Source organism: Pinus tabuliformis, chromosome 9 (assembly GCF_031772625.1).
Source record: "Pinus tabuliformis cultivar Carrire ecotype Pingquan chromosome 9, CPIR1, whole genome shotgun sequence".
Taxonomy (NCBI): domain Eukaryota; kingdom Viridiplantae; phylum Streptophyta; class Pinopsida; order Pinales; family Pinaceae; genus Pinus; species Pinus tabuliformis.
In genome coordinates this window covers 1252944737-1253088915 of record NC_142307.1, presented here as the reverse complement: position 1 = coordinate 1253088915, position 144179 = coordinate 1252944737, and positions in this window count along the sequence as shown.

The window sequence follows — 144179 nt, the reverse complement described above, 5'->3', positions numbered from 1 at the left end:
ATTCTTTTCACTTCTTTCTCAATTAAAGGGAGAAGCACAAGATTGATTCTCCTCAATTTCTGTTTGAAGGGATTTTGATTTGGCTTTAAGGGAATGGTATGTTGAATAATTGAGGTGTCATAGGACTTCAAGTCCTCATAACTCCAAGCAAATACATCTTGGAATTCTTTGAACAAATCAACATATTTGGGCTTTTGATCAGCTGGTAAATTTTTGGACAGTTTGATCATTTTGGGCTTCTCTGCTGTCCCAATGTTGTGCTCCTCTATGGCAGTGTTTATAGGCTGCATTTTGGCTTTTTGGGCACATCATTTGCATCAAACATGTCTTCTAGTGGAGTGAGGCCAACTGGGAGAAAATTGTCCTTTAGACCAATGATTTCGGCCTCTGTTTTGGCTATTTCCTCCAAATGCATCTGTTTCAGCTCTTCTATGTTTTCTTCATCAAAGATGGTTGGCTGTAGCAATTTTCTAGCTATTTCAGCTGTTATAGTTTGCTGGATTTGGTTTATTGTTTGCAGGGGACCATCCATGGCATCCATATCAATGTTTAGGCCTGAAAACTCATGCTGTAAGGTAAGAAAATTGTTGATCTGAGCATCATCCTCAAACACTTGCCAATCTTTAATGTTATTTGGGACATCAGGCCTATGTTTTATTTCAGCAGTGAAATGGTGATTTGGCTCAAAGGGAAGCTTACATGTACTAGCGAAAGTGGCTAGGCTGTGAGCATGAATGTTATGATTTCTTGAAATATTGGCAAGCTTGGATTCAATGAATGTATCAAGTATTTCAGTGGCAGCAGTCCTATAAGCTCTTAGCCTTCTATCATTGGTAACAAAGTTTCCTTTCATTTGTTGGATTACTAGGTCTGAGTCACCTAGAATGGAAACTTTGGCAGCTCCTAAAGCTTTGAGCAGCTTAAGGCCTAAGAGGAGTGCCTCATACTCAGCCATGTTGTTGGTGCATTTGAAATTCAATCTATAAGCATGACCCTCTGCATGGTTGTTATGTGTATTGTGAATCCATATTCCTGCCCCTGCTCCTAACTTGTTAACAGAACCATCAAACTCTAAATACCATGTGATTTCTTGCTTGTGGTTAGTATTAAGAGTTTTAGTCATTTTAGGATTGGGCAGACCCGAGTCTTGTGTTTTGGGAGGTTTTTCTTGTGTACTGGTTGCATTGGCTGTTGTGACAGTCTCATGGGTATGTGCAACCGATTCTTCATTGATGTTTGCTTGTTGTACTAAAGCCATAGGCTTATCATCAGTTGGAGGACTTGTTTCATCATTAAAAAAAATAAAAGAATCCATATCAGAATGGATTGAATAGATAGGGAAATTCTGGGGCTTTTCCTCACTACTTACCACATACTTCATCAGTGTTTCTATGTACAACCTCTTTGGTTGCCCAAAGACTGAAATAGTGGCATAGGAGAGGTCTAATTGGAGAGATCCTTGGAGTTTTTCCCCCCAAGATCTTGACAACAGCATGCCACACTTTGGTGGTATGTCAGAAACCACCACATCCATTAGGATTGTCTTGTTGGGAAATTGGACTAAGGAGACACATAAGTCTTTGATTAAGCCTAAACACTTGACCTGACTTGAGTCAAAGGAGAATAGATCTTTGTAGGGTCTTGTTACATCAAGGTTTAGCTTCTCCATTACAGCTTTGGGCATAAGGTTGTGTGAGGCACCTGAGTCAAACATTGCATTATGTAAAACTTTATCATGTATGTGCAGACTGACATAAAAGGGTAGAACAGATCCATATGTTGATTTTCCATTAACTTCAGGACCGAACAGTAGCTCAGGGGTATCATCTAAAACATTCACATCATCCTTGACCTCTGGCATTTGAAGTGATCTTTGAATTTGTTGCCTGTACACATCATGTTTGGCAAGTTCTGATAAGGGGATGGAAATCTTAAGTTTGCTTATTTCTGCTTCTAAGTTGAATGGTTTCTCCAATGGAGTCTTTGTGTTGGCAATAGCAGATTTCCCCTTTTCAAGTGTATTTTCTGTGTTTTCCTCTTGATTATCAGTGTTATGGTGAGTGATACCTTGCGGTATTTCTATTTTGGGAAGGCTTTTAGGAGTGCTGTTCAAGTTCTCTTTCGAGGAAGAAGGTGGCAGAGGCTGATCAATAGAAGGCTGTATGTCTGTTATGTCCTCTACAGTCACTTGGTGTGGGTTTGGGACAGTTATATCAGCTGTTTCTGTTATAATAGCCTTGCCTCTAATCTGGTTGGGTTGTTTGCCCTCCTTTGGTTTAACTTTTTCGGGCACATCTATGGTTCTTGTCCTCAGCTTATACTGTTTGTGGACTTCATAAATAGCTGAATCATAACCTTGTTTAAAGTCAAAAGACTCACCAGACTTAGTCTGAAATTGACTTATCTCATGGTCATCTTGGTCTTCTTGAGTTAGGAAAATTTGTTGCTCACCCTTCAAATCCACCAAGTTCATGTGAGTGTCCTCTATGGCATCACTAGATGTGGATGCTTCTGTATAATTTTCTTGGAAAGGAGGCCTTATATCACGGTCTGGGCTAGATCTACCAGCGTTTGAGTTCTGAGTGTTCCTGAAATTTGGGTTCCTTATGGTATTGGGCTGTTGTCCTTCCCATGATGATTTCCTCTCAACACTCTCTACTCTGTCTCCCAACCTGTGCATGCCATTGATAATAGCATCTAGCTTTTGATCTAAGGCTGAGGGCTCTTCCTTGAAGGTGGTTCTTCTCTCAGTTCTAGCTCTGTTTCTTTTGGCAATTAAATTTGCCTCCACAGTGACAGCCACATTTTGCATGTCTGCAAGGCTGTTAGGGGCTCTTTCTTTTAATTGGTAGGCCATATCTGGGTCGAATCCATCAGGGAATTTATATAAGGCAAGGTCAGGTGGGGGCCTTAAGTTTTGTGGGATAGCATTATAAACGCTATTGAACCTTGCACAATAGTCCAAGACTGTTTCTTGTGGACCTCTTTTGATTGTATCATATTCAGCTAGTATGTGCAAAGGGTCTTTCTTTTTCTCCCATCTGTTGATAAATGACTGGTATAAGGCTTCTGGGTCTGCTATGGAATTGGCTGGAAGTGCTCTAAACCAAGTCCTGACATCACCTGACAAGCTTTGGACAAAAATCTTCATTCTCACACCATCATCGTCAATCTCATAGCTTTCAAAGTAATCCTGCATTTTCTTTGTATGCTGAAGGGCTGTGCAGGCACTTGTGCCATCAAAATATGTGATTTTAGTTTGGTAATCCTGAGGCATAGCCCCGGGATTTGCAGGCAGCTGTAAAGGTGCATATCTATTCGCCATGTTGGCAGGGATAAATGGAACAACAGGGATAACAGGGATTACAGGAGTAGTAGTGGTAGTATGTGCAGTGAATGGAGGTGTGGAAGGAGTGCTTTGAGAGGTGGATGAAGAACAAGGGGAACTAGGGGTTGAACGAAATAAAACTTTGACAGGGGTTGGGCCACAACGTGGGTGAACTGCTTCAGGACTATTATCAGCAAAATCCTCTCTTCGCTCTAGCTTCCTGAGGTTCCTTGGGATTATATTGGGATTTTCAAATGCTGCTGGGGGATTTGGGTCTGGATTTGACCTTGTATAACGTGAATTATTTTTGGGAGCCAACTTCTAGCTTGTTTTTTTTTTGGGATTTTTCTAAGAATATAAGGGTTAGAAAGAAACTTTTGAAGGTCTGGTTCCTTCCCAGTGGAGCTTTCCAACTTGATTTGTGAAATTAACTGAGGATTGTCCCCAGTGGAGTCGCCATTATGTTATCACTCAGGTTGTCCTTAAAGCTCCTTAAAGGATACGACCGAGGTAACCACAAACCAGTCTTTGGATTACAGGTCCTAGCCTACCTACAATTAGAGAGGGCTCTCTCTTTAGGATTTAGCTTTGTTTTGGGTTGATTTTAGGCTAGTTATGATTTTCTTGGGTTTTGTTTTGATTTTGGTGGGATGGAGGATTCTTTCAAACAGAGTTGGGATGCATAGTGTGAGAAGTTCAAACCACTGGGCATGGAGTCGTGGATTAGGCTTGCTGTTGCGTTTTCTTGGCACAAGAGGAATACAGAGCAGGATAGCTACATATAGAACAATATAAAGCTGGAATAAGGATGGAATGAAGGTCAGTGAATGAAAGGCAACTAAGTAGCTCTCATTATGCTAACAGAGGGAAGGTGAATGAACATTATATAGGAGCAATTAAGGATTCCTAAACAACATTCATATATGAAGGAACTAGTGTAAATATGAGAAAATCAGTATTCATATCTAGGACTAATTTAGAGGAAAAGATAGATAAATCACAGAAATTGAGAACAGAATACAACTAAGTGAGCTCTAAACTATTCTTTCTTTCTGCTATTTAGATAGTGAAACAATGATGGCATAAACACATATAAACTGTAAACAGAGATAAGAAACACTTATTGGGCTATGTAGAAGCATTAGGATTCCATAGTCACTCTTCAGACATTAAAACACAACAGTCAGTTCATCTCCCAAACATTCCAGCGATCTTTGATTATAGAGACTCTCAGAAAATACAATGCAAGTCTAGAGGAGGAAGTTATCGACCAACCAACCCTTAAAACAGTGCAGAGGGTGGTTTAAATAGAAAATATTTACAAACATCCCTTGAACAGGTGTCAAGGGAGAAAATATCTCAAAATATCTATCAAAATAGATTTAAAAGAGATCTGTGCAATAATTGCTTCTAATGCCAAGTTGTGCTGGAAATAAATGTAATAAAAATATCTAAAACAGGTGTTCATGAGGGAGCAGCCTCATCAAAATGGCTCTTTAGGGCTGCGCATGGTCCTGCAGCTTCAAAAATGGACTGAAAGAGTGCCTTGAGCCACGCGCTGTCCTCTGTGTGATAACTGTGCTTTTAAGGAAGCAGCGCTGCTCCAAAAATATGACTGGGAACAATGTCTCTTCAATAACTCTGCCTTGAAAGCTTTCATTTATGCCTTTAGGTGGCTTTAAGGCAACAAAAGAAGTGTTGGTGAGCCTTAATGGCTGAATGATGCTTTGTTGACTTTGCTGGGCTTGCTTTGCCTTCATCTGCTTTGAAAAACTGGACTGATACTCTTTGCCGCATCCTGATACACTTTGGCACTGAATCTGGGCCTTTTCTCACCGCTGATATGCTTTAAACTATCTAATCGCCCCTTTATCTGCCAATTAAATGCAAAAATAATTGCTGCAAAGACTTCCGTGGCCTTTGGGATGCTATCGGCGTTGGCCGATTCAAAATAGTATTAAACTCTGAAGAAATGCCGCAAAAAGGAGGAATTGCATGCTGCTGATTGTGCTGAGGCCGAGACTGGCTTCTGGAGCTAAACAGGGCTTTGGAGCAATCCATAATGGCTTAAGGATGCATGAATTTCTTTAACTGGAGCCGGGCGCAGGCGCTAGAAGAAACCCTGTGAAAAATGGCCGCTTTCCTTTTATAAGGAAAAAATGCCTTAAAACATGAAATTTTACCAAAACTAGGGCGGGAGCGATCACTGTTCATTAGATTAAATCATAGCCGTTGGATCTGGTGCGGGCCGATCCAACGGCTGGCGCTAACTCGCATCGGGGCGGACCATTGGTCCCAACATGTAAAACCTCCGAACTGCCGCAGACCCGAAATGCCTTGAGGCTGCCCTTTATAACTTTTTGGCTCCGCCATATCGGAGCCTTCCCTTTTCGCTGTACAAAGGATCCTTACAGACCCGAAATCCTTACTGTGCCACGCTATAATTTATTTCAGGTCCGTTGGTCGGAGCCATATACATGGGGTGACTGCCGATTACATATGGGCCGTTGATTTGGGGCCCAAAAATGGATGGCTTTGATTAATTCGGCAATTCACTATCGGCGGGGTCATGGGGCTGCCACATAGAAATGCCGAAATGTGGCGGACCCGATATGCTTTTACCAGTCCACTTTATATGTTTTCGGGTCCGACCCATCGACATTATGCCCCATGCCTTGAGACTTAGCCATTTCGCTTATATATGCCATTGCCCCCTCCCGATAGCGATATCGCATCGGAGGGGGATCAAATAGATCCTTTTCTCATCGGGGCATGCATTTTATTAAAATGCAAAGGAAACATGAATTCAGAGGAGTTATATATGGTGTTTGAACATATGATTGCCCCTTCCCGATAGCGATATCGCATCGGAGGGGGACCCAAAGGACCCATTTCTCATCGGAGCCATTATTTATTCAAAAATGCGAGTCTTTTGAATTCGGAGGGGGTAACCTTTATGCTTTTGCTTGGATTCTAAGGCATCAGAAGGGGTCTGATGGCCAAAAAGGGAGGATTTTATCATTTTTTTTAAAGGTTTTTCATGGTTTTTGCATGGTTTTCATATTCTTATGCCTTGGAAGGAGTCCAAAGGAACTTAGGAGGAAAGTGATGTGGTTTTGAGAGGGGTTTTAGTGGCCAAAGAGGGTTTCATGCCTTATAAAGGCAAACCAAGGTCAAAGGGGTGATTTTTAAACATGTGAAGGGGAATTATGCAAAGGAATGAGTCCTTATGCACTTGGGAGATAGTTAGGGGGGATGAAGGGTTCTATGCATTGGAAAGTGTCCAAAATGCATGAGAATATGGTTTGAGGGGGCAATGAGGGTTCTTGCTGAGTTTCAGATAAACTTAGCAATCCCCAAGGATGCATATGGTTATTTTTCAACCAGGGGGAGGGATAAGTATATAGGGGAGTTATATACATAATTTTAGTAGGGGAAGGGGAAATAGATAGGGAGCTACATAATAAAGTTAGTAGTTAACATGACAAAGATGAGAACAAGCGCTAAGTATGATGTCTTAGGCTATCAATGGGGGAAAATGACTGATAGAAGAAGTGCAAGCATTTCTTGAGTGAAGCAGATCTCTACCAAGGCAAATGATATGGAGAATGATGAATCTAAGAGGTATCAAGCAGATCTTGACCTCTTTGGGGGAAGTTAGTGAGTGATTTGGGGAAAGAGGAAGAAGGGGAGTTAGACATGCCTCGCTTGAAGTCCTCCAACTGAACAACTGCCTTAAACTTGTGATATGATAGATATAACACTTGACAATATGAAATGGATCACAAGCCATGATTCTGCAACCACAAAGCTACCTACCCGGCCTACTCACCTAGCATTTTCTCTTCTTTTTGGTTTGGGTGCACTTGAACTAGCATACCCAGCTTTTTGTTCTTTTCTTCTTGCTGTCCTCCTATCTACAACTACACTTATTGCATCCAGGCACTCAGATTAAGCTGTTGAGCACCCTTGTTTCTCTACCTATCTACAAATCTGCCAAGATTAAACAGTTTGGACAGATGTTTATTCTCTATATTCTAAAACAGGAAATTGAAACCTAGGGAGACCAAGATTAAGCTGTTTGGACCTCCCTTACCTGAAAAAACTCAACAAAATGGATCAACTCATCAAAAATGGAACACAACAGTGGCATTCAGACTAGCACACTCTCATGGATACTTCTCTGGCCATCTGTAGCAAATATGGAGCATTGCAGCAAGCAAAGTATGACATATTTGGTATGTAAAAATGTCGATCATGAAAGATGATTAACTTGCTGCAGCAGGAAGCTAACATAACTGACAAAAATTTACCCCAGGGACCCCATCCCAACAAGAAACCATGACCTAAGGGAATCTAAGCCATCAAAATCACTGAGGGATCCCACCCGACCTAGGCCACACCAACCTTTAACATGGTTATATTTTTCCCACGGAGTTTCGAACTACTAACCTTCACATCATAGAGTGACTTAACATTTCACCCCATCACCATCTATTCTATACCTCGTGGGCTCCATTATTTATACTTCAACACCTAACAATTTCTCTATTTCAATGGAAATAAGTCATTGTTTCTTTATTAATATCAAACTTTTTGTGGATATGTTACTCTGTCATTTATTGTTGTGACTTCTTTTCACTTTTTAACTTCTTAATTAGTGAGATCAAGTTTCTTGTTTTCTTAAGTTCAAAGGATGGTATCCTAGCTACATTTTCTAGTTAGGATAAGTAAATCTCCTAGAAAATGTGCGAGGGAAACCTCTCCTTTTAACCAACCACAAGTTTGATGACACTTAGTGCAATTAGCCCTATCACATTAGCGTTCTAGGATTGTGTTGATAAATAGTGTATAGAAATAGTTTGACAAATGATTGTACTTATTATTGCAATGAACTGTCCTATTATATTTGAATTTCATGCTATGATATAAATTAGAAAGCACCATATAATTTTCTGTTAAATGTGAAAGTAGTGGGTGAACTTGTTAAGACAACAAATGACCATTTTCACTAGAATCATGGATGCAATTATCTAATACAACCTATGCACAAGAATAATCAACTTGAACGAGGTTCATCACTAAGATAAAGTAAAATTCTAGCCACATGTATGGTTGGATAATTCATACTGATGGTAAACTATGAAATTTAATGGGTTGAACTAATAAGGACACAAAAGACATATGCTTTTGTTCTTTTGTGGAGAGTCATTGACAGTTTGACATTAAAAATTGGAATGGGCATGCGACAATTTAAGTGCCCTTTATAATTTATGAAATGTTGTCAATAATACAATTACTTTTTGTTAGTGTATAATATTGACTTAGGTTTTATAATAATAATATCTCATCGTTACTACTATTACTACTTCCATTGACACCATTGTATACATCTCCCGTTATATTGGATATCACTCATGGGATACTCTCCTAATTAATATAATTGCATACAACAAACCACTAGTAAAAGAAATTTCATGGAATGAGAGTGGGAGCATACCTAACTTCATTTCAAAAGGGCCTCGACATTAGATTTTATGGTCTTTTGTTGGAAACATATCCTATATAGATGGTTAAATTTAAGGAATTCATGCTTAATATTGAGAAGGAAAATTTCTTACTATGTGTATCACTTTGTTATTTTCAAGGAATTTTATTATCTATCATGTAATTCATCTCCAAGAACATTTAATAATTGTGCATAATTTTTGCATGCTACACTTTTGGAGCTTTGATTTTCTTTAATACTTATAATACAATGTTGAGATAATATATAATATATATATATTGAATCTAGGAAAGTATAAGATTCATATGAATCATGTTAAAGCTAGAGTTAACTTGATGATTAATAATTATCTCAACATTAGATATATATATTTTGGTTGTTTAACTTTTTTTTACATGTTTGAAGATTGAGTGGTTAACAAAGTTTTGAGGAAATCCATTACCAAAAATTTGATAGGCGTGTTATACTATTTCACCAATTACAAATTAAGTAATAAAATAATATCATCTTCACACACATTTATGTCACACTTTGATAATATATTTAAATCTTCCATTTTCTTAGCATTTGACATGAATACCATATCATTTCAACTAAACAAACTAAACTACATGCACAAATTCATCTATACAAAAAAATAGTGACATGCCACCGTGTGGTTGATCCAGGTGGATATTGGTGGCCACCTGCCTATTCCACTTGGACCCCCAACATCGTTATTGGGCGTGGGATCCCCCCAAGCCCAAGTTTTGACTAAGTCTATTGTAAAGACTCCGTGATTTGTGGGCAAGGAGTGTGGAGCACGAAGCTGTAATAGAGTTATAGGGTTGTCCGCCCTTACTTTTGTAAATTTAGTGTCGGTTTGAGAGATCTACCCATGGTCCATAGACCATGGGATTGGATAAATAAAGCGAGGCTCTAAGTGTAAAATAAGTATTGATCTATCTAAGAATTGATGAATAAGTGAGTCGAAGTGTATAATTGTGTCTTTGGGTCGTAAAGTAGGAGAAGGCTTTGGAGCTGAGTGTGCAGAGGCCTAGTAGTCCACAGCTGAGTGCACAGACCCCTTGCAGGTGAGTGCGCAGGGAAGGTTGAGTCTATAACCGTTGGAAGAATTAATAAAACAGAAGTTTTACCATATTTCTATGTATCTTTTCATGTTTTATGAATTGAAGTATATTGGGTCTGAATTACAAGTTTACTATTTATTTTATGCATGAACCCATATGAGTGTGTTGATGAGCTGAGTGTGCAGAGGCCTAGTAGTCCACAGCTGAGTGCACAGACCCCTTGCAGGTGAGTGCGCAGGGAAGGTTGAGTCTATAACCATTGGAAGAATTAATAAAACAGAAGTTTTACCATATTTCTGTGTATCTTTTCATGTTTTATGCATTGAAATATATTGGGTCTGAATTACAAGTTTACTATTTATTTTATGCATGAACCCATATGAGTGTGTTGAATGAATAATATAATATAAGGTACATGTTTACGTGAAGATAACTAACTATTATAAGAAGATAAGTAAGATCTCGAGTGTTACTTAGGGAAATAGTGCAGATCGCAACTCTAGCGGCACGAAATCCCACAGCCACTGGTTAGGGCTACACAAAGGCAGATATATCAGGGCGCGAAGGCCTCGTAGGTCAGGGAAGTGCACGAAGTAACTTGCGTGAATGGATTCACAGTTGGACCAAATCAACCCCTCAGACATCTCAAGGGTGTAGAAACCTAGTTCCAACACCCCCCCATACTACTTCGGGTGAAACCTCAGTCTGCGCTCTGCAGATTGTTGCCGAAGGGGCCAGTAGTACAGGGATTTGTTTGGCTAATTAACTCCGAACCTGGGTTAGGCCCCAACAAGGCAAAAAATGGTTCCGTTGCTGGGATTGAAATCTACATAGAGATGTCTAATGTCGTATCATTAGCATCCAACTAAGAAAGAAATTTAACGTTGGTTGGATAGGAGAATTCATGAGTTCGCGGCGAAGGAGAACAGGAATCCGCGACTATCAAAAGAAGAGTGGTTAGATTGCTCCTGTACACAAAGATCCATGAAATTTTCTTCACATATTTCCCTACTGAGCTATATGAGTGGATCGTAAAGCTAGCAGATGGCCAAGGAAGGTGCAAGCTCGACAGTCCTATTGTGTGGACTCCAGAGTTTGTGTGTAGACTGGAAGAATCAGAGGATAAGATCACGTGCATTGTTGATCACTGGCTTGATTGAATTATAGGAGGATTCATTACTGAGTTCGTGGTAGATACTTCAGTCAGCCATAGCAAGGCAAAAAAACGTTTCCATAAAGGATCGCAAGGTAAGTACGTGAAGTCTCTAAACACTTGGATTAAAATGCTATTGTGTGAAAATTGGATTATGGGAATACATTGATGTTTAGGGCTACGCGAAGTGGGAGAATTTATAGAAACGAAGGTAATGCAGAACTAGAAACTAGCCCCTTGATTTCACCTCTACAAGGGACGAGGAAGAGCTCGCGAAGGTCTCGCCAATAAATGTGATCAATCTGATATGGCAAAGGATTCCGAGCATACCACCCCCACCCACACCACCACCAGTTTCACCGCCTTCACCCCCATCTTCACCCATACCACCTTCGCCACCACTACAAGTAAACATGGCAAGTGCAGTAAATTTTCTAGTGTTTAAGGGAGTAGGAAATGAAGATCTAGACTAGTTTTGGTTCGTGATAAAAGTTGTATGGGAAGCACAGGGAGTTACAGATGACAATATAAAGAAGGCAATGTTGGTCATTGCTCTAGAGGATCACGCGTTGACTTGATATATTAAGCATTATATGTATGTTTTAACCTCGTATAAAAATTACCTGCATACGAATTCTAAAACATAGAAAATAAACAATACGAGCACATAAACACATATACATAGAGATTTTCCCCTAGATCCTAAAACTGGGACTAGCAGCTTGATTTTTCATTATGTTCCTTTCAATGTTACAATACATATTTATACATGCTGAAGCATCCAATACCATGGACCGAAAACCATTATGTCCAAAACCATGGACCGAAAACCATTGCGTCCAAAACCATGTGTGAAAAATCATGCACAAAACCATAGCTACGTCCACCCAACCTAATATAGGGTCCAAAAACAAAATTTTCTAGGGCACTACTCCAGACCCCATAGAGTGGGGTTACCTGCACCCCTCAAACCCCAAATGACTCCCCCTGCTACGCAATCAACGCAACGAAGGGGGGTCTCTGCCCCCCTTCTAACCCCCTAGTTAACTACGTGGGCTAGTCATGGAAAGAATATAACACAACCCAACATTCTCCCACTTGTTGTTTTCTTTCCACAGGGGGCCACAAGAGAGCTTAGTCATTTATCCAGCCCTGCAATACCCATTGTTTATCTACACCAAGGGAACTTCTCAGAGCTCACAGATTTTGTCAATGCATCTACAGTATTCTTCAAAGTGTCCACATTTACCAGCAACACCTTTTTGTCTTCTATCATATCCCTCACTAACTGATACTGAACATCAATGTGCTTTGTCTTTGAATGATATGCAGGGTTCTTTGCCAAGAAAATCACTTTAGCTGTCACAGTCTATCCTTATAGCTCCCTGTACTAACCCCATACTTGAACACAATCTTTGCAACCAAACTGCTTCCTTGCTTGCATGAGTGGCTTCGATGTATTTTGCCTCTGTAGTTGATAGTGCCACTACAGATTGTTTCTTACTCATCCAACTGACTGCACTTTCAAATAGGTTAAACACATACGTACTTGTAGATCTTCTTTGATCTACATCTCTCGCCTAGACTGCATCAACAAAGCCACGAATATCCAACACTCTGTCCAATCCTGGTCTTCCTTGGTAGCACAAACCATAATCACCAGTGCCACGCAAATACCTGAAAACCCACTTCACTGTTGTCTAGTGCTCCTTCCTTGGTTTTGACATAAACCTGCTCAATACTCCCACTACATGTGCAATGTATGGTCTATTACAGACCATCACATACATTAGGCTACCGACTGCACTTGCATATGGAACAGGGGACATGTCCTCTTCCTCTTCTTGTGCTTTGGGACACTATTCAGTAGATAAATCTACACCTACAAGAATAGGAACCTTCACTAGTTTACTATCCTGTATATTAAACCTCCACAATATTGTCTCGACATACTTCCTCTAGCTTAAGTAGAGCTTCCTATTTGTTTGATCTCTTTTAATTTCCATGCCCAAAATATAGTTTGCAGCACCAAGATCTTTCATGTCAAATTTGGAGGAAAAATGGGTCTTCAAATCCTGGATAATTTCTTTGTCATTTCCAACCAGCAACATATCATCCACATATAATACCAGATAAATAACACGGTCATCAATTAATTTAAAATACACACAGTGATATGCTTTACTTCTGATGAAGCCAAGTCCCCATATAAAGGTATCAAATTTCTGATACCACATCTTTGGTGACTGTTTTAACTCATACAAAGACTTCTTTAACTTGCATACCAATTCTTTCTTACCCTTCACCGCAAAGCCTTTAGGTTGCTTCATGTAGATCTCCTCTTCCAAATCCCCGTGAAGAAATGTTGTCTTTACATCCATCTGTTCTACCTCAAAATCAAAAGCAGCAACAACAGATAAAAGTAATCTAATAGAAGTTACCTTGGAAATAGGAGAAAAAATATCACCAAAATCAATTCCCCACACTTGGAAATAACCTTTTGCTACCAATCGAGCTTTGTATTTCTCCACCTTTCCTTCTACATTTTTCATCTTCTTGAACACCCATTTGCTGCCAATGGGTTTCCTTCTAGTTGACAACTCCACTAGATCCCAAGCATCATTTTTGTGCAAAGATACCATTTCATCAACCATGACCTCTTTCTAGAGTTTTCCATCATTTGAATCTACTGCTTCCTTCACAATTCTAGGATCATCATCAGTAATAGATAAAGCAAAATTTGAATAGAAAGCAGATGGACTATACCATTCTGGTTGCCTTCTTTCTTGAAATGATCTTCTCACACCTGGAGTTTGTGGCTCTTCATATTCTGATTCCTCCTCTACTGTAGAGTCTGATTCTTCCTCCTTTAGCTCAAACTCTATATTCTCAAGTTCCTTTGGTTGGAATTCATGTTTAATAACATCTTTCACCTCTCTGAACACCACATCTCAGCTGTACACAACCTTCCTTCTTACTAGGTTCCAAAGCTTATAACCCTTTAAACCATCCTTATACCCAATAAACATGCACTTTCTAGATTTACTATCCAACTTGGTTCGTTTCTCCTTTGGAACATGTACATATGCATCACATCCAAATACCCTCAAATGTGAAAGAGAGGGTTTCTTACTAGTCCATACCTCTTGTGGAGTCTTATCCTCCAACACTGATGAAGGTGATCTGTTAACCAGGTAACATGTTGTCTCCATTTCCTCTGCCCAGAATTCCTGTCCTAACACGACACCACTGAGCATGCTTCTTGCCCTTTCCATCAATGTCTTGTTCATTCTTTCTGCAACTCGATTTTGCTGAGGTGTAGATGGAGTAGTCTTCTACCGTGATATACCACACTTCTTACAGAATTCTTCAAATTCCTTACTGCAAAACTCTCCACTGTTATCTGTCCTCAACACCTTTATCTTCTTCTCTGTCTGGTTTTCCACCAGAGCCTTATATTCTTTAAACCTGTCAAAGACTTCAGATTTATTCTTAAGGAAATATATCCATGTATTCCTTGAGAAGTCATCTATAAATGATACATAGTAAACAGACTTACCCAGTGATGGAACCTTCATAGGTCCAGACACATCACTGTGCACAAGCTCTAATATCTATTTCGCCCTCTTGCCACCATAGGGGAAACTCACCTGATTCTGCTTCCCATATACACAATTTTCACAGAAATCAAAATCCAGAGAGCTATTACTCATACCTTCTACCATACCTTTACCATGAAGTATTCAAAGGCCCTTCTCTCCAATGTGTCCAAGCCTTTCATGCCATAGCATGGTCTTCTCTCCAGAGACCACTAGATTTTCTACTCCACTTTTAGGAACCACAGAAATGTGGCACCCATCAACAACAATGCTACCTTGTAGCTTGTACAGAGTTCCAATTCGAACTCCACGCATCAATACTAGTGCCCCTCGAACCATCTTGTAGGTATCCTTCTTGAACAATTTTTTTACACCTGCATCATCCAACTTGCTTACAGAAATAAGATTTCTGGCTAATGCACGAATATGCAGAACATTCGGAAGTGTTCTAACCCTTCCACCTTGCAACTTCAACTTTACTTTTCTGCGACCAATGATTCTAGCCTTCTTGTCATCCCCCAAGAATACATCACCACCATCATATTTCTCATACTCGCAAAACCACTCTCTATGGGGAGTGAAGTGAAAGGATGCACCTAAGTCAATCAACCATGCCTCATGATCTACATGTGTACTTGAAGAAGCCAAGTAAACATCCCCACCTTCATCTGAGGTGGTTTTCGCCTCTGCAAAAGGAGCATCATCAGATCCCTTTCATTTATTAGGAGCTTTAGATTTATAGTCCCCTTTTTAGTGCCCTTCCTTTCTACATTTCCAGCGCACCACCTTTACAGGTTTTCCTAAAGATTTAGATCTCCTTATATATTTAGATCTCCCACTTGACGACTTATTTTTGTTTTTGTTCTGGGACTGTCCTCATACAGACAAGGCATCACCATTCTGGTTCTCCATATTTTTTAGTCTCATCTCCTCCATCAGCAAGGATGAGACTATTTCATCAAACTGCAAGGCAGTTGTATTGCTACCTATTGCAATAACCAGACTATCCCATGAATCTGGTAGAGAACACAACAAATTGATGCACTTATCTTCATCTAAAATTTTAATATCAACATATAATAACTGACTTACCACAGTATTAAATGTGTTTAGATTCTCTGTCACCGAGTCTCCATCTTTCATCCTCAGGCTATACAGCTTTTTTTGTAGGAACAATTTATTCACCAGAGACTTAGATTGGTATAAAGTCACTAACTTGTCCCACAAATCCTTAGCAGTAGCTTCCCTTGATACATTCAACAATACTGAATCTGAGAAACACAATTTTATTTTGCTCTTTGCCTTCCGATCTAACTTCTTCCATTCTTCATTAGAAACTCCCATTGATTTAGTACCCGGATCTATTGCAATCCACTGATCTTTATCCACCAACATATCCTCCATCTTGAGTTTCCACAACTCAAAAATTTGACCATTAAATTTCTCGATCTCTATCTTTCCACTGCTCGCCATCTTCTTTCACCACCAGAATCGATCTCACTGATCTCCCACTGAACAGGGTCTACCATAGGCCTGAGAAAAACCCCTCAGCAATAAAGGCATCCCCTTGAAGCCAAAACAACTCTGATACCAAATGTATGTTTTAACCCCGTACAGAAATTACTTGCATGTGAATTCTAAAACACAGAAAATAAACAATGAAAGCACATAAAACACATGTACACAAAGATTTTCCCTTGGATCCCAAAACCTGGACTACCAGCTTCATTTTTCATTATGTTCCTTTCAATGTTGTAATACATATTTATACATGCCGAAGCATCCAATACCATGCACCGAAAACCATCGCATCCAAAACCATGGACCAAAAACCATCGAATCTAAAACCACGTGTGAAAAATCATGCACAAAACCATAGGTAGGTCCACCCAACCTAATATAGGGTCCAAAAAAAAAATTGTCCGGGGCGCTGCTCCAGACCCCATAGAGTGGGGTTTCCTGCACCCCTCAAATCCCCTGTGACTCCCCCTGCTACGCAATCAGCGCAATGAAGTGGGGGCTCATCCCCCCTTCTAACCCCCTAGTTAACTAAGTGGGCTAGTCATGGAAAGAATATAACACAACCCAACATTATAATGACAATACGAATGCAAGGATCGCAGATATCCAAACTTCACTAAACAGAGAATTTAGCAGGCCGAAGTCAAAGGCGCAATCGATCATTGGGTTCAAGGAGATCACGATGCTACCAGGTGAGACTCCTTGGGAGCTGGATCAAAGACTAAAGTGCACAATTCATGAAGCTAACATGACTTTAATGGATGGACAACACCACGAATGGTTTGTAGCATCGCTAACGCCACATTTGAGTAACGCACCATCATAAATAAGGTTAACAACTCAAGTAGAGGCCTTGGAGATCGTGATGAGGCTGCATGAGATCCACACATAGTTGAAAAACTTGTGCATTGAGATGCAGAGTCTGAAACAAGACAGGACAGCTTGCCCGGAAGTGCACAACGAGGTATGGTGTGTTAAATGTAAGGGTCAGGGTCATGACAAGGACCACTACCCAGTGTTTGCGAATTACCTCGTAGGAGGAGGACCAATGCCGTTAAGACCGGAAGCCCAAGCAAGACCTAGCGCAGTGCTTGCGCTGTGGTGCATGATTTTCCAAATGGGAGGAAAGCATGCTACAGACAACTACCATTTGTTTCAGAAGTACACGCAGAATTCACAACAGTTGTTTTGTAATTTCTGTAGATTAGTGGGACATGATGAGCGCACCTGTAGAAGCTATGAACTGATGATGTATAGGACTCCCACCTACAGAGTTCAGGCCAAAACACAACCCCTTGACCAGAATGCAAGAGTGGCATGAACCAGATTCCAGGGGCACGGACAAGGCTGTGGTGGAGGAGGACCTGGAAGAGGTCACGGATAGCTGATATGTTACAGTTGCAGAGGGCTAGGACATTATGCCCGTGATTGTACGAATCTGAACCATCCATCATGCTTGTATTATACATTGTTTGATCATAAGACGGAGGATTGTCCCACACTGATAGTGCACCTACGCGACAAGGGAGCGCTCCAACCTCCCCTGACTCAGAACCTACAAATGATGAGGTCTGAGCTGCACGAGGAAGACCCTAACATAAACATTGTTCTCTGAAGTGGGATAACAATAGATGATTATAAAGGCAAGCAGCCTGAAGATAGTACTTTGATTCATAGGGCTCCGACGAAAGAACCAGAGTTTGATTTGGAGCGTGCTAAGGAAACCTTCATGGAAGCTAGGAGGAGCTTCATTGATGCCTCCACTTCAGGAATCAATGACAGACCGGTGCCAGAAATGGACCCATCGATTCTCATGATGTTCTTGGAAACATGCATGAAGCTGTTTCGTGACAACAAGGCTATAAAGGGACTACAGGAACTCATAAATAGGTGCGCTGGGACTGCGCTAGGAGAACCGAGCGTAGTCCGGAAGATTGGAAATCATGCAACGAGGACGGGAAGAGAAGTGAGATTGACCGCGTAAATTGGAGAATATGAGATGGACCAAGTGATTTTGGATTTAGGATCAGATGTGAACGCTCTGCCAAAGCAGACATGGGAGCACATGGGAAGGCCTATGCTACAATGGTCTCATATCCAACTGCGAATGGCGAACCAACAAAAGATCCTACCTATGGGAAGATTGTAGGGAATCACTATGGATATTGAAGGAGCAAGAGCGTTGGCAGATTTTGAAGTGATAGATATTGTTGATGACAACAATCCTTAACCCGTGCTATTAGGAATAGATTGGGCCACTGACATGAACGGGGTGATAAACCTAAAGAAGCGCAAGATGATTTTTGAGAAAAATTCCCTACACATAGAAGTACCTTTGGACCCTGCAGAAGGATCGTGCTACACAGAGCCAATGCGCGAGGGACGATGACTTAGACTGCATCTACAAGATAACCGCCTGAGAGAAAGACTGGGTAAATACCACCGTGTATGGGTGAATATCATGGGAGCGCAAAAGCTCCTATACATCAAATTCGGATGAAGAGATAGATTGATGGCAGAACCAGTTACACGAGGTAACCACGCTGAACAGAAACATGATGACAAGATCACTGCACTGCATATCAATAGAAGTAAGGGATCTGCCTATGTATGATGGCTTAAGTGAGGTAGATGCCTTCCTGAACAGATTTGAAAGAGAGGTGCCAGAATAACAATGTTTCGAGGCCTTGAAATGGGTGCTACGCACTACACCCGCGAGGTGGTGGGGTACGCACCAACGAAGATTTGACGACTGGCGTGAATGCATGAGAATGATGCGGATGCATTTTGGAAAGCCTCGGATGTGACTAATAGACAAGTATGAAAGACGGGATGATCTGCGCGCGTAGCTCGCCAAGTGGACAAAGGTTTATGGGGAAGAGCCACAACCTGAGTGGGTACACCTGTTTTGTCATACTCTAGATGTTATACCCATGAATTGGTATATAGAGACAAAGCTCCGCCATGGGACGAGTTAATGGGATATATTCGCGAGGGGTTCCTTTTAACCTTCAAGTTTGAGAATCGTTGGTGGGACACTGTTGATGACACACTACAAGTAGTAAAAGCAGCTATCTTTAAGATACCCTAGGAGTCAATAGAATTGATTCATCTTGAATGGGCTACTCAGCTGAGCTGCACACTAGAATGTTATAATGTAAATACTGAAGAAGACGATGAGGATCTGCGAAAAGTTAACATTCCAGAAACTGAAGGCCATCGCAAGGTTCAAGGACCACTGATTGAAGACCTTGACATAACCGTGCCGATAAAGATGAAGCAGGTGAACATTGGTACAGAAGACAAACCTAAGTATGCAACACTTGGCGACTACTGGGATGATGCGATGGTGGATAAGGTCCCTGAGTTACTCCGTGAATACCAATACCTATTCCCGACCAATATCATAGACCTAAAAGGAACTATCAAAGATTTAGGAATGATAGAAATCACATTAAAGCCCGATGCAAACCTAGTTAAGCAGAGGCCTTACCGCTTGAATCCAAAGTACAAAGAGAAGGTCCGTGTAGAACTCGAGAAGATGCTCAGAGCTGGAATCATTGAGCCAATGGAAGAATCTGATTGGGTAAGCCCTATGGTGGTACAAGAAAAGAAGCAGAAGGGTGAGATAAGAATATGTCTGGACCTCAGAAAATTGAATGACGCATGTGTCCATGATCCATTCCCAACTCTGTTCACAGATGAAGTATTCGAAAATGTCGGTGGGCAGGAAGCATATTCTTTCACTGACGGATTTTCAGGGTACCATAAGATCAAAATTGTGTCGGAAGATAGGAATAAGACAACCTTTGCGACTGAGTGGGGCTACTTCCAATACACTATTATGCCGTTTGGATTGAAGAACGCATCGGCCATCTTCTCGCGCATAGTTGTTGCAGCATTCAAGGAATATATCCACAAGTTCCTGGAGGTTTATTTGGATGATTCGACTGTATTTGGATTGGTTAAGCACCATGTAGTGATCTTACGCTTGATGTTGGATACCTACTAGTGACACCAAATCACGTTGAACCTCAAGAAATGTACATTCCTCATTCCCTTTGGGGACCTGTTGGGACATGTGGTTTGCAAACTAGGACTGACAGTGATTCTAAATTTGGAAGTGCCGCGAAGTGTCAAACAGCTGCGCACTACCCTGGGACATACGGGGTACTATAGGAAGTTCATCAAAAGCTATGCCCAGATCACCACACTTATGGAGAAGCTGTTGAAAAAATATGTCATGTTCTGTTAGAACGATGACTGCAAGAAAAGCTTGGATGTACTAAAAAAAAATGGCCTTTGCGCCAATTCTGGTCCTTACGAAATGGGATGAGGAGTTTCATGTCCATGTTGACGTGTTGTGCATAGTGCTCGAAGCGGTACTAACACAGGACGATGGAGAGGGATTGGATCACCCTATCGCATTCGCGAATCACAGGTTGTCTAAAGAAGAAAAGAACTATTCCACAACTGAATGCGAGGGATTGGTTATGGTGTACATGCTCCAAAAATATCGACATTATTTGCTAGGGGACACTTCAAGATGTATACAGATCATTCTGCGCTGAAATACTTGGTTAATAAGATTGTGTTGGGGGGCACATATGCAGGTGGATTCTATTGTTCCAAGAATATGATTTTCAAGTCATTGTGAAGCATGGGTGCCTGAATGCAGGACCGGATCACTTGTCGCGCATTGAGACAGGAGAGGAACCTACTAGTATGGAGGAAGGACTACCTGATGCACAACTCTTTGTAATGATGAGATACTGTGAAGGTATGTACCTAGATTTGAACGAAGTCATATCCTCACGGACGCGCATGGGAGCGCTGCAGGAGGACATTATGCAGGGCGAGTGACCACGCAAAATATTCTCCACGTAGAGTTGTGGTGGCCAACCCTTCATCAAGATTCAAAAGCACACTGTAAGGCATGTGATGTATGCCAAAGAATAGGTAAACCATCGTGGAGGGACGAGATGCCTTTAAATCCGCAAATGACAATGCATCCCTTTGGAAAGTGGGCGATCGACTTTGTAGGACCTATCAAACCTCAGGGAAAGATGGGTGTGAGATACATTATCACTACGACAGAGTACCTGACTCGTTGGGAAGAAGAGCAACCAATAAAGGATTGCACGACCGCCTTCACCGTGAAGTTTCTATTTGAACAAGTATTGACATGCTTTGGATGTTCGAAGGTCTTGATGAGAAATTGCAGTACACATTTCCTGAACGAAACAATCAGTGTGCTAACAGAATATTTTTGTAGTGCCCCCACTTAAATCTTATCATACAAATTTTATTAATGTTTACATTACCTGAAAATATTGAGAAGTATTGGTGAATACCTTCATTTTGGAAACTATAAATTTATTCACTAATATAAAATTCATTATTTCTATTTATTCAAATTCCCAACTTGCCTTATCAAATTTAATCTTAGGTAGGATATGGTCTCCCCCCATTATTTCAAATTATATATATATATATATATATATATATATATAGATATATAGATATATTCATCTCACATTCCCAAATGTACTCTCACATTTACTTAGGAGAAGACATGGTCCTCTCCATTTAATTACATCTCACATTCCCAAATGTACTCTCACATTTACTTGGGAGAAGACATGGTCCTCTCCATTAAATTACCAATATATATATTCATCTCACATTCCCAAATGTACTCTCACATTTACTTGGGAGAAAACATGGTCCTCTTCATTAAATTACCAATATATATATTCATCTCACATTCCCAAATGTACTCTCACATTTACTTGGGAGAATACATAGTCCTCTCCCATTATTTCCCAATTTTATATTCATATCACACTTCCAAATGTACTCTAAGATTTACTTGGGAGAAGAGAAGTCAACTGTAAGGATGGAGGAGAAGTTAATGACATTAATGAGAGGTGGTTGAGGTGGAGAAGAGAAGGAGGGTATAAAAAGGGAAGGAGGAAGGGAGAAAAGGGCATAGGGGGGATGCTAAGTCTTGCTTTTGATTTTGAGTTGGCTGTGATTTTGGGAGAGCTAAGGGAACCTGTGGAGGTTTCTTGGGCTTGGAGTTTGGAGGGATTATTGTTTATCTTGGTCTGGATTATTCATCTTGGACACACACTACATCTAGTTGGACTTGGGCTCAGAGGGCTAGGGAACCTGTGGAGGTTTCCTGGGCTAGGAATTATTTCCTAGTTGGTTGGGAGGTAAATCCAGTCGGTAGTCAAGAGGAGCATTCAGTAGGAGCAGCATCTCAAAGGCATCTCCACCAGCCACCAGTATAGGTATTCCTCTATAGATTACTCATGTAAATTTATTGAAATGAAATGTTCACTATAAGTTATAGGGATTAGAATGTAAATGGTAAAATTTTCATTGTTTGTAAGAAAGTAAATCAGTGTCTCTTATTGCATTTAAATTCCAGAGAAATAGATCTGTTAGAAGACCCTAGGATAGGGCCTTACACATGGTATCAGAGCTTTGGTTCAAAATCTGGACCCAAAGCCCACTAAACCCACAATTTATACTTTCCACAAGTCTTCTTGTCATTGGATGCGAACCCCCATCCACGGCTACTAGCCTTCACTTATGCCGGGAGTCCGTATTCCATTCGCATTTAGTTTGACTCTGCCATTTCCTCCACCAATCCGATGGCTAGTCTGAGGAGTTTCTATGTTCTATAATGGATTTTTTTGCGCTAGCTAATTATCTGAGAACAACATATGGATTAGACTCTCTACAAGATAAATCTGGGCAAGTGCGGTTCATAGAGGGACCAGCAAAGTCTAGCAGAGGTGGTCAAAGGTAAGCTAAGCTTCCCATCTTCTGTGATTTTATTTTACCACTGCCGAGTGCCTAAACTTGGCCACAAATGCCTGGAAATTTAAATTTGTAGAGTGTAATTTGGTGGAAACTTAATGTCGGCGGACGGCAGAAGATTATTCTCAGTCCTTAGATGGTTTTCATGGAAAAAAAGGGGTTGTTTTAGGCAAAAATTCACCGATTTCCATAAAATCCTTGGTAACAGATAGACATTTCTGGAATCCCATACTTAGGAGGTGTCAGAAGTTTCCATAAAATCCTTGGTAATACACAGACATTTCTGGAATCCCATACAGACTTAGGATTATATGAAAGTTGCAACAAACGATTTCATTACCTGATAAACGTCTGCATAGCTAAGAATGGAGAACTGTTCTTTAATGGGTTGAAGGAGCTTCACAGCATTGTCAAGTCCTGCGTTGGCAGCATGACAGAGTTCCCCCTTATTCCTGAGGGTTCCAAAAGGTCCTCCAGTTTTAGTGTTTGCATCATACGTCCCAGCGGAATGCCATCTGATGAATCAATTAACAAACATTAATGTATAATTTCTCTCGCAGATCCAAATATCACCATAGCAAGAAACTAAACAAAGTCACTGAGAGATGCAGACTCACGCTAATCGCAGAATGAGTGGAGCGCAATGTTTTTTTTTTTTAACAAAACAATACAAAAGATTTACTAATAACTCACAACCTAGTCTAATAACTCACAACTTAGTCTAATTAATAGATAACATTACTTTTTTTTGTTTTGTTTTGTGCTTAAAGTTAAATTAAAAAAAAAAAGTGGTTAATTTATAAAATTAGAGTATAGCAATGGTTTTTCAGAGTGCTAATACATTTTAAACAATAATAGATCAAAAATCGTTACATTCCTGTCTTTGGCATTGGTATGAAGGAAATCATAAGCGCTTAAGCCATGATGATACAAAATTTATAAGCGCCTATTGTCATCGACTTCCCAATCCCCTCTTTCTATTTACCAAATAAGTAGCTGAGAGCCATATTCCTTTAATCCATTGATCAACTGGCAGAGTGTCAGTTAACTTTGACCCATTTATCTACTAGCTGAAAGTCTCTTTTCTTCAATCTGCCGGAGAACTAGCTGAGAGGGAGTTCCTTCAGTTGATCGAATAACTGTGTAGGTGGTTGTATACTTTTATCTATAACTATCTCAAGCTATCATATCTAGATTCCTGTTGTATTTTATTGTTGTTCCAGTTAAGTTGTATCATGGAGGGCAATCCTTTTTCTTCGTTTGGGAAATCACCAGAAATAAATTATGAGACAAAGATGGCTAAATGGGATTAAACTTCTAGGTTCTAACTGCTAAAGCTTTATCTCGATGTTCATGGTAACATGAAAATTCATACGTTTTTGATGTTCATGAATTTTTACTATAAACCCATAGCTCAAGGGATTGAAAAAGATTGAATAAATAAATAAATAAATAAATAAATAAATAAAAGAGAGAGAGGGAAGTATAAGAAAATATATTAGTTGTTGTAACCTTTTTATACGAAAAGTTACTAAAGCAAGGAATCCCAACTCTTTAAATATTATTAGAATGAAGTATTTTGAACAACAACTGTATTTTGTAATGCAAGGTTAAGAATGATAACTGTTCTTTATACAACTTATTAAGATGTCAAATATATATGGCTGTTGCTTTAGTGAAGCAAGGTTTTCTACACCTGTCTTGTAGTGTACATCATCTGTTCTGCTTCTATATAAATTATGCAGGTCCTTAAGGTGTTTACTTTCTTTTTAATAAAAGCACATTACCTTGTTTTGTCCCGACTCTTCACGGAAATAATGTACAGTAGACTTGTCAGTCTTCAGATCATAATGAAGATGAAAATAATTGCAAACACCAAGAAGAAATACTGGAAGAAATTTTTATAACCCCTAGGCAGAGGAAAAGGTTGTTCATTTATGTAATTCCTTGTAGCAAATTACTTCAAAGAATGATCATAATAGTGAGGAAAATTACATTGTCTATGGAAATCATGCAGAAAGGTAGTTGGCTAGCATATCAAAGGAATTTTGTGTGGCTGAGAATTAGTTGTCTGAAGATATAGAATGTTATGATGATCATCAAAATAACCATGTCCTCTTTGACCCTATAAATGAATACATGGCAAAGTTTTGTACATCCGTCTTTCATTTTCATTTGCATTATGAAGATAATATACATTATAAGTTGATTTGGTCATCTCACTATCATGGTTATTTTGAGGTTGAATGCAGTCAAGAGATTCAAGTGTCAGATCAGATCGATGACTGGCTTCATTGGAAATTTCATGTTCCTTGAGCTACAAGTGGAGATTGCAGCTGATAGGGTAGGTAGGAATGTGAAAATAAGCTTAGGGTAGGTTGACTGAGCATCTATTTTAGTAGGTACAGTTTGAATTCTTCTTGCAGCAAATCATTAAAGGCTTGAGGAGCAAATTGGGCAGAAGTTCAGAGTTTTATTCTAGAGGATGGATAGCAGCACTGGAGCTACAAGTTCTTAGTGTACCACAAGGGCACACTATCCCTAGTCGAGCCACTGCTATCACCCTAAAATTTTTGTTTCTAAGCTTTGGAAAGTTTGCCTTGTTTCTAATCATAGTGTTATAGGTTTTGAGTCATCTCATCTCAATAAGTGTCATTCTCTTTTCCAAAAAAAAAGTTTCACAGCCTCATTCCATGTCCTAGAAGCCTCACCATGTGTTTTGACATTAGTTTGATTCCAAAGGATTGATGTTAGTCTTTGTCTAGTATTTCCATGGTTGTTTTAGAGTCTAAGATCTAAAAGAGAGTGTTGTTGGTATGGTCAAATAGGTTCAATACTCTATTCTTGCCTATCACTGGTCCCACATCACACATAAGTTCCATGTGTCAAACTTGTGTCAAGGTTTTCGTAGTGAAAAACTCACTCTAGGTGTTTTCGTAGCGCAAAACCCAGAATTTGCACTAGCTGTGCTACAAAATCGGGGATTCTGAACTAGGAGTTTTTGTAGCGCGCTATGAAACCCCTAAAACAACGTGTTTCAGCATAAAAGACTCTGGTTTTTGCTTTTACTAGTCAACTTCCAGAAGGGATCCTGAGTAGCTGAGAACTCAATTTTCAAAACTAAAAGAAGATCTTCTTCCTAACATACGTAACTACAAAAACCTCTTTCAGCTTCTTCAAATTCGTTCTGAGGTGGGAGGAATTTATGGTTAAACTTGCGCTACGAAACTGCTAAAATTCAAGCTTTGTCTTCTGGTTTGAGCAGTCTTTTTCAAGATCAGTTTCTGGTCAAAGGAAAATGTATTTTGGAATTTTGAAGGAGGTTTCTTTTCACCACCTATCCAGATAGAATAACCTATCTCACTTTCTTCATAAGTGTTTTCAGTTGGGAGATACTAAGCTTTCTTTGAAACCCTAATTTCAGAGAATAGATTTTTCCTGTTTTACACGTGTTTTTCAAGGACAGATTCTGGACAGCTGGAGAAGTGTTTTAAAAAACCAAGAGAGGTTTTTGTTCTAGACAACATGGAATACAAAAAACTCCTTCAGTTTCATAAAATATGTCATGGATGAGAAGATAAAGGCTCTGTCCCACGTGCCAATTTTCAAGGATCCTAAACCTAAAAATAGGGAAACATGTTCCTTAATTTCTAGGGTTTATCATCAACAGTAAGGTGACAACGTGGGAGGCTTCATCAAATTCGACCTCATGAGGTTGCAGCTGTCAAAGAATGCTTTCAATGTTTAGATAAGGTTGTTGTAATCATAATAAGGAGTTACACTCCTAGTTGTATTAGGTCACTAGCACTGCTAGTTAACAACGAGTTCTAATTAATGGTTTGGTTTATGGTTAGAATAGGTGTCACTCATAGCAAATTCGAATTCTCTTGATGAGGGATGAAGGAATACATGTTGTAAATGCTATATATAAAGCAAGATACCAAATTAGCAAAGGGTTGGAGACTTTTGGCTCAACTGCTGCTCTATGTGCAGATTGTGTATATTTTTTACCTAATGCAGAATTTATACTTAGACAACTCAAGATTCATGAAGAGTTCTTGTATGTTCTTGTTTTGATGGCATCTTCCAATACTTACATTGTAGTTGTGTTTACTTATGATACTCAGAACTCATCAATGATGCTCTAACTTCCTTCATAGATAAACTAACTGTGTTTCACTGTTTTATATTTGCATTTCTGCACTTGAACTCTATAATGCCTTGACTTCCATGCTAGGTAGAATGTTTTGGCTTCACTACTCAGGATTCAAAGTGAGTTTTTAATGTCCTATTGTCTCATGGCTTTCCTCTTTCACTTACTTGCAGTGGTATGAATACATGTTACTTAGAAATCATCAATGATGCTCTAACTTCCTTCATGTATTTATAAACTGTGTTTCCTTGCATTGTATCTTTGTTTTGTTGATGTATAAAAACTCTCTATCCCCTGAATTCATGTTAAGTTGATCTTGTTGTGGTACTGAAACATACTTTGACTCCATATCCTAATGGTAGCAAGCCATCATCTTTTCAACCTACAAACACATAAAACCAAGATAGAGTTAGCCATCTATATTATCATCAATCAATATCATTAACCTTTGAGAGAGCCCTCTCAGGCTGAGGAGGCTAAGCCTCAGTTAAAATATTGGTTTGAAATACTTACACCGAGGTAGTCTGATCAGTAGCCGATCAGGGTCCTATTTTGGTGATAACATTTTGGTGCATCTGCCGAGAGCTTGAAGTCTATTCATTCCCGAAATTAAGAAGCTGAACTTCTGAAGGTAGCAGGAGCTCAAACATCTTTTCGAGGCTGCAAAACTACCTTGGTGACTCCACACATCAAATAACAAATTGGAAGGTGACTCCACTGCTAGAAAACGGTTTCACAGCCTCATTCCATGTCCTAGAAGCCTCACCATGTGTTTTGACATCAGTTTGATTCCAAAGGATTGATGTTATTATTGGTCTAGTCTTTCCATGGTTGTTTTAGAGTCTAAGATCTAAAAGAGAGTCTTGTTGGTATCGTCAAATAGGTTCAATACTCTGTTCTTGCCTATCAATGCTCCCACATCACACATAAGTTCCATGTGTCAAACTTGTGTCAAGGTTTTCGTAGTGCAAAACTCACTCTAGGTGTTTTCGTAGCACAAAACCAAGAATTTTCACTAGCTACGCTATGATATCAGGGATTCTAAACTAGGAGTTTTCGTACCACGCTAAGAAACCCCTGAAGCAGCGTGTTTCAGAATAAAAGACTCTGTCTTTTGCTTTTACTAGTCAACTTCTAGAAGGGTTCCTGAGCAGCTGAGAACTCAATTTTAAAAACTTAAAGACAATTTTCTTCCTAACATACTTAACTATAAAAACCTCTTTCATTTTATTCAAATTCGTTATGAGGTGGGAGTAATTTATGGTTAAACATGCGCTACGAAACTGCTAAAAGTCAAGCTTTGTCTTCTAGTTTGAGCAGTCCTTTTCAAGATCAGTTTCTGGTCACAAGAAAAGGTATTTTAGAATTTTGAAAGAGGTTTCTGTTCATAAACACTCCATCTACAATAACCTATCTCACTTTATTCATAAGTGTTTTCAGTTGGGAGATACTAAGCTTTTCTTGAAACCCTAATTTCAGAGAACAGATTTTCCCTGTTTTACACGTGTTTTTCAAGGACATATTCAAGACAACTGGAGAAGTGTTTTAAAAAACCAAGAGAAGTTTCTGTTCTAGACAACATGGAATACAAAAATGTCCTTCAGTTTTATAAAATATTTCATGGATGATAATATAAAGTCTTTATCCCACGTGCCAATTTTCAAGGATCCTAAACCTAAAAATAGGGAAACATGTTCCCTAATTTCTAGGGTTTATCATCAGCAGTAAGGTGACAATGTGGGAGGCTTCATCAAATTCGACCTCATGAGGTTGCAGCTGTCAAAGAATGCTTTCAATGTTTAGATAAGGTTGTTGTAATCATAATAAGGAGTTACACTCCTAGTTGTATTAGGTCACTAGCATTGCTAGTTAACAACTAGTTCTAATTAATGGTTTGTTTTATGGTTAGAATAGGTGTCACTCATAGCAAATTCGAATTCTCTTGATGAGGGATGAAGGAATACATGTTGTAAATGATATATATAAAGCAAGAGGTCGAATTAGCAAAGGGTTGGAGACTTTTTGGCTCAGCTACTGCTCTATGTGCAGACTGTGTATATTTTTAACCTAATGCAGAATTTCTACTTAGACAACTCAAGATTCATGAAAAGTTCTTATATGTTCTTGTTTTGATGGCATATTACAATACTTACATTGCAGTGGTGTTTACTTATGATACTTAGAACTCATCAATGATGCTATGACTTCCTTCATAGATAGACTAACTGTGTTTCATTGTTTTATATTTGCATTTCTGCACTTGAACTCTATAATGCCTTGACTTCCATGCTAGGTAGAATGTTTTGGCTTCACTACTCAGGATTCAAAGAGAGTTTTTAATGTCGTATTGTCTTATGGATTTCCTCTTTCACTTACTTGCAGTGGTATGAATACATGTTACTTAGAACTCATCAATGATGCTCTAACTTCCTTCATGTATTTATAAACTGTGTTTCCTTGCATTATATCTTTGTTTTGTTGATGTATAAAAACTCTCTATGCCCTGACTTCATGTTAAGTTGATCTTGCTGTGGTATTGAAACATACTTTGACTCCATAGCCCAATGGTAGCAAGCCTTCATTTTTTCAACCTACAAACACATAAAACCAAGATAGAGTTAGCCATCTATATTATCATCAATCAATATCATTAACCTTTGAGAGAGCCCTCTCAGGCTGAGGAGGCTAAGCCTCAGCTAAAATTTTGGTTTGAAATAGTTACACCGAGGTAGTCTGATTAGTAGCCGATCAGGGTCCTATTTTGGTGATAACATTTTGGTGCATCTGCCGAGAGCTTGAAGTCTATTCATTCCCGAAATTAAGAAGCTGAACTTCTGAAGGTAGTAGGAGCTCAGACATCTTTTTGAGGCTGCAAAACTACCTTGGTGACTCCACACATCAAATAACAAATTGGAAGGTGACTCCACTGCTAGAAGATCAGTAGCTTGATGAAGTTTCAAGATGAGTTCTATTGCAAGAATGAATGCCAGGTATGCCCCTATGAATCGGTCTCACATCCCTGGTTTTCCAAATCCTATGCCAAAGGTTGATTGGTTAGATGATCTTCCAATATTCAAAGATGAAAAGAAAGACAATGCTGCTCTTCATTTGGTTAGGTTCCATATGCATGTATGCATTCTTAAGGTTCAGTTCCCTGAAGATTGTCTCATGAAGATGTTTATGACCACTTTAGAAGGAAAAGCATGGTCTTGGTATAAAATCTTGGAAAATGGTTCATTATATTCTCTTGCTGATTTTCATGATGTATTAGATTACATGTATAAAGAGAGTGTCATCCCTCCTTATTACTGGTCAAAGATTGTTGTAAACATTCTGTGAGTTTTATTCAATATTTGAAGGATTGTTATGATGATGATGAATTTATGGATGAAGAAATTTTAGAGGCTCTTCATAACAATACATTTCAACAACTAGAAGAAAGGATAACATCCCATGAAATGCAGCATGAAAATCAGTAGGGGTTTACTTATGAAAATCATATTACATCCTCCAAGATTAATGTAGATATGTAGCAGACTTGTTAGTCTTTAGATCATAATGAATATGAAAATAATTGCAAACACCAAGAAGAAATACTAGAGGAAATTTTTTATAACCCCCAGGCAGGGGAAAAGGTTGTTCATTTATGTAATTCCTTGCAACAGATTACTTCAAAGAATGATCATAATAGTGAGGAAAATTACATTGTCTATGGAAATCATGCAGAAAGGTAGTTGGATAGCATATCAAAGGAATTTTGTGTGGCTAAGAATCAATTGTTTGAAGATATAGAATGTTATGATGATCATCAAAATAACCATGTCCTCTTTGACCCTATAAATGAATACATGGAAAAGTTTTGCACATCAGTATTTCATTTTCATTTGCATTATGAAGATCATATACATTATAAGTTGATTTGGTCATCTCATTATCATGGTTATTTTGAGGTTGAATGCAGTCAAGAGATTCAAGTGTTAGATCAGATCGATGACTGGATTCATTGGAAATTTCATGTTCCTTGAGCTACAAGTGGAGATTGTAGCTGATAGGGTAGGTAGAAATGTGCAAATAAGCTTAGGGTAGGTTGATTGAGCATCTATTTCAGTAGGTACAGTTTGAATTCTTCTTGCATCAAATCATTAAAGGCTTGAGGAGCAAATTGGGCAAAAGTTCAGAGTTTTATTCTAGAGGATGGATAGCGACACTCGAGCTACAAGTTCTTAGTATACCACAAGGGCACACTATCCCTAATGGAGCCACTGTTATCACCCTAATTTTTTTTTTTTTCTAAGCTTTGGAAATTTTTCCTTGTTTCTAGTCATAGTCTTATAGGTTTTGAGTCATCTCATCTCAATAAGTGTCATTCTCTTTTCCAAACAAAAAAGTTTCACAGCCTCATTCCATGTCCTAGAAGCCTCACCATGTGTTTTGATATCAGTTTGATTCCAAAGGATTGATTTTAGTCTTGGTCTAGTCTTTCCATGGTTGTTTTAGAGTCTAAGATCTAAAAGAGAGTGTTGTTGGTATGGTCAAATAGGTTCAATACTCTATTCTTGCCTATAACTGGCCCCACATCACACATAAGTTCCATGTGTCAAACTTGTGTCAAGGTTTTCGTAGTGCAAAACTCACTCTAGGTGTTTTCATAGTGCAAAAACCAGAATTTGCACTAGCTACACTACAAAATCAGGGATTATGAACTAGGAGTTTTCGTAGCGCGCTACGAAACCCCTGAAGCAACCTGTTTCAGCATAAAAGACTCTGTTTTTGCTTTTACTAGTCAACTTCCCGAAGAGTTCCTCAACAACTGAGAACTCAATTTTAAAACTAAAAGAGGCTTTTCTTCCCAAAATACTTAACTATAAAAACCTCTTTCAGTTTGTTCAAATTCGTTCTGAGGTGGGAGGAATTTATGGTTAAACTTGCACTACGAAACTGCTGAAAGTCAAGCTTTGTCTTCTGGTTTGAGTAGTCCTTTTCAAGATCAGTTTTTGGTCACAGGAAAAGGTATTTTGGAATTTTGAAGGATGTTTATATTCATAAACTCTCCAGCTACAATAACCTATCTCACATTCTTCATAAGTGTTTTCAGTTGGGAGATACTAAGATTTCTTTGAAACCCTAATTTCAGAGAATAGATTTTTCCTGTTTTACACGTTTGTTTCAAGGATAGATTCTGGACAGCTGGAGAAGTGTTTTAAACAACTAAGAGAGGTTTTTGTTATAGAAAACATGGAATAAAACTTAAGTTTCATAAAATACGTCATGGATGAGAAGATAAAGGCTCTGTCCCACGTGCCAATTTTCAAGGATCCTAAACCTAAAAACAAGGAAACATGTTCCCTAATTTCTAGGGTTTATCATCAGTAGTAAGGTGACAACGTGGGAGGCTTCATCAAATTCGACCTCATGAGGTTGTAGCTGTCAAATAATTCTTTCAATGTTTAGATAAGGTTGTTGTAATCATAATAAGGAGTTACACTCCTAGTTGTATTAGGTCACTAGCACTGCTAGTTAACAGCTAGTTCTAATTAATGGTTTGTTTTATGGTTAGAATAGGTGTCACTCATAGAAAATTTGAATTCTCTTGATGAGGGATGAAGGAATACATGTTTTAAATGCTATATATAAAGCAAGAGGTCGAATTAGCAAAGGGTTGGAGACTTTTTGGCTCAGTTGCTGCTCTATGTGCAGACTGTGTATATTTTTAACCTAATGCAGAATTTCTACTTAGACAACTCAAGATTCATGAAGAGTTCTTGTATGTTATTGTTTTGATGGCATCTTCCAATACTTACATTGTAGTGGTGTTTACTTATGATACTCAAAACTCATCAATGATGCTCTGACTTCCTTCATAGATAAACTAACTATGTTTCACTATTTTATATTTGCATTTCTGCACTTGAACTCTATAATGCCTTGACTTCCATGCTAGGTAGAATGTTTTGGCTTCACTACTCAGGATTCAAAGAGAGTTTTTAATGTCCTATTGTCTCATGGCTTTCCTCTTTCACTTACTTGCAGTGGTATGAATACATGTTACTTAGAACTCATCAATGATGCTCTAACTTCCTTCATGTATTTATAAACTGTGTTTCCTTGCATTGTATCTTTGTTTTGTTGATGTATAAAAACTATCTATGCCCTGAATTCATGTTAAGCTGATCTTGCTGTGGTACTGAAACATACTTTGACTCCATAGCCCAATGGTAGCAAGCCTTCATCTTTTCAACCTACAAACACATAAAACCAAGATAGAGTTAGCCATCTATATTATCATCAATCAATATCATTAACCTTTGAGAGAGCTCTCCCAGGCTGAGGAGGCTAAGCCTCAGCTAAAACATTGGTTTGAAATAGTTACTCCGAGGTAGTCTAATCAGCAGCCTATCAGGGTCCTATTTTGGAGATAACAGCTGGATAGAGCTGAGAATTTTGAAGCATTGAAATATTGAACACTTTCTATAGGTTGTATGTTTCTCTCAGTTTTAGAGCTAGAGCTAGAATGCTATGATGGCAAACACTAACCCAGCAACCAGAAATGAGGTGTTGGTAGGTAGGAAAAATGCGCACAACACTTAAACATAGCACCAGTAGTGCTTTTAACCAGTGATCTAGCCTATGATAACATGTTCTAAAGTTTAAATTGTGGCTAAGAAGTAACTTGGCATAACTTGAACTGATCTATTGCTTGGGTTCTCTTTGGACTATCTAGAGTATGGTAGAAAATGTTAGGAATTGTGCTAATAATTCTTAGATATCGTGTATATTTTGAACAAATCAAAATTGTGAGGACACGAAGAAACAAAGGGCCCGGAGAGTCTTCACAAGGACCTCCTTCAAATAACCCATTACCTTCACTGGAATTGAAACTCATCTTGCGTTCCTTGGAAGCAATTAATGAGACCTTAAGAGGGCACCAAACAAATCAAATGTAAGGGGAACACCCTCCATCAGGGTTAGGGAACCCCGAGGGATCTAGAGACTATGATAGAGGACTTCCAGTTGAGGACATTACTAGGGAGCTCTAGAAGATTAAGCTCCCAGAGTTTGCAAGAGGTCGTGCTAGCGAGCGTGCAGAAGCCTGGTTAGAAGGAATGAGAAGGTGGTTTGCACTAAGGGATTACAATTCAAATTCCAAGGCTAAAATAGCAATATTCCAACTCAGAGATAGTGCTTTGAATTGGTGGGGTAACTTGGAGCGTTAACTGCAACTCAGTCCAGACACAGTTACTCGGGAATTATTTGAGGAGAGGTTCAGGAAAAAGTACCTGCCAGCATATTATGAAGAACAGTAGGTAAGAGCCTTCCATGCGCTGATACAGGGAGGTCGTACAGTAGAAGAATATGGAATTCAATTTATGGAATTGGTCAAGTATGTCTCCTACATGGATACTATCCAACGCCAGTGGATCGTTTTATGTATGGGTTGAAACCTAAGATTAGGGAAATGGTGCGGATGTGGAAACCATCCTTAGTTACAAAAGTTGTAGAATAGGCTCGTTATGTCGAAGAACACTTAGACTTGAAGGGTGAAGGCAAGGCCATCTTTCCAGGAAAAATAGGGTTTATAGGGAAGGCCCCTCGTACCTTCCAAAGGGGAGGAAGTATGAGGCCACCATCATATGGAAACAAGGTTATACCTAGAACATTGATAGTAGGGATTTCAATGGTTTCTAGTGCAGCTTCACCCACAGCTTCAAGGGCACGTACAAATCAAAGTCATACGCGATGAGCAACAAGTGGGGGCAGGGTTCCCAGGGGAAGGAACTATTTCCAAAAACCTCCAGAGGACCTCATTACCAATGGGACTGCCTTGAGTTACAAACTGGTAATAATCGGAGAGGAGGAAAAGAACTAGTGAGGGAAGTAAGTAGCCACCACCAAATCTATGCAGCAGTTGATTAGTAGCAAGTTGAACACTAGTCTGCTATGGTCGAAACCTTAGATATGATAAACAAAGTAAAAGTTAAAATTTTGTTTGATTCTAGTGCTACAGATAGTTTCATTTCACTAGTTGCATTAAAAAAATGTGGGTTGGCAGCCTATGAGCATGATGACTTTAAACAAGTTGAGATGGCTTCTGGGATAAAACAAGCTATAGGGCCTAGTGTTGACCAATGTCAAGTAAACCTCGGGGTGTGTATGACTAACTTGAAGGCATACATAATAGCATTGGGGACGTATGATGTAATTATTGGAATGGACTGCCTAGAAGCTCATCGAGCTTTGGTAGACTATTTCAAGAAGAAGGTGATCTGTTTAGATGATGAAGGTAGGCCAATTGAGATTTTTGGAATCAAGAGGGGATTGTCCCTACGATTCATATCCATGATGAAGGTAAAACGTTGTCTCAGACAAGGTTGCAAACTATATTTGGTTGAGACTGTAAGTGACCAGAAACGACCTTCCATAGATCAACATCCAGTTTTGTCAGAATTCAAGGATGTTTTCCAAAGGAATTTCCTGGATTACCTCATGTAAGAGAGATTGATTTCACAATCGACCTAAAATCAGGTGCAGAACCCATATCTAAGACACCCTATAGGATGACAACTCTAGAAATTTATGAGTTACAGATGCAGTTAAAGGATCTCTTAGACTTGGGATTTATCAGACCTAGTATTTCACCTTAGGGTGCACCAGTGATTTTTGTCAAGAAGAAGGATGGTTCCTTGCGGCTATGCATAGATTATAGAGACTTAAATAGAGCCACAATAAATAATAGGTACCCTATACCTCGAATAGATGACTTATTTGATCAAATGAAGGGAGCAGGGTTCTTCTCAAAGATCGATCTACGATCTAGGTGCCACCAATTGAGGATTAAGGAGGAGGACATCTCAAAAACTGCATTTCGAACTCGGTTTGGGCACTATGAGTTCATAGTTGTTCCATTTGGTTTAACCAATGCACCAACAATATTCATGAGCCTCATGAATGGTGTGTTCAGGAAGTACTTGGACCAATTTGTGCAAGTCTTCCTCGATGACATTCTTGTGTATTCCAAGAATGAAAAGGAGCATGAAAAGCACCTAAGGGCGGTATTGACTTGATTAAGGGAAAATCAATTGTATGGGAAATTTTCAAAATGTTCCTTCTTTTAGAAGAAATTCCATTACCTTGGGCACATCATTTCAAGAGAAGGGATTTCAGTTGACCCGGAAAAGGTGAAGGCCATAATCGATTGGCCATTACCAAAATATGCCCATGAGGTACATAGTTTTATGGGGCTAGTAGGGTATTATTGCTGGTTTGTGGAAGGGTTTTCAAGGATTGCAAAACCCATCACCACATTACAACGAAAGGGGGTCAAGTATGAATGGAAAAATGAATGTGACACTGCATTCACAGAACTAAAGAAGCTACTAACTAGTGCACCGGTCCTTCGAGTACTAGACACGGGAAAAGACTTCACTGTCTGCAACAATGCTTTGGCGCAAGGATTGGGTGCGGTATTGATGCAAGAAGGTAGAGTAATAGCCTACACATCTAGGAAATTGAAGAAAAATGAAGAGTTATATTCTACCCAGGACTTAGAATTAATAGTCGTGATGTTAGCCTTGAAGCTGTGGAGACACTACCTCATTGGGAGAAGATTTGAGTTAAGAACGTATCGTCAAAGCCTGAAGCATCTCTTCACTCAAAAGGATTTGATTGCCATACAAAGGTGGTGGAGCGAATTCATGAGTGAGTATGATTTTGGGATTTCATACATCAAGGGAAAGGAGAATTGGGTGGCAGATGCACTAAGCAGGAGACCATGAACCTTCTCCCTAGTAGCCTTAAAGGTAAATTTAAGGGAGCGTGTATTGGAGAAACTTTTTCAAGATAGTTGGTATCTAAGAGTCATCTCAGCCATCGAGAATGGGAAACAAATAGAACCAAAGTTTGAGGGATATGTCCTTGAACCAGATGGACTATTGAGATTTCAAGGGAGAATGTACATACCTAAGGAAGGGGGTATAATAAAAACCATCCTCAAAGAGTCTCATAGAGCACTCTATTGTGCACATCCTGGGGTAAAGGAGATGTACACAAACAAAAAGAAACTCTTCTTTTGGGTAGGCATGAAGCACAAAATAGTCCAGTTGTCGCCAAATGTCTGGAATGTCAGCGAGTAAAGGCTGATCATCGTCATCCAGCAGGACTTCTACAACCTCATGATGTCCCTACATCAAAATGGGAGGTAATTTCCATGGATTTTGTGGTCGGTTTTCCACTCACTTCATAGAGGAACAATGATATATTGGTTATAGCTGATAAATTGGCCAAAAGTGCTCATTTCATCCCAGTAAGGGACACTTATGCTATTACGAATGTGGCACAAGTGTGTGTGAATGAAGTTATTCGACTACATGGATTTTCCACGAAGATCATTTCTGATAGAGACTCCCAATTTACATCTAGGTTTTGGACTAGTTTGTAGTCAGCACTAGGGACGCAGTTGAACCTGAGCACTACATATCATCCAGAAACAGATGGGCAGACTAAAAGAGTAAATTAGGTTATGGAGGACATGGTTAGGATGTACGTCATGGATAATCAGACTCAGTGGGAAAGGTACTTACCATTGGTAGAGTTTTCCTATAATAATAGTTATCACAGTTCAATTGGGATGCCTCCTTATCAAGCTCTATATGGAAGGCCTTGCAAGACGCTATTGAGTTGGGAAAAGTTGGAGGACCGAGTAATAGTTGGCCCTGAATTAGTTCAAGAAATGGAGGAATAGGTAAAGCAGGTTCGGCAAAGGTTAAAATAAGCATAGGATAGGCAGAAGAGTTATGTAGATTCACATAGGATTGATCACAGTTATGAAGTAGGGGACCAAGTTTTTATTCATATCCGGCCCAAAAAAACACCATTTGGTTTGGGAAGGGGATGAAATTTTCACCTCGGTTTGTAGGACCTTTTATGATCAAGGAGAAGATTGGACCAGTTGCCTATCATCTTGTACTGCCGCCCCATTTGCATAAAACTCACGATGTTTTTCATGTATCAATTTTACGACATTATGTTTCTGATGAATCGCACAAACTGGATTGGAGGGAATTGCAGGTCTCGGACATGGGAACCTTAGTGGTCAAACCATTATGCATATTGGACCGTAGGATTTGACAGCTCAGACATTGCACGGTGGACCAAGTTAAGGTCCAGTGGGACAAGTATAGCGCAGGATCTGCTACTTGGGAGGATGTAGAGACTATGCATCGTGACTACCCCTCACTTTTTGAGCATCCGTGATGCCCATTTTTGACTTAGATAGCTACCTATGTTAAGGTTCTATTTTGCAATTCCATGTTATTTATTTATGAACATTATGTAATATTGATGCATTTGGTTGAACATGTGAAACTACTTAGGTTTGATTTGGATGATGGAAATGTTTGATGTATGACTTACTTGGTGATGATTTTAGTGCATGACTTATCAGAGCTATTGTTGTTTCACGTATGGCTTAAGTGGATATGATTTATCTAAATGAATGACTTAGTGAAATTATGATTTGTTTCCAGTATGAACTACAAAATTGACACACGGATACTAGACTTAATAATATGATGATTATATGTCTTGTTGTTATATAAATGCATGAATGAGAACTAACCTGTAGGGAGAAAGAACTATATGATAGTCGAGATCTACTCTTCCATTGAGGGAAGGTCGAGACATATCATAGGGAAGGTATAATGCACATTGTTCTATTACATTTGGTATCTACTTGATATGCACTGTTATGACATGAGTAAAATGAAAATGACAGGTGGCAAGACTACCTGAATGGATTATTCGATGACAAGTCCAACCAACTCTGTAGTGTGGTCCATGTTAGGGCGTGGACCCTAGTTGTGAAGGAGGGGTGGAGGCATTTCCCACCATGTATCCTCTGAAAACTAGAATCGTGGGAGGGCAGTGGTGGACACTGGTGAGCACCAGTATTGCAGCAATAATGTTGCAACTCCTGGGGCTTCCTACTTTACCTTTATCAACCCGGTAGTTCATAACAAACTTGGAAGCGACGGTGCTATATGCACAAGTACTAGCTCTGACTGCAGGCTATCACTTGGTCAACTGGCGCAAGATCACTAGGAGCTCAAGCCAACTTCTATGAGTTTCCAAAAGAAGCTTTTGACTGTCATGAAAGAGAGCTAACTCTACAGAGGCTATTCTATTTTCAGCAAGAGAAGGAAGACTGAAATTAATCCAAACCCTAGCAAACCCTAATTTATCCAAATAACCCTACTTTTGCATAAAAAGAGATAGAAACTGACGAGATGAAAGAAATTGACTATTGGGAAGGTGAATTACATCTATTTAATCTACTTCTGAAAGAAAATGAGAAAAGAGCATCTTTTTGTATTTTTTTGAGTGTTTTTATGTGAAATTATTATGCTTGTAATTTATCAGATTGTGATTGTGGCAGAGGTTTGGTGGCGATGGAGGATGGATTTGGTTTTTGTAGAGGTGGAGGAAGGTGTGGAGAGGTCCTAAGAAGCCCCTAGTACCCTTCTGAAGACTTCCCTTGCAATCAGACTTCGAAAAATCACTCACAAGAAATTCTACAGGAGGCTGCAGGGGATCTACAGGAGGATCTACAAGAGGAGGCCGAGAGCTATTTTTGGAGGTTTTGAAGGTGGAAAAATGATGGGAAAGGGTAACTGAAGGCTAGATGAAGGTGTTGAGGTGTCTGGAGCTTGTCAAGGAAGATCAAGAGGGAACATGATGGTTGGATTTGTTCAAATGGCAAGAGGGAAGCTTATGGAGAAAAATGTAGAAATTAGGGTAGATTGGTGAAATGTTGCGAATGACTTGAGAAATCTATGAGAAGTGAGCTGATGCTGGCTAATTTATGGATGTATGGTGAGCTAAGGTGCCTTATAAGAGATCTACACATCTACTTACGAAAACTGATCAAAGAAATGACTAACTATACCATGAAAACATAACTTTCTCTAGCTTGACCTAATTTCTGACCTACAAATAGAAAATTCTGAACAGTAACCTTTGAATAGAAAAGCATGCAGAGAGATCTATTGCAAAATAACAAGAAATGATCTAGACAATTGAATCTGAAAATTGAATGGGAGAGAAAAAATAGAAATTGCATGCGAGAGAAAAACTGTGTTTTTGGTGGCAGTAGTAGTGCCTTGACCTCAAATCATAGTCCCAGAAAGACAGAAAGGAGATCAAGGCCTGTTGTTGGCCTTTTTGAATCTTAGCCTATCACTACATTAACCTACTTGAGCAACTGAAACAAAAACAACTATGCAAACCATCAAAAGCAACCTATTCTAAACAAGGTAGAATGAATCTATGTAACATAAATTAACTCATGAACTGAAGAAAAAAACATATAAGTACAAGGCAAGAGGTGTTGGGCAGCTTGGGTTGGGCCCTAACCTAAGAGCTTTAGCCCTCTGAAAGAGATCAGTGCTGGCTCAAAAACTGTTTCATCTCCATTATCAAAAATAAAATTCATATTACATAAACTGTTCTAAAAAAGGAAGCTTGAAGATGAGTTGAACAAGTGTTGTGCCAAAAAGTGGTGAAAATTCTACTAATGACTGGCTAACCTACTGAGGCCCTAAGCCCCCTTATTTATACAAATGGAGTCCTCCAATAGCCTTACTAAAATCAAGGAGCTCGACTTCCTAGAACTGGAGATAAACAACAATCCTTCTTTACTTACTCGACTGCCCCTTGGATGCATCAATGTGGTTGCTTGTGCTCTGAGTTGCTGATGGAGGATTCAAGGAAAGGGGTCATAATTGAAGGAGACACCCCCCTAAAAATCCTATTCCCTATTTTCCTCGAATACTTTCTGCCATTTGCTCATAAATCCTTTGACTTTGTCCAAAATTGACCAAAAAATCTGGATAAAGGACACATTAGACTACATGGCAAAATGACTAACCCAATTCACTCTATTAGCATAAATATAATAAAAAATATGCAAAAAACTAATGAGAATGGTGGATTAAGTCGAATTAAGAGGCAAAATGAGCCCATATGATTACCCATTTATGGGGCTCATCATCACACCCCTACTGAATGGGTTGCTCATCCTCTGAGCAAATAGTCTATCTCTTCATCCTTGATGGCTCTGATCGATTCCCTGACATCCCATGCTTCTGATGTGATATCTTCCTCTTTATCATGGAATCATGCCTTTCTATCCACCTCTTCCCACTGTTTTTGTTCTTCCTCCTCTTTTACTCCTTCTAGTAGTCCTAGCAGCAGTGGAGGACTGAATTTGCGGCCAATCCAATTGGCCTTCAAACTTTTTATAGAGTGCTTATACAGTGGCACTCACCTCAAGGTTTCTCTCATCCTGTTTGGGGAGTGATACTTCCTGATCTATAGGCTGTGTGGCAACGTGTTCCACCTTCTCATGTAGGCATGAATGTAGTCATCTGCAAACAATCTCTCCATGTCCTTGAAATTTGTAATAGCCTGGGCCTGCTCATCGATATATTTGGGGACACTTTGAGGATTAGCTGCAAGGTGTTGGTGGGCACTGATGAGAGCCATGGGGTCTGTTGGCTCTGATCTAATCATCAGAGGTTCATTCAACTCTTTTTTCATCATTTTCTGGATTTTTGCTGCCCTTTTCTTTTCATGGCTCATCCAATATGCCATGGCCATCAGCTGCAAGTCTCCTAACACAGCATTGGGGTCCCATAAGTTCATATAATTAAGGGCTATGTTGTGTAAATAAAACTCTGCCAGCTTCACTTTTTCTCCAGCTGAACTGTGATCACATAGATCCATGAATTGGCCATAATCCTGAAAACGCATGGTGCCTCTCTGGGCTAGAGTCTTGATTTGGAACTGGAGCCACTGATCCTTAAGGTATGCTGCATATGATTTGGTTGGCTGCCTGTACTGTAGTGCCTTTATATCCCAGTTGGCCATGCAGGGTAATTGGGCTTCCCTTTCTTGTAGCTACCTTCTTAAGATCAACACCTCATTTTCTGCCTGGGGTTCCCTTTCCTGTTGCTGTCTTATTAATATCTCACTTTCTGCCTGGGGTTCCTTTTCCTGCTGCTGTGTTTTTAAGATTAACAACTCATTTTCTGCCTGGGGTTCCCTTTCTTGTAGCTGCTTCTTTAACATTTCATTTTCTACCTGTAATTGAGCTCTTCTGATGCTTTCTGTATGCCTTACCATGCTCAATTATTTGTCCATTTTTCTCAATTTGTTTTCCATGTGCCTAATGTCTTCCACCCCTTTTGATTTTGCAATATATATCCATGTATGGGTCCTTACTCTTTCCTTTTCCAGCTCAAAGAAAAGAGGGACTGCAAACTTTTGTGGGATGATTTTCCCTCCTTCTAGAAGGTTGTAATAAGAGCCTAAATTAGGCTGAGGGTCAAGCTCTGGTATGTATTTTTCCTTATCTTTCTCTTTGATCTGTTCTTCTGCCTTCTTTTCAAGATTCTCAGTCTCTTGAAGCTTTGTCAATGTCTCCTATAGAGCGGTATGCACCTCCTGTAGGACTGTTTCAGAGTCCATAAGTTTGATCCTTTCTTTCCAAGTAGAAGCTCTAGGGCTTCCCCTTTCATAGGTAATGGGGAATCCACAATGGAGATTCCTCCTTTTTGGTAGTAGGGGCATCTTCAATGATGATGGGCTCCTCTGAAGGTGGCTAAGGCTTCCCCATCTTTATTCTGGTGCTTTTTCGAGCCTTGAAGTACATGGATGGTTGTCTTTTCCTTTTTCCTTTGGGCTTGGCTGGAGTACTAAGTGCAGCAAGAACAGCTGCTACCTCCCTTGCTAGTGTCTCAAGAGACACTTCTTCCTACTTTGCTTCTTCTTCTTCATCTGCTGTTTTTCCTATTTCTATTGGTTTTGCTTCTGCTGTCTTTGATTTTGTTACCTCCTCTTCTTGCTTAGCTTCTGCTTTTCCTGTGGCAACATTTTTTTGAACTGTCTTAGGCTTCTTCCTTTCAGTTCTTGGCCTCTTCTTTTTCTCTGCTGTGGTTTTACCCTTTTCTGCTTTTGATTCTTTCTTCTCTGCTTTAGGCTCATCTTTGGTGGTGTCATGTTTCTCCTTTCCTATCTAGTTTTAAACTTTTTCTGTGGAAGGTTCCACTTCTTCCATTTGAGTGTTCTTTTCTTCTTCATGGATTTCCTTCTCAGTTTCCCCTTTTTGTTCTTCCTCTTCACTTTCAAATGGACTAAAGTCATAGGTAAGAGTTTTTATATCATCCTCTTTGGTCATGTTTCTGAAAATCTCCCAGGCTATGGGTATTATGAAAGTGTGGAGGGCATCCTCCACCAACAATTTAATTAGCCCATGGTGAGCCAATTGGTCTGGAACTCTTGCCTTCAATTTGGTGCTAGATTCTATTAAGGATTGGAGGAGAAAATATGGAATACTGAGTTTTTGGGATGTAGGAAGGTCCATGCCATATCTTAGTTCATGTAACAATCTAAAATGGTACCCATAAACTATGATGTATATTCTTTCACAGGATATGTATTTCATAATCTAATAACTTACCTCATTCCACGGGTAAGGTATACTTGTTCTCCTGATGCCATTCTTGTCCTCCATGGGATGTTAATTAGGCTGGAAAAAGGTTTTCTTGGCAACTTGACCCAGTGGTTTTTCTTCCTTTCTCAAAGGTAGTCCAAGTGGGAGACTTGTAATCCTGCTGATGAACTCTGGGGTGATTTCTATGGTTAGACCCCTAAAACTGACAGTGGCATGGGTTTTTGAGTGAGGTTTTAAAGACAATATAAATTCCTCTGTGACTTCATCATCATATCCATGCAACTTTTCAAGGAAAGGAATCCAATTTGCTCTAGTGAAGAGGGCTACCACTTCTAGATGTTCATGCAGCTTAGTTGGATTCAGAGGCTCCTTCATCATAAAACCCCCTGTCATGATGTTTTAGATTCTTCTAGCATATTTCAGTTGAAGAGGGAGGCAACAAGTTTCAATCCCGAAAACAGAGGAACAACTGAGGTTTTCTTTCAAGAAACAGGGAGAGAGTTTTTGTGTTCTTTCTTTTAAACAAAAACAAATTGCAACTTTCCTTCCTTCCAAACTCCGTTCTCTAGACTCACATTACTTCTCTGTCTATTTGAGGGAAACAATATCTTAAAGAAACAGAGAACATACAGAACTGTGTTTTTTTCCCTTTTACAAAATAAGCAGACTACCCAATGCAAGTTCACTCTTTACAGGCTTAATTTTCTAGAGTTGCATCATTTCTTTACATAGGAGAATACCACGAAGGAGAAAGAGACAATATTTCAGTGCAAAGAGAAAATGGAGAAACTGTATATATATATATATATTTTTTTTTAAAACACAGGCAGACTCTGTTCTCACTTTCCTTCCCTTTTCAACTCAATGCCTCGCTTGGAATCACACCACCCTTTGTATATATATGGAAATGCAGAGTGGGTTTTCACCGAGCCTACCTTTTTCAGCCCGAATTTGTCATAAAATCCTGAATTTTCCTCTGCGATGCTACTCACTGGCCTTCCTGTAGAAAGGCTCCTGTAGGACTATGTTTTTTCTCCTGTAGAGCCCAATAAGCAGGCAAGTTCTGAGAATGACAGAATTCAACTATTTTGATGCTTTGGGGGTGGTAGGTAGGTTTCTACAGTCGAGAGCTCATCGACACAAATGAGAACAAAGGTGGTGAAGGTGGTCAACTGCAGCGTACTTAAGCTTATGGGAGCGTTCTACGGTGATGAGGTGAGGTGGCAGGAAGGGTACATTACCCTCATCTAGACCGTTGGTCCCTACTTCAGTGTCATTATGAAAATTTTATGCTGCTTGCCACAATTATTTCAATCATTCTCGTCAGATTCTGCCACTACCTATCTTGAGAATTTTTCGAGTTGACTGAACACACGTGCTGAGTGAACCCGCTAAGCATAGTTTGAACTGGACGAGGGTGGCCAGTTAGCTAGCCACCGATCTAGTTTAATCGCAACCATCTCACTTTTTCATGCAGTTTTTAAAGTATGCCCATGCAAAAGAGGAATGGGTTTAGTTAGTCGAGAATTGTGTGCCACCGTGCTTTTGCATGCTTAGACTTTGGCAGTCTATCCATGTATTTCTGCTGCAGGCACCCGTGGATTCTGGATTGGTGGCTCATCTACCTTGTACTAGTGATATTCGATTAATATTGGATTCCTTGCACATTCTACACATTTGTGGCTGCACTGACCCTGCCTCTGGAGCTCAATTTTTAAGGGGATCCGCTGCTACAGGAATCCTACAAGATTTCTTATAGTTGCTTCTCCCTCTAAAACTTTTGGCCGAGGCTTAATCAGGGACTGGAGAGGTAGCTGAGGAATATTCTGTCAGTCATGGAAAAGCAATTGGTATGCACTAGGTAAGAGTTAAGTTAAGGATGCTGCTTGTTTATTCTTCATTTTTCTAAAAAAACAAAAGAAATAGGATTTCTGTGTTTTTTTGTGCAGGGAAGAAAGAAGCAAGTGGAAATGTAGTGGTGCAGGTATGGAATGGAGAGTTATGAGGATGAATGGTGGTAGGGGGGTCCACAGGTCTTTTGGACAAGTTTCTAGCCCTTGGATCCTTTTCTTGACTTGATTTCGAGCTCTCTGTGATTTCTATAGGAGCCTCCTGTAGAATGCACAGAGCCTCCTGTAGGATGCATAGTTTTCCAGAAAAAGTGAGACTAGGGACTGGGAAAAGATAATAGCGATGGAGAAAGGGTCTATTAGAGGTGTATTCGGCTCGATCATGTCTCTTTTTCTTTTGTGGCCCTCCTGCAACCCACAATGCATTCAAAAGAAGTTAATTTTTTTGTTTCTATTTTTTTCTTTTTTCTCTCTCTCTTTTTTTTTTAAAGAGATAGTTAGGGCACCTCCAGGATATTTTCACCCTACCTGCCTACCCTGGGTGCCTCCAAGGGGAGGTTTTCGCCCAAGGATCTTTATTTCCTCATTTTTCTTTTATGTTTGTTTCTTTTTATTTTTATTGTTTAGGGAATGGGTGGAGTGGAGGCAAAGACTTGCTCCACTACCAACACTGTTTTACTTAGATTTTCAATGAATTCTTGCTTGGAGAGGGTCTTCCTGTAGATTTTCAACCTATTCCCATTGAAAATCATGGGGATGGCTTCTTCATTGATGGTCCTGATCAGAACTAAACCATTTTCATTGCACTTTTCTACTGTGTACGGTTCCAGCCATCCTGTCCTCAATTTTCCCTTGAAATCTTTATACGTTGAGTCATACAACAACGCCCAATCTCCTTCCTAGAATTGTTTCTCTTTGAGGTGTTTTTCATGCCATATTTTCCTTTGAAGTTGGACTACCTCTGTGTAGAGAAGGGCCTGCAATCTTTGTTCATCCAATCCATTTAGCTGGAGTAACCTTTCCTTCTGTGCATGGCTGAGATCTAGGTCCAGCTGAGCTGCCATCCTTAGTGTGTTGTATTCAAATTCTATTGACAACAAAGCCTTCTTCCCATAGACTAGCTCATAGGGTGTGAACCCTGTGGTGGTCTTCCATGTGGTGTTATAGGCCTAGGTGGCCTCAACCAATCGATTTGCCCAATCTTTTCTATTGCTGCTCACTACCTTGGTCAAAATTCCTTCTAAAGCTCTGTTAGTGACTTCCACCTGTCCATTTTCTTGCGGATGGTAAGGGGTGGAAGTTCGGTGCTTAATTTTGTGATGTGAGAGTAGGTCTTCAATCAGATTGGAGGTAAACTGACTCCCTTGATCTGTGACTAATTCTCTTGGATACCCAAACTTATAGAATATATTCTCCCTTAAAAACTCAGCTACTTTTTCTTCTGTTGCTGCCTTGATCGCCTTTGTTTCTGTCCATTTTGTCAGATAATCAATGTACACGATGATGTAATATTTCTGCTTTGAAGGAGGGTTGACAGGACCCACAATTTCCATGCCCCACTTCTCAAATGGCTCGAAAGTCACTTGAGGTTGCAGGGGCATCTCATCCCTTGGAGTAGGTTTCCCCATCCTTTGACACCAATCACATTGGCTAATATATCTCCTTACATCTTGATGAAGAGTGGGCCAATAGTAACCTGCTTGCAGAATTTTGAAGGTAGTCCTCTTTGTTGAAAAATGGCCCCCACAGGGCCCATCATGACAAGTCAGGAGAATGTCAAAAACTTCCTCCTCCCTGACACATCTTCTCAAAACCTGATCTGGGCCAAGTTTGAAGAGATCGCCCCCAATCCAAGTGAAAGGGGAACTTTTCCTCACGATCTTTCTCTTCTCTTTTGAGGACAGGTGTGGCAAGAACTGTGTGGAAACCAAGTAATTTGCTATATCAGCAAACCATGGAGAGAGTACTAAGATAACGAATATGTGTTCACCTGCCATTTGATCATCCACCATTCCTTCTTCACCTGTAGGCAGATCTATTCTAGACAAAAAATCAGCAACAACATTTTCCTTACCTAGCTTATCAACAATGGTTAAATAAAATTGCTGCAATAAAAGAAACCATCTAATAATGCAACATTTACATCTCGTTTGTTCATTAAATACCTAATTGCAGCATTATCAATGTGTACAAATTTTTGATAGCCGGTGATGTAGTGTCTGAATTTATTTAGGGAATGGACTACAGCTAGGAGCTCCTTCTCGGTTACAGTGTAGTTTAATTCTACCTTCGACAAGTTTTTACTTACAAAATATATGGCATAAGGTAGCTTCTCATCAACTTGCCCTAAGGTTGCTCCTATTGCTTTGTTCGAGGCATCTGTATGAATGTGGAAAGGTAGGGCCCAGTTCAAACCTCTCAAAATTGGGGCAGTCACAAGTTTACTTTTCAAGGTATCCAAAGCTTCTTGACAGTTGTCAGTCCATATGAACTCGACATCTTTCCCCAAAAGACCAAACAATGGAGAGGCTAGCTTACTAAAATCCTTAATGAATCTTCTATAATACCTTGCTAAACCTAGGAAACTTCAGACATCTCTTACCTTTTGAGGAGGTGGGACCCTTTGTATGATGGAGATTTTGTTGGGATCCACTTGTAATCCTTGTTTGGAGATTGCATGACCTAGCACGATCCCTTCAGTCATCAGGAATTCACACTTTTCAAGACTGAGGGACAAGTTCATTTCAATACACTTGTCCAAAACTTTTCCCAGGTTAGCCAAAGCTTCCTAGAAGTTAGAACCATAAGGGGTAAAATCATCCATATAGATTTCTACTGCATCATGAACCAGTTCAGAAAATATACTCAATACTACTCTCTGGAAAGTGGCGGGAGCATTGCACAATCCAAAAGGAAGGACCCGATATGCAAAGGTACCCCAAGGACAAGTGAAAGTGGTCTTATCTTGGTCTTCCGGGCTGATTTGGATCTGGTTGTACCTGCTAAACCCATCTAGGAAGGAGAAAAACTTTTTCCCTGCCAAGCCATCTAACACTTGATCTATGAAAGGCAAAGGAAAATGGTCCTTCTTGGTGGCCTTATTTAGTTCTCGATAATTGACACAGATTCTCTACTTCCCATTTTTCTTTGGCACTAGCACCAAAGGAGAGACCCATTCACTGTCAGAGATGGGGTAGATGAATCCTGCATCCAGTAACTTTTGCAGTTATTCTTTGACAATGTCCTTAAGGGATGAATTCATCCTCCTTTGAGGCTACCTAACTGGTTTGCAATCTTCCTTGATGTAAATGTGATGAGTATAGACTAAAGGGTGCACTCCCTTCATCTCCTTATAGCTCCAAGCAAAATCCGCCAAGTGGTTTCTCAATAAGCTACATAGTTCCTTCTCCTGAGTGTTGGATAGGGATGAGTTGATTTTCAAGGTTCTTTCTGGGCCAAACTCCATATTATTAACTCGGAGAGAGGTTAGGTCAGCCACACAGAGATCAACTAAAGGATTGGCTTGGGTTTCTTTCACTAGCTCTTCTAATGGCAACATATTGGGGGGTGGATTCTGAATCAAGTTTTCAATAAGATCATCCTCAGTTTGTGGTCCCCCCCCCATGGTAGCTTCTACTGCACACAATGGTATGGAATGGAGTTCATCCTCATCTTCCTCCTCCAACCAGAGAGGTAAATCATGTTCTAAAAAAGGTTGGGCAGGAGGATATAGGACTAGCTGCCTGGACATATGCCCATTCTTGATTTTCATGTTCCCAGCTCGACAGCTAATGTAGGCATCTGCAATCGCCAACCATGGTCTTCCCAGGATGATAGGATGCCTAGTGAGCTTTGCCTTCAGCTGGAGAACTAGGAAATCAGCAGGGCACTCCCAACAATCGATGGAGACCATTACATCTTCCACATTCCCTTCAGGGGTCACGGTGGAACGGTCTGCTAATTGTAGTACTGTTGTGGTCTTTCTCAGGGAGCCCTGAAGGTTGAGCTTGAGCATAGTGTCCTTGGTCATCACATTAATGGTAGCCCCTAGATCAAATAGGGTATGGGGGTTTATGGTGCCATTGATGTGGACATTGACTACAGGGCTTCCAGGGTCTAGATATTTCAGACATTACCTACCCCAACATCAGGTCGGACAGTTGTCCTATGACATTGATAGTTGGGGCATCTCTCCTACGCCTGCCTGGATGCCTGAAGCACTTCTCATTGATCATATTGTTGTATATAGGCACATCCTTATGGTTTGGAGGAGTGGTATATTCACACATAATTGTTTCAATTCTCCCAAAAGTTCAGTTTCTTCTGGGGTAGGCTGTGTTGTTCTAGATAATCTCTCAGGAAAGGGTGGAACGGCTTTTGGTTCACTTTCCTCTTTTTCTTCCTCATCCTCCTTAGGGGGAGGCTGGTTATCTAGGAGAACCTTCCCAGATCAAAGGTTAATCTCCTGAATCTCCACAGCATAGGTCGGGCATGATGGTTCCCCACTATATACTTGCTGAGCTTATCTATTATTCGGGTTTAGGTTTGGTTGAGCAGGTATTTGGGGTTGCCTTGGTAGAGTAAGAGGCAAAAGAGAGGGAGGAGAGTTGTACTGGGGCCTCCACCCCTGATGAGGTGCATTCCACTGAGGCTGTGGCTGAGCATAAGAGTGAAATGAATGAGCAGCTGGTTGAGCATGGTATTGAGATGGATATGACCACTGTGGAGGTGTGGACCAGGAAGGATGAGCAGGGGGACCCCAAGAAGGCATGGAAGTGGCTTGACTGGGGTTGTAGTATGCCTGGGATGTCCCTTGCATCCCCTGCTGATAAGGTCTAGGCCCATGAGGCCTCCTTTGGTTCATGAAATAGAGTGGTTCAGTGGCTCCTTCGACCCCTTGGTATACAGCTTTAAGTCCGGGCAAGGAAGGGCACTGATTCGTAGAATGATCTTCTTCACAGACTAAACACACTTCTATAGAGTTCAATGGACATTCATTCCTAGGATGCCTTCTGGTGCACCTAGGACAAAATATGGCCAACGCCCTCTCTGCTTCTTCTTGTTTCCTTTTGATATGCAACGTATCCATTTGCATGGCAAGAGTTTGCAACATCTCACTTTTGAAATCTTTCAGCATGTTTCTAAATTCACCTTTGAGGGACGAACTGGATGAGGAGGTACTAGCTATGGGTTGACTCCCCGTACCTCTCTTCCTGGCTGCCCTAGAATTGTTTCTAAAGATAGTCTTGATGTCTTCATAAGGTAGCTGGTAGATGTCTCCCCCAGCCAGTAAATGGAGGGTGTCTATAAGGTCTTCCGGGACTCCTCTGAGCAGGACCAAATTCAGAGATTCGAGGTCAAGTGTGCACCTAGCCTTTTAATAACTGAGCTAGAGTCTCTCTTCATAATCCCCCAAGGATTCATCACTTCCCATGTTCATTCGGAAGATCTCTTCCTTTGTATCTTTTGACCTACAATAGTCCCAATATTTGTTGTTGAAGGCTTGTTGCATCTAAGACCATGTTGTGATGTTGTTTCAAGGTAATGAACCAGCGTAATGCTGCATCCTTGAGGGTAGAAGGGAATAGTTTCAACTTCTGCTCGTCTTCTGCATAGTCATAGGTTCGACAGATAACAACAAACTCAAATAAGAAGGTGTCAAGATCTTCTGTAGTTAATCCATGAAATTGAGGTAGGGTTGAAGGGCTTATGTTTTTCATTTTAGTGTCACCATTGGTTTCTCGGATGGGAAAGGTACCCTCTACTCTCTCTCCATTTCCCCTTGCATTTCTATTTTCAGCCATGGTCTCAAGAGGGATGGTTTCCTCCTCTTCTTCTGCTATAGGATCTTCGTATATCTCTGGTTGTTCACCTATAGGTTCTTCTGGATCACTGCCACTGAAGAAGAGAGAAGGGTGGCTTTGTGATGTGGTGGGGGTGTTGGGTAGGAATTTCCCTGAATTATCTCTATTCCTACGAGGCATGAAAAGAAATCTCTTTTTTGGGTGATTTTTTTGTTTTTCTGCTTGTACCTACAAAACTGAAATTGATTGAACAAACAAATTGCAACTACTGAAATGAACTTGCTGAAATGAAAATTTGCAGAATGGAAATGAAAGCAAGGAAATGACTAATCTACTTTTGTTGAAATGGAAATTGCAGAATTGAAAGGGCTAATATACTTTTTCTGAAATGGAAATTGCATAATTGAAAGAACTAATCTACTTTTGCTGAAATGGAAATTGCAGAATTGAAATGAAAGCAAGGAAATGCAGAAATCAAAAGAACAACTACTCTACTTTTGCTGAAATAAACTACTTAGCAGAATGTTGCAGTAGAAAATAGAAGAAAAGCAGTAATCACAAAATACTTTGACGCTTCCCCGGCAATGGTGCCAAAAAGTGGTGAGCACCAGTATTGCAGCAATAATGCTACAACTCCTGGGGCTTCCTACTTTACTTTTATCAACCCAGTAGTTCGTAACAAACTTGGAAGCAACGGTGTTGTATGCACAAGTACTAGCTCTTACTGCAGGCTGTCACTTGGTCAGCTGGCGCAAGATCACTAGGAGCTCAAACCAACTTCTATGAGTTTCTAGAAGAAGCTTTTGACTGTGATGAAAGAGAGCTAACTCTACAGAGGCTATTCTATTTGCAGAAAGAGAAGGAAGACTGAAATGTAACACAAACCCTAGCAAACCCTAATTTATCCAACTAACCCTACTTTTGCAGAAAAATAGATAGAAACTAACGAGATGAATGCCATTGACTACTAGGAAGGTGAATTACATCTATTTAAACTACTTCTGAAAGAAAATGAGAAAAGAGCATTTTTTTGTATTTTTTTAGTGTTTTTATGTGAAATTATTGTGCTTGTAATTTAACAGATTGTGATTGTGGCAGAGGTTTGGTGGCGATGGAGGATGGATTTGGTTTTTGCAGAGGTGGAGGAAGGTGTGGAGAGGTCCTAAAAATCCCCTAGTACCCTTTTGAAGACTTCCCTTGCAATCAGACTTCAAAAAATCGCTCACAGGAAATTCTACAGGAGGCTGCAGGGGATCTACAGGAGGAGGCTGAGGGCTATTTTTGGAGGTTTTGAAGGTGGAAAAATGATGGGAAAGGGTAACTGAAGGCTAGATGAAGGTGTTGAGGTGTCTGGAGCTTGTTAAGGAAGATAAAGAGGGAACATGATGGTTGGATTTGTTCAAATGGCGAGAGGGAAGCTTATGGAGAAAAATGCAGAAATTAGGGCAGATTGGTGAAATGTTGTGAATGACTTAGGAAATCTGTGAGAAGTGAGCTTATGCTGGTTTTTTTATGGATGTATAGTGAGTTGAGGTGCCCTGCAAGAGATCTGCACATCTACTTACGAAAACTGATCAAAGAAAGGACTAACTATACCATGAAAACAAAACTTTCTCTAGCTTGACCCAATTTCTGACCTACAAATAGAAAATGTTGAACAATAACCTTTGAATAGAAAAGCATGTAGAGAGATCTATTGTAAAAGAATAGGAAATTATCTAAGCAACTGAATCTGAAATGGCATGGGAGAGAAAAACTAGAAATTGCTTGGGAGAGCAAAACTGTGTTTTTGGTGGCAGCAGTAGTGCCTTGACCTCAAATCATAGTCCCAGAAAGGGAGAAAGGAGAACAGGGCCTGCTGTTGACATTTTTAAATCTTATCCTGTCACTGCATTAACATACTTGAGCAACTGAAACAAAAACAGCTATGCAAACCATCAAAAGCAACCTATTCTAAACAAGGTAGAATGAATCTATGTAACAGAAATTAACTCATGAACTGAAGCAAAAAACATATATGTACAAGGAAAGAGGTGTTAGGCAGCTTGGGTTGGGCCCTAAACCAAGAGCTTCAACCCTCTGAAAGAGATCGGTGCTGGCTCAAAAACTGTTTCATCTCCATTATCAAAAATAAAAGTCACATTACATAAACTGTTCTAAAAAAGGAAGCTCGAAGATGAGCTGAACAAGTGCTGCGCCAAAGAGTGGTGAAAATTCTACTAATGACTGGCTAACCTACTGAGGCTCTAAGCCCCCTTATTTATACAAATGGAGTCCCCCAATAGCCTTCCTAAAATCAAGGAGCTCGGCTTCCCAGAACTGGAGATAAACAACAATCCTTCTTTACTTGCTCGGTTGCCCCTTGGATGCATCAATGTGGCTGCTTGTGCTCCGAGTTGCTGATGGAGGATTCGAGGAAAGGGGTCATAAATGAAGGAGACACCCCCTACAAATCCTCTTCCCTATTTTCCTCGAATATTTGCTGCCATTTTCTCATAAATCCTTTGACTTTGTCCAAAATTGACCAAAAAATTTGCATAAAGCACACATTAGACTACATGGCAAAATGACTAACCCAATTCACTCTATTAGCATAAATATAATAAAAAACATGCAATAAACTAATGATAATGGTGGATTAAGTCGAATTAAGAGGCAAAATGAGCCCATATAATTACCCATTTCTAGGGCTCATCAGACACGCTCCCCTAGGCATGTGATGACAGTTGCCAGTTGCCTGTTGGGGAAGTTAGGTCGATGTAGTCGACGCTTCCACCATGTCGGTTTCACCAGTGTTTAGTATGGCCATTGCCACTTATAAAGCAGTAGAGGACGGATAGGGTGGGAACATAAGTAGGTCAGGATGGATAGGAGGATATAGATCAATTGGAGACTATTAATGGGAAGTAATGTCATTTTCTGACTTATCAAATTTTACTGCTATAACTCTTTGGTTTGTTATGCTTTCGAACTCCTTCTATCTTTTCATTCTAACTTCGAGACGAAATTTTCTAAAGGAGGGGTGTATGTAATGCCCCACTTAAATCTTATCATGCAAATTTTATTAATGTTTACATTACTTGAAAATATTGAGAAGTATTGGTGAATACCTTCATTTTGGAAACTATAAATTTATTCACTAATATAAAATTCATTATTTCTATTTTATTCAAATTCCCAACTTGCCTTCTCAAATTGAATCTTAGGTAGGATATGGTCTCCTTCCATTATTTCAAATTATATATATATATATATATATATATATATATGTATATATATATATATATATATATATATTCATCTCACATTCTCAAATGTACTCTCACATTTACTTAGGAGAAGACATGGTCCTCTCCATTTAATTACATCTCAAATTCCCAAATGTACTCTCACATTTACTTGGGAGAAGACATGGTCCTCTCCCATTAATTTCCCAATTTTATATTCATATCACATTTCCAAATGTACTCCCAGATTTACTTGGGAGAAGAGAAGTCAATTGTAAGGATGGAGGAGAAGTTAATGATATTAATGAGAGGTGGTTGAGGTGGAGAAGAGAAGGAGGGAATAAAAGGGGAAGATGGAAGGGAGAAAAGGGCATAGGGGGAAGCTAAATCTTGCTTTAGATTTTGAGTTGGCTGTGATTTTGGGAGAGCTACGGAAACCTGTGGAGGTTTCTTGGGCTTGGAGTTTGGAGGGATTATTGTTTATCTTGGTTTGGATTATTCATCTTGGACACACACTACATCTGGCTCGGAGGGCTAGGGAACCTGTGGAGGTTTCCTGGGCTAGGAATTATTTCCTAGTTGGCTGGGAGGTAAATCCAGTCGGTAGTCAAGAGAAGCGTTCAGTAGGAGCAGCAGCTCACAGGCATATCCACCAGCCACTGGTACAGGTATTCCTCTATAGATTACTCATGTAAATTTATTGAAATGAAATGTTCACTATAAGTTATAGGGATTATAATGTAAATGGTAAAATTTTCATTGTTTGTAAGAAAGTAAATCAGTGCCTCTTATTGCATTTAAATTCCAGAGAAATAGATCTGTTAGAAGACCCTAGGATAGGGCCTTACAAGTTTCAGGTGTATCATCAGAAAAGCACACCGTTTCACCCACAAACCAATGGGACAGTAGAAGCATTCAACAAAATACTGGAGACTGCGTTGAATAAAGTATGCAATGTGCAGTGAAATGATTGGGACCTGTGCGTACCTGTAGTATTATGGGCTTATACGAGAACCTGCAAGAAATTGATGAGGCAGACACCTTTCTGGTTAGTCTATGGAGTGGAACCCATAATGCTAATGGAGTATATTGTGTCTAGTCTACACATAGTAGTGCTCATAGGTATGACGGACCGTGAAGCCCTAGAAGAGAGGCTCGCGCAGTTGGAGGAACTCGAAGTGGAATGGTTTTGGATGGATTCCATCAACAAGTACAAAAGTAGCGCGAAAAGGCCTGGCATGATCGACATATTAAGTTGCACACCTTCAATGTAATGATCTGGTGTTACTATATGACAACAAGTTTGATAAATTCTCAGGAAAATTCAGAATGCATTGGCTGGGACCGTATGTTGTTAAGGAAGTCACCGACAAAGGTGTAGTACAGTTGGTAAAACTAAATGGAGAACCTTTCCCAGGCAAAGTGAATGGCAGTTGATTGAAACCATACATGTGTGGCCCGGCTATTTGATTATCTGATAGAAGCACAGTCTTCGCACTCTAGATAGATGAAATAATGTGAGGGACTATAAACAGATGCAAGGAAGCAATTCCAACACTGTGGTCTCAGAACAATGAGTATAGGAGGTTCAGCAAGAAGTTGTTCAATGTGCTGCTGACCTTGTAGCCGTCCGAGCAGAGTTGGAGGGTCTCCACGTGAAGATCTCCACACTGACAGAGTGACTCGAGGGCAAGTCATGATGTTTGTGTTGGGGGCCTGTTGGGTGTGGGATCCCCCCAATCCCAAGTTTTGACTAAGTCTATTGTAAAGACTCCACGATTTGTGGGCGTGGAGCGTGAAGCTATAATGTAGTGATAGGGTTGTCTGCCATTTATTTTGTAAATGTAGTGTTGGTTTCAGAAATCTACCCATGGTCCGCGGACCATGGGATTGTATAAATAGAGTGAGGCTCTAAGTGTAAAATAAGTATTGATCTATCTAAGAATTGATGAAGCAGTGAGTCGAAGTGTAGAGTTGTGTCTTTGGGTTGTAGAGTAGGAGAAGGCTCTGGAGCTGAGTGCACAGAGGCCTAGTAGTCCGCATCTGAGTGCACGGACCCCTGCAGCTGAGTGTGCAGGGTAGGTCAAGTATGTAACCATTGGAAGAATTAATAAAAGAGAAGTTTTACCATATTTCTGTGTATCTTTTCTTGTTTTATGCATTGAAGTATATTGGGTCTAAATTACAAGTTTACTGTTTATTTTCTGCGCGAACCAATATGAATGTGTTGAATGAATAATATAATATAAGGAACTTTTTTATGCGAAGATAACTAACTGTTATAAGAAGATAAGTAAGATCTCGGGTGCGACTTAGGGAAATAGTGCAGATCGCTGCTCCAGCAGTGCAAAAGCCCACAACCACTGGTTAGGGCTGCACGAAGGCAGATATATCATGGTGCGAAGGCCTCATAGGTCAGGGAAGTGCATTAAGTAACCTACGTGAAGGGATTCACAGTTGGACCAAATCAATCCCTCAGACATCTCAAGGGTGCCGAAACTTGGTTCCAACACCCCCCCATACTACTTCGGGTGAGACCTAAGTCTGTGCTTCACAGACTATTGCCGAAAGGGCCATTAGTACAGGGATTTGTTTGGCTAATTAACTTTGAACCTGGGTCAGGCCCCAAAAAACAACAATCGTTTCCTTAATTCTAGCACAACATTCTATTTTTTGTAGTTTTTTGGTCCTAAACTTCTGAAGTCATTTTGAGGCCCTAAATGATGTTTTTTTGGAAACGTGCAAAGCTTGTAGAAAATAGGGCTTGAGATTGTTGGGAAAATTTGGTTTCCTTGGATAGATATTTCTAATGAGGTTTAGTGCATGCCAAACAAAGATCATATGCCCAAATTACGACCCCAAGAAGTTTGCGTTCCAACTAATCCCAACGAGGCCCACAAACTTTTGACGCTTCATCTCCTAGGGTTAGGTTTTTGGATGTTTAGTGTTTTCCATTATTTCTCAATAATAAAAAGGTCTCCAAGCATCATTGTAACAGAACTAAGAAGGCATGCTTCCATCACATCTCTTCTCAGAGATAAGTTACCATCGCCCAAGCTAGTTTGTTTCTCTTATGTACGTAAACAATTTTCAGCAGTTGCTATTTATTAATTGAAGTTTCGTTTCACTATATATTTGTGTTTGGTCTTGAATCTATATTTCATTTCATTCCTTCGTAAATATGCATCAATGGTATTATAGTGGTATGATCTTTCTCTATTTTTTGTGCATGTCCCCAATGAGGCCGGGGTATAAGGAATTGGGACTTGAACTAGTTGAACTCTTGCAATACTAACCTCACTATGGCAAGGAATGTACCAAGATGTGCCTGAGTTCACAAAAATTTTCTATACCCTATGCAGAAAGTGGAGTATCAAGGATTTCTAGAAATTAGTCCATATATTTGCAAATTCTCATGAAGTTTTAATCCAAATCACAAGACACAGGTCTACACTACTGTTATGTGGATATTATTTCAAAATTTAGAACAAAAATATCAGACATGCAAGAAGAAATAAAACACATCTAACAAGTATTTTTATCTTGGGAAATCAATCCGCTAAAAAACCCAATTCCTTTTGCAATAATCAAATGAAATATAGATGTGTTAAAATTGCTTTGCCCAACTGAGCTCACCCTGAAAGTGCACAACCTATCTCTCTTCTCACTGAAGGCCTCTAACCTAGAATTAGGCAAATTTTTCCTTGTCTTGAGATCCTATTTCATTGCATCATTCCTTGAGGAATTAGAACCTATTATTTATGAAATTCCCTAGATTGAATTGTGCAATTCCTTTAGCCTGATCATATGACTGCATGCAACACTTATACACTTAAGACTAGTCTACAATTGATGTTACACTGCCTTGGAATCTCCACCTCAATTGGGTAACTCGAATTCTCTGCATGCACTAGCTATTTTGGGTTGATTTATTAGTTAATTGGATGATCACTGAGTTTGACTGAAGTCCCACTACTTAAATTGACCCTCCAGTAGTTCCTCCAACAGTTGGAACTAGTTTAACTAAAACCAACCTTAGATAACTAGCATTGATTTCTACAAATGAGGAAACACACTTGATGAAATGAAAGCTAACTCCTACAACTCAAATTTGCTGAGTAAAATGGGTGACATAAGCCATGTCACACAATTTAACATCATCCAAGTTGTCCGTTGATGTGGAAATTCAAATTTTATTAATTTAATCAAGGCAAAATAAAATTGAAATTTTCTTGCTGCATTTTTCAACTCTACCTCTCAGCAAGAAAGGGATTATCAAACACCCCTATCCTACACCTGTGGAAATCAAACTTTCCTCTTGATAAGGCCTTTGTCAAAATATTATCATCTTGTTGCTGTGTCGGAATGTATTGAAACAACATTATCCTCCTTTGCACATAATCACGTAAATGGTGATACCAAATATATAAATGCTTGGATCGATCGTGAAAAACATGATTTTCAGAGAGCTTGATCAAACTCTGATTATCACATTAGATTACGTTTGGATCCATCACCTGACCAAAAAATCCAACAAGCATCTTTCCCATCCAGATTGCCTCACATGCTGCTTGAATGGTAGCAATTTATTATGCTTGTGCTGAGAAGAATTCCACAAATCTTTGCGTCCTGCTGTACCAGGAAACTGTTGCGGACCCAACACTAAAAGTTCCACCTGATGTACTCTTTCGGTATGATGGACTCCTCACCCAATCTACATCTGTGAAGCCACATAACTTCACTCCTTCTGTGTTTTTGTACCATAGTCTAAACTAGGGAGTGCCTTTGAGGTACCATAGAACATGCTTAAGTTCCCTCCAAAATAATTTGGTTGGCTTAACCATAAATTGGCTTAGCTCATTGACTAGATAGCACATATTTGGTCTTGTTTTCAGAAGATACATTAGTGAACCCACCAACCACCGCTAAATGGTAGCATCCACTTCCTCACCTGAAGTGGCATCCTCTTTTCTCCAATTCATCGCTAGATGTGTCTCCATGGGTTTGCAACTGTCCATGCGGAACCTTTGAAGTATATAGATGGCATACTTTCCCTAAGAGACAAACAATTCCCTATCACCTTTCCATACTTCCAATTCGAGAAAGTAGTGCATGAGATCCATGTCCTTCATTTCAGACTATCTTTCAAGGTCATCCTTTCCAGATTTGATCGACTGCTCATCACCAATTAAAATAAAATCATCAACATAAGACAATAATCAACAATTTACATTCTACCAAGATATGATAGAGTCTTTCATCTGCTTCACTTTTGGTGAAGCCCAAACCTATGAGATAACTATCGATCCTAGTGCACCAAGCATGGGGTGCTTGCTTGAGACCATACAACACTTGCTTGAGTCTGCACACATGAGACTGCCGATCAATAGTAACTAAGCCTTTTGGTTGCTTGATATACACCTCCTCCTCAACAACTCCATTGAGGAATTATTTTTTCACATCCATCTAGTGGATCTTCCACCCCAATTATGTAGCCAAAGAAAGAATTGATCTAATCAATGAGTACCTTGCTACAAGAGAAAAGGTATCCTCATAGTCAATCCCATCAACTTGAGAGTACCCCTTTACCACAGATTCGAACTTATACTTGTCTATGCTTCCATCTATCGCATTCTTTACCTTTAAGATCCATCTCGCATCCACAACAGATTTGTCTGCTGGTCTTGGGACCACTTCCCAAACACTATTCTTTACAATGGATCTGTATTGCTCCACCCTTCTGTTAGTGTCGGTATCTTCATCCCTCCGTCTGAGATCAAATCCTCTTGTTGCATTGCATATTAGGTGTCTCACTCAGTCAGCTGCATTCCATTAGGACCATGGATCATCTGACGGTAGTAGCTTGCTGTACAGTTTCCCCCATGTCATTTACCTGCTGGCTCATGTTTGTTCATTAAAAAACATACACAGTATTTTTTTTATCTTGAAAATTTCAAAGGTTGTCTTTAGGGTTTCATGATCACTTAGGTCTAGGGTTTCATTAGGGTTTCATCAAAAAATGTGTCAAAATGTCCAATAATTACCAACAGGCCATGAGGAGGTTGCAACATCAATAATTTTCATCACCAAGTGTTTGCAAATGTGTTTTTCCTCAAAACTTTGTTTTGAGGAAAAAACAGAGTATTTAGCTTTTATTGTACAAAATCATGACAATTTTGTTTTCCTTATTGCAAATTCCTTCATCTGCACCCTGTTTTCTTTCCTTAGCCCAGAAGCTCCAGCACCTGCAAAACAAGCAAAGTTCAGGTAATTTAGTTCATCACAAAACTTAAACGAAGTGAAAAAGTCCAAAAACAGAGTTTGAAATAAAGTCATTTGCAAAACATTATGAAAGTGGGTTTGGTAAAATTAAAGTTGAAAAGCTCATGTATAAATCATTTCTCCAAGTGTTTGAAGTCCATTTGTACTCCAAGAGCAAAGCAAAACAAGGCAAAATGATTTGGATGAGTAAGTGACAAGTCTGGGTGAAAATCGAGTAGCACGATGCACTGGGAAAAAGGTGCGACGCACTCACCAGGCGCGGCGCATTGGGACTCATTGTGTAGTGTAAAATAACAAGGGCACGACGCATACGGAAGGCGCGGCACATTGGGCTGGATGCACGACGCATACAACTAGAGGACCCGAAAATTTACAGAACGTCCTCCAATCGCCAAAAACACACGAATCTATCTTGTTCCAAGTAGGTAGAGCTCCACCTCTGTTGATTATCCGATTTTGGTGTTTATGTTATGGTGTGTGTTACACGGTGAGTGTTTAAAAAACAATCAAACCCTACCATTTGAAATTCGTCAAACAAAATTGCTGCCTAGGGTTTTGATGACTGTTTTGCCACCAAGTTTACTCACTTATCCCTTTTTTCCACTGATTCCCTTATTCCCTAAGTTCCCCTACCCCCTAAATTCACTAATCACCTACCCAAAATTCCCTTTTCCAAATTCTCAAATGTAAAACCCAAAACCCTAATCCTATACAAAACTCCCAAAATATCCCATATTCCCTAACTAAATCTATCCCAACAGTCCCTAAATTCCCACTATTTTTCCCTCCCCTTATAGTCCCTCATTTCACTGTTTTCCCTTGGTGGCAGAGGTCAAGAACATCACCAAAAAACAGTCCAAGATAGTTTGACATATCAGCACCTACTTCTCCAAGGCAGTTTATCTACCAGCAACCATGGCATCTGATCCTTCATATGCTTATGAAGAGGAGAACCAGAGTGACTCACCCACATAGGGACATGCACCCAGTAGGCCTCATAGAGGTGGCAAACATATAAGAGAAGAACCAACCACACTTGTTGAGTTACAGGTCTGCCCTCTTGCCATCTTTTGTTTCCAGCATCAGTCATGTTATGAGTTTTGTGAGAAGGTTGCTAATATTCAGTTTCATTATGAGTTGGCTCGTCTGTTTGTGTTGCATTTACATGGTGATCAAGCCACTCTTGCTGGTGCCACTTTCACATTAACACCAGAATCCATTTCACTAGCAACTGGCATACCCAACATTGGAGAGCAGTGGAACAAGAGGCAGAAAATTGACCGGTAGCATTATGAACCATACATCAAACCCAGTTTTTTGAGACAGCTCAAGAGAGTGTTTCCTTTTTGGTACCTCAAGGATGAATATGCTCCTTTAATGAAACTCATCATGAAGTATTTCAGATGTGAGGGTCGGTTCTCCTGCTTGTATGCTTATCACATCAGGCTGTTGATGCATTTTACCCGGGTACGCATGATGAACATTCCTTACTTCATATGCCGAAACATAGAGAAGATGACCACTCTTGTGCAGCACAAGACCCCTCAGCAGCAGTTCAACAGTATTTATCATTTTGCTCTCATCAAAATTGTGGTCGTTCATCAGCTTGGATTACAGGGCATCACTTGGGATGACTTCATCTCTCGTGAGTTTTTTAGAGCTCAACAGGGACCTCTACAGGCTAGGCATGAGATAGGTGGACCTTCTTATCAGCATGAGGGCCATGAGATCGCTAGTGTGCCGGTGTTCATCACCTATCAAAGGGGCACTAGACGGTTGTTTGCAGCAGCAAAGCGAGTGTTATCTCCACCCAGGGTGGAAGGGGCCTCACTTCCATCATCAGCACAACAGGTTCAGGACCGAAGCAAGAGGCCACTACAAGAGGAAGGACCATCAGGTGAGCGAGAGACTGATTTCATCCTCATTGAGGGTGATGATACCGATATGGGCCTGCAAATCGCAAATATTAGAGAGATCATTAAGGAGCAGCAAGCGGACATTGATGCCTTGTCTACCAACTTGGATAGAGCCCAACAGAATATACAGTACATGGAGCAGAGTTATAAGCTGCTTGAGGATCAACAGGTGGTTATGGAGTTGCAAAACATTCGGCAAAACCGCCAAGCTGCCCGAAGGAGGAGGGTGGAGTTCACTTCATTAGAGCAAGAGATCAATGCCGATAGGGAGTCATGGCTCAAAAGAGTCAATATCCACTTGGAGAGGAAGCTGGAGAAGGAAATCAATGAGAAGAATATGCTTAGAAACATGTCATATCATTACTTGTCCCGTAACTTGGTGTGCCAAGCGTGAATCAGGAATTTGAAAGCAAAGTTGAAGAGAGCATCAAGGAGGAAAAAATAGGATGAAGGACTTCAGATCTTGGCTGAGGCTTCCTTGGCCCATCACAACACTTGATAGAGAAGACTCAGCCCAAATTTCAAGAAATTTGGAGCAATTTTTGCATTTTGCAAATTTTTGGCATAAAAAACAGGTTTTTCTGCCCTATGCGCTGCGCCACGTGGCACTCGCTTTTGGTAGGGGCCTCCAAATCTCAAAAACTCAACTTTTTTGGATTTTTCATGAAAAATTACACTTGCCTACCTATGGCCAAGAAATTTGGGCAGGTTTTGAGCCCTCAAAAAGGTCAAAAACACTCAAAAAATGACCTCACTGCCCCTATTTTGACACACAGGAAACAGTGTTGGGAGAATGGACTTTTGGAGGGGCGAATGGAGGCCAAATTAAAACATTCCACTTGGGTTGGAAAGTAGAAAGGTAGACTTTTAAAGCAAGCACATATGGAGCTCATTTGGACATCGGAAAGGCCTCCAAAAGTGGGTCCAAACAGGCGCTATGCATAGAGAATCGGGCGCAGTGCATAGAGGAAAAATTGCCAGTTTGACCAAGTTTTGCTCTATTTTTCGCCCAGCTTCGCCTAGTTTGACTTTTTCACTTTCTTAATGGCAAATTTATGATGTAATTTGATGAAAATTGATGGATTATGATGTAAATATGTTATATTTTCACTTGAAAAGGTAGATTCATCAGTTTAAAGGTTTTTCGAAACTGAATGAATCAGTTCCCTTGTTTCTAGAGGCATGCTGTTATGTTGCCTAATTTCTAGTTCTCAGTTTAGAATCAGTTGGATTAGATCCTAAACATGTGAGCTTGACCCCTAGAGGCAAGGATGAGTTATGTTTGTCTATATTATGTTGTTTTTCAGTCATTAGCATGGTTGAACTCTAGAGAAAGAAAAGGACTTCATTGTACACTCATATTTTCATTTTGGCTAAGGAATTGAGACCAGGATTTGCAGCACTCTTTGGGATCCATGTGGCAATTTGTCTTGGTACCGTGATTTTCTCTGTAATTTTGAATTTTCTTTATGTGTTATGTATGCCATTCTCTATCTTGTTTCTTCTGAACTAAACAAACAAGAGTGTAAGTAGAATCCATTGAAATTGCAGTGATCTACTTGAAGTTTGCTTTAGTTATTTGATGTTTTCAGCTGTTCGGGGAGTATCCATGATTTCTCTTGCCCTCTTCAACACCTCACCTATATTTTCCTTCCATCTCATTCGATTTTAAGTGCCAAAAGAAATTGCCTACCTTGCCCCATTGAGATCTCTGCAGGATTGAGCCTCAATCCCCACACCCAAAATCTACCTTTCCATCTGAGCCAACAAAACTCCATTTTATCAAATCAGACTCTTTTGCACTTATACCTAGCCTAAGATCAGTAGATATTTCAGTCATCTCAAGCCCTCATTGATCATAATTCGCTGATATTGACCTGGAGAGAGCCCTCTCCTGACCTGGTAGGGCTAGCTACCAGGCTGAGCGTGGTTTGATGTTGGCCCTAGATCCTACCTTTTCAGCCTGAGGTAAATCTAGGCACTAACATAATAGCGACCATAGTGGGGAAGATATTCTTTATTTGTTAGTGTTCTTTATTTTATAGACTATGGACGGAGCTTGAAGTTAGCCAGGTAGCCTTCGAAACACTCTTGCTTTGCATTAGCGAAAGTAGATAAAAGCTGCTTCAGTCAATCTCCGGTCTAGTCTTATAAGCGAAACATCTGACTTGCAAATTGCCCCAGTACAATTTTGTAATCAAGTTCAGATCTGATTGCTAATGGTGGACAACAGTCAGACACAAGAAGGCTGAAATCATTCACCTGGCGACTCCAATGTCGAAGAATCCCAAGGTTCAGAATTTTTATGACAACTCTACCCTTCAAAAAATCAGTAGCCTGAAGAATTTCTTAGTGAATTCTTTGTTATCAAAATGGTTTCGCTGGATTGAAGGTATGCTCCCATGAGCCAAGATCACATTCTAGGTTTTCCAAATAAAATTTCTAAGGTAGATTGGCAAAGGAATTTGCCTACGTTTAAATATGATGATAGGAAGGATGTTGCTTTACATCTGGTTAGATTTCACATGCATATTCGCAAGTTGAAGGTTGATTTTCCTGAAGATTGCTTGATGAAGATATTCATGGCCACTCTGGAAGGTGAAGCCTGATATTGGTATGAAAGTTTACCGCCTGCTTGTATTTACTATTTGAAATATTTTCATACCATGTTCTTTGAAAGGTATAAAGAATCTTATCCATCATTAAATCTAGTTCAGAATTGTTGCAAACATGCTTATAGTTTTATTGAAAATCTTGAGAAAGTTTATGAAGATGATGACTTCATGGATGATGAGATCATGGAAACCCTGTATGAAAATCCATTTTAGCAGCATAAAGAGAGTGATACTTATCAAGATGATCAGGAAAATTTGCAGTAGGATCAAGATCTTAGTACGGTGGAAGATGATGAAAGAGAAGGTTTTATTTCAGATCTGTCCCTAGAAGAAGACAACATGCAAGAAATTCAAGTTTCAATCTCAGAATGTGATAAAGTCAAGTTGGTTAATTCGGATTTAGATTCAGATCATGATGATGAGGAAGATTTAGGTTGTGATGATGAGGAAATCATTGAAACCAGTCACTTTGTTACACAAGATCTTAATCAGCATATAGTAGGTTTTTCTTTGCTTGAAGATGAAGGAATTTTTCATCTTGATAGTCAACAGGAAACACATGAAATGAATCAGCAGTATGAGGAAAATTTGTATACTCCTTTGCTTGAAATTAATGAAGACAATCACTGTTTGAGCAAAAGAAAACAAAAAGTATTATCTCCTATGTCTGAAGATGAGATAGATCAACTCTTGAAAGGTCATGTTACAGCTCAAGTTAACGCAAATCTGCAGTGTGCACATGGTCAAGAAGGTGATGGTGGAACTTCTTCCTCTTTTGAAAATGATGACAGTCTTGTAATTAGCTTTATAGATCAGCAAACAAGTAATATTTTATTTCATGAAGATGATAAGGCTGTCATGTTTGATGATCTTGAAGATTGTTTTCTGTTTAAGAATGACCTAGACCATGAAGTTGAGGAATATGAGCTTGAGAGAGACAATATGCCAGAATTTCTCACGGTCAAGGAATTTACAGCTAACACTCAGATGGCAGAAGCTTATACCTCTTTGTGCCTTCCTATCACTCAGCAACCAGTGGTTCTTTCAGATCATAATGAAGGGAGTACTTGTATTTTTGCTGTTGGATCTCAAGACAAAATAGTGCTTCAGGATTATCAAGATCCCTTTGACATTCTTTTGCAAGCATTAGAGAAGATAAATGTTGCCTGGTTCGTTATCATAAGCCTTGGTTTCAGTGGTTATTGTGAGTTGCCTACATGTACATCGTTCTGCCTACTCGGGGAAAGTGAGAACAGAATTTCATTGAGTAGCCATTTGTTGGATTGGTTACATTAGAAAGCTCACTACACATGATTGTACATATTTCATCAATAGGCAGGTGGTTGTCATCAGGATTTGAAGTTCTCAAATCTCGATGGTCTGCTGCCATTTAAAAGCTTTGTAAGTACTTGTTTTAGTTAAGTCAGTCTTGAGTCATTTTTTGTTTCAGTCAGTTTAAATATAGTTTCAGCTGAGTGTCCAGTTTCAGCTTTTCAGAGTCTTGTTTCAGTTTTGGATTAGTCAGTTCAACTATGAGTCTTGAGTCAAAGTTTCATAGTAATTGGTTTTTGGGTGTTTTGAAGTTATTGACTCCATAGCCCAATGGACGAAAGGCACTACCTGCTTTCCCAGAGATCTGTAGTTCTTGGCACCTCCAGGGAGCTACCATCCCCATTGGAGCCAATGTTAGTGTTGGTATCTTCATCCCTCCATCATAGATCAAATCCTCTTGTTGCATTGCATATTAGGTGTCTCACTTGGTCAGCTGCATTCCATTAGGAGCATGGATTATCTGACGGTAGTGGCTTGCTGTACAGTTTCCCTCATGTCATTTACTTGCTGGCTCATGTTTGTTCATTAAAAAACATACACAGTCTTCTTTTTATCTTGAAAATTGCAAAGGTTGTCTTTAGGGTTTCATGATCACTTAGGTCTAGGGTTTCATTAGGGTTTCGTAAAAAAATGTGTCAAAATGTCCAATAATTACCAACAGGCCATGAGGAGGTTGCAACATCAATAAATTTCATCGCCAAGTGTTTGCAAATGTGTTTTTCCTCAAAACTTTGTTTTGAGGAAAAAACAGAGTATTTAGCTTTTATTGTACAAAATCATGACAATTTTGTTTTCCTTATTGCAAATTCCTTCATCTGAACCCTGGTTTCTTTCCTTAGCCCAGAAGATCCAACACCTGTAAAACAAGCAAAGCTCAGGTCATTTAGTTCATCACAAAACTTAAAAGAAGTGAAAAAGTCCAAAAACAGAGTTTGAAATAAAGTCATTTGCAAAACATTATGAAAGTGGGTTTGTTAAAATTAAAGTTGAAAAGCTCATGTATAAATCATTTCTCCAAGTGTTTGAAGTCCATTTGTACTCCAAGAGCAAAGTGAAACAAGGCAAAACAATTTGGGTGAGTAAGTGACATGTTTGGGTGAAAATCGACCGGCGCGGCGCACTGGGCAGAAGGTGCGGTGCACTCACCAGGCGCGGCACATTGGGCCTCATTGTGCAGTGTAAAATAACAAGGGCACGGTGCATACGGAAGGCACGACGCATACAGCCAGGGGGCTCGAAAATTGCCAGAACGTCCTCCAATCGCCAAAAAAACACGAATTTATCTTGTTCCAAGTTTGGTGTTTATGTTATGGTGTGTGTTACATGGTGAGTGTTTAAAAAACAATCAAACCCTACCATTTGAAATTCCTCAAACAAAATTGTTGCCTAGGGTTTTGATGACTGTTTTGCCACTAAGTTTACTCCCTTATCCCTTTTTTCCATTGATTCCATTATTCCCTAAGTTCCCCTACCCCCTAAATTCACTAATCCCCTATCCCAAATTCCCTTTTCCAAATTCTCAAATGTAAAACCCCAAACCCTAATCCTATACAAAAACTCCCAAAATATCCCATATTCCCTAACTAAATCTATCCCAACAGTCCCTAAATTCCCACTATTTTTCCCTCCCCTTATAGTCCCTCATTTCACTGTTTTCCCTTGGTGGCAGAGGTCAAGCACATCACCAAAAAACAGTCAAAGACAGTTTGACATATCAGCACCTACTTCTCCAAGGCAATTTATCTACTAGTAGCCATGGCATCTGATCCTTCATATGATTATGAAGAGGAGACCCAAAGTGACTCACCCACAAAGGGACATGCACCTAGGAGGCCTCATAGAGGTGGCAAACATATCAGAGAAGAACCAACCACTCTTGTTGAGTTACATGCCTGCCCTCTTGCCATCTTTTGTTTCCAGCATCAGTCATGTTATGAGTTTTGTGAGAAGGTTGCTAATATTCAGTTTCATTATGAGTTGGCTCATTTGTTTGTGCTGCATTTACATGGTGATCAAGCCACTATTTTTTCCAAGGAAAAAATCAGTAACTTTTTATTTAAAAAATGAAAAGTTACACTAGCAGATGCATTGAAGCATTTCCGTAAGATGCCCATTGGGCTCAAGTGCTTTCGCACCCCATGCAACGTTACAAAAACTAACTTGCATTAGAAGAAGAAAAAGAGAAAGAGAGAAGAAGGGAGAAAGAGGCAGAAAAACTGGAATCCGGTAGTGAGTAAAGGACTCACCCTTCAAGTTTTTCTCCCCTTTTTCTTTTCGACCTTGCGCCACTCTCCTTGAGTGGGCTCAATCGAAGCTATGACTAACTGTGTTTCTGCTTTCTGTGAGGCTGTTTCCTTGTCTGAGTCTGAAGTGTCTGAGTGGTGATGCCTTTTGATCCCTCCCATATTCAGATCCTCGCTTGCCTTCTCTGCCTGATTTGAGTGAAACTGTGAAGCCTTGTTGTCTGATGTGGTTCCCTTCTGAGTCTCCATTTCTTGAGAAACCTCGGCATTCTCTGCGGGGGTCTCTTCTTCCTCTGCTTCTGATTCTTCGTCCTCTGAGTCTGGGGGGGAAATTGCCATCCTTTCCTCTGCTTCCCTTTCTGCTTCTTTTTACTGTTTACTTTCTTGTCTTCTGGACATGTACTTTGCAAGTGTCCTGTCTGCCTACAGAGCCTACATCTGAAAGTGGTGTTTTCATAGTCTAGTGCTTGCAGCCAATTTTGTTGTTTGTAGATCAGCCTTATGTTGTCCGGCAGCCCTTTACTTAGATCTACTTCCACACAAATGCGTGCGAAAGTGTAGACCCTTTCATCAATCCTTTCCAGATCTGTTTTGATATATTTCCCTATGCTGTTCCCAATGCCTTCCAGTACTCGTTCACTCCAAAAGTGAAGGGGAAGGTTGTATAGGCGGACCCAGACTGACACTTTGGATACAGTCATTTTGTTTGGATCGAAATCTGGAAACCTTGGGGTCATAAACAGCCCTGATGTTCCCCAAAACGAAGGCCCAGCACTGATGATTGTATCTCTGACTTCCTTGGAAGCAAATCTTACTATAAAAAACCCCTTGGAGCATAGATGTATATCACATTCCATGGTCTGACTGGTGAATATCCAGTGGAATAGATCCATTGGTTTTGGCCAAAAACTGTTAAAACGACAGATTAGGGCCTGCGTTTCATAGGACTTAACAAAATCATCAAGCCCTGTAGAATCAAAGTTAAGGGCTGGGGTTTTCCCTAGCTGATCTACTATGTATGGCCTAGGTGTATATCTGCCTTGATCTGGAGAGGACCCTGAGTCTCTGTTGCCCTGTAAAATGTTTTTGTAGGAGGAACCTCCCTTGGGTTGGTGCTGAGGTGCTGTCTTTTTCCCCTTGTCTCCCCCTGAGGAGCTTGGCTGTCCCTGAGGCAGAGCCCCTCCTCTCAGCCTAAGGTTTAAAGCAATGATTGTTCCTGGACTAATCTCATAGCTTTTCAGCGTTCTACTATCCTGGAGGGACCACCTACCACTGACCAAATGTTGGATCTGAACTGGGTATCCCGTCTCTGCCCATATTTGCTGTTTTAGCTGCAAGATGATGCTTCCTGCATGAACCCACACTAAACGGGTTTTCCCCTCAGGGGGTTTAATAAAAATCTGAAAACGAGTTGTTGTTACCTGCTTTGGCTGTAAACAATCTTCCAGATCTGGCCTCGTATTAGGTCGTTTTTCCTTGTGCATGTCTAGATCTACAAACCCTCTGCTTGATCTATGCTTGTTGCCATCGATCTGCTGCCTGGGATCTGGCTGTTCTCGAATGTTGGCTAGATCAGGTAGATCCAGGCCGGATCTGATGTGCTCTCCACATTTCCCATCGAACACAGGCTTTAGGCTACCGCACTTCAGATCTGCCGCCGCTGGAAACCCCGAAACCTTGCAGCCAAACGAAATGGGGAGATCATGCAGTCTGCTGATCCACTTCGACAAGGGGGACCCGGACATGGCGAAAGAGATCGAAACAGCAGCAAAATTACTAACCCCTGCCATGCATTTTGGTCTAATCTGCCTGCCGTCTGTTGACCTCCGTGATCAAGCCACTCTTGCTGGTGTCACTTTCACATTTACACTAGAATCCATTTCACTAGCAACCGACATATGCAACATTGGAGAGCAGTGGAACAAGACGCAGAAAATTTACCGGCAACATTATGAGCCATACATCAAACATAGTTTTTTGAGAGAACTCAAAAGAGTGTTTCCTTTTCGGTACCTCAAGGATGAATATGCTCCTTTAATGAAACTCATCATGAAGTATTTCAGCTGTGAGAGTCGGTTCTCCCGCTTATATGCTTATCACATCAGGCTGTTGATGCATTTTACCTGGGTACGCATGATGAACATTCCTTACTTCATATGCCGAAACATAGAGAAGATGACCACTCTTGTGCAACACAAGACCCCTCAGCAGCAGTTACACAGTATTTATCATTTTGCTCTCATCAAAATTGTGGTCGTTCATCAGCTTGGATTATAGGGCATCACCTCGGATGACTTCATCTCTCGTGAGCTTTTCAGAAGTCAAAAGGGACCTCTAGAGGCTGGGCATGAGACAGGTGGACCTTCTTATCAGCATGAGGGCCATGAGATCGCTAGTGTGCCAGTGTTCATCACCTATCAGAGGGGCACTAAACGGTTGTTTGCAGGTGCAAAGTGAGTGTCATCTCCACCCGGGGTGGAAGGGGCATCACTTCCATCATTAGCATAGCAGGTTCAAGACCGAGGCAAGAGGCCACTACAAGAGGAAGGACCATCAAGTGAGCGGGAGACTGATTTCATCCTCATTGAGAGTGATGATACCGATATGGGCCTGCAAAGCACAAATCTTAGAGAGATCATTAAGGAGCAGCAGGCGGACATTGATGCCTTTTCTACCAACTTGGATAGATCCCAATGGACTATACAATACTTGGAGCAGAGGATTAATTAGCTTGAGGATCAGCCGGTGGTTATGGAGTTGCAAAACATTTGGCAAAACCGCCAAGCTGCCCGAAGGAGGAGGGTGGAGTTCACTTCATTGGAGCAAGAGATCAATGCCAATAGGGAGTCATAGCTCAAAAGAGTCAATATCCACTTGGAGAGGAAGCTGGAGAAATCAATCAATGAGAAGAATATGCTTAGAAACTTGTCATATCATTACTTGTCCCGGAACTTGGTGTGCCAAGCGAGAATCAGGAATTTGAAAGCAAAGTTGAAGAGAGCATCAAGGAGGAAAAAATAGGATGAAGGACTTCAGATCTTGGCTGAGGCTTCCTTGGCCCATCACAACACTTGATAGAGAATACTCAGCCCAAATTTCAGGAAATTTGGGGCAATTTTTGCATTTTGCAAATTTTTGGCACAAAAAACAGGTTTTTCTGCCCTATGCGCTGCGCCACGTGGCGCTCGCTTTTGATAGGGGCCTCCAAATCTCAAAAACTTAGAATTTTTGGATTTTTCATGCAAAATTACACTTGCCTATCTATGGCCAAGAAATTTAGGCAGGTTTTGAGCCCTCAAAAAGGTCAAAAACACTCAAAAAATGACCTCACTGCCCTTATTTTGACACACAAGAAGCAGTGTTGGGAGAATGGACTTTTGGAGGGGTTAATGGAGGCCAAATTAAAAAATTCCACTTGGGTTGGAAAGTAGACAGGAAGACCTTTCCAAAAAGTACACATGTAGCTCATTTGGACATCGGGAAGCCCTCCAATAGTGGGTCCAAACAGGTGCTATGCATAGAGAATTAGTCGCGACGCATAGAGGAAAAATTGTCAGTTTGACCAAGTTTTGCTCTGCTTTTCGCCTAGCTTCGCCTAGTTTGACTTTTTCACTTTCCTAATGGAAAATTTATGATGTAATTTGATGAAAATTGATGGATTATGATGTAAATATGTTAGATTTTCACTTGAAGAGGTAGATTCATCAGTTTAAAGGTTGTTTGAAACTGAATGAATCAGTTCCCTTGTTTCTAGAGGCATGCTATTATGTTGCCTAATTTCTAGTTCTCAGTTTAGAATCAGTTAGATCAGCTCCTAAACATGTGAGCTCGACCCCTAGAGGCAAGTATGAGCTATGTTTGTCTATATTATGTTGTTTTTCAGTCATTAGAATGGTTGAACTCCAGAGAAAGAAAAGAACTTCATTGTACACTCATATTTTCATTTTGGCTAAGGAATTGAGACCAGGATTTGTAGCACTCTTTGGGATCCATGTGGAAATTTGTCTTGGTACAATGATTTTCTCTATAATTGTGAATTTGCTTTATGTGTTATGTATGCCATTCTCTATCTTGTTTCTTCTGAACTAAACAAACATGAGTGTAAGTAGAATCCATTGAAATTGCAGTGCTCTACATGGAGTTTGCTTTAGTTATTTGATGTTTTCAGCTGTTTGGGGAGGATCCATGATTGATCTTGCCCTATTCAACACCTCAACTGTCTTTTCCTTCCATCTCATTCGATTTTAAGTGCCAAAAACAATTTCCTACCTTGCCCCATTGAGATATCTGCAGGACTGAGCCTCAATCCCCACACCCAAAATCTACCTTACCATCTGAGCCAACAAAACTTCATTTTATCAAATCAGACTCTCTTGCACTTATACCTAGCCTAATATCAGTAGATATTTTAGTCATCTCAAGCCCTTATCGATCATAATTCGCTGAGATTGACCAGGAGAGAGCCCTCTCCTGACCTGGTAGGTCTAGCTACCAGGCTGAGCATGGTTTGATGTTGGCCCTGGATCCTACCTTTTCAGCTTGAGGTAAATCTAGGCGCTAACTCCTTCCATCAACTTATATAGTTTTCTCTACTACTTCCTTGAAAGAGGATGGCTCGGTCTCTACAAGCTCAGTGATTAGATCCATTTAGCTAGTGTACTGATTTGGTGACCTTCTCTGCTTGCACTGATTTGAAGGAGCACCCTATTTGGAAACCAAATTACAAAAAGATAGAAAAGATAGATCAACACCTTAGAATTCAGCCTCTTCGAGGGGGAAACCACCTTTACATTACAGAAATGAACAATTCTTGGATGATTCAAATGACTAAACCTCCCTTCTATATACAAGAGTCAAAGGGGTCACAATATAATCAAGCCGACATAACAATAATAACATAAGGGCACAAAAACAAAAATAGTGGGTTTCTATGGGGCATACTAATAACAATATGGGGACAATAGGGGCATAATAATAAAAATAAGGGATACAATGACAATAGTAATGGGGGAATCACGAGTATTATAGGGGCCTAACATGCCCCTCTCCTTCCGAAAAGTGTTGTCCTTAACGCTTGAGTAGTTCTGGATGTTTTTGTATAAAATTATCCTCCTCCCTAGTGGAATATTCAACAGATAAGTTCTTCCACTTGATGAGATACTCTGAAATTGATCGATTTCGTAGCTGTCGATTTCTTATTTCTATGGCTGCTTCCAATTCCAATATGATTTTTCCTTCCTCATCAAGTTCTGGCAATATTGTTTGAACTTGGAGCTTGTCACCTATAACCTTCTTTAAACATAAAACATGGAAAACTGGGTGCACTCGAGAAGCTGCAGGAAGCTCCAATTTGTATGCCATAGTACCAATATTTTGCAACACCTTGTACAGACAATAATACTTTGGTGATAATTTATTATCCTTCTTAGCTTGCTTGAGAGACATTTGTTTATATGGTTGTAGCTGTAGGATTACCCAGTCACCTACATCAAAAATTCTTTCACTGCGATGTTGATCTACCCATTGTTTCATACTATTCTGCGCCAACATGAGGTTATCCTTTAAGAGTTGGAGAACTTGTTGTTGATGCTCGATGTGATGTTTCACTGCTTGAACCTTATAATTTTCTCTTAAATATGATGTGATGGATGGTGGTTGATATCCATAAAGTGCCATAAATGGGGTCATTTTTATTGTAGTATGGAAGGAAGTTTTACACTGCCATGTAGCCAGAGGCAACCATTTGACCCATTGTGTTTGTTTATCAGATACAAAGCAACAAATATATCCTTCTAAACATTTGTTTACTATCTCAGTTTTCCCATCACATTGAGGATGATAAGATGAGCTATGAGCTAATTGAGTACCGAGACAAGGAAATAATTCTATCCAAAAATTTCCAGTGAAAATGGGATCTTTGTCGCTTACAATAATCTTTGGGTTTCCATGTAGCTTTTGAATTGTTTCCATAAATGCAATAGAAACTGTACTAGCTTTAAATGGATGTGATAATGCACAAAAGTGTGCATACTTGGTAAGTCTATCAACTACCACCATGATGACACTCCTTCCTTTGAACTTGGGTAAACCTGTGATAAAATCCATTGAAACCTCCTCCCAACATTGGCTTGGAATGGATAAAGGTTGTAATAGACCTGGGGTCTTAATTGTTTCAACTTTATTTTGTTGGCAAACCAAACATTCGGCCACAAACTTTTGAATATCTGATTTAAGGCCATCCCATAAAAATTCCTTCTTAACCCTGGGGTAAGTTTTTAAAAATCCTGAGTGCCCTCCTAAAGGAGAAGTGTGTAATTCCATAAGAATATTTTTTCTGAGTTGGGAATTATTACATAGGTATAAACAATATTTATACCATAATGAATCATTTTTCCAGCTAAATGTATCAGATGCACTGAGACCTTGTTGTATCTTTCGAATGAGTTCCCACACTTCTTCGTCATTCTTCCATTCCTCCCTTGCTTCATTTATCCAATCTGGTTGGATAATAGAAATGGAACAAAACAATGCTTCCACATCCTCATCCTTTCTTGAGAGTGCATCTGCCACAACATTTTGCTTTGCTTTTTTGTAGATGATTTCAAAGTCATAACCCAACATCTTTGTGACCCATTTTTGTTGCTCTTCAGAGGATAATATTTGTTCTAAAACATATTTAAGACTATCATGATCCGTTTTACCTTGAAATGTCTTCCCATTAGGTAGGGTCTCCATTTCTTAAGTGCATGTAGTATTGCCAACATTTCCTTCTCATAAATAGCTTTGTGTAAATACTTTCCCTTGATTGGATGACTTTTGAAAGAAATGAGTCTTTCATCTTGCATTAAAACAACACCAATTCCATTTCCTAAAGTATCACGTTCCACAATAATGGTTTTTGTGAAGTCTGGCATAGCTAAGATCGGTGCTTGGCACATCGCCTTTTTAATATGTTTGAAGGCCTTTGTTGCTTCTGGAGTCCATGAAAATGCATCTTTATTCAATAATGTTGTTAGAGGTGCTGCTATTCTCCCATAATTATTAACAAACTTGCGACAATACCCTGTCAAACCGAGAAATCCTTAGATGCTTTATGGATGTGGGAATTTTCCATTCCTTAATGGCTTTAATTTTTCTAGGGTCTACCTTAACACCTTCATGAGATACAATATGACCCAAATATTCCACCTCTTGTACTCCAAAGAAACATTTGGAGCTTTTTTCACATAATTGTTTCTCCTCCAATAGTTTGAGCACCTTGTCAACATGTTCAACATGATCCTTCCAAGACTCGTTGTAGATTAGTATATCATCGAAACATACTGACACAAATTTTCTAAGGAAGGGTTTGAAAATGGAATTCATCAAACCTTTAAATGTAGAAAGTGCATTGGTGAGGCCAAAAGGCATGACCAAAAATTCATAGTGACCCTCATGAGTTCTAAATGATGTTTTCAGAATGTCTTCAGTCTTCATTCTGATTTGATGATATCCTGAATGAAGATCCAACTTGGTGAAGTAAATTGATCCATGCAATTCATCTAATAATTCATCAATGATAGGAATGGGAAATTTATCTTTAATAGTGAGCTTGTTGATCTCCCTATAATCTGGACACATGTGCCATGATCCATCCTTCTTGTGCACCAATACTACTAGAGCAGAGAAAGAACTTTGACTAGGTTGAATTATACCAGCCTCTAGCATTTCTGTAACCATATGTTCAATTTCACTCTTTTGGTAATAGGGATATCAGTACGGCCTAATGTTTGGTGGAACACTTCCTGGAATCAAATGAATAGCATGATCATGATCACGAATAGGTGGGAGACCTTTCGAAGTCTCAATTACCTTGAAATGATTGTCCAAAACTTTTTGCAGATCTAGAGAAATATATGATTTTGATGTGGGAACCTATAGCAAACATAATTGTGAAATTACACCTCGTTGTTCCTTCTTTAGAAGCTTTGTCATACCGTTAGAGTTGTTTATCTTTCCCGTTTTCCCTACAATACCCCTTAATTCAACTTCCTTTCCTTTTGCACAAAATTTCATGAAATGTTCTTGAAAATTAAAAGATATTGTCCCCAAGGATTGTATCCATTGGACTCCTAGTACAACATCAGCATCACCCATTGGAATGGAAAGCATTGGGATATTCAATACATATTCTCCCATGGATAGCTTGATATTATGTCACTTTCCAGAGCAATTTATGGTTCCTCGACTTGCAACCATCACTTGACACTCTGGTGCTGGATATAGCAAGAAATTCAATTCCTTTGCTATCTTATAATGAATAAAATTATGGGTACTTCGCGAATCAATAAACACTATTACCTTTTTCTTCCTGATATGTCCTTCTATCTTGATAGTTTGATGAGTGGTAATTCTAGCCAATGCATTACAAGATATGGTCGGATTCATTTCTTCTTTATCTAGGGTTTGTTCCTGGAGTATATCCTCTTATTTTGACATTTCTTGTTCCTTTTCTTCCTCCTCTTCACAATCTATGTAGAATAATTTCTTTTCAGCACACTTATGACCTTTAGTGTATTTGCTATCACAACTATAACAAAGCCCTTTTGCTCTTTTGTCTTCCAATTGTTGTGGTGTCAACCTTGTAGGTTGTGGAAGGACAGGGACAATAACACTTCCATCTTTATAGTTGTGAGTGGTAGGCTTCCTGGTTGCCATAATTTTGCTTTCCATTTTTCTTGCTAACCTGAATGCCTTCTCCAATGAATCAGGTTCCCAAAGACGAACCTCATGTTTGATATTATCTTTTCAAGTCCCTATGAACACATCAATCCTATGCTCCTTTGGAATATATTTTACCCTTATGTTCAATTTTTGAAAGTCCTCAATGTGCTCCATCATTGAACCCTTTTGTTTGAGATTTATCAATTGGCTAAAAAAAGGTGTTGATTTTTGTATCCTCATAATGTGCTATCATTTCTTCCATAAAAATTGGCCAAGTGACAATTTGTTTACGAGAGCAAAGCCATCAATACCATACAAACTAATTTGGTTCCAAATATAAAGTTGCAATACATACCTTTTGTGTGTTTTCACATTATGGAGATCGAAAAATTGCTCCATCTGTAGTATCCATGTTCCGGGATCCTTGCCATCAAACTTCCTCATATCGATTTTAGGAACATGGTGGGTCTTCAATCCAACATTATAGTCTATGAAATCATGATTAACATTTCTTTTGTTCTCATGATGAGTTTCCTTTACTACCCTTTCACCATTAGTGACCATTTCTTGTAGCAACATATTCAAGTTTATCTTCAGTTTTTCCATCTTATCATCCATGCCATTCATCTTAGCGTCTATTCCATCCATCTTAGCTTCCACTCCATCCATCTTAGCTTCCATGCCATCCATCTTAACTTGCATGCTATTCATATTAGCATCAACGCCATTCATCTTGGCTTCATTTACCTTTAGTGAGAGTGAAATTTGTTGTACTTGGTCTTGTAATTTTGATATATCATGTTGCATTTCTTCCTCTTCTTCATGAGTCATGCTAGAGCTTTCATGTTGCTTACTAGGTGTTTCCATTTTATTTCTCCAGAGAATTAATTAATACTAATAATTCTTCACTATTCCCTTTGAATTATTTCAAACTAATTTTTCAAACCAATCTTATGCAAAATTTTAAAAAAACTACACACCTTTTTTTCACTTTGTAATCTGAGCTTGACTAGTACATTAGAGAGAACTTGTAAGACATGCCACGTCTCACTATTTCAACCTTAATACCTGAAAATTCTACACAGAAAACTATAGGCCATCCTCTTTCTGAAACTTCTTACGAAATTTCAATATGATGCTAAAAAAAAAAGTTATGAATATTTTCCCCAGGTCACCTGTTTGGAATGTAATTCGGGAGTCTACAAAAACCCTAAATTCCTCAGATCATATCTCTGCAAATATAGTGACACAAACTCGGAAATTCAGACCCAAAGTTCAGAATGACTTTAGCTCAAATGGGTTTTTTTTGTAGCTTTTGAAACGTCGCTGAAAAAAGGTTATAGTGAAAATTCCACAATGACCTGTTTGGAGCAGCGAAACCCTAGAATCCAAAGCTCTGATACTAAATGTTAGGAAACCAGCTCACAAAAAGATAGAAAAGGATAGATCAACACCTTATAATCACTACAACAAAACCTTGTGATTAGCATCCCTTTTTGCTTCCTTTTTTGCGTCTGGAGCTGATTTTTGGTGCTATTTGTGTCCATTTATAAAATATGGTGCAAAACTTGATGCAAAGTTTGCACCGAGTTTTTCACCAAGTCTTACATCAAGTTTAGCACCAGGTATTGTAATAAGTTTTGCACCAGATTTTACACCAAGTTTTACGCCAGGTTTTATGCCAAGTTTTTTGCCATCCTTTGCACCATGTTTTGCATCAAGTTTGGCACCTAATTTTGTTTCACCAACTTTTGTATCCTCTATTGCATCCACTTTTGCCGCCTACACTTGCATCAACTTTTGCATCATCTCTTGCATCCTCTTTTTCATCATTTTTTAAATCATTTTTTGCATCCATTTTTGCATATTTTTTTGCATCCCCTTTGTGCCAAGTTTTGCATCTAATTTTGTTGCATTGAATTTTACATCTTGTTTTGCCTCCATATTTACATCCTCTTTTTCATCTGTTATTGTGTCCTCTATTGCATCCATTTTTCTTGTGCCATAATTTTCACCTAGTTTGACACCTCCCTTTACACCCTTTTTTGTTTCTAAATTTGCATCCACGATTGCATCCTCATATACATCTAGGTTTTCATCAACTTTTACATCTATTTTTGCATCCCTTTTTATATCCACTTTTGCATCAAGATTTGCATCAGGTTTTGTGTTTCATATTACATCTACTTTTGCATCGAATTTTGTTGCATCAATTTTTGCATCCTATTTTACATCCATTGTTGCATCCATGTTTATGCCCACTTTTACATCCCTTTTTTCATCTTATTTTGCATCTTCATTTTCTTTGATTTTTGCATCTATCATTACATCCACTTTTGTTGTGATATAATTTATGCCATGTTTTGTACTTATTGTTGTACCCACCTTTGCTTCCAATTTTGCATCCATCTTCGCATCCTCTTTTGCATAAAATATTGCATCTATTTTTGCATCCACTTTTGTGTTGGGTTTTGCATCTCATTTTGTATGATCTTTTGCATGTAGTTCCATTGCATCCAATTTTGTTTCTCCTGTTGCACCCGTGTTTGCATCCACTTTTACATCCCTTATAACATCTTGTCTTGCATCAAAGTTTGCATCTTTTTTGTGTGTCTATTATTACATCCAATTTCTCATCCACTTTTGTTGTTCTATTATTTGTGTCATATCTCATGCATATCGTTGCAACCCACATTTTCTTCCACTATTGCATCCACATTTTCATCCTCTTTTGTGTCCAAGTTTGCATCAAATATTGTTTATGTTTTTTGCATCCCATTTTGAATCTACTTTTACATCCACTTTTGATTCGTCCAATTTTGCAACTAATTTTTTGTCCACTATTGCACCCATGTTTGGCCCATGTTTACATCCCTTTTTGCATCCAAGTTTTCCTCATTTTTGCATTCAAGTTTGTGTCTATTTTTTTTACATTCATTGTTGTATACACATTTGTTTCACCACAATTCATGCTAAGTTTTATGCCTACTATTGTTCCCATGTTTTCTTCCACTTTTTCATCCATGTTTGAATCCTATTTTGTTTTTAGGTTTGCACCAACTATTGCATCTACTTTTTCATCCACTTTTGTGTCAATTTTTATGTCTTGTTTTGCATCTACTTTTGTTGTGTCCACTTTTCATCCAATTTTATGTCTTTTTTTACCCCCATTTTTTTGTTCACTTTTACATCCCTTTTCCAACGCACATCATATTTTTTGCATTGATTACATTTCTTATGACATGAAAATTATGAACAACTGATCACAATGTCAATAATTATGATGATGATGATAATGAAGACGATGATGATGACATGAATTGCGATTGTTATGATAATGACAATGATGATAAAGACGATGGGGGTTACAATGATAATGATGATGACGATGTAATGACTTGGCCATTCTTCCCAATTTTTAAATGTTGTCATGGTGATAATCATAATAATTATCTTTGGTGTCATCTTCCAAGTCATCATCATCTAATCAGCATTACCATTATTTTCATCTTGGTTATCATCAACAACAATAATGACATGAATGATGATTATGATGTTCATGATGAAGATGACAACAATTATGATAAAAATTATATTATTTTTGATGATGGGGATGATGACAATTATAATGACGATTATAATGGTAGTGATGATGATGATCATCGATCATCTCTAAAAAATAAAGTTGTTTTTTCTCTTGCATATATTATGTGTCCTAACAACCCTTTTCGAGCACTCGTAACATTTTTTGGGTTAATGATATTTCTCACGATACCTATAATTATGAACAATTGACGACAATGTCCATAATCATGATGATGATGATGAAGACATGAATGGTGATTATGACGATAATGAAATGATGACAATAATGATGACGATGATGGTGGTGATGATGGCAATAATGAAGATGATGACCCTCCCTCTAAACTAGGGAGGTACTCATAATGAGACCAAAAAGTACTCTCAAGTTGAAATGTTCATATAAGAAGGGATTTGGATTGATAAGCATCAATGATGATTTACATCATCATAGCCAACATTGTCAAAATAGCAAGGCCTTGACTAATAAGTTTATCTCTCCATTAGATTAGAGCACAATGTTAAGAGGCATAAATTTGGACACCACTGCCTCTCTAGGCACTTACCCCACCAGGATGTTCACCAGGTATTCCCTCACATGATCATTTCCTAATCCACTACCATAATATTTGAGACTAGGAAATGTCAATCCTCATGACTATTCTTATCTTGGATTAATGTACTTGACTTATGGCGGTTAGTCCTAGTCAAAGTACAAATTATCAAGGAATATTGGTCCCAGATGTTTATCCAATCCACCATTCTCCCTACTGGTGTCTTTATTAGGCTTACGACTATTAGTCCTGACCATAGTACACAACATATGGATAATATGGTGTCTACCCTCAGCCTCTCTCAACCAGAGAGGAGACATCCATAAGCATAAGATTTTCTCAAGAATACCCATCATTTTCATAGAGAATAACATCATTAATTTGTTTTCATATCATGACGCCTTTATGATTAAGCATTCATAGATTTGTGGCAAAATATTTCCCCTTTTGTCATTTGTGATGAAATAAAATAAAAAAGTGAAAGCCAAAATCATTAAAGATACACTATAATGATTTATCTAAGTCTAAACTCTAAGGTTGAAGTGAAAATTCATGTAAATGTTATATCTATGAGTTGTGCCAAACTTATGAAAACCTTATTCCCTAATTCCTATATATAAGAAAAAGAAAAAGAAAGAAACATAAGGCCCAATGAATGGTAGCTCATGTATTCACTCCCTCTTTGGAAAATATATGAATATATACACTCCTAGTCACACTTGATCACATGTTTGTGATGGTTAAATCATGAAATCCTCTTTTCCCCGTGCATTTTCACTTCATCATTTAACCACCTAATTGAGGATCTAGGGAACGTTTGTTGCCTAAGGGTTTCATGTCTACTCTTGGTTTACTTAGGTCACACTATTGTCAATTTACGTGACGGAGTGAAATACATAAGTTTGTGGAGTTATTAGAACAATGTATTAAGTTAGTCACCACACACACATGTATTATGTCTCATTGATCCACATGTATGGGTTGGATACTTATTGCTTGACAACTTTAATGGAGACTGCTTTATGGCTTTAATGGTATAGCTTACAAAATATCTTGTTAAACATTGTGATTCATCCTTTCTTTTCCTTGAGACACTTGATAATATTGAAGTCACTCCCAATAATCCATGGAGATGGGGAGTATAAATCACTTGTGCTAGAAATAGAATTGACAAATATAGGTTTTCTATTTGCGATATTAGAGTCATAGACATTGGATACATGGTAGTAGTCCTCGATGTCAATTAACTAAAATTGTATTGTCATAATGCGAAAAGAGGTAAACATATTGGTAACCTTGATGTCCTGATCATTTCAAATAATAACCATTCCACCCAAGTATCTCTAAGAATCAATCACTACTACTTGGAAATTCCTCCCCCATTTGCTAATTATATGAGGTAGAACCTCACTTGATATTTTTGTTTCTTATATCAAAATTATTGATGGGTGCTCTCTGTACCATTTTTCTTTTAGGAGTCTTTGTTTTCCTTTACTATTGAGTCCCCTCATGTTCCATGAGACTATTTTCATCGAGAATTTACACAGAAGGAAGTATAATGTGACTAAAAAAACATGTCTCAAGATTTATGTGCTTGGACAATTCCACTTCATGACTCCTATACTTCCTTAACCTGGGACCGAATGGTGAACTTGATGGCCTTAAGGGAAATTGACCAATGAAAATCTAAAAAAGAGGTGTCTTTTGACTTTATCACATACAATTTAATATACTAAAAAAAATATCCATAACAATTTCATCAACCAATGAATCATTAAAAAAAAATCCAAAACAATTTCATCAAGCAATGAATCATTGCATTATAAAATACAATCTATAAACCTTTTGGGAATGTTTTGCTAAAACATGGTAAAAAACCAACATATTTAATATTAATATTTAACAATAATATGGACAATAACACGTTTTGATAAATTAAATAACATATTATCAAGCCTAAAAAATGTCACTAACAGAAAACTATAAAGAATGCAAATAATGGAAGTGACCAATCAAGGCCACCATAAGACAATTAATCTATTAGGACCAAGATTGATGGGGACAAAGATCTACAAAGGACAAAGGCAAACCTTATTTAACTTTATTGTTTTATTAGGTTCAAGATGAACGTTTCAAGATATAATGAAGAACATAATTAGTTTTATTGCATTAAGAAACCCCGAGCACATTCTATAACTTAGCAAGGAAGAGATGTATAATACCCATCTCAACGACACAACACATGGCATTAAGTTACTTTTTTATATATAATTTAAACTCCTATCATAAAATCACAAATTTAGCATGAATGGAATGTTTAAAATCCATTTTTATAAAAAAAAATATAATTTTTCTTATAGAAAAAAAATACCAAAAACTAAATATATTTTTTTAGAAAATAAAAAAAATACTAAAACTAAATATATATTAAAAAAAAAAAAAAACTAAAACATAAGCAAACTAAAATTTGAATTTGACACTCTTGTTCACTTTCAGAAACTCATATGGTGGAATGTGATCTCTTTATCCTCATCTTTAGATTTTTCCTAAAAAATAAAAGCATACAAAAGTGGGAAAGAGCCATAAAGCATGGGGAAGCTTTTTCCTAAGCACAAAAGCATCTAAAAAGTGGAAAAGGCCATTTTTATATGAGGGAATATTATTCGCCCAAAAGATTTTGCCCAAATTGAACTAATGAGGAATTTGGGAAATCTTCATAGCCTTCACTTTCCTATATATTGGAGGCTTGGCCATTGAGAAAATGATGAGAATTCTTGTATTGTCACGCTGCTGAGATCTATCTTGAGATGGAGAGTTTTGGAGCTAGGAGTTGGGGGAGGTGCTGCTGCAACTACATATGATTGTTGTATCTTTCCTCCAACTCCTTTATTAATATAGATCAGTTGTTCTTGCTTCCATATGTTTCTATTCATTCTTTACTTATTCTATCTAACTAATGAATGTATGAGATTTTGGTTTATACTTATTTATTAAATAATATTTATATGTTTTTGATAGTTTCGATTATCAAGATATTATTCTATGAAGGTTGCTTTATTCTCTCTCTTATGTGTAGGACCAAGCTTTGGAGCTATCTAGGAGCGCTTCCTATCTATACTGAAAACTCCAAGAAGACCTACATGCAAGGACTCACAAGAATTCCTTCTCTTTTTCTTAATCTATACTCTACATCTTGATTTACTAAGAATCTCAAGCATTAGAACAACCTTTCTCTTAATTGGTCTATCCTAGGTTTTCGAGATAAAGTGAGATGGTTTTATGTTCATCTAACCATGCATTAAATCCTACAGCAAAATGATAATTAGAAACTTTAATATATTTCACTATGTAAATGAAATTAGTAAAATGAACCCATATAGGGGGTCATAAATGGAAATAAAATTAAAACTCTAAACAAGAAGCCAAAAGTGGATGTAACAATGGATGCAAAATTGGGAGTAGAAGTGGATTTTAAACTAGCCATAAAAACAAGATGCAAACAATGACACAAAAAGGGTTTTAAAGTAAAATTAAAAAAGGGTGCAACACTAGACACAAAGAAGGGAACAAAATAGGGCATATGAAAGGATACCCAATTGGGCGCAAACAAGGATGCAAAATAGGACACCAAAATGAGGATGCAAAATTTGGTGTAAAAAGGATGTAAGAAAAGACACAAAACAAGATGCAAAATGGGACTAAAAAAAGGTGAAACCAAGGATGTCAAAAATGATGCATAACTAGATGAAAATTCAAACTAAAATCTAGGTGCAAAATGAGATGCAAACGTGGACATAAAATGTGGAAAAAAAAAGGATGCAAATTTGGATGCCAAAAAGGATGCAAAATTAGATACCAAAAATGATGCAAATTTGAACATAAAAAATGGTGCAAAATTGGACACAAAAGAAGAAAAAATGGAGCAAAAATGGGCATAAAAATGGCTCAAATTTGGATGCAACATTGGATGTAAAATAAGGTGCAAAAAATCATTCAAAACTTGGTGCAAAAAAAAATATGCAAAAGTAGACGAAAAAAATGGCTCAAAATTGAACGTAACAATAGACACAAAATGGGATGCAAAGGTGGATGCAACACATTGTTCAACATAGGATGCAAATTTATATGCCCAAAAGGATGCAAGAAATGGTGTTAAAAATGATGCTAAATTGGATGCAACAAATGATGCAAAATATGGTGCAAAATAGGATGCAAACAAGGGAGATAAATAAAATGCAAAAATGGATGCAAAATTTGGCACTAAATTACATTCAACATATGGTGCAAAATTGGATGGAAAAAATGGTGTAAAAAAAGGCAGAAAAACTGGTGCAAAAATAGATGTAAAAATAAGTACAAAATTAGAAGAAAAAAATGGCATAAGACCAGATGCAAAAATTGGCACAAACTGGATGTAATAAAAGGCACTAAATCAGATGCCAAAGATGGTGTAAAACTCGATGCAAATTATGATACAAAACTAGAAGCAAAGAATGCCACAAAAGAGGAAGCAAAAAATGATGCAAAAAATGGCACAAAAATAGAAGCAAAACATGTTGTAAAACCAAATGAAAATCTTGGTGTAAAAAATGATGGAAATTTTGGCGTAAAAAAAGATGCAAAATTTGGTGTAAAAAAAGATGCAAAATTTGGTGCAAAAAAGGACGCTTTAAAAATTGTACAATAGAGCCAGATTTAGCGCCAGGCTGCTCATCCCAATTGAGAAAAAAATGCACTAAAATCTGGTGCTAAATCTGGCGCAAATTGCCTGTTTTGTTGTAGTGAATTCAGCTTCCTCGAGGGGGAAACCTCCTTTACACTACACAAATGAACAATTCTTGGATGATTCAAATGACTAAACCTCCCTTCGATATATAGGAGTCTAAGGGGCCACAATATAATCAAGCCGACATAACAGTAATAACATAAGGGCACAAAAATAACAATAGTGGGTTTCTATGGGGCATACTAATAACAATATGGGGCCAATAGGGGAACAATAATAACAACAAGGGATAAAATGATAATAGTAATGGGGGAATCACTAGTATTATAGGGGCCTAACACACCCACATTCTCCCTCGCATCCCGCACAAGTCTCTCAACTTCCCTGATCCTTTTCTTGACTTATCTGGATGGTTCTTCTTGAGTGGTTGTCTCCACTCTATGCTCCTCAACTTGTGGCTACTCCACAATTTCTTGAGGTTCCTCCTTTCAATCTAAAAGCTCCTCTTCTGGTGGGATTTGAAGTTCCCTCTCAAGAGAGAATCACATTGCTTTATCTTCACCAAATTTTGCATCCCTTGACATAAATGTCATTCTGAGGCATGGAAAGTACACACAACATTTGTTGGGAGTTTATGTCCAACCCAAAAATACCCCCAATTTTGTTGTCGTCTCTAGCTTCTTCCTTGATTCTTTGGAGACGTGGAAGTAAACAAAGGCTCAAAAATCCTGAAGTGCGACACATCTGACTTTCTCCCCAAGAAGGCCTCCTCTGGTGTAATCATGCCCAGAATCCAATGAGGACTCTAATTCTGTAAATAGACTATTATGTTGCATGTCTCGGCCCAAAAATGTAGAGGTAGGTCTTGATCATGCAACATCACCCTCGTTGCTACCACAATGATATGATTCTTTCTCTCATCCACCCCATTCTTCCGTGGGTTGTGGGGTGTTATCAACTCTTTTCGAATGCCTTCTTTTGAAAATAATTTTTTAAATTCATTCGACAGGTACTCACCTCCATTATTTCTCTTGAGATCCTTCACCTTCTTTCTTGTTTCTTTCTCAACCAGTGCTTTGAATTATACGAACTTGGAGAATGTCTCATCCTTCTTCCGTAGGAAGAAGATCTATCACTTCAGTGAGAAGTCACTAATAAAAATGACAAAATATTTGTGCCTAGTAGTGGAGGTTTTCAAGAACGGTCTAGAGACATCAGAGTGGATCCTTTCCAGGACTGCATGTGCTTTATTGTCCTAATCATGGAATTTGGATTTTGTGTACTTCCCCAAAGTACATCCTTTGCATACATCCTACTACTCAAATTCTCCTTTGGGGAGGCCTGCGGTTATCTGTTGCATGATATTCAAAGTGCCATTATGAAAATGGCCAAGTCTTCTATGCCAAAGTTCACCGACATCGTGGCTCTACACCTTCTTCACCTTTGTGTTCAATTTAGCACAATCCTCCACATCTAACTTGCTTAGGTTCTTCACACAAACACTAATCTACTTCACCTATCCCGTGGTTATGTGTCTTAGGAATGCCTTTTCTTTATTGAAGATCAATTCATAACCATGGTCTTCCAAAACTGCAACAGAGATGAGATTTTCTTTAGGCCCAGAATGAACATGAATTCCTTGAGCCTGAGGGGGGAGCTTGACTCCCTCTGAAAGGTGACTATACTAATGTTAGTCACGCTATATCTTCCATAATCCACCATCTCGATGTGCATATGAATATGTTTTTCTTCCAGATCATTAAAAAAATATCTATTCCCCGTCATATGGAATGAGGCACTTGAGTTCAAGACCAGACACTCCCCATCACTGTACTAGACATGCATGTAATGAGGGAAAAGTCAAGCTTGAACTATGAAGCAAAAGCTTCACCTACTGCTCCTCCTAACGTTTTCTAGCTTGCCTTCTTATGTGGACACTTCATCGCATAGTGCTTGAATTCATGACAATGGAAGCATTTAATTTTTGACAAATATTTCTTCTTTTCCCCTTGATTGAATTCTATTTTGGATTGGGATTTATTCCCTTTTCCCTTCTTTTCCTTTCTATCCAATACAAATTACTCTTCATCCTCTCCCTTTGATGAAGTCCCATCTTTGGTATTCCACCTTATTTCCTCCTGTACTAATTTAGACCATAAGCACTCCAAACTCAGTAGTTTCTCCCTCCCATTCACTGAATCTTGATAGCTATTCCAACTCTTGGGAAGGCCTAGAAGGGTTAAAGTTACCAAGTCTTCTTTAGGTACATTAACACTAACCTCGCCAAGTTCATCATAACACTATGTAAACTTGCTCAAATACTATGAAATTGTGTCATTATTCTGCATCTTGATTCTTCAAAGTTTATCCTTGAGCCCCAGCTTCCTGTGGTTACTACTATTCTCAAACAATTCTGTCAATGCTTCCCACATTGCGAACAAATTTTATTTTCTATGGAGATTCGAGACAATATGATCCTGTACTCCCTCCAAAATGATTATCCTCACTTTTGCTACATATTTCTTCCATTGAGCAAGTTTTTGGGGATCAAATGCTTGAGGTTTTGCAACATATGTCTTGATGTATTCTAGAAATCCATTGTCATCCAATACTTCCTCAATGTGATCCTTCCATGCAACAAAATTAGAGGTGCCTTCCAAGGCATACTATAGCCTTAGACCATTGAATACCATCTTGTCATCTCTAAAGAAATATTGCTACACTGATTTTCAAATCCAAACCTCTGAGATACAACTTAGAATTTCCTGCTCTAATGTGAATCCAAATTTGATACCATGTAGAAATTAGGCTGTATATTTGCAACTGCTCATGAAGTTTTAATCTAAATCACAAGACACAGATCTACACTACTGCTCTGTGGACATTATTTTCCAATTTAGAACAAAAATCTCATACATGCAACAAGAAATAGAACAAATGAAACAAGTATTTTTATATGGGGAAAGAAATATGAAAAAAATGCCAATGCCTCTTACATTAATCAAATGAGGTAGAGATTTAATACAATTTACTCAACTGAGCTCACACTGAAAATGCACAACATATCTCTTTTATCACTGAAGGCCTATGACCTAAACTTAGTCAAATTTTTCCTCGACTTGAGCTCCAATTTCCTTGCATTATCCCTTGAGGAATTAACCCGTATTATTTAGGAAATTCCATCAATTGAATTGCACAATTCCTTTAGGTTGATCATCTGACTACATGCAACACCTGTACACTTAAGACTAGTCTACAACTGATGTTACACTGCCTTGGAATCTCCACCTCAACTGGGTAACTTGAATTATTTGTGTGCACTAGCTATCTTGGGATTATTGATAATTTAACTAGATGATCACTAAGTTTTACTGAAGTCCCACTGCTTAACTTGACCCTCCACTAGTTCCTCCAACAGTTGGAACTATTTTAACTGAAAACAACCTTAGATAATTAACCTTAATTGCTACAAATTAGCAATCACACATGATGAAATGAAATCTAAGTCCTCCAACTCGAATTTACTGAGTAGACTGGGTGACACAAGCCATGTCACACAAGTTAACATCATCCAAGTTTCCTGTTGATGTGGAAATTTGAATTTTCTCAATTTAATCAAGGAATAATCAAATTGAGAAGTTCTTGTTGCATTTTTCAACAGGATTCTGAGTGGCATATAATACTCAAGTACTGTGGTTGTCTGCACAGATACATCCAAGAAGAAATGGAGTTCCTGGACATCTCCCGCTTTGGCACAACGTATCAATATGCTGTGAGGATTGAGAATACGTTTAAAGAAAATAAGTAGGACTTTGGATTTCTGAATTCAAAGTAGGGAAAAGACATCTCCAAACTACAAAACAAAGGATAAAGCCAAGGTGGAGTGACCTAGGAAAACCCATTGAAGCCACATGCAAAGAATAACACCACGAAGGTGAAGAAGGGAATTGGAAAGTGGCATGAGTTCCATAAGAGCCCCACTCACAACACAAATGAGTGTCACGCTAAGTAGCCACTAGTGGCCTAGCTAAAAACTTTAGAGTTAGATGCATGTTTCGACTTTGAGCCAGAAACCAACAAGGGGAATGACAAAGGGAAGTAGATTATTGATGCAGAACCTAGTGCCACTGTTGCCACCACCAAGGTCAAGACTATTGATCCCGAAGATTCAGAGGAGGCTGAATGTTCCTTCCACTCATAGATGTGGGTGAAGGCTTCACTCCTACAGGTCATTGTTGACAATGGAAGTCAAAAGAACCTCATATTAGCTGAGGTCATGAAGTGGTTGGGCCTATCGACAACACCACACCCACAACCATACACCATCAGATGGCTCCACCAAGGGCAAGATCATCGCATTAGCTAGCAGTGTTGCCTGCCATACAACATCAATCCCTTCATTGAGGAGGTACTATGTGATGTTTCTCCCCTTGAATTTTGTGATGTATTGTTAGGCCACCATATTTATGGAAGCATCATGTTGTGTCTGAGTCCAAGCCTCACACTTTTATTATTAATCTAGGTAGTAAGATATATAGAATACCATAGATAGCCCCACATACAACCATTTCTTTGATCTCTACTAAGAAATGCAGTAAGATCATCTCCGAGACCAAGAAATTTATTTTCTTTATGATTTTCTCTCAAAGTAAGGGGAAGATCATGGCCACATCCATGGCCCTCGGGAAGGGTTCGTCCACGAAGCAGAAGCAAGTGTATAAGGTCATGGACATTAGAGACATTTTGAGGTCTAAAATGGGCCTCAAAACAAAAATATATAACCTAAATAAACTTTATAACAACCAATATGATTTAAGATGATGCATGGGGGGTGATTCACCATTTTTGGAGTAAAAAGATAAAAAAATAAAAAAAATACTTCTTCAAGTCATATTTTCAACTTATCTCCCTCTAGTTTCACTCAAATTTCAAGTGGGATCACTCATTGTATGCATAATTTAATTTGTAATCCAAGGAGTACCCATGTTTCATACTCTCAATGGACCCTGCTACATGAAAAATGAAAAATACATGAAAACCATGATTCCGATCACATTTTTTCATGTAGAAAGGTCCATCAAAAGTATGCAACATGGGTACTCCTTAGCTGAGGAATTAAATTTTGCATCGAATTAGTGCTACTGCTCGAAATTTGGGTAAAATCGTAGGGAGATAAGTTGAAAATACGAGTTAAAAATGTAGTTTTTTCTTTTTTCCCTCTAAAATTTGATGATGTAATCTAATCTTATGTTATTATTTCCACCATTATTTTATGATATTCCTTAGGAGGCCCATTTTATGCCTCAAAATTTCTCTAATGAGAATACAAGGACATCTTCTCCTCACCCACAGGGGTACTTTTGCACTATTAGGTCAAGCATTCGATCGATTTGATCAGCGGAGAAACTCTACCCATTGGGCCAATATACTGTCTATCTCTTCTGGAAAACAAAGAAATCAAGTGGAAAATCCAAGAGTTGTTACAAAAAAGGAACATCCAATCAATTTCATCACCTTGTGGGAGCCAAATTGTAATTGTACAAAAGAAGGATGGGACCTGAATATTGTGCATTGATTATCGGGCAGTGAATAAAATCACTATCAATAACAGGTATCCAATCCCATGGATTGATGACCTTCTTGACCAGCTCAAGGGGGGGAATTACTTCAGCAAGATTGATTTGAAGTATATATATCACCATTTTCCAATAGAACTCAAAGATGTATGGAAGACAACCTTCAAATATGAGGGTCTTTTTGAGTGGTCGGTCATGCCCTTTGGGTTGACAAATTCCCCTACAACTTTTATGAGGTTGATGGATGACATATTTCATCCCTTCACCAATTCTTTCATGGTTCTATATATGGATGACATCCTCATCTTTAACAATAGTTGGGAAGAGCACTTGCATATTTAGCAGGTCCTTCAAACACTGCGACAACACAAACTATGTTCCATCTTGGAGAAATGCACCTTTGGCATGAACTAGGTCCAATATTTGGGTTACAACATTGATGAGCAAGGTGTGCATGTGGATTCAGCTAAGATCCAAATAATTCAAGATTGGCCAACCCCAACCGCTCTAACATAGTTTGTTAGCTTTTTGGGCCTTGTCAATTTCTATCGAAGGTTCATGTTTGGATTCTCTCATATCACTTGGGCTACGAGTCAAGTTACTAAGGGAGTAGTTAAAGAAAATTATTTTTGGTCCAAGTCCCAATAAAATACATTCATTGAGCTAAAGCACCGCCTTTTCTTTGCACCAAAACTCATATTTCTAGATCTTCAAGAACCATTTGGAATTGAGACAAATTCCTCTGACTATACCATTGGGGTAGTTCTCACCTAGCAAGGGCATCTGATAGCTTATCATAGTGAGACACTCCCTGATACAATTTAGAAATACCCCACCTATGATAAAGAGATGTATTCCATCATGCATAATTTCCAATAGTGGAAAAATTACATTATGGGGAAGGAGACGATCATCCACATTGATCACCGACCTCTTCAGTTTATACAAACACAAGGGAAGTTGTTGAACGACCACCATCAGAAATGGTCCACACACCTACTGTTGTCACTTCCAGAGACAACCTCAGATTTTCTACAAGACCAGTGCCTGGAACATCTATATTTTGTGTGTATCAAATGATTCTCAGGAAGCTGGAGACATCACATATATTTTTGTACATATATATATATATATATATATATATATATATATATATATTACAAAACATGGGTTGGTTCACTCATATAAAGGCATAATTCATGTATTTCTGGTACTTCTTCACATATACAACTCATAGAAATATATGTATAAACTAGTGGAGGCCGAGTAATTCAAGGAACTGCAGTTTAATAAGCTTTGGCAGAGCAATGAGAGAAGATAAGGAGATAGAATAACTCATCATAGAGAGCTTGAAGTATCAAGAATTCTACACTTTTCTAAGTTATAGGTAGACGTAATGGATGAAAGAGGACTGGGTGCGATGATTCATGGAGCGTAATTTTAAAGATCTAATATCAAAGAACCATACAGGAATATGCATTAACAAGTCAATACAAATGAATATGTAAGAATGTATGAAACATTTATAGTAGCTATAGCTACATGAAATCAGAGAGGAAACATGAACATAATGGAATTTAAACAAGGGGGAAACATATTGTAGTAATCGAAGGAGGAATCACCACCATTTCCTTAATATTTTGAAAGACGCATAACATAAAGTCACTAAATTCATACAGTCTTGAAAATAACATGTAGTTCTTTCTTTAGGATTCTGAACCTTTGTGAGTGTTTCTTCCCACTATTTATCTGGAGAGGGGAGAATTTAATAGTAATTGCAACTAAATATCTCAGCCGAGCCTCAACTGTCAAATCGACTAGCTATCTCAGCGTGGGATGGCACGGTGGCCCAAAAATGACTACAAAAGATTAATTGCTTCATTAAATGGTGACACATTACATGATAACAAAATGAGTCAACAATCAAATGAAAACACCAACAAAATATCTCCATGCCCATCCATGGGATCGCCTTTGCTTCAGGTTGTTGCTTGCCCATGGTCTGGCCTCCTATGTCACTTAGTCGATTCTCGTCGCTTCTACCTTTACTGCTCGAATCATTCGTTCTTCAAAGTTGGGAGTGGTCAACTATCAGTTTCATGCCATAGTACAAAAGCAGAGGTTTCCTGGGCGGTACTTCGTCTTCCCTCTACATGGAGCACCATGCTGGATCATCAAGTCCTCTCGAGCTTCCATGTCTTCATTTACTCTATCAATGTCGACCTTGATTTCATGTCACAAGGGGCCTTACAGGATCAACCCATGCCGATTTTTGAATGCTCCATCTCCTTTCTTAAATTCCTTAGCTACCAACCCACCACGCCTTTAAAGTTTTTCATTACCTCGTGGCAGAATTATCACATCAGTATTTACCATTAAAAGTCCTTACGGGACAGGGAATTCTGATCCAATTTAGCCCCTTTTGATTCATGTGACTGGGGACTATGACCAGGTGCTTAGTCTTCGGACGCTAGGGCCTTTAGACCCCCCCTTGCAGGTCTTTTTCCTTTGTTACATGGAATCCCACATATCTTGATTTTTTACACTCAACTTTAGTGTCTCCTCCCCAACATTACGATCTCCGATGCGCGATGCAGTCTAGCCCACTTGGAAAAAGGATAAGGGAGGGTCTACACCCTCTATAACTTGCAACCACCAAATGTTGATTGGGTCCACTTGAGATATCGTAATGATTAATTTCATAACATCATCTTTGTTTGCACCCTTTGACACTTGCAATCACTGATATTCGGAATCATATATCTTGCTTAGCTCTTGATTCTTCACTCTCCCTGTGACCACTGGCTAGTCCCCTTCAGAGATTTGTAATCGATGATTTCCTTTTCATGCACAACACACCACAACCACCAATCACTGATCATCAATCACCCTCCGTGCTTAGCCCCTGGTTCTTTTAGTTCTTTATGTGATTGCATGCCATCCCCCTTATCGGAGCCCCTTTCTTGACGAATCACAATCAAGGTTTTAACCTTGATGTAATAACATGCCTCAACCTGCAAATGCCAATTTACGATCTCTGATGTGATGTCATCATCTGCCATGTGTCACCTTGTGAGTGGTGACACATGTCACTCAGATATGCCCCCATAGGACCCCTAAAAATGCCAGATCAACATGCCACGTGTCCTCCGTACTGCCATGTCACGATGATGTCAGCCACCACATGGCCCCCTGGAGGAGAGAGAAAATGTCCACCTACCCCTAGTTTTTCATTGATTTCCTTTGCAAATCATTTTCGGCCCTTTCTGGTGATTTACACTTATCATCGTATTCCTCCCATGATTTCATAAGAGTGATAAGTTGAAATCATCGATTTCTGATTTGCGATACATTTGGGTGGTTGTGATCGCTGATATGTGAGCCCGCCGATGCACCATAAAGGACCCTCGATGTCTGATTGCCAATTATCCTAGGCCCTCCAATCGTCGATAAATCGCTGCACCACAGACCTTCGATCATCGAGATCCAAGATTAAACTTAAACATTTTCCTTTGCGTTCTGGTTTTCAAGGGTAACTTTCAACCTTCTCTACATTTTGATTCTAGAGTCCATTTGGGGAGTTCCATAAACCATTGGAAAGATAATTTTGAGAACTATCCATTGGATGGTGTTTGATTTAGGTTTGAGTGCTTCTATGGCTTGGAGGCTAGAACTAAACATCTCTATTCTTTTGCGCTCTTTGTACAACTAGAACTCTCTTTTCAAAAGGTGACAACATTGGCTCCACCTGTGGACGAGGCATTGGATTGCAATGCATGGAGAACCTACAGACTGTGAACTTCTCTTTTGGGCATGGAGTCTTTTATAAACAAATGATAATTTTGTGAAAGTGGAATTTTCAACAAAAAATGAAAATTTCATATAATAATTACAATAGACACATCGATATTTTGAATAGTTGAAATACATGTACCTCTAATAATGGAAATAAAGTTTTGGGAACTGACCATTTACTGGTAGCTCTAATGATTCATCATCCATATTCTAGAGCAGGTACGCATTATTTCCTTTCTTTTCTAAAATTTTGAAAGGGTCAAACCAAAGTGGATCATATTTTCCATGTTTTCCTTTCTCTTCCAATCGGACATCCCATCAGAGAAATAAATCTCTTGGTTGAAGAGGTCGATCCTTGGCCTTCTTGTCAAACAAGGATTTCATCTTCTGTTGGTAATTTTCCAATTTAGCCCCCACCTATTCTCTGTTTTCATGAAGTTCGACCAATTGGTTTATCCTTCGTGTCAAGGCACTTGGCTCTTCCTCAGCTTCCTATAGTAACTTTGCCACTAGCATTGCCAATTGGATTGGGAAGATTGTAGCCTTTCCATACACTAGCTCGAAAGGAAATTTTCCAGTGGATCGTTTAGGAGTCACTTGGTTAGCCTAGAGGGAAAACTTCAATTGGGTGTCCCAGTTCCTATGATTCTCAGTGATGGTCTTCTTCAGCACTCTCACCACAGTTTTGTTTGAGGGAGTGCCTGATGATGATATTGAATTTTTGATAGAAGCTGATGAATTGTGCAGATTTGAAGACTTGAGCATTGTCAGTGATGATTTTGATAGGGCAACCAAAATGCGATAATATTTTTTCCTCCATAAACTTAATTACCACTGAATCAGTATCATTTTTGGATGGGATGGCCTCTACCCACTTGGTGAAATAATCCATGGCCATTAGTATCCACTTATTATGGCCACTAGAAAGTGGGTTTATCCCTCCTATGAAGTCTAGTCCCCACTGTCTGAAGGGTTCTTCCACATACACTGGGATCAAGGGAAGAGGAGAAAGTTTTTGTCGCTCAGAAAAGACTTGGAACTTTTGACATGACTTGACTTGGGAATGAACATTTCCAAATAGTGAAGGCAAGTAGAAACATGCCTTGAGGATTTTGTGATATGTGGTCTTCTAGTTGTAATGACCTCCACAAACTCCTCCATGAAATTCCTCAATCACTTTATGAGTTTTGCCTTCTACCAAACATAACAAAAACACTCCCACCGGGTTCTTCCAATAGATTTAACCATTGGATATGATATACTTTTGAGCTTTCAGTCTGAGGGTTCTATACTTAGATTTATCTATCCCTAGTGGGCACGTCAGGAATAAGAGATAATGGATGATATTCTTACACTAGGGTGATCCCTCATATTTAGCATAGATCTTTTTCTCTTATGTTTAAATCCCATTCTACTGAACTTTTGTTCTACCTTCCTCTGTTATCAAGTTTATCCCCAAAGCTTGGCAATTAGATTCTGATAAAATCTTGGCCAACCCCTGGCCTTTTATGAGCTTAGTAGGCTTTATTTCTAACTCATATTCCTGTATCTTTGCTATCCACCTACCCCTTTTTCCTTCACTGTCTCCTTGCACAAGGATGTCCTTGACCACTGTCGTTGGGACAAATGTTATGATTTCTTATTGTAGCACATACACTCGAAATGCCTTCAAAGCCTTGACTAGTGCATAGGCTTGTTTCTCCAAGATGTTATATTTCAACTCAGCATCCCTCAGGACTTGGCTAAAGAAGGCGATGGGCTGTTCATAACCATCTTTATTCTTCTGTAGCAGAACTGTAGCAATAGTATGTGGAGAAGCAAAAGAAAATATATAGAAAGTCGTTGAGTAGTCAAGGTTGACTAGTACAAGTGCTTCAACCAAAGCTTCTTTAATTCTAGTAAAATAATCTCGGGGAGTAGGGCTCCGATTGACTTCATTTTCCTTTTTTAGCAATTTGTATTTTTGCACAGTTGGGTATGAACCTCCTCAAGAAATTCATTCTCCCCAAAACGTATTGGACCTATTTCTTATTTTTGGGTATAGGAATATGAATGATAGCTTCAACTCACTTAGGATCTATTTTCAATCCTTCTTGTGCTATTATGTGTTCTAGGAGCTTCTCCTCACTCGAGGCGAACTGAGATTTCTTGGGATTCAAAGAAAGACCATACCTCCTGCATTTCTCAAAGTTGAGTTTCAAATGGAGGATGTGTTCCTCATCAGTCTTAGAGAAGACTGTGATATCATCCAAATATACCACTACGAACTTGTCTTGCTCCCATAAAAAATCTATATCCATAGCTCTATGAAATGTGGCCCCTGCATTAATAAGACCGAAAGGCATGCGAGCATACATGAAAGTTCCCCAAGGAGTGGTGAAAGAAGTCTTCTTCTGATCATTGGGGTGGACTTCCACTTGGTTGTAACCAAAGAACCCATCCATCATGGACATTCTGACTGACCCAACCACCTTCTGCAATATGTAATCCATCTTAGGCAGTGGGTAGTTTTCTTTTAATGATGCCCTGTTAAGGTTCCAAAAATCTACACATAGCCTTATTTCTCCATTCTTTTTTTGGACTGGGACTAAGTTTGCCACCCACTTTGAGTACCTTAAAGGCACTATGATTTTATCTTATAGAAGTTTCCTCACTTCTTTTTCAATGGAGGGGAGTAAGAGTGGATTAATCTACCTGATCTTCTGCTTTCATGGTTTTATTCCACTCTTTAAAGGAATCTTGTGCTGTATGATGTTAGTATCAAATGTTTTTAAGTCCTCATAAGACTAAGTGAAAACATCCTTATATATTTTGATGAGATTTAAATACCTTTGTTTATATTGCGAGGGTATTCCTTTTTATGGTCTGACCATCTAGAGTTCATCCTCTGAGATGATATTGCAATATTCTACTTGTTCATCCATCTCCAGAGCCATTGGTTTGGAGGCTACATCGTTCTTTAGCCCACGAGGAATGGTATTCCCTTTCAGTTGTATAATTTTATGTCTAGCCATTGTGACTTCCCATGAAGTGGGTTCTTTATCTACCTCCTTTTCCTCTCCTTTATGAATGGTTGAGTTAGCGAACTCCCCAACTACTTCTATAAATCATTTGATCTTCTCATTGTCCTTGAATACATGTCAGTGCTTGACATTATCAGGTATAGAGGTTTGTATCTGACCTCCACCTCGTACCTGAGAAGCGGATTTTGAGGGGGTTTGAAAATTCTTGGTGCTACAACAATGGAATCAACCATTCTATTTCCTTCTCTAGGCATAAATTGGACATTAAAGGCCAGGAATAATTTATCAATCAAATCCCCTACTTCATTGTAGTAAGTCCTCAATTTGGGGTGTTTAGCCTGGCATTGATTTCTGATCTTCTTTACAATTAGCTCAGAGTCTCCATGGACAGTTAAGCATTCAATATTTAGATTCCTTGTTGTTTTTAACCCAAAATGCTTCATACTCTTCCACGTTGTTGTTTGCCTCAAAATCTAGCTTGAATGAGAGGGGTATTAGGTTGCCCTCAGGAGATACCAACAATTCTCCTCCTCCATTTCCCTTTGGAATTCGCTCCGTCAAAGTATAATTTCCACACTTTGTCTTCATCTGTGTGCTGGTATTCTAACTACATCGTTACATGTGCTGGTGTTTCTTCTAAGATGGTCTCATCTTCTTCTAGGAAGAAGCATGAGAGGTCAATTTCTTTTCCATACACTTGGGAATTTTTAGAACCTTCAGCTGGGGTCACAATTTTTACAAATCTGGACTCTCTGTACAACCTCCTTTCTTCACCTCCAAAAGTGGGAATAGTGGCATAAGTTAGATCTAATTTGATATAGCCCCCCACCTTGGAACCCCAAGACCTAGATAGGAGCATGCCGAATTGAGGGGGAATATCTACCACTATTATGTCCATCACTACACTCTTTATAGGGATCTCACCCAAGTTTATCACCAACTATTTTATCATTCCCAAGCATTTGACCCTCTTAGAGTCAAAGGAGTATAGGTCCCTATAGGGCCTGGTGATTTGCAAGCCAAGTTGTTCCATCATGGCTAAGGGCATGAGGTTATGCGAGGCTCCAGAGTCCAACATGCAGTTATGCAATAAGAGGTCATGAATTACTAGGGTCACATAGAAGGGTGCAGTGGAAGGATCAAGTTCTTCAACATGAGGCCCAAAAACAACCATTGGTCTTTCTTCTTGAACATTTAAATAGTCATGGGTCAGTACTGAGGTGGATGGAAGAATGAACTGAGAGACTTGGGATTTATAAGTGGGCTTCTTTAGAATTTCAATTAGAGGAATAGCAATATTTATCTTTTCAAGTTCCTTCTAAAGATTGAATGCAAGTTGGCCTTTTTCTACACCTCCTAGCTCTACTTCTCTTTCCTTATCACTGGTAGTTTTTATCAGAACACATGCCTTCTCTTTTGTGTGTACCTCAGAGCTATTGCATTCCTTATTTGAGGATACTTTTACCTTTGATGAGTCAGGATTTAGCTTACCTTTCCCTTTATCTGGCACTGGGGGAATATCTTGGGGAGCAGTTCCCTCTTGTTGTTCTAGTTCCCTTGACCTCTTTCTTGAAGATATTAGATCATACCTTCGATGTAGTTTTTCTTGCATGAAATCCGCAAACTATTTACAATAATCACCTATGTCCTCCCCATTTGTTGCTGCTTCTCCTTCCTTATCTATCTCCTGGTGAGCCATGTTTTCATGTTCTTCTTTAGAGAAAGAGGAACAAAATTTTCCTTACATCTCATGTGTATCCGATGGTTGTTCATCGGGATCATCTTCTAAATATAAAGGAGGAGGAATCTGATCGAGTTGATCTTTTCTTTCCCTTTGAAGTATCTGCAATGGTGGCCTTCTATACTGTGGTTTATAACCTCGGTTGTTACCTTGAGCATTCTGTTTCAGGAGACTCTTGTTCTCCATCTCAAGTTTCACAACCTTATGCGATAAACTCCTGATGAGTTTATCTATTTCTTCCCACATCAGATCTGGTGATTCTTTAGCTTGACCAGAGGAGGATGATTCTTGTTTCCCTCTTTTCTTCTCAGTAGGTTCATCCTTACTCTTGACTTCCTTGCCGAGGTGAAATTTGCTTCTACCTCAAGAGCATCAACTTGGAGTTAATCCAAAGTGTGAGACTTCCTTTCTCTTAAGGTAAAACCAAAATTAGATTCAAAGGCTCCCACAAATACTATGCGAGAAACAACTTGAGGATGCTTTATCTCACTAGGCAGGTTATTATGCTGCTTATTGAACCTTTTTATGAATTTTGAAATATCCTCTGCTAACTTCTTCCTTATAACATTGGATTCTGTGAGGACATACTCACGATTTCTCTTTTCACCCCACTTTTGTGTGAAAGATTTTTCGAGTTCCTCCTAGGTAGTGATGGAGGCATTAGGTAGGGATTTAAACCATTTTATGGCTTATCCATCAAGGTATTATAAGAAGAGTCTCAGGACCACATCCAGTTGTTCTACATTTAGATTCTAAGCAAAAACACAGAAGGTTTCAATGTGTATCTGTGCATTGTTTTCATCCTCCCCATTGAACCTAGGAAAAAGATTTAGGTAGTTCTGAGGCATAGCACTTAAGGGTTGACGTAAATCAAGAGGGGCATATTTATTCAGTAAAAAACCCAGAACAACCGTATGAATTAATGGAGGGGGGTTGAGATTTTCCATAGGAACTTGGGACAAAACCACAGTGGTTGGAGTGGCTATATTGAGAGTAGGGTATGTAAGGATCTTAGGAGTAAATTATGAGCAGTGAATGAGAATGGGTTGCAAGATGGATGATGAAGCTTCAAAGAATGATGAGACAATAGCATATGTAGTAGGAGTTTTCTCCTTCCAGACTCTCCTGAAAATTAATTTATCTCAGTCATATACAAATGGGGTTTTCTGTTGAGAGGCATCTGATCGAGTGTGAGACTTTCTAAATGCCAGGATGATAAATGATAGTGGGATTTGTGGAGTTGCCAAGGTGATGAGGATGCAATCAGAACGTCTTTTCTCACCTACAAAAAGATTATTTAATTTGTCATATCCCAAGGGAAAAATCTTCAATAAGTTCCCCGACAATGGCACCAAAAGATGTTGTCACTTCCAGAGACAGCCTTAGATCGCTTACAAGACTAGTTCCTCGAACATCTAGATTTTTTGTGTCTCATATGATTCTCAGGAAGCTGGAGACATCACATATTTTTTGTACATATATATATATATATATATATTAAAAAACATGGTTTGGTTCATTCATATAAAGGCATAAGCCATGTATTTATGGTACTTCTTCACATATACAACTCACAAAAATATATGTATAAACTAGTGGAGGCTTAGTAGTTCAAGGACCTACAATTTAATAAGCTTTGGTAGAGAAATGAGAGAAGATAAGAGATAGAATAACACATCATAGAGATCTTGAAGCATCAATAATTCTACACTCATCACATAAAGCTTGAAGGATCAAGAATTCTACACTTATTTGAGTTATAGGTAGATGTAATGGATGAAATAGGATTGGGTGTGATGATTCATGGAGTGAAATTTTAAATATCTAATCTCAAAGATCCATACAGGCACGTGCATTAACATGTCGATACAAATGAATCTGTAAGAATGTATGAAACATTTCTAGGAGCTACGATTACCTAAAATCAGAGAGGAAACATGAACATAATGGAATTTAAACAAGGGGGTAACATACTATAGTACTTGAAGGAGGAATCACCACCATTTCCTTAATATTATGAAAGATGCATATCATAAAGTCATATAGTCTTGAAAATAACATGTATTTCTTTCTTTAGGATTCTGAACCTTTGTGAAATGTTGCTTCCCACTATTTATCTAGGGAGGGGAGCACTGAATAGTAATTACAACAAAATATCTCATTCAAGCCTCAACTGTCAGATCAACTAGCTGTCTCGGCCTGGGATGGCTCGATGGCCCAAAAATGACTACAAAAGATTAATTGCTTCATTAAATGGAGACACATTACAAGATAACAAAATGAGTCAACAATCAAATGAAAATGCCAACAAAATATCTCCATGTTCATCCATGGGATCATCTTTGCTTTAGGTTGTTGATTTCCCATGGTCTGGCCTCCTGTGTCGCTCAACTAATTCCCATCACTTCTGCCTTTACTACTCAAATCGTTCATTCTTCAAAGTTGGGAGTGTTCAACTATCAGTTTCATGCCATAATATAGAAGTAGAGGTCGCTTGGGAAGTGCTTCGTCTTCCCTATGCATGGAATACCATGCTATATCATCAAGCCCTCCCAAGCTTCCATGTCTTCATTTACTCTGTCAGTGTTGACCCTGATTTCATGTCACAAGGGGCCTTACAGGGTCATCCCATGCCGATTTTTGAATGCTGCATCTCCTTTCTTAAATGCCTTAGTTGTCGACCCACCACGCCTTTAAAGTTATGAATTAACTCATCATGGAGTTATGGCATTGAGATTTCCCATTAAAAGTCCTTACGGGATGGGGAATTCTGATCCACTTTAGCCCCTTTTGCTTCATGTGACCGGGGGCTATGACTAGGCACTTAGTCCTTGGGCACTAGGGCCTTTGGACTCTCCTCTAGGGGTCCTTTTTCTTTGTTACATGGAATCCCACATATCGCTGATTTTTTACATTAACCTTTCATGACTCCTCCCAAACATTGTGATATCCGATGCACGATGCAGTCTGGCCCACCTAGAAAGAGGATAAGGGAGAGTTTGCACCCTCTATATCTTGTGACCACTGAACACTAATTGTGTCCACCCAGGATATCGTAATAGGAAATTTAATAGCATCATCCTTGTTTGCACCCTTTGATACTTAAGATCGTTGATATGCAGGATCATCTATCCTATTTAGCTCTTGGTTCTTCTCTCTCCTTGTGACCACTAGCTGGCCACCTTATCAGAGGTTCATAATCAGCAATTTCCTTTTGATGCACAACACACCACAACTGCTAATCGCCGATCATCGATAACCCTCTATTCTTAGCCCCTAGTTCTTTTAGCTCTTTAAGTAACTACATGCCAACCCCCTTATCAGAGCCCCTTTCTTGGAGGATCACAATCGAGGTTTTAACCTTGATGTAATAACATGCCTCAACCTGGAAATGCTGAATTTGTGATCTCCGATGTGACATCATCCTCTACCACGTGTCACCTTGTGAAGTGTGACACGTGTGACTCAAATATGCCCCCATAGGATCCTTGAAAATTCTAGTTCAACATGCCACGTGTCCTCTGTACTGCCACATCATGATGACATCAGCCACCACATGGCCCCCTAGAGGAGAGAGAAAAGGTCTGCCTACCCCTAGTTTTTCGTTGTTTTCCTTTGCAAATAATTTTCAGCCGTTTTGGTGATTTAGACTTATTAGCGTATTCCTCCCATGATTTCATAAGAGTAATTAGTTGAAATCACCAACTTCCAATTTTCAATACATTTGGGTGGTTGCAATCACTGATATGTGAGCCCACCGATGCACCATACAAGACCCTCGATGTTTGATTTCCGATGCACCCCAAACCTTGAATCACCGATAAGCCGATGCCCCTAGACCTCTGATAACTAATAAGAGGATATCAGTGATCATTGATTTCTAATTTCTGATGTGCTCTCCTACTTCTTCTTTAGAAAACTCCTATTTGCGAGATCTAGGATTAAACTTAAACGTTTTTCTTTGCTTTTTGGTTTTCAAGGGTAACTTTCAACCTGCTCTAACTTTTGATTCTGGAGTCCATGTGGGGAGTTCCATATACCATTGGAAAGCTAATTCTGAGCACTATCCATTGGATGGTGTTTGATTTAGCTTTGAGTGCTTCTATGGATTGGAGGTTAGCTCCAAACATATATGCTCTTTTTCCCTCTTTGTACAACTGGAACTCTCTTTTTAGAAGGTGACAACAATTGAAACAATTTCATATGAACATTAAGAATAATAAGTGAAACACCAATAATGTTGCAGATTACCTTAATCAACCATTGGTTGTGGCGTTGACCACTGTTCTCGACTCTTATGGTAATAAGACTTATGGATGGCTACAAATTTACAAAAATGATCCAGAATTCGCCACCACATACCAAATGTTGATGAATGGAAAGCAAGTTCCAGACTTCCACCTCTAGGATGCACTATTGTGCCACCGAGGTCACCTTTGTGTTCCTTTAAGCGAGCAAGCCAAGATGATTTGGGAGGCACACTACATTCGGGTTGCAGGACACTTTGGCATAAATAAGACAATGGAATTATTGTAGAAGTATTTTTATTGGCCAAATCTTTGTCACGATGTTGAAAAATACATCAGATCTTTCACTACCTGTTGCATCACCAAGCCAACCATTCACATGAAAGGTCGATATACTCCTCTTCCTACTCCTAGCTAGCCCTGGGAATCCATCTCCATGGAATATATGTCTAGCCTTCCTTCTACCAAGCATGGAAATTTTTGGTCATCAACAGATTTTCTAAGATGGCCATATTAGATTCTTGCAAGAAGAGTATCACAATAGAAGCCATTGCAAAAATATTCTTTAGATGGTGTAGGTACATTTCAATATCTTGTAGACCATTATATTAGATCGATATAACAGGTTCCTAAGTGCATTCTAGTCAAGCCTGTGGTCATTGTTGGACACCAATCTCACCAAGTTGACTGCATTGCACCCCCAAACTGATGGCTAGACAAAGGTCGTCAATAGGATGATAATGCACATACTATGCATGTACAACTCTAAGAATCAATGAACATGGGATGAGATTATTCCCAACGTGTAACACACTTATAACAGGGCTCTCCATAGCTTTATTAGCCAAAACCCCTTTCAAGTGGGGCTAAGATTTCAACCATTATGTCCCATTGATGTTGCACTACCTCTTCCACCTACACAGGAAAAATTTGCACTTGTTTAGTCTAAAGCTAATAAAGCCACCAGGTTTATTGAATGCATTCAACACGTCTTCCAATAGGTTAATGAAATCTTGGATAAAGCTAATTCCAAGTACAAACAATAACATGATCAACATCAGGTGCCACATAGTTTCAGGTGGGCTACAAAATTTGGTTGCATTTGCAGAAAGAACACCTTTCCAGAGCCCATCGGAAGCTTCAACCCCTTGATATGGATCTTAAACCATTACCAAGGCTATGTGAGACAATGATTTTGATCTCAGTATTCCCCATTCCCTATCTTGCACCCACTATCCTGTGTGGACCACCTTCATCCATAAGTTCCACCATTCCTAGACACATTAGAAATTGTTGAGCTGCTGACACCAACAAATCTCAATCCAAACTACATGGAATAGGCCACAAATGATCATATCATTGAAACATAGATCAATAGCACTCTCCAACAAAATATTCAACTCTATTGGGTTGTCAAATCTGACCAAATCTTTCACCAAGGTGAGTGGCTCACTAGGGACCAAGTTCAGTAGATATTTCCCATTTCATGGAGGGACTCAATGCAATGGGGACCATTGCTTCGTAAAGGAAAAGGAATGATATAGGGGATATTGGTTGCCGCTCGCCTATTCCAATTGGACTCCTAACATTGTTTCCTTTTAGTTTCCTTAATTCTATCATAAATTTCTACTTATGGCAGTTTTTTCGGGTCCTAAACTTCTAGACTATTTTGAGGCCCTAAACGACATATTTTTGGAAAAAACACAAAACCCACAAAAGTTGGGAATTTTTTTTCGTCAAATATATACTTCTAACTAGGCATCATGCACACCAAACATAGATCATATGCCCAAATTATGACCTCGGGAAGTTGGCTTTCCAACTAATCCCAACGAGGCCCACAAACATTTGGCACTTCATCTCCTAGGGTTAGGTTTTGCCATGTTTAGGGTTTTCCATTGTTTCTAAATAATAAAAATGCCTTAGAGCCTCATTGTATCATGGTTCAGAAGACATGTAGCCGTCACATCTCTTCTTAGATATAAGCTACCATCACCAGAGCTAGTTTGTTTATTTTATGTATGTAAATAATTTTCAGTGGTTGCTATTTATTAATTGAAGTTCATTTTTTCTATATCTCTGTCTTTGGATATGAATCTGTATTTTATTTCGTGTTTTCATAAATCCATATTTGTTGGGTGTGGAGCCTGATTATCTTATTTATTTAGAGGTATCACCGCATTGGACCCCAGTTCGTTAGGCAGAGATCTGATGGTATAAGTTATGTTTAAATTAGGGTTTTTCGCTAGAAGGCAACCCCTCCCAATATATGGGGGAATTTTATTGCATCTATGTAGATCTGTATTCTGAGGGAGAAAGAGAGAGGAGATTGTGTGAGAGTGAAGAGGTAATTACAGTGGATATGCTATAGGTTGTATCTCTTCATTTTGGTGGATAATATAAAAGGGAGAACTGTTTGTTTCTCCATGGATGTAGCCCAAATTGAGTGAACCACGTATATTTGTGTCTCTCTTGTTTTATATTTCTGCAATATATTTTATGTGTTCCATTGCTCTGTAATATATAATTTCCTAACAATATTAGTGGCTTTTGTTTGCATATAATTATTTTTATATTGGTAATATAATTTTTTATGAAAACTCATTAATCACTTAAATTGTACAAAATATATTATTAAAAATTGTAATTATAATATATCTTTATTAAATTTAGAGAAAAATTAACTGAAAAATATATCAAACAAAAATCAAAACTTAAAATAAATAAATTGCCATATAAATTAATACATTTTTAGGAATTTAATGATAAAATCAAATGCAATTAATTTAATTAGGAACTAGACATCTGAATGTTTGATTTATACCATCACAGATAGTGAATAAGTCTTATCTTTGGCTAATTTATTGATTGGATTGGTATTGTGATTAACCCTTTTTTGTTTCATGCAAACTGAAAAAAACATCTTGACATTCGTAGGAATCAAATATGCTTACAAAAAACATGACATAACCATGAGAAAGAAACCATAGAGTATTCATCAAAATTACATGACTCGAAACTATTTAATAAACCATTGGAAAAACACTTAAGGGACTAATAGGGCATTCATACATATACAATCCATATAAGCTTCCAAGCTATTCTAATAATTTTGCAACACAAAAGAATAGAGGAACTGAAATGATTTTAATGTGTTTGAAACAAATTTACCATAGAAGAGTCGCTCAAAGATGCATATATCCACCTGTTGAAATAGATGATAAAAAAAGTTTAAAAAGTGACTTAACAGAATTGACCAATTGTTCAAAAAGCTAATAAAGGCCAGAGAAGTGGCATTCTCCTCTGATCCATTATTCAAGGGAGGTTATTCCATTCTAAATTTCGATCCCTTTCTTTGAAATAATATCGGCCTACTTGTTGAAATCCTAGGCTCAACCAGAAAACTGGAATGCTTTCGAGGACATATTTAATGAGAACCAAATGTCCTCCAAGGTATCACCACCTATAACACCAACTCCCATTTTTCCTTTCCACCTTCTTGACCAACCATGCCGAGTCCTCCTTGTAGTTATTTAGCTTTAGCCAAAATCATAAATATTTAAAACCTTTGTCCAACTCCTCCATTTTGCAGGGCCTAAATTCCTTGATCATAGCCATGACCAACGCTTCAATCTCATGCTAGAGGAAACTAGATTTACTAAGGATGAATTCCATTCTTTTTTCCATACAAAAAGAGGAGATAATTTTTTTGTATGCAAGCCATTTTTCCATTGAACCATCCCCAAAAATAAGCACCTCATCAGTGAAAACTAAAAGTGTGATGATTTTTTGCAACAAAAATGTGAATACATTTGATACTTATAGCCCTTTTTTTTCTTTTGAAGAATTATATGACTTAGGCCTTCAATAATCATAAGAAAGAGAAGAGGGGACATGGATCATCCATGTCAGATACCTATAGAGTTTTGAAAGAACTCAGTCGTGGAGACACTGATTAGGGTTGCAAAGTTTTCCGAGGAAACACAAGCCATGACCCAACTCGTAACATAAGGTCCTAGACCCATATGAATCAGAAGCATCTTGAGAAAATCCAAATTAACCTTTTCATAGGCTTTCGACAAATCCAATTTGAAAATTAGGGCCCTAATATTTTATAACTTTATAGAATGTAAGAATTCCTGAGCTTTGTCGATAGCCTAATGAATATGCCTCTTCGGGAGGAAGCCAAATTTTTCCTTCAAGATATTCTCAGCTAGCTTCTCCTTCAACTTATTGGACATAGTTTTGAAAATGATTTTGTATACCAAATTTAAAATTGAAATGGGTCAAAATTAGTCAAAGGACAAATATTTGGATGACTTGGGCATCAAAGCAATTTAGGTGGAATTAATTACTTTACAGAATCTTCCTTTGACCCTTGATTCCTCAACAACCTTTAGAATGTCATCAACAAGAAGGTCAAATAAGTGCATAAAAAATCCATCTAACTAACCATATGATCCATGAATTTTATCTTTAGAATTTTTTTTAAAGAGATTTCAACTTCCCCCAAAGTGACCTATCTACAAGTGTCGGCAACCTCCTCCTCAGAGAAAAATCGAGGGAACTGATTAATTACCTACAACTAGTAAAATAAATTATTGATAGAAGGCTTCTTGAAAAGGGACGAAAAGTGAGAAATCATTTACCCTTTTAGATCTTCATGAGATGAGATCATATTTCCATTAGTCCCCTTTGGTTCCCATATGGCATTATCCACTTTCCTATGAGTGACATACTTGTGAAAAAAAATTGTATTTCCATCCCCTTGAGAAATCCAATTTTCCCTACTCTTGATTCTCCAGGACTTCTAATTAAGCTTTAAATGTGTAGCTTCCTTTACTAGAGGTTGCACAAGTGACTTTTTACTTCTGAAAGGAACAAGTCTATAAAGAATGATCGATTGAAAAAAAATTATTCTTGTTCGATAGAAGCAAGTTCAATATTCAAGTATTTCTTCCTTTCCTTCTCCCATCTAATCGCTACTTTCTTCAACATGTTTAACTTATAAGAGAGGGAGTCCATATCAGAAGAAAAATTTGGCACTTCTAGCTTAGGCCAACAACCTTTCACAAGATTATTAAATACATATCCTTGAGCCATGTGTGATTAAATTTGAAGGGATAGAAGGATTTTTAATTATGAGAGTTAAGATCTAGGAAGATAGGAATGCAAAAATACTATTAGATATAGTCCAATATATATATTTTCTTATAGAAGAAGCCATATTTTCAACCATTAAGAAGCAATCCAACCTTTGTGCTATCCCATTGCCACCTACAAGACCATTTCTCCAAGTGGGGGTAATAGGAGAAGAAAAAATATCAATCAAATTCACACTTTGGAACAATTTTGTGAAATGAGAGGTTAGACGGTCCATCCTGGCTCTACTGCCCCAAACCTCATTGTCCAACATAGTTAGATTGATATTTCTAGCCACGATCAACTTGTTATATCCGAGGAGGCCACTAAGGTGGAAGGTGTCTCATAAACCCTTTCAATATTTGTATGAACCATAAAAAATTATAATAGTCACTAGACCATAGAAACCCCTCGAGTATCCTTCTAGAATAATTCCCACGTTCAACTGAAATGCATTGAAATATTCTTGTGAAGGATCCCAGACAACCGCTAAACCCCTAGATTTCTGCATTCAGCACTCATGCACACCACCCAGGGAAATTTTTCGAAAATAAATCCATGGTTGTAGCTCCAGACACCATAGGTTCATGAAACAACATCCCAAAGGGACGATACAACTCTATTAATCTCTTGATGGAAAGGAATTTGGAGTTTCCCCCAAACCCCTAATGTTAAGAGAGAGAAGAATAATTTCTAACCTCCACATGAGGGCTCTTGCACTCTAAGAGCCCAAGAAGAGAGAGTAATAGAGGGGGAATTCATGGAAATGTAAGATCCTCAAGAGGAGCCATCTCTAGCCATGGACATTTTATTTTATTTTTATTTTTTAATTTATATATATATATATATATATATATATATATATATATATAGTAAGGTTTGCATCAGAGAAGACTGGGATGTCCACTACAGATGGGGTCAAGGAGGAGGATTTTAGAATCTGCAGTGGGGAGGGCTTCAAAATGTCACTGAAAGAAGGAAGGGAAGTCTCAGAGGGATGCCATAGGAGGGCCCTAAGGCACAATAATCCATCAAAGTAACAGAGGGAATCAATGGAGGAAAGGAGTTTATATCCAGAGTGACTAGAGTCTGTGACTGACCCTCAAAGGACGAGATGAGAGAGGGAGTGGGGGCCATAGGGACAAGGGATGAAAAATATTGAAGGGATAGGGGAGGCTGAAGAAGAATATGGGGGACGATATGGAAAAAATATTCATCATGAAAAGGAGATGAAAATCCATTAATGGTTGGATTAAGATCTTAAACAAAGAGATAATTTTTTAACAAGAAAATTTTTGACAAGGAAGAACGAATAGAGGAAACAAAAGAATATTTAAGATCATCCAACATAACCATGTATTCTGGAGATCAAAACCAAAATTATAGATTCTTGGAATGGGGGCTACCTGAGGTGAGAAATCATTTGAAGAAATTAGATTCTCTTGGGAGCCTTTGGGAGGAGCCCTCAAGTCTGACAACATCTCTGTTGGATCAAGTTGTTGTGAGGATGGAATTGAAAATCCTGAATTGAATCCAATAGACCTAGACAGATTCAAATGATGAGAATTTGAAGTAGCCTTTTCTGAGGTCCCAAAAAAGACCCTTTCATGCAATTGCAAGGTTGATGAACCAACATAGGAGGATAAGAAGTCTTCCATTTCCATGGAATTTTCCCATTTAAATTCAGGAGGACGACGCTATGCAGCTTCCAACAGTCCTTCGTCAAATGACTAGTCTTGTGGAAACTAAGGCACTAGAAGGTAACTTTCCAGTAGTCCAGGGGTTGGACATAAATATGTTCACCGTAAGAGATAACCAATTCATTAGGGAGTCACTCCTCAATGCCCATCTCCACAACTATCCATGCAACCATTTTATTGAACTCCACCAAAGAATCATTATCAAAGAAGATAAAATTCCCTAAAGCATTAGCAACATTGATGAAAATATTCTTTGAAAAAAATTCAAGAGGAAACTGTGGAAATTTAAACCAAAAGTATTTGAGCCAAGGTTTCTCACTAGAGGGGTTAAATCTGGTGTGCCATATTTGGGTCCAAAGAAAGCCTTTATTGAATACCCATGGATTTTCTGAAACCCTGATAAAATCTTCCTCTCATAAGAAGTGAAACACAATCTAGTCATTTGTTATAAGTCTAATCTTCGGGGAGTACCCAAGAATGGGTTTCCATGCCAAATCAACCCATTTATAGATACTGTCTTTGGAGAAATAAATATAGAAAATCCTTCCTACCAACATCTGTTGTAGAAGTATCAATACCCTATTTAGGTTTAAATCCAACCAAAGAGCCAACGAAGGTTTGTTCTCACCGGCGTTGAGAGCTTTCTGCTGCAACTGATTCCTTTCTACCTCACCGCAGAGACCAGAGTGAACCAATGAAGGAGACAAAACATTGTGAGGATTGAGCTAGGGAGATAGATCTGACAGATAAACATTTTCATTAACTGGAGAATTTAATGCCTCAAACCCTTGACCACCTGCTTTAGCCTTTTTTCTTGAAAATATATTTTGACCCAAATGATGAGCCCTGTTATTGCACCAAGGATGTTGCAACTTCCAAGGGCCTCTTAACTTAAATTATCAACCCGAGGTTCATACAAACTTAGAGGTGACAGTGCTATATGCACTATAGGTTAGGTTATACTCATGTCACCCTAAGTCATGAAATAAAATCAAGGTGTTCAGATACCACTCCTTCAACTAAATATAAATAGAAAATCATGTCATAATTACAAGGAAATGAAGATGATTCTACAAGAATGAAAATGCCAATCTTTCAATGTAAATGGTGAATTGAAATTGCATAAATAAGGAAAAATCTAATCTAATAAAAATAACTCACCCATGCTATTCTATTTTTATTCTTAATCAAATCAACAACATACTTGCATGAATCAATTATCTATTTGCGACTTTGCTTGAAAATGAGAAATTCAACTTTCATCATACTTAAAAATTGCTAATTCTAATTCTATTTGTTGTGTTATGGTTATAGTGTAGAAAGGATCGATTAGAGTGGTCTTAGACTCTTCCATAATCATGAAATCAAGGCTCTTGGGCCATTATTCAACTTCAATACTCAAGGGCAAAATTTTGGAAGAAATCTGGCTAAAGAAATGATGCTACATCTCTGCTATAAGAAGTGTTACATGAGGCTCTCTATTGCTATAGGAGTACCTATTTTTATACAAGAGGAGGGTACAAGAATTTTTGAGGATATAAAAGGTGTCTTGAAGGAAGGAAAATATGGGTAAAGGTGGAACAAGGTAAATGAAGGGTGTGGAAGTTCCTTAGCAAAGCTTAGTACCTCTCAAAGGTCTAACTTGTACTAGAGTTTGTGCCCACGGTGTCCTCCATCTATCTTAGCAGATTAGTCTCGTTAGAAGAGTTTAGAACCATTGGAAGATGTATAGAAGGTATATGGAGTGGCCTAGGTGGATGTAGAAAGGCGTGCCCACCCTTGTAGGTCAAAAAAATCCTTGCAAACCAATCGAACACATGCATCAATTGGTCATTATTATAACAAGGTAAATTAACATGGAAAATATGAGTTTAATTTTATTGAAATCTACTCTAACCTATAACACAGTTGTAATCGAAAAACCAATGCTACTAACTTCTAAGTTGGATAAAGTAAACATGTAGAAAGATTGCAATCTAATACTTAATAATTTCCAGGAAATCATAAACAAATATTTTTGGGTTGTTATTGTAGATCTCCCAGTCATTCTTCCCACAAGAGAGGTGATTGGAAAACCTGCAACTCCAAGTTTTGTAATATAAAATATACTGAAACAAGAAAACCATTGCAATAACCTAAGCAGGAAGAAGGAAGAATTACAAGAGGGAGACTAAAGCCTCTGGGTTGGGCCCAAACTCAAGGGTTTCAACCCTAAAAAAGACGCTCATATGCAAACCAATAGTGAACTTTCCATTAGAAGAAAATAAGAGTCACATACATCATATACAAAATGAGAATAACAATGTCAAGCACTAGGTTCTTAGTAGCTATTGCTAACCGCAGCAAAAAATCGAATCCAAATGAACATTTTCACTGGTTTATTTATACAAAAAGCAACTGAGGGGAAACCTCCTTAAAAGGAGGAATGATTCCCTCCAAAATCTTGAGATTTTTGGACCTAGTTTCCTTTGAATTTCACATGGGACTTGGAGTTCCTTAGCTGCTAGTGAATTTGAGTTGCTTTTTAATATTCTTTGATCTCAAGCTAAGTTGGAGAGTTAATGAGGTGGAAAAGCCCCTTATATTGTCTCTGGATATCTCCATCAAGCCCCTGCATGGAAAATATCTCCAAAAATGCTTCCTTTTCTTGCATATTAATCACTTTAGGCCATACAATATGAAAACTTCCTTTAGTCTTCCTACTAAGTATATTATGGCTAAAAATGTGAATTAATGTGACAAAAAGAGAGCTTTAAGGGTTGTAGGATACCAAATGAACCTCAAAATATACCTATTGATGGGCCCCATCATTACCCCCCTGGTGAAGGTGTTTCTCATGCTTTAAGAAACCCAGTCACTGACATGAAGCTCATTCATGACCCTGGTGGCCTCTCTGACATCGCAAGGCACCTAAGATGGTGTGCCATCCTATGGATAAAAGCCTACATTTTCCTCCATGTTTGTCCATTCCTTATGTTCTTCTTCCTGGTTTCTTCTCTCTTGTAGGCCCAATAGTAAGGGAGGAATGATTTTGAGTCTATCCACTTAATCTTTAGTCTTTTCATAATTCTTTTGTATAGTGGGGTTCTTTCCAAGGCATCCCTAAGTCTTTTTGGAGAGTGATACTCTCTTATTTTCAAATTGTGAGGAAGGGCATGCTTTCTTCTTTGGAAAGTTGTAAACTTTATGTTCCCAAAGTCCTAAAGGTGTCCTCAAAATTTAGAATGGATTGTTCTTGGGCTGCCATGTACCTAGGTGCAAATTCAAGATCAGAGGAGATGAGATTGTGGTTGATGATGGCAACCTTTGAGTTTATTAATTTTGGTATGATGTATAAAGGATCCTTTTCTTATTTTTCGATCCCCATTTATACATATTCAACCCTTGTCTCCTCATGGTTCAACCAAGTGGATAGTGCCATTAGTTTCATGTCATGTATGTGAGGATCAAATTATGCATATAAAACTTAGCCAGTTGGCTCTATCCTCCATACTTTTATTTTTTCAAAATTCAATGAATTGTATGTAGTCTTGGAAAGGAAGTGAGACATATTGTGCCAAGGTCTTAATTTGAAACTTCATCCACTGCTCCTTGAGAAAAATGGCATAATATTTAGATGGTTTCCTGCATTGTATCGCTTCCACAGATAAACTTGCCATAATGGAAAGTTGTGTCTATTTTTCTTGCAGTTTCTCTCTTAGCCTTATGTTTTGTGCCTATAGCTACTCCCTCATGATTGAATCCCTCAACCTTATTTTTCTTAATTCCTTGCTCACTTCATTTAATTTTTCCTCCATGAGGCCCACATATTTGACCTTTTTGGAGTTTTCAATTTGCATCCATCTATGTGTTCTGCCTTTTTCCTTCTCCAACTCAAAGAAGAGTGGTACAAAAAATTTCTTAGGTATAATCCTACCTCCCTCAATAAATTTGTAGTAGCATGTTAAGTTGGGTTGTGGATCAAGCTCCTGGAGTTATTGGGTGCACTTTTCCCTTTCTTTTTGAGTGGCTACCTCTTCCTGTAGCACCCCCTTTTGCTCTTGTAGTAGCCCTTGTTTCTCCTATAGTAGACCCTATTTCTCCTGTAGCAACCCATGTTTCTCCTATAGCTCTTTTGTTTCCTCTTGTAACATGGTAGCTTGTAGCTTGAGCTTTTTAAATGTCACTTGTCTAGTGGTGGGCCTCCCCATGGGTAGCACAAGTTTCTTAGTTTGGGCCTTCAGAGTGGTAACTTCCTCATTCTTCCCCTCACTAGGTCCCACTTCTTCCTTTTTGCTTGCTGATTCATCAATGGTGATAAGGATGTTTGAAGGAAGCTGAGGCTTGTCTTGCCTCTTCTTGGTGATTTTCCATGTTTTAAAATATAAGGGCCCTTGCCTTGGATGCTTTCTTTTGAGATTGACAAGTGTGCCCAGTGTGGCTAATGTGGCAACTACTTTGTTCTCTATGTTTCCTAGTGAAAACCTTATTTCCTTTCCTTCCTTACTTGTCTTTTGAGGTTTAGAGGGCACCTTGAGGTTCTCCTCCTCTGCTTCTTTCTTCTCTCCTCATTTTCCTTCCTTTATTTTTAATTCTTCTTCCTTTGTTTCTATTTCCTCCTCTTCTTCCTTAGTTTATGCTTCCTACTTCTCTCCTCTTCCCCCAATACTAGAGGCTGGTGTTCCCTCTTGATGTGTGAAGGTAATGGCTTGTGTTTGAATGAAAATTTCCCTATCCATGTCCAAAAAATTATTCCATAGCACAAGTTTCCTTAGATGAATTAAGACATCCATAACTATCAACTTAATGAGGCCATGGTGGGAAATGTGTTGGCATTTCCCTTCCCTCACTTTCATGCTCATTTCAACGATAGAATGCAAGAGGAAATGTGGAACACCGAGTCTATATAGAATGGGTAATTCTGCTTTTAACCTTTGCTCATGGAGCAACGTAAAATGATAGACATACACAATGTTCAAACTCCCCTGATAAGATATGTATTTGAGGATGTGATAGGCCACTTCATCCCAGGGGTAAAATAGGTTCTCTCTTATCAGTCTCTTCTCACTCCATTTTTATCTTCTATAGACTTTTCTTTATGAATGAAGACGTTTTTTCTGGCTATAAAAATTACTGCTTTATCCTCCTTTCTCCATTGAAATCCCAAGGGTAGGGTAGTCACTCTGCTTATGAGTTCAACATTTAAATATATGGAAAGTCCTTTAACAACAATAGTGGCACTATTTTCTCCCTCGGAATTTAGTGCCATGGAAAACTCTTGAGTTATCTCATCACCACACCCCTTCAATTGTTCAAATAAGCCCATTCATTAATGTATTAGAAAAATGCCTACCACAAGAGGGTGTTGATGGATTATTCTTGTGTCTATGGGTTCCATCCTATTGAAGCCTCCCTCCATTGATATTACTGCTCCTTCTCGGGGTCGCTTCAGTCATCAAAAATTCACATTTTTCTAGACTGAGGGACAAGTTCATCTCTATACACTTGTCTAGCACTTTTCCTAGGTTAGATAAAGCTTCCTGAAATTTAGATCCATAAGGAGTAAAGTCATCCATGTATACCTCTACTGCATCATGAACTAATTCAGAGAATATACTCAATACTGCTCTTTGGAAAATGGCTGGAGTGTTACACAAACCAAAAGGAAGGACCCAATATGCAAAGGTGCCCCAAGGACAAGTGAAGGTGGTCATATCTTGGTCTTCCAGGCTGATTTGAATCTGATTTTACCTGCTAAACCCATCTAGGAAAGAGAAAAATTTTTTCCCTGCCAGACCGTCTAACACTTGATCTATGAAAGGTAAAAGAAAATTGTCCTTTTTAGTGGATTTTTTCAATTCTCGATAGTTGACACAGATTATCCAATTACCATTTTTCTTTTGCACTAGCACCAAAGGAGAGACCCATTCACTGTCAGAGATGGGATATATGAATACTGCATCAAGCAATTTCTGTAGTTCTTCCTTAAAAATATCTTTAAGTGTTGGATTCATCCTCCTTTGAGGCTACCTGACTGGCTTGCAACCTTCCTTGATGTATATATGATGAGTACAGACTGAATGGTTCACTCCCTTCATCTCCTTATAACTCCAGGCAAAGGCATCTAGGTGTTTTCTCAGCAAGCTACATAGTTCCTTCTCCTGGGGAGTGGATAGCGATGGATTGATTTTCAAGGTTCTTTCTGGGTCGAACTCTATACTCTTAACACAGAGAGAAGTGGAGTCGGCCGCACAGAGATCATTTGAGGGGTTTTTTTGGGTTTCTGTTACTATGTCCTCTAATGGTGATACACTAGGGGGTGGATTATGAATCAGATTTTCAATCATATCATCCTCATCCTGTAGTTTCCCCCCCATGGCGATTTCTAATGTACAAAGTAATGCAAAATATACTTCATCCTCATCTTCCTCCTCCAACCAGAGAGGTAGATTATGTTCTAGCAAGGGTTGGGTAGGAGGATATAGGATTAACCGCTTGGAAATATGCCCATTCTTTATGATCATGTTCCTAACTCGACAGCTGATGTAGGCATCGGCAGTAGCCAACCAGGGTCTTCCCAGAATGAGAGGATACCCAGTGAGCTTTGCCTTGGGCTAGAGAACTAAGAAATCAGCAGGGTACTCCCAAGAATCAATGGAGACCATCACATCTTCCACAATCCCCTCAGGGGTCATAGTGGAGCGGTCTGCTAACTGTAGCACGGTTGTGGTCTTCCTCAAGGAGCCTTGGAGGTTGAGTTTGAGCATTGTTTCCTTTGTCATCACATTAATGGTAGCTCCTAGATCAATCAAGGTATGTGGGATCATGGTGCCATTGATGTGGACATCAACTACTGGGCTTCCAGGGTCTAGATATTTTGGATAGATTACCTGCCCCAACATTAGGTCAGATAGTTGCCCTATGACATTTATGGTTGGGGCATCTCTTTTGAGCCTTCCTGGATGCTTAAAGCACTTCTCTTTGATTAATCTATTGTAGACAGGCACATCTTTTATGGCTTGGAGAAGTGGTATCTTCACACATAGATGTTTCAATTCTCCCAGGAGTTCGGTTTCTTTTGGGGTAGGCTGGACTGTTGTGGATAGTCTCTTAGGAAAGGGTGGATTTGCTTTAGGTTCGCTTTCCTCTTTATCTTCCTCAACCTCCTTGGGTGGAGGCTAGATATCTGGAAGAAATTTCCTAGATTGCAAGTTAATTTCCTGAATCTCCACAACATAAGTTAGGCATGATGGTTCCCCACTATACACTTGCTGTGCCTATCTGTTGTTCGGGTTCGGATTTGGCTGGGCAAGCATTCAGGGTTGCTTTGGTGGAGTAGGAGGTAACAGTTGTGGTTGGGCAGGTGGTGGAGGCAAAAGAGTAGGAGGAAAGTTGTATTGGGGCCTCCACCCCCGATGAGCTACATTCCATTGAGGCTACAACTGAGCATAGGATTGGAACAAATGGGTGGCTGGTTGGGCATGATCTAGAGATGTGGAGGACCAAGGAGGAGGTGTGGACTAGGAAGGATGAGCAGGGGGGCCCTAAGAAGGTATGAAGTGAATTGGTTGGGGTTGTAGTATGCCTGAGATGTCCCTTGCATCCCCTGCTAATATGGTCTAGGTCCATGTGGCCTCCTTTGGTTTATGTAATAGAGTTGTTCAGTGACTCCCTCAGCCCCTTGATATACAGCTTTAAGTTTGGGTAAGGAAGGACACTTGTCTGTAGAATGATTTTCTTCACAGACTGAACAAACCTCTATAGAGTTCAATGGGCATTCATTCCAAGGATGCCTCCTAGTGCATCTAGGACAAAAAATGGCCAAAGCCCTCTCTGCTTCATATTGTTTCCTTTTGATATGTAAGGTATCCATTTTCATGGCAAGAGTTTGTAGCATCTCACTCTTGAAGTCTTCCAGCATGTTTCCAATTTCTCCTTTAATGGATGAGCTAGAGGAAGAGGCACTGACTATGGTTGACTCCCCCTACCTTTCTTTCTAGCTGCTCTAGAATGGTTTCTAAAAGTAGTCTTTATGTCCTCATAGGATAGTTGGTAGATGTCTCCCCCAACCAGTAGATGGAGGGTGTCTAAAAGGTCTTCCTGAATTCCCCTGAGCAGGACCATCTTCAGAGACTCAGGGTCAAGTGTACACCCAACCCTTTTGTAATTGAGATGGAACCTCTCCTCATAGTCTTCCAGGGACTCATCGCTTCCTATAGTCATTCGGAAGATTTCTTCTTTAGTATCTTTTGACCTAAAATAGTCTCGATACTTGTTGTTAAAGGCTTGCTACATCTGAGCCCAAGTTGTGATGCTATTGCCAAGTCATCCCATGAACCAACACAATGCTGCATCCTTGAGAGTAGAAGGGAACAGTTTCAACTCTTGCTCATCTTCTCCATAGTCATAGGTTCGACAGATAACAGCAAACTCAAACAAGAAGGTGTCATGATCTTCTATAGTTAGACCATGAAAATGAGGTAGGGTAGAAGGGCTTATATTCTTCATTTTGGTGCCCCCATTGGTCTCCCGAATGGGAAAGGTACCCTCTATTCTTTCTCCATTCCCCCTAGCATTTCTACGTTCAGCCATTGGCTCCAATGGAATGTTTTCTTCTTCTTCTTTCCCTATAGGTTCTTCAAATATATCGGGTTGTTCACTTAAGGGTTCTTCTTGATCACAGCCACCGAAGAAGAGAGAACGTTGGCTGTGTGAAGCAGTGGGGGTGTGTTGAAGCCCCGAAAATCGGGTCGACAACAAGGGGGATACCCGTCCGGTTCGGACCTTGGTTGGCAGCTCCTTATTCGTTTTGTATAGCGGGTCCGACTGGGGATAATGGGACCAGTTTCCCAATCTATGGGTGTGTGTGTGTGTAGAATTGGATGTTGCTGATCTAACAGTTCCTATCTAAGCTATTGTAATTTAAACTTTAATCTAATTCTATGCTATTGTAATCTAATAAACAACACACCTAAATCTATGCTAACTCGGGATGTAATTCTTCTAGTAGGCGATCTAAAGAGATTCCAAATAACAACTGGTAATAAAGATCATTCAGCGATTATAAGAAAGGAAATCAATTAAGATGAACTATTTCGCATAAAAAGTTAGGCAAAACAGTTGTGAACATCATATCACATAATAAGCTATTCATACATTAAACATAAATAAATAGCTACCGCCGTACAAAAGTGCCAAATGATAACTCAAGCATTCATGCAATAACATATAAACAACTAAAAACTGTATATCACTTTAACATATAAGCAGAAATGGTCAAGAGATAAAAGTACCATTTATGACTGGTCCTACTCATAAGCTTAAAGCAACAATGATTTATCTCTCCTTGCTCTAACATCTACTAAGAGTACAAAAGTGCAACATCAGTAGCAGATATCAAATGAAAACATCAACAAATCTTGATCCATTCATTCACCAAAACCTCCTCTGAGGGTGCAAAAGTGCATGTTCTGAGGACAAGTTTTTGATAAATTTCTGGACCCTTCTCTAAATGCATGAGAAGGGTTTAAATACTACTAACTAAATAAATTAATTACACAGATTCAGGATACGGTTTAAATGACCGCCCTTTTTCTAAGCAAAACTATTTCTAAAAATTAAATCTAATATCTAACTATTTCTGCATTTGCTCCTTAATGTTGCGAGCATTCAATATTTGCCTGGGTAGAGTCGGCTGACTGTCTTTCGCTTTTGGTTGAGCTAAGAAAACAGAAATGGCAAGAGTTGGCACCATCTTTTCAGCAAAATAGAAGATATACTCGAGAGTCATCCTCTGGCTATGTGGATTTACTGTGTATGCCCAGTAATAATCCAAATTCCACTTGGTTAATCCTCAAATTGCCTCTGCCTTTGCTTTCTTGCGTTTTCTGGGCTTATGAGTGACTGAGCAGTTAGGGACTTTTATTTTTGAGCAATTTTCTCAGCGATGCGCGATTAGCGCCTAGCGCTAATCGCGCATCGGAAACTGCCTCCGTTCTTTGATCCGGGCCTTTCTGGTGCGTTTTTTGCCTTTAGCGCCTTTTCCTTCACCGAGTATAAGCTTCAAAATTTTGTAAACATACTGCTTTCGTGAGCTTCTGACCTTGAGCATTAAATCACCTATTGATATCAGCATTGTTCAACTACTCATTCAACCATGGCTCTGACTGAAAGATCTGTAATGGATAGCTCAGCAGCGCTCTGGAATTTGTGGCTTTGTTGCATGTGATATCCGTTCATGAGGGCATCTCTTCTCTGTTTTCTGAGCATTTGGAGCTTTACCCTTTTCCTTAATTGCTTCCTGCACATTGCTTCATGTTGTTTCTGTTTTTCGTTCCTGCAGTTCACACATGAGGAGAGAGTAATGATAATAAAAATCGACAAGAAAGATCTGAGCTCTACGGATGTACAAAAACATGCCACCTGACGTGAACTAACTCTTCGAAAAACACAAAACTATCTTTCATTAACACTTGGTGTACCATTCATTAATTTTCATTAAAGCGCGCATCCAATTTTTGGTTTATGGACAACTTTTCTTGAATGTTGAACCGGGGAAAATTTGCGATGGAAAATTTCTGTGATTCACATCGCAGCATCGCATCATCGCAGTATCGCATTATCGCATTTTTCATTAAGATTTGTTATCGCAGGGTTGCCCAATCGCGCTTATCGCAGAATCGCAGATGCTGTATCGCGCGATCGAAAGATCATAGATTGCACTGTCGCGTTATCACAAGATCGCAGATTGTTACAATCGTTAAATGGTTATGTGTTTTTTATGTGATATTGCGATATGCGATATCGCATATCGGTCATCGGCGATTTTTAAAGTTATTCCAATATGAGTTTTTCTTAATGTATGCGATGCGATGGAATTCACGTCGCACTTTCGCAGTTTATCATTTTACTCATAAGGAAATATCTTATCTTCTTCGCGCGATGCGATGTTTTCTTGAGTAAAATACATGAGTTTTAATTGAATTTTTTGAATTTTTACTAAGGGTCCCCACTTACTTAGTGTTATTGCTAATACTAAATAAGGAGGGGGGTTGTTGGTGGCCACAACAGGGTGTTCGGAAATTTTTTTCCTGAATGATCTCTATTCCTACGAGGCATGAAAGGAAATATTTTTGGTTGGTTTTTGTTTCTTTTTCCCCACACTGATAGTACCTGCAACACTGAAATTGATTGAAAAAACAATTTGCAACTAACTGAAATGAACTTGCTGAAATGAAATTTTTAGAATTGAAGAGGAAAGGAAGGAAATGCAGAACTGAAAGAAAGGAAGTGACTAATCTACTTTTGCTGAAATGGGAATTACAGAATTGAGAAGGAAAGCAAAAGAAATGTAGAACTGAAAGAAAGGAAATGACTATTCTACTTTTGTTGAAATAAACTATTAGCAAAATGTTGCAAAAAGAAAATAGAAGATAGTAGTAATGACAGAATACTTTGACGCTTCCCCAGAAACGGAACCAAAAAATGGTGAGCACCAATATTGTAGCAATAATGCTGCAACTCCTGGGCTACCTACTTTATCAACCCGGTAGTTCGTAACAAACTTGGAAGTGACGATGCTATATGCACAAGTACTAGTTCTTACTGCGGGTTGTCACTTGGTCAGTTGGCGCAAGATCACTAGGAGCTCAAGCCAACTTCTATGGATTCCAGAAGAAGCTCTATATGTGATGAAAGGAAAAAGAGAGAGATTACTCTATTGATGCTATTCTACTTGTAGAAAGGAATACTAAAATGTAAAGCAAACCAAGGAAATCCTAGCTAACCACTAATCCTACTTTTGCAGAAAGCACTATGAAAACCATGAAAAAAATGCCATTACCTACTCAAGGAAGTAAACAGAATCTACCTAAGCCATTTTTGGAAGTAAATGAGAAAAAAGTGTCTTTTTGGATTTTTATGTATTTTTATGTCAATGTGTCATGCATGTAATTTATTTGTTTGTGAATGTGGCAGCGAATAGGTGGTGATGGAGGGCGGTTTTGGGACTTGAGAGGATGTAGGATGGTGTGGATGAGTCCTAGGAGGTCTCGGGTGGCCTTCTGAAGGCTTTTCCCACACTCGGCCTTCAAAAGAAAGCCTACAAGAAAATCTACAGGAGGACAATGGAAATCTACAGGAGGAAAAACAACATTCTACAGGAGGCCTACAGGGGGAGGCTGAGAGTAGTTTTGGCTGTTTTGAGGGTTTGAGAGTGGGTGGAAGAGGTGAATGAATGTTGGAATGAAGTGTTAGGGCACCTAGGGTCTACCAAGAATCATTAGGAGAGAGAAAGATGATAGGATCTGCTCGAGGAGAGAGAAAAGAATTCTATGGAAAATGCAGGAAACTAAGGTAGAATTAAGGGGAGACTTGGGCGACCTGTATGGCATGGATCCAATGGAGAATGGAATGGATGATAGGCTGGCCTGCTATTAAAATATATCTTCTGCATAAACAAATGACAGGTAACCAATGAGATTAAGCAAGCAAGGAAATAAGTGTATCTAAAAAACAGAGTTTTTGCATCAAGTAAACTGTGATCTATGAAAGGAAATGCTGATAACCATTGCAGGAAAATAAATAATGAAAGAATATTTTTGAAAATAATGAAATGAGCATGATGAATAAGTTCTGAAGCAAAGCTAAACTAGACTATGAACCAACTAAGAAGCTGCAAACATTAGAGATCCTATGAAGGAGGAAAATCTGTGTTTTTGGGGCAGCAAGAGGGTCTTTGCCTCAAATCATGGGCCCAAGGGGAGGAAGAGAGGCCAAGGCATTGTTGCTAGCCTTTTGGATCTTTTATTTATCAATACTTAATCTGCTATAGAAAGCACAAATGAAAGCAAACTATTGAACCATCAAAAGCAACCTATTCTTAACCATGAAAGAAATACCTCTAACAACAATCTAATCTTCAATTCAAACACAACATACAAATACAGGTAAAGAGGAGCCTGGCTGCTTGGATTGGGCCCTAACCCAAGAGCTTCAACCCTCTGAGGTAACTCAGTGCTAGCTTAAAAAGGATTCCATATTTATTTCCAAAATAATAACAAGATTACATGAACTGTCAAAATAATAAGCTCGAAGTTGAGCAAAGTTTACATAAGAAATACTGTAGCAAAAATCCAACAAAAATCAGACAAAAATATGACTTAGTGAGGCCCTAGGCCTCTCTACTTATACAAATGAAGCTACCAACAACTTCCTCAAAATCAGGGAGGCTTGGCTCCCAAAACTCGAGATAATCATCAGTTATCCTCCACTTGCTCAGCTACCTACTAATGCATGACTTGGATATTTGTACTCCGAGCTGAATGAAGGGGAATTCAAAGTGGAGAGTAATAAATGAGGGGGATTCCCTCCTATAATTCCTCTCCTTTGTGCACTTCGAGTTATTTCTACCATTTGTCCACTAGATCCTTGACTTTGACCACAAAATTCATCAATAATCTACATTAAACACATATTAGACCACATGGCATCATAAATAACTCAACTCATTCTACAAGCATGAATATAATTAGAAAATCGTACAATAAGCTAAGAGAATGGTTGATTTGACTAGGTTAGGAGGTAAAATGAGCCCATATAATTACCCATTTATGAGGCTCATCAATAACTCTGCGGGTTTGAGGGAAGTTTTTGGTAGTTTTGACTCTCCTTCTCCCTTTTATTCTCTCGTGTAGCTTCCTGTCAGTGCTTTTGTAGTAGTTCAAAAACTTATGTAGCACCTCCTGTAGCACCTACAAACACATTATGTAGAAACTCGTTGGCACCCTAGGAATTCTCTGATATCCTCTAGCTCATCCTTCTCCAACTGTTTTCTAGAAATGAGCGATAATGTGAATGGAGTACATTTTATTCCTTTTGTGGTAAAGGCTTAAAGCATGGTGGTGACTTGGCATCTTCATGAGTTTCCATTTTGAACCTTTTCCCCCACTCCTTGTAATCATCACCCTACTCCTTGTAATCACCTCCTTACTTAAGTTGACTTTTCCATGTTGCATGTGTAACTGAATGAATTTTAGTTTACTAATTGAAGGTGGCCAAGTTCACTGGCCACCTCCAACCCATAAAAACTCCTTCTCGAGCATTAAACACATTTTTTCCAATATGTGCATAGGGAAAAGGTGAGGGGTGTCATACCTAAGCCTACCTGTGATGTCAAATTGTTGGGGATTCCTACATACAACTATTGGGTTTCATATCATGATAGGTTGAGGGTGTTGATTTCCTTTGTTTGCTTCTATATAAATCTTCATGGCATTATTCTTCTTTGACTGATAACATTTTTGTGTGTACATGCGTCTTCCCAGCGTGCAACTTGTTACTGTTGGAGTAGGTAAATGACCTGATATATGCTCTCTAAGGATGGTGTGTCCTTTCATAAATAGATTTATGATGCCTCATGGTGGCTAGATCTTCTACTCAGGGGATGCAAAAAATTTCTCCTGGATTCTGTTGTAATTGTACAAGCTTCTACTGGAGGAGTCTCCTTCCTGTAGAAATCACTTAATTCCTCTTTGAGACATCATATTACATGTAGGATTGATGGAAAATCACATGAGTTATAAGGACAAGATTAGAATCATCAGAAGGTGGTGTAGGTGGTGTAAAAGTTGAAGGTAAATATTTTTCAGTTTTTTTCTTTATGTATTGAAGTGTAGAACTTGAAGATGAATTTTCATTAGATGGAGTGTCTGAGTGGTGGAGATATTTTAGTGGACCTCTCCCAATAATGTATAAGGAAACCATGACATTTGTACCACTTTTCTCTAATCAAATATACCTCCTGTAGCAATTCAAGTTTCTCTTGTAGCAAAACAGGGCCTCATGTAGCAAAACAAGGTAGTCCTGTAGCACTTTAACAAGGAGGAAAAACATGGTCCAATTACTAGCTAAATGATGGAGAGAGGTAGGGAGGTGAATGAAGATGGTTAAAATGTAATGGATGGACAAAAAAAAATGGAGGAATGAACCTATAGAATCTATTCTGTAGCCATGGTTCTTTTGACTATCTAGAGTCCTGCAAAATATATATGTTAATTAAATTGTTGTAAGAATTTATTCTTTGTGTTTTTTCCTTTTGTCCTTTTCTTTTGAGACATGCAAGATGCCTCTACAAAGGTTTTCAACTTGCATGCTTTCCCTAGGCACCTCAAAGGAGGTTTTCACCTAGGCCCCTTATTTATTTTTTCCTTTTTTTAGAATTTGTGTGGATTGAGGAATGTGATCCTCCCAATCACATTCAATTCTATTATAATTGAACTAATAAACTCTTCCTTGGATAGAAGTGTTTTATACAACTTAAAACTATAACCATTGATAAGTAAGGGAATCCATTCCTCATCAATTGTTCTGATTTGGACAAACCCATTCTCATGACATTTCTCTATTGGGTAGGGACCCAACCATTTCTTCATTAAATTTCCCTTTAAATCCTTGAATCTGGAACCATACAATAGGGCTCAATTTCCTTCTTGGAAATTATTTTCTTTAATGTATTTGTCATGCCAAATATTCCTTGTAGTCGGATTACCTCAAAAGAGCTTGCAACCTAAATTCATCTAGACCATTGAGCTGGAGAAACCTCTCCTGTTGTGATGTAGTGAGGGCCAAGTCTAACTGAGATGCCATCCTTAAGGTGTTGTGTTAAAATTCAATAGATAGTGGGGCCTTCTTCCCATAGACTAATTGAAATGGAGTAAATCCAGTGGTGGTCTTCCAAGTTGTGTTGTAGGCCCAAGTGGCTTCTACAAGTTTGTCTGCCTAATATTTTCTGTTGCTGCTCACAACCTTGGTTGGAATGTTCTCCAATGCTCCATTTATGACCTCCACTTACCCATTTTCCTAACGATGATAGGTAGTGGATGTCTTGTTCTTAATATGATGCTTCCTCATGAGATATTCAATCAAATTTGATGTAAATTGTGCTCCTTGATTAGTGACTAACTACCTTGGAAAACCAAATTTGTAGAAGTTTTTCTCTCTCAGAAATGCAAACACCTTTTTATCAGATGTTTCCTTTACTACCGTTAGTTTAGCCCATTTAGTTAGGTAATCATTACACACAATGATATACTTCCTCTGTCTTGATGGGGGATCAATGGGCCCAATGAAATCCATGCCCCACGTCTCAACTGGATCTAGATTCACTTGATATTGTATCGTAATTTCCTCCTTAGGTGTGGGCTTACCCATGCTTTGGAAATGATCACACTTGGTGGTATACCTCCTTGCATCTTGATGTAAAGTGGGCCACTAGTAACCTGCTTATAGAACTTTGAAGGTTGTACTCTTAGCAGCAAAGTGTCCCCCACAAGGTTCATCATGGCATGCTAAGAGGATGTCAAAGATATTATCTTCCCTCACACATCTCCTCGGGATCTAATCTAGCCCCAATCTGAAAATATTTCCCCCAATATGGGAAACTCTTCCTAGCAATATTTCTTTACTCGGAGGATAGGTTAGGAGGGAACCTCCTAATAACCAAGTAGTTGGCTATATCAACAAACAAAGGAGAAAACACTGATATGGCGAAGAGATGTTCATCTAGAAGTTGATAATCTACGATTACTTCCTTTTCTATAGGCAGGGTTAGTCTTGACATGAAATCTGAAACCACATTCTCTTTTCCTGGTTTATCAATAATAGTCAAATAAAATTACTACAATAATAACAACCATATAATTATCCTAGCATTGACATCAAGTTTATTCATTAAATACTTAATGGTTGCATGATCAGTGTGAACAAAATTTTGATAACCAGTGATATAATGCCTAAACTTGTTCAAAGAGTGTACCACAACCAAGAGCTCCTTTTCAATGATAGTATTATATAACTCAACTTTATAAAGGTTCTTATTAATGAAATAGATAGCATAAGGAAATTTTTCTTCCAATTTTCCTAAGGAATCCCCTACAACTTTATCTAAGGAGCCTGTGTGTATATGGAAAGGTAATGTCTAATTGGGACCTCTAAGGATGGGTTCAGTGGTCAAATTTTCATTTAGTACTTCGAAGGCTTCTTGACAGTTGTTTTTCCAACAAAAATTTGAATCTTTAGCCAGTAGTCCAAACAAGGGTGAAGCCAATTTACTAAAGTATTTAATGAACCTTCTATAATACCCAGATAATCCAAGGAAACTCCTAACATCTCTTTGGTTTTGAGGGATAGGGACCCTTTTGATGATGGAAATTGGGTTTTGGGTCAACCTGTATCCATTCCTTGGATATAGAATGGCATAGGATAGTCCCTGCATTCATAAAAAAATCACATTTATTAGGACTCAATGAAAGATTCATTTCAATGCATTTCTTTAAGAATTTTCACATATTAGAAAGAGATTCCTGGAAGTCACATCCATAAGGAGTGAAATCATCCATGTATATCTCAATAGTGTCATGAACAAATTCAACGAAGATACTTAAACTTCCCTTTTGAAAGTAGAAGGGGCACTGCATAGACTGAATGGAAGGACTCTATAAGAAAAGTTACCCTAAGGACATGTGAATGTAGTCTTATCTTGGTCCTCGGGGCTGGTCTGTATTTGGTTGTACCCACTAAATCAATCCAGGAAGGAGAAAAATTTCTTCCCTACAAATCCATATAGAACTTGGTAAATGAAGGGTAAAGGGAAATGGTCCTTCTTTGTAGCTTGTTAAGTTCCCGATAGTTAACAGAGATCCTCCACTTTCCATTTGTCTTAGGGACTAAAATAAGAGGGGACACCCGCTCACTATCTAAAATGGCATATATGAACCCTGCATCCAATATGTTTTGTAATTCCTCTTTCACAATGTCCTTAAGAGATGGGTTCATCCTTATCTAGTGTTGGCACACATGCTTGAATCCATCTTTGATGTAAATATGATGAGTACATACCAAGGGGTGCACACCTTTCATTTCCTTATAATCACAAGAAAAGGAATCAGATGTTGCCTCAACACATTGCATAATTCTTCTGCCTACTCAGCTCAAAGAGAGCGGTTGATATTTAGAGATCTAGATGGTCCAATCTCCACAACTTTGGTATGTTCTACGTTAGAGTCAACATAGCACAAATCATTCCAAGGATTACTCTCAAATTATTTCATCAGTTCATCAATTAGTATGGCAGTGGGGGACTAATTCTGTAGGATATTGTCAATATAGTCATCTTCATCAAGTTTCCCTCCCCCTATAACAATGTCCACTCTATAGACTAGGTAGGGGGTTGTTTGATAAAATTCTTCCTCCTCCTCATCCCCTAACAATAAGGGTAAATCATCCTCAATAGAGGGTTGAGCAGTAGGATACAACAAAAGTTGTTTTCATAAATTTCTATTCTTAATAGTCATGTTCCAAACCCTACAACTAATGTAGGCTCAACAGTGGCCAACCAAGGTCTTCCTAAGATGCGAGGATAGTCATTAAACTTGGTTTTGGGCCGTAGGAATAGGAAATTATTGGTGTACTCCTAGGATTCAATGGATACCATGACATCCTCAATAACTCCCATAGGAGCCACTGTGGGTCTGTCTACAAGTTGCAACATTGTAGTGGTCTTCCTCAAATCCCCTTGGAGATTGATATTCAATATGGTTTCCTTGGTCATCACATTGATTTCAACCCCATGATTGATCAAAGTATTAGGGACCATAATTCCATCGATTTTCACATCCACTACTAGGCTACTAGGATCCAAGTACTTTGGGGAGATCACCCTCCCAAGCATTAGATCATAAAGTTGTCCAACAACATTGATAGTGGGGGTATCTCTTCTTCTTCTCCCAGTCCTTTTGAAATATTTATCCTTGATAAGCCTGTTAAAAAATGGAAACATATTTGATGGCCTAGAGAAGGGGTATCTTGACACACAAGTTCTTTGATTCTACCAAAATTTCAACCTTGTTTGGCGTGTGTTGGTTAGGGTGGACCAACCTTTCAGGATAATGAGGTGTATTGTATTGAGGGGCAATCTCTTCCTTCTCCTCGTCAATATCTACAAGTGGAGAAGGTGAGTTATTATTTGGAAGCACCTTCCTTGACCAAAGGTTGATCTCTTGGATTTCCACAACATAAGCATGATAAGATGTCTCCCCACTGTAAACCTATTGTGCCTGCTTATTGTTTGGGTTCATAATAGGTTGAGCAGGCATTTGATGTTTATTAGGTGGAGTATGGTGAGGAAGCTGTGGTTGAGGTTGAGGTGGAGGTAGTAAAGTAGGAGGTTGGGTTGTTTGAGGCCTCCATCCTCGTGAGGGGTTTCCCCATTGGGAAGATTCAGGTGGATTTGGATGAAAAGGAGGATTGATAGGATGAGGAGGATATTGAGGATATTGAGGAGTACAAGGCCAGGGAGGAGGTGTGGACCATGATGGATGAGTGGAAGGGTACCAAGGCTGGAAAGGTGCTTGTTGATTTGGATTGCAATGAGGATAGTTCACACCTTGCATGCCTTATTGATATGGCCGAGGACCTTGAGGTCTTATTTGGTTAATGAAACAAAGCTACTCTGACCCAATTTCTACCCCTCCTTGGTATACAACCTTTAGATCTGGAAGAGAGGGACATTTTTCTATTGCATAATTCTCCTCACATATTTAGTAGACTTCCATTGCATTCATTGTGCACTCATTCGTAGGATATTTCTTAGTACATCTAGGGCAGAGGATAACTAGTGCCCTTTCCACTTCCTCTTGCTTCCTTTTGATTTTAATACTATCCATTTTCAGGGAAAAGGTATGCAACATTTCACTCTTAAAATCCTCCAACATGCCTTCTATCTCATGCTTGATGTTTTTGGTAGAGGGAGAGTAACCCACCAAGCTTTGGCTAGACCAACCCTTCTTCCTAGCAACCCTAGAGTGATTCCTAGATACAATTTTGATGTCATCATAAGGCAATTGGGTGATATCACCTACAAAAAACACGTTGAGGGTTTACATTTCATCCTCTTTTATCCATCAGAGAAGGACTATCTTGAGTGAATTAGGATCAAGGGTACAACTAACCCTCCTGTAATTGAGTTGGAATATTTCCCCATAGTGTTCTAAGGATTCATCAGGCCTAAGTGTCATCCTAAAGATCTCCTCTTTTGTTTCTTTGGACATGTAGTAACCCCTATACTTGTCATTTAAAGCTTGTTGCATTTGGTCCCAAGTAGTGATGTTGCATCCAGGCAAACTCATAAACCAATGTAATTCTGCAACTTTGAGGGTAGAATGAAACAACTTCATCTTCTTCTCATTAGAGGCATAGTCATAGGTCCTACAGAAACAAAAAACTCAAACATGAATGTGTCGGGATCCTCATTGATTAGGCCATGGAAGTGTGGAAGGGAAGCGAGGCCTATATTCTTCATTTTGGCCTGTCCATTGGTTTCTCTAATAGGGAAAGGCTCATTGTCCCTATTTTCATCCATGGTTTGGGTAGGTGAGATAGGTTCTTCTTCCCCTATGGGTTAAATATTTTAGGTTGCTCACCTAGAGGGTATTTTAGTCCCCTTGTGGTTAGAGAGGGAAATTCATATTCACCAAAGAAAAATGAAGCCTGATTGCTTGAGGGGTTGGGGGTTTTTGGTAAGAATTTCCCTTAGTTATCCCTACTCCTACAAGGCATGAAAGAACTAGTTTCTTTTTTGAATTTTTCACCTTTTTCAAAACAATAAGACTGATGCAAAAAAAATAAATAAAAAAAATCAACTCTTAAGTAGAAACAACACCTACTTACACACCTCCCCGAAAATGACACAATAAAGTGATGAACCATAGAATTTAACCAAGGATGTTGCAACTCCCAAGGTCTTCTCAGCTTAAATTATGAACCTGGGGTTTGTACAAAATTAGAGGTGACAATGCTTTATGCACAACATGTTAGGTTCTACTCATGTCACCCTCAGTCATGAAATCAAATCAAGGTGTTCAGAGACCACTCCTTCAACTAACTATAAAGAGAAAAACATGTCATAATTGCAAGGAAATGAACATGATTCTACAGGAATGAAAATGTCAATCTTTCAATGTAAATATTGAATTGAAATTGCATAATCAGGGCAAAAACTATATAATTGCAGGAAGTCACCCATGCTATTCTATTTGTATTCTTAATAAAATTAACAACCTACTTGCATGAATCAATTATCTATTTTCAAGTTTGCTTGAAAATGAGAAATTCAACTTTCATCATACTTAAAAGTGCTAATTCTAATTCTATTTATTGTGCTATGGTTGTAGTGAGGAAAGTATGGGGTTGGAGTGGTATTAGACTCTTCCCTAATCATGAAATCAAGCCTTGTGGACCATTATTCAACTTCAATACTCAAGGATCAAAATCTTGAACAAATATGGCTGAAGAAAAATGATGCTACAAGTCGGCTATAGGAAGTGCTACAGGAGGCTCTGTATAGATATAGGAGGCCTTGTTTTGCTATAAGGGGAGGGTCTGAGAATGTTTTGAGGATAGAAATGGTGTATTGAATGCAAGAAAAGGTGGGTGAAGGTGGAACAAGATAAATGAAGGGTGTGGAATCCCCTTAGCCAAGCCTAGTACCTCTCAGAGGTCTAACTTGCACCAAAGTTTGTGACCATGGTGTCCTCCATGTATCTTAGCAAAGTGGTCTCATTGGCATAGTTTGGAAGCAATAGGAGATGTCTAGAAAGTATATGGCATGGCCTAGGTGGATGTAGAAAGGTGTGCCCACCCCTGCAGGTCAACACAATCCCTGCAAACCAATCAAACACATGCATCAAATGATCATTATTACAACAAAGTAAATTAACATGGAAAATATGAGTTGAATTTTATTGAAATCTACTCTAACCTACAACAAAATTCCAATTTCCAAACCAATGCTGCTAACTTCTAAGTTGCAGAAACTAAACATGCAGAAATATTACAATCCAATACTTAATAATTTCCAAGAAATCATAAACAAATATTTTTGGGTTGTTATTGTAGATCTCCCAATCACTCTTCCCACAAGAGAGGTGATAGGAAAACCTACAACTCCAAGTTTTGTAATATAATATCTATTAAAATAAGAAAAACATTGCAATAACTTGAGCATGAACACAAAATAAATACAAGAGAGGGGCTAAATCCTTTGGGTTGGGCCCAAACCCAAGGGTTTCATGCCTCCAAAACTAACTCAGATGCATACCAATAGTGAACTTTCTATTAGAAGAAAATAAGAGTCACATACATGAAATTCAAAATGAGAATAACAATGTCAAGCATGAGGATCACAGTAGATACCCTTAGGTGAAACAAAAGTTCAAATCCTAATGAGCCCTTTGGCTGCTTTATTTATACAAAAAGTAGCTGAGGGGCTTCCCCCTTGAAAGGAGGAATGCTCCCCCCTTGAAAGGAGGAATGCTCCCCCCTTGAAAGGAGGAATGCTTCCCTCCAAATTCTCGAGATTTGTAGATCTGGTTTCCTTTTATCTTCATATGTACATGGAGTTCCTCAGCTACTAGTGAATTCGAGCTGTCGGTGAAGATTATTTGATCTCAAGATGAGTTGGAGAGTTTATGAGGTGGACAAGCCCCTATATTCTCTCTGGTTGTCTCCATCAAGCCCCTGCATAGCAAATATCTCCAAAAATACTTCTTTTTCCTACATATTAATCGCATTAGGCCATGCAATATGAAAAACACCCTTTATTCTTCCTACTAAGCATAATATGGACAAAAATGTAGATTAATGTGAGAAAAGGAGAATTTTAAGGGTTGGAGGATAACACAATGACCTCAAAATATATCTGTTGATGGACCTCATCACCAAATACACCTATCCAGTAAGCTGGGAAGCGTCCTCCTCAAAACTTAGACAACTAAGACCTACTCACCAAGTCGAGGGAAAGTGAAAACCTTCAGTGATGATTTAGAACCTTGGGATACCTTATATGAGACTAGGATGTTAATATCCTCAATCACTCGACCCTCTAACATAGATTAGGATGTAACCAAAGAGCCATGGGGGGAGGGTAGGATTGAAAGACTAAAGGGTCTACAAGACTGCACTACCGATTGGTTGTGAATGAAAAAATAAAAGGCTCGCTTTGAATGAAACTCAGAGGAAGTGTGAAAAATAGGCAGAGCCTCATCCAGTTCCCCCCAAGCACCTAAATCAAGAGAGTTGGGGTTGCTTGACATCAATGAAAAATAAAAAAGACAAGAAGGAACCAAACAAATGGTTAACACATCACTGGATGCCATTAGAGAAGACAGGAACAAGGGTGAGACCGAATGATCAGAAAAGGGAAGAAAACTACCCAAGAAACCCTAATGGAGAAAACATCTAAAAACACCCTGATAGCTAGAGGAAACACCTCGAGAAATATTCCCTTCCATTATTAACCCTATCATGGTAGAGACATTACCTATATCTAATCACTAGATTAAACCAAGAATATCTTAGCTTGATGATGGTAAAACTAGACTAGATTTAAACCAAGAATACCTTAGATTTATGATGGTAAAACTAAGAAATTTCTATTTTGGTTGTCTAGCTAGTGGCCACATAGAATCATTTTAGCATTAAAGCACATTAGTGTTGACAATTCTAGCTTATTAGACATATTCAACTATTGAAACATGCACCATTGTGAATATCAAAATTCAAGGAAGGTTTCACTAATGAATTTGACTGAAGGAAGGTTTCACTAATGAATTTGACTGACTTTTGGGTAATGAAGAGTCAATCCAGATGTATAGTAATAATTTCTACAAAATTAATCTTTTAAAAATTTAAAATAAATTAAAGATTTAGTTTCTATTAAATTAATTATTTAAAATTTTAAAATAAATTTAATTTTAAAAAATTAAAAAAGAATTTCCACAGGAACTCCTTCAATTAATTAATTAATTACAAAATAAATAAAATAATAATAAAATAAAAAGTTTAATTTACTAATATAAAAATTTGAAACACTATACAAAATATTTGATTGAAGCTAGGAACAACTTTATTCGGAATGTCGGGCACCAATGGTGAGGGGAGCATTTTTCCTTCAGATGTTGCAGAGTTCTATGACCAATTCTCACTGAGTGGGAAGAGGATCATGGGAAGCATTTTCAAGTCAACTTTTATGAAGTCCCTTCTCTGCCTAACAATTTTCTCGATCACGAAGCCACCATCATAAAATTGATCGAAGATACTGTCAAATTTTCTGCCATGTCTGATGCTGCCATTTTAGATTCAATGGTAGATAAGTTACACAATGGCGATTCACCCTCCTATGAGTCTCTTCTATGTATTTTATCTCCACATATAGACAAAGGACAAATAGAGAAATAAAATCACCAGAGTTTCCTAAAAAAAATTAATGGAAAGACATCCATCCTCTAGATTTGAGGTCTATATCTAGTGGAATATCTGAAGCAAAGCCTTCAAAATGACCTAGGAATACTAGCAACTCTTCAAGTTTTTTTATATGAAGGAAAAGTCCTTCTGGATTCTTTCCAAATGAAGGATTATGGCGTGGCAAAGGATTCCACCATAATATTAAATTTGAGGCTGTGAGGTGGAGCTACAAATCCTAATACAGGTTCTAGAAACCCTAATGGATCAGTCTTAATCAAAGATACAATGAAAGGGAATGATTGCATTACTACAGATGAGATCCAAAATATGCTGGGACCTTACATAGTCAAACAAGCAAAAAAAGCACCAACAATGGACGTTAAACGCTTAGATGTAAAAACGATTTTTGCTGATCTACAATCTATGACTTTAATATGCAGATTTAACAACTTCTGACCAATAATTGAAGATTTACATAAATGGGTATATTCTTATTGGACACAAAATTGTGAACTTCACTTATATTTCAAGGGTTTCTTCATAGTTCAATTTAAATCACATAAAGCTAGGGAACAAGTCCTAAATGATGGGCCATGGTTTTGGGGCAGAGCTAGGCTCTTTATTAACCCATGGCTCCTAGAATTTGATGCTAGAAGCATGGTGGTCACCACAATGCCGACCTGGGTGGGATTACCAAATATCCCTTTTCCTTTCTGGCACCATAAGTCCTGGAAAATATTGGGAATACTCTTGGAAAATTCCAAAAAATAGACACTAATAGAACATATAAAGACCTCTTTACATTTTCCATAATTTGTGTGGATATATACCTTAGTAAAGGTCCACTTGATTGTATCCATCTAAAACATGGAATATTTTAGCGGACCCACGCTCTAGATTATGAGAATATGACATTTAGATGCCAAATCTGCTTCCAAACAAGACACCTGCAGAACACATATCCACAGGCAAAAAATATCCCAAAAAAGAAAAAGAGGTAGGCTCGTGAACCAAAGGGATGGCAGGTACTTGATGGTTATGAGGATGAAGAAGAAGAGCCCATGGAAAATACTCCACATATGGATGCTTAGGCACAACATGGTAGCCAAGTAGACGAAGGAGTTGGGCACTAGTCTAGAATTGTGACCCATTCCCCAAAGGGTACAAAATTAGCACAAATTAAAGCATTAGAGAAACAAAAAGAGGATACACTCATTGAAAAAGGATCAAGGGGTATGAAAAGAACCCATGTATTTGAGAGTTTGGATTCAGAAAGGTGGAAATCAATTAGCAAAAGTAACAACAGATCCCAACCATGGGGTTTGAAAAAAAAAATCAGAAAAAGAAAGACAAAATGAAAAAGTTAAATGATCATTATCACATTTAATTCCTCACAAATTTATATATTTTTTTTATAATTTTTTTTTTTTATTGTATATTACCCAAAAAATTAACATAATCGAATGTCTAATAACATTTATAAAATGCAATTTTGTTCCTTATTTATAGATTGAATAAATTTGAGATTTTTTCTTCGATAAAAAAATTACAAAAATAAAAATAAACCATTATTATATATTTTGTGAAACATAAACTACAAACGATTTAGTAAAATTTCAATCATTTCAAACATATATATCGAAATTAAATTCCTTCCTAAACTTAACAACCATAAATATGATATATAATATAGTTTAAAATTGGTGTTTTAAAAATATTTATGTCTAATTCAAGAACTATGGGAAAACAAAAAAAGAAATGTTTTATTTTTAATTTATAGAATAAAATACTAATTATATTTTTATTACGTCGTTTTTAATAAATTTAGGGGCAAGTGTAAGGTTTAATTCCTCACTATTGAGTTATTTCCATTTGATCATTGTTTATAGGATATTTCAATAAGATTTAAATTTATTACATTTTAAAAAAAAAATTAAGGGTAAGTGTAATGATTACCTCCTAACTATTACTATTGAGTTATTGCCATTTGATTATTGTTCAGAGGATATTTCAAAAAGATCTGTTGGGATAGTTTCAAATAAAGTTTAGAAAGATTTATTTGAAGAGTGCTAAATTGATTGTTATATATTCTGAAAGTATGTATAACAAGGTTATATAGTTAGTGTTCTATGTTGTTTAGCTTAATAAAATATTTTAATGTCATGATGTGTTGTATGTATTTCAAACAAACAATAAAATTGTAAAATTAGTTATATGGATATTTGTTTAACTTTTTTTATTAATTTCTTTGATATAATTAAAGATTTTTTTGGTAAATAAAGGTTAGTTATATATAATTGACATTGAAGAGAATGATAACAAGTTAATAATTATTTATTTAATATTTAATGATGATATTTTGTTTATATAATGCTCATATTATAGTACACATGTCATGTCATTAGAGTATAGATTGAAATAATGAGAGTTGTACCAATTGTACACAAGTTATTTTTACATTTTTTTAAATTATTTTTTTCTAAATAAAAAAGTAAAACCCATAAAAATGGTCTATTCAATAGTTTACACCATTGAGAAAATGGAGCTTTTGAATTTAATTACAAACCATTTGTGTTTATGGTACATAGTAATTAATATATAATGTTATTTTTCAAATTATTTATATTTATTGTACATAGTAATTAGTGATATATTGCATAGTAATTAATAATCAAGTACACAAAAGTCCATTCTTGTCATCATTACACAACAAGAAGGGAGATATTTCAACCAATCATATTTGAGATAAATAAAAATAAATTTTATTTAAAAATAATAAATTTAATTTCATAATGTTAAACTTTGCATAGATTTTAATTTTTTTTAGTCAAAACGAAATTAATAGCAAGTTAGTGAAAAACTGAATACTTATATCATCGTGAATAACAAATATAATAACTACTTTACTTCAAAATATTGGCTAAAAAGAATTCAATCATTTTAGAAATGTAGGTTAAAAAGCAAATCCATATTTTTGTAAAAGTACCTCTTGAGTTGCTTTAAGTAGTTGACACCAATAGATCTGATATATAACATAATTTTAGACGTAACCAATGGATATGGTATATAATTTCATTATGCAAATTTTGAATGTATGTTTAATTTAAGTGGATATGAAATATAATATAATTTCAAAATGCTGATTTGTAAATATATATGTTTAATTCAAAAGTTACACACAAAAAAATCAAAATTCCATTTCTAATTAATAGAAGACAATATCAATGACATTTTATAAATGTAAGTTGAAAAGGAGCTCTATATCTTTGTTAAAAGGTACCTATTGAGTTGTTTCAACATGACACCAATGGACATGATATATAACATAATTAGAAACATCAATGAATATGATATAATATAATTTCAGTATGTGGATTTTTTAACATGGATGTCTAATTCAATTGGATATATGATATATAGTATAGTTTCAAAATGTGGAATTATAAAGATGTATGTCCAAGTGAGGAGTTACGGGACTAAAAATAATATTGGTTAATAATATCCTTTTGTTTTTATTTTTTTTTAAATTTAAATGGAGTGGAAGAATTATCTTTCAACCATAAGTTTATTTTATTATTATCATTGATTAAGTTTATTTTATTATTATCATTGATTAAGGAATATTTTAGTAACATCTAGAATGATTGGCTGAAATAAGATAGAATGCAATTATGAAAAAATGCTCTTGGTAAAGTGTAATTGATCTTACCATCTGCATTATCAATTACACATGACAAGGTGTTCTGCTATGACTACAATGTGTTATGTGCATATTGTGTGTGATATAATAGGCTATGTAAGGTTCCACTATTATGATAACTGGATTGTAATCTTTGTAGATGGCATAAAGGGAGGCAACAAAATATTCTTTTGTTTTAGTACTATAGTCACTTGCATGGGATTTATGCTAGTGTACACATACTATTATACATAAATCTAACAAAAAAATTATTAAAATTTAATTTGTTTCAATAATAAGCATGCCAATGAAAGCTAATTTGAACATTTGTATTTGCAAGAGGTTGCAAATAGGATTTCATGGAAAGGTCATTCAGTGGACGAAGGAAACTAGAGAGGCTTGTTTTTATAATGTGGATCCATTTGTTCCATTACTAGATACATTTTTGAAAAGGGGCATGGTTATTTTCATTGCTTCTATTTGTTGTTCAATTTCAGATTAAGTTTGTTTGTTGTGAGTTTTCAGTTGCAACTTGGAAAAAATTTGAAGAAAATTGCGTAATTTATAAGCATTTGAACTTGCATGTATGAAATTAACAACATAATGATGTTTGTAGAGAATTAAAATGGAGAAAAAGACATATAAAATGAAAATAATGATTCTTATGTATTAGTGCCCCTTGTTGCATTGTCATGTATTGTTTCCCATATTTAACATACAACTCATATTGGTGATTAATTTGATAAGAGCTTGTAAAGATTGCACCAAATGTCCAATTGAGTACTTGTCACTTGATTCCAAAGTGCATGAATCGTAGTAGTTGGATTCAATAAATTAATGACATGTGTTAAATTATACATTTTGGAATGGATATAATGCAATAATTTGAATCTCCTCTGTCATATTTTATTTTCTCTTTGATCTCAAATACTAATGTGAAAATTCTAGTTTTAAGTGACAATTGTGGTACAAACTAGGATATGAATTTTTTTCTTTCACAATGATAAGTAGATTTTGTATTAGAAAAGGTTGTGGCCGAACCAAACAATGACGTAATTTAAACCACAATTTAGTAACAAAAAGATACAAAATTTTCTAACATTTCCTACCTTAATCTAGTATGTATGGTCCTCGTAGGTATATCTCTAAAAAAATTAAATGAAAAAACATAATAAAAAGGTAGAAAATAAACACAACTTTTTTCCCAAAAAGGGTGTCAACATCCAAATCCACCTAGGTTCCAAAGCTATATCGACCATATACATGTCCATATCAATATGATCCACGGGTTGACTACACTTATATGATCCTCCAAAGATGGATTAGAAGTGCATTGGGCATCCACTTCCATATTGTTGGCCAAAGAGAAGCCAATGATGAGGAGTTCCTAACATATACAAAATTTATAGGAGGTGAAGATGAAACTACCAATTCATGTGGGCCGTGAAGTTGAAATGAAATTGTGTGAACCAGTGATTGCAAATAACTAAGCTAAGATTTAAGCTCCAAATAATTTTGATAATATTCCATCATGAAGGTAGATACCTCTTTCTCTAGTTTCTTGAACTCTATTAATTGTGTCATAATATCTATTATACATTCAACTCTTACCCTATTCTCTTCCTCATTTTTCTATCACAACCTTCCTGCCAATGAATCCATTAAATTGTGGATTTCATTACATTGCATTGGGCCTTCATAGAATCAAGATAAAACTACTATAAACCTTATTAATCCTATTGAAGTTTGCATTTAAAACAACATTTATATCTATAGTGACATTGTTTTGTAACGATTGGGAAAAGGGGTGAGTTATGTACCAAGATGTATTGAAAACATAGAACCAATGTGGAGTACAACTAAAAGCCATGAAATTATTCCCTAATAAAAGCCCCTCATGTCATTTCTACTACTGAAATTCTACAACAAATAATAAAAGGGGTAGAATAAATGGATTGAAGTCATTCAAAAGGAATAAAGCAATAAAACCCCACACAAGGTCATAATTACTCATTGTAGAACTCATCAATGCACACAACAATGGGATAGGTATGTGAAGTTTTCCTCTTAATGGTTCAATTATTAGGTGAAAGGAAGGTCTTTGCAACCACCACAACCTCAACACAAGGCCACTCTACACAACATAATCAAATGGACAAGATTGCAGAGACATACAAAGATGGCTTCACTCCACCTACGGAGATGACTTTGTATTTATAGGTCAAACACTTAATTGACTTGTTACCTAGTGATCCTTTACCTAATGGCCAATATATAGATGGTCTCTCTTGAAGAATGAGAAAATAAAATGTCAAATTCATGAGCATCTCTGTAATTCATGTAGACACACAAAAAGTTACAAAATGATGAAATGTGTGGCCTCTGCAATTCATGTAGACATATGGAAAGTTATATAATGAATACCATAAGAAATGGTCTAAATACTTGCAACAATTCCACTTGAACATCAAATAAAAAAAGGGTAGCACCAGTCATGTTTCACACTACCTCATTCTACTACCAACTATGGCGTTAACCACAATTTTAACTATTCTTGACATGAGATCTCTGGATGCCCACAATTATACAACAATAGATTTGAATTCACTGCCACATAGTAGGCTTTGATCACAAGCAAACAAGTTTCATACTTCCACCTCTATGATGTGCTCTTGTGGTAGGCCATGCTACGTTTATGTTCCTTCTAGTGAGCATGCTAAGTTGATATTGGAGGAACAATAAATTTGGGTGCTAGGACACTTTGGGGTGGAGAAGACAATAAAAATACTTTAGTAGTATTTACAATGGCCAAATCTTTGACAAGATGTGCACTAGCATATCGAATAGTGCACTTCCTATGCCATTGCTAAACTAGCCATCAGGAAGTAGGGGTTGTACACTCCTCTAGCTATCCAAACAAGCTTTGAGATTCATTATCCATGGAATACATGTCAATTTTTACATCTTCCAAGCATGGTAATGATTGTGCGTTTTTTTTTATCAACAAGTTCTCTAAGATGGCCATTTTGGAACCATGCAAAAAGAGTATCACAACTGAAGCAACTGCTAAACTCTTCTTTAAGCATGTTTGGGTTCAATTTGGGATACCTCAGACCATTATTTTAGATAGGTTCAATAGGTCCCTTGACACCTTTTGGTCCATTGTATGGCCTATAATGGATACAAAATTTGCCAAATCGACCATATTTCATCCCCAAAAAATGGACAGACAGAAGTGGTCAATAAGATGATTGTGAATATATTGCACATGTGTAATGCCAAGAAGTTTCATACATGGGATGGAAGCCTTCGATATGTTTGACATAGCTATAATAGATCCCTCCACAAGTCTTTTCCACTATCCATTTTAGGTGTACTTGGGGTTCCAACCATTGGATCCAATTGATGCAGCTAGACCCATTGCATCTTCACTGAAAGATTCATCCCATGCTCAAGTCAAGGTAGATAGAGAAGCCAAATTTTTTGGATGAAATTAAAACCTCCAAAAATAGGTTCATGATATCATACATAAAGCCAATGCCATGTACAAGTAGCAACATGACTAGCACAAGGTTCCGCACAAGCTTAAGGTTGGTGATAAGGTGTGGTTGCATTTACAAAGGGATCACCTCATAGGCCCACATAGGAAACTTAGCCCACTCCAATATGGGACTTATAATCATGAAGGCTATGGGGGGGAATTATTTTTAATTGAATATTCCTCCTTTCCTTGGCTTGCTCCTAGTAGCTAATGTGGAGTTGCATTGACCATATTTTTCACCTCTATTGGACACCTCAGAGGAAGTTGAGAAATCGGCATCAAAAAAATTCAATCTTAACTACACTGAATAGGCCTTAATTGATCACATCATGGACACCAAGGTGAAGGATACCCACCAATATCACATACAACTCTATAGGGTTGTCAAAGAAAGGCAACTTCTTCATAAAGTGATGTAGCTACAACAACCCCCCATTTAGTGTTTTTCTTTTTGCATAATAAATGGGGATCCTCTGCTTATTTTATCTTCATCTCATTTCAAGATTTCTTTTGGCCTTATTTTGTGTTTGCATTAAGTGGCATTTTCTTTGTTGACCCTTTTCTCACAAGAACTACATTTGTATCACTCCTCCGATTTTGCCACATTACTTCACATTTCACATTGGATTTCACTAGGTTGTCATTCTCCCCAAAAAATTTAGTACATAATGTCACATTCAAAATTGGTCAAATTATTGGTTTTCATCACATCCATTGACATATCTACATTAATACAAAACTACCACATTAGATAATTATATTGAAAATACATCTTATACATAAAATTATTTCTATTTTTATAATTAACAATACAATTATTTTTACTATCAAAATATTATAATATTAAAGCTTATATTATATTGTATAATTGTATTATATTATGTTACATTAAATTGTGTGTCATTTTATATATGACATTTTTTTGTTTTACATACATTAAGTGCCAACAAA